A 144179-nucleotide genomic window follows, 5' to 3' on the forward strand; every position below is an offset into this window, starting at 1 on the left:
TTGATTTACAGGCAACAGGAAGTGAACTGTGTCCATGGGCATAGCTTGAGTATAGGATACATCAAAGCCCACCCCCACAGTGGCATACTTCCTTCAACAAAACCAGACCTACTCCAATAAAGCCACACCTCCTAATAAATGGTGTCATTCCTTATAGAAGGGTCACTTTCTTTCAAGCCACCACAGATATAGTTTTGATCTGTTCTTTGTTTCAGCTTATTCTTTATAGCAATTCATTTCTTTAAAAATTATTCATCTTTGCAGTACCCGAGGTATAACTGACAAATGACTTCTGAAGCCACAGACCATAGAATGGGAGACGCACCTCAGAGATGACTTACGGAAGGTACTGCATTATCCACCCCACACACATAAACACACACACATATGCACACATACACACATGCACGCACACACATGCACACTGTGATAAATTACCTGACTGAAACAACTTCAGGGAGGAAGGATTTATTTTGAGTACAGTACAGGAGTTACAGTACAGAACGGCCTGGAGCTATCTTAATAAGACACAAGACACCTGGTTAGTTCTGCTAATGAGTCAGTGCAGAGAGAGCTTAGGCAAGAAGTGGAGTCAACATACAATACTCAAGCCCCAGCCCTAGGTCTGGCAGCCAGTTGCCGTCAAGCCAGGGTTCAGGAACCTGGACAAACAACAACATCAGCTGGAGACCAAATGTTTTAGCACAAGTGTCTAAAGGGGACAGGTCACATTTAAACTCTAACATCTTCACATTTTTACCATACAATGGACTAACAGCAAAAGTAGTAAACCTGTAACACAATAGCAAATTCCAGACACAGTTGCCTATAATTTGTACAAGTGACATTGTTTAATCTTCATAAACCCAGAGCTCTTACACGTTGTTATTCTCAGTTTAAGTGCAGGGAGTAGAGACTTCAAGAATCTCATTGAAATTTCTTTTAACTCATCCAACTCGTAAGTGACAGAAATATTTGCATTCCAGTTTGTCTGTTTTCAAAGATTACATTTTCCCATTTCTCTTTAAAACTTGTATATTTCTTAAATTTCCTTTTAACATTTAAGCTCCTCATTTTAGAGGAATAGATGGGAATGGATAGGTGCCTACTTGCATACATACATGCATAATATATGTAGTATATATATATACATACATCTATATATACACACATACATATATATATATATACATAGACAACACACATATTTTACATATTGGCATTAGTTCATTTGCTTAAATCTTCCTAAGACATGTGAGAGGACTCATGGAATTTTGAAGATTACATTTTGGTTGTTGTTGTTACTGATGCTTAAAAAAACATACATATTGCTTTTCCTGGCTATCTTTAATAGGTTTCCTTCCAAGGTGCTCAGATTTGACAGGAGTATTCTTGACTGTTATAAAAGCAAAAGCCAATGATAATAAAATCAAAAGGCCTAGAGAGATACATTTAATATTTGGGAACTTTCAATTTATAGTAGTAATCTTGATAGAACAAAGAATTTCTGGCAACTCTCTATCGCAGGCAATTTGAACATATGACAAGAGCTATCTTTCTGGCGACATTACAGCACTTTACCTGCCAATCATTCGGAGTGAAATATGGAGGAAAGGCACGTGTTGGCTGCAGTACCTGTGTGGTGCTGGGTAGCCCATTGCTTAGGAGAGGCACGCTTGGGATGCAATCTGCTCAGACATATTTCTTAGACTCTTCTCTGAGGAGAAACTGTGCTGGTTGGGTATACAGGAAGAAAAATGTCCCTTTGCTATTCGCTTTACAATCTCTAAGTGGGAAGCACTTACTGAGGCATAGAAAGTAGCCTTACTTGGAAACTGTCGATAAAGGCAGTTTACCAGGAGAATGCTTTTATGCCCCAAATTGATGATCACTTTGAGGCTTCAAACCTAGAGAATACAGGAGGACAGAAAGTTGAAATCTTTAATTAAATCAGCAAAGATATAAAGACAAAGCATGAGTGACAGGTGACAATTACATCCTGTGATTTAACAATGGATATAATGTTAGCTATAATGAAACCTATCTCTCAGAGGGAAGTTCATATATGCAGTGAAGTCATTGAATATCTCTTCTTTAAATAACCATCCTTCTTAGTTTAAAGCAAAGCAGTGAAACTCAGAAAAAAGGAAGTTCTTTCTTAGAGCAAATCAGTGTTTGTGTGTGTGTGGGGGGGGGGGTGTTTAGGTGCTAACAGAAACCACAAGAGGGTATTGGTTCCCTTGTAGCTGGAGTTACAGGTGTTGGTGAGCTATTCACTTTGACTGCTAGGAGTTGATCTCAGGTCATTTGGAAAACCAGCAAATGATCTTTCAGGTGCATCCTGTCTCCCATAACTACTCATGGTATTGTTAAATAATTAACTTGAAAACTTGGATGTCAGAACACCTGGATGAAGAAAGTGTGGAATATCTACACATTAGAGTACCACGCTGCGGTAAAAAACAATGACTTCTCGAATTTTGCATGCAAATGATTGGAAATAGAAAACACTATCCTGAGTGAGGTAACCCAGACCCAAAAGATAAATATGGGATGTACTCACTCATAATTGGTTTCTAGCCATAAATAAGGGTCAAGGAGTCTACAATTGGTGATCCTAAAGAAGCTAAGTAAGAAGGTGAACCAAAGGAAAAACATACAGTTATCCTCTTGGCTATGGGAAGTAGACAAAATTGCCGGGGAGAAAATTGGGATCTTGGGGGTGGGGTGGGATGGGGGTAAGGGGAGATGGGGAGAGAAAAGGGAGAAGGGGAGGATGGGGGCGAACTAGGGGAAAAAGGAGGATTGGGATAAAGGAAGGTTGGATAGGGGAGCACGAAAGCACAATTCTTAGTTAAGGGAGCCACCTTAGGGTTGGCAAGAGACCTGACCCTAGAGGGGCTCCCAGGTGCCCAAGCCGAGGTCCCCAGTTAGTTCCTTGGGCAGCTGAGGATAGGGAACCTGAAATGACCCTATCCTAGAGCAATACTGACGAATATCTTGCATATCATCATAGAACCTTCATCTGGTGATGGATGGAGATAGAGACAGAGACCCACACTGGAGCACTGGACTGAGCTCCCAAGGTCCCAATGAGGAGCAAAAGGAGGGAGAACATGAGCAAGAAGTCGGGACCACGAGGGGTGCATCCACCCACTGAGACAGTGGAGCTGATCTATTGGGAGCTCACCAAGGCCAGCTGGACTGTGAATGAAAAAGCATGGGATAAAACCGGACTCTCTGAACATGGCAAACAATGAGGACTGATGAGAAGCCAAGGACAATGGCACGGGGTTTTGATCCTACTTAATGTGCTGGCTTTGTGGGAGCCTAGCCAGTTTGGATGTTCACCTTCCTAGATATGGACGGAGGGGGGAGGACCTAGGACTTACCACAGGGCAGGGAACCCTGATTGCTCTTTGGACTGGAGAGGGAGGGGGAGAGGAGTGGGGGGAGGGGGAGAAGGGTGGGAGTAGGGGGAGGGAAATGGGAGGCTGGGAGGAGGTGGAAACTTGTTTTTTTCCCTCCTTTTCTCAATAAAAAATATATATACTTTACAAAACAAGTTCTGAGTGTAGGAAATGAACAGTTTTTCTCAGTACCCCTGCACCCATTCTCAGCTCAAGATTGACTTCAGAGATGTTTTCTTAGATGCTACTTGGAAGAGTTGTTGTCTCGATTAGTTGCCACTTTCTCACATTTTTACTTAGTTCGTTTGATGGTTTGGATAAAATATAACTTTATGAAGAAATACTTTTGAATGACTTTTGTTTTTCACTATTGCATGTTCATTGAACACATACCAACATCCACTAATACACAATTAGATACTAACAATGCTAATTGGAATAATATTTGAATGAATAAAAAAATCAAAGCTAATTGTACAATATAATCTAGAATCCAAATTTATTCATTATTATAAGCAAAGTAAGAATGCCAAAAGAAGACATGAGAGGGTGAGGAGCCACTTTATGAAGCAAAATAAAAGGGAATGTCATGACCACCCATGACAGGAGAATAAAAATGAGAAAGAAAAGACAATAGATGTCATCCTAGAGAACCAAAAGGGATCCTGGTCCAGACTCCCTTAACTGTGAGAGAGAAGAAGAGAAGAGGAAAAGGTGAGAATAGAGAGGAGGGAAGTGCTAAAGGTGTCAGAAGGGCGAGAATGTAATGGTGACAGGCTCAGCTGGCTCAGCTGCATACGAATCCTCACTGTTATTTAGTGACTTTGCCATCACAAAAGATGAGAATTATTAAAATGATTTCTTTCTCATAACCTTCCTAGCACAATGCCTTGAATAAAAGCTCAAATACCGATCATAGATTCTGGGGCATATAAAGTTACAAAGGAGCCCGTACTGACCATGGTAGAGTAATGATAAAGGGTTGGGCTTCTCACAATACATGTCTGGCATCGTTGTTTCTGTTTATATTCTTGCTACTTCTGATTTTCCAGAATGTGGTATGTTTGTCTCAGAAGGGTGGGTTGTACCTCAGTGTGCCTTTATGCATTGTTCTAGAATCGCAAATGTATTGATTAAATTGATCCACTTCAAGATCCAGCTATCTAACATGAGTTTATCCCCAAAGGATGCTTCCTCCTACCACAGAAACACTTGTTCTACCATGTACATTGTTGTTGTATTTGTAATAGCCAGAAACTGTAAACAACTTAGTCATCCCTCAACAGAAGAATAGATAAAGAAAAATGTGGTACATTTACAAAATAGAGTATCACACCAGTTGCTTAAAACGTGAAAGTCACAGGTAAATCTATGGAAATAGAAAAAAATTATTCTGAGTAAAGCATCCTGAAACATAAGTACCATATGTATTCACTTCTATGTGAATATTTGCTGTTAAAGCAGTGATAACCCAACTATAATCCATAGTCATCACAGAGGTTAGATGTATAGTAAGGGACAAGGGGGAAAGAGAGACCTTACAAGGAAAGTAAAATAGAATAGATAGTTATGGATAGATGGGGGAACTGGAATTGTAGGAGAAAGAGGGGGAGGAAGAGAAATACAAGGAAAGACAGCCAAAATTAAGAGCAATTTGAGGGATAGTATGGAAACCTAATACAACAGAGGTTTCCTAGATGAAATACCCACATAATGAGTGAAACAGAGCATCAATTGGTTATACTTTGTCACTAAATGAAGCTCCCAGTACCGAGACTGGGTTATATATAATGGAGTTACTGGCTGAAGGGGTGCCTGGGGAATCCCCCAAACAATGTAGGCCATTGCCAAGACTGTAGATTGCATTCCAAAAACTGACAGCTAGGCCCTGCTGTGAAAGACAAAACCTTTACAACTCATTAAACGTGAAGTGGAGCTGGTGCCTACACAGAGCCTTCACCACATATACTAGTGGCTTTGGTACAGGACGGTTCTCCACATGCTACCAAAGGAGAAATATGAACAACTCAGCCACACATATTTTCATCTATAATGCTCTCTGGCTAGCAAGATATGTAAGCGCAATGGCAGCACAAAGGTGGTGTGAGCAACCAAACAAAAACTGATTTGACTTAAGGCCCACTCCACAAAATGGACCCACATCTAACACTGCTTGTGTGACAAATAACTAGAGACTAGATATCTCAAGTATACAGGGTAAAACAAAACACCACTGACCTATTATAAGAATAGCAACTAAATGACTCCTAAGGATAATCTGCTATACTCACAGATCAGTCCCTTGTTCATCCCTCATCAGAGGAGCTTCCTTCTGCAGCAGCAATTGCGAACAAATACAGAGACCTACAGCCAGACATTATATACAGAGTGAGTGACTTAGAACACTCCATCAAATCCTTCCGAGAAAGAAGAGGCAGAGAGAGTGTACAAGCTAGAGAGGATGGAGGATACCAAGAAAGCAAAGCTCTCTAAGCCGACAGAATCTATGCACATACTAACTCACATAGAGTATGAGCAAGCATGCAGAGGGCCTGCCAGGGACTGCACCAGATGGGGTTCTAGAGCTGAAGGAGAAATGGACACATGCTCTAATCCCCTAACACAGAAGCTATCTCCAATTGATAACCATTTCCAAATTCAAATTCAGTTTACTCGTTAGGGAAAATAATTCTTAGTGGTAGGCTGCAGGCCCAGCAGAATATATGGCCAACAGAAAACAAACTCAGAGTCATCTTAGGAGGCTCCTTGTCTCATAACGTCATGCTGGGCTTTTCTTTAATTTTATCTTATTTTCTTTTAACTTAATTTTATAATTTTCTTTCCCTTTTTACCCTACAGGTTCTTTGCCTATATGTTATGTATTCCAGCTTAGTGTTTTTATGGGATTCCTGAGTGTGCTAACAAATGGATTTCTGCATCTATATCTTTTTTATGCACCGTTTCTTGAGCTCTTTTACTCTTTCAATTCTGTTTGCTCATTTTGTCTTTCTCTGATGTGTTAATTTTTGTTTTATCTTGCATTTTGCTTTATTATTGGCCCTTAAAAGCCTGATGTTTTTTTAATGTGAAACAATACCCCACTTCTGTATGGGTGGAGCTAGATGGAGAGGAGGTGGGGGAACAGGGAGAGAAAAACATAATCAGGATATAGTGTGTGAGAAAAAATTCATTTTCAATAAAAGAAAACAGGAAAAACAGACATTTGGCAATACAAGCAATAATTAACGACATGAAAATCTTAAAAGAGATGGAAATACTTAAAGAAGCAAGTCAGAATAATGGTTTGAGAATGCAAAGATCAAGCAGAGCAAAGGAAGTTCAAAATGGAAACGGACAGTGGATGTATAGTTTAGTCTATGCACTTGCTGATCAACTGTTCGCATATGAATAAGAATGAACTTTTGCCTTTGGTTAAGTGAATGCAAGAATTGCATACACTTTTTAATTTAGCCTGATGACATTAGACTTTATTTTTAATTTTAGGGTGGTACTGAGACCTCTGTGCTCTATTGGCTAAGTTACAGTCGTGGTATCTAGTCATACCTCTGAATATAGATGATCTTCTTCCCTTAGTTTTGACTGACTACCGGAGAACATTGGAGCAGCCAATAACTGAAGTGTTCAGAGCTATGGAAAGCCAGAAGAGCTATCCACATTGCACTCAGGTGACTTACTACCCTGTGATTGCAAACACCATAAAATTGGGTTGAAATTAAATGTACATAATTAGAGTATTTTTGTTATTTTTGTTAGTGTGAATATCTTTCTTAGTAATGGCCTCAATTTGAGTATTTATTTACTATTCATTTAATTTAGACAGGATAAAGATAAAAAGCAAAATTGGATATTTAAGTACTAATTACCTTCTGAATCTACAACAGGACCACCCGTGCATTTTATCACTACGATTCGTCAAGGAAAGCAAACACAAAATATTCAGAGACAACTTTTCCAGTCTAAGCAACAATGCCATTTATGAATTATTGCTAAATTGAATAATCAAAAAGAAATGCAAGAGATAGCTTCAATTCTTTTCTACAACTAAGTCCTCAGAATAAAACTTTTTCATAGAAATATTTAAATTTGCAAAATAATATTTCTGCTGTTGAATCACTTAAAACCAGTTCAACATAACAAAGAATGACTAGAAACTTAGTTTTCTGTTGAAGACTTACTTTGTACTGTCTGCAGTCTATTAATAAACATCTTAGGATAGTTGAAGGCTATACCCATGTATAATGAATGGTCACATTGAATAAATGGAGTCAGGGCTCCTCGTGTTCTGAAAGTGCTGATCAGAATGTGGTTGCTGGTATCTTTTTAGATGTGAATCTACACATCTCAGACACAAACCCCAGTATGTAAACAGGTTTCTATAAAGAAATGGAAGTGCCCAGGAGGAAATGCCATTGCAATCAGTTTCTGCCTGCTCCCTCCCCACCCCTGCCAGAAATTTAAATCATAAGAAAGAAAAATCCTGACAATTGTTCTTGTTGTTGTTCACACTGTGGTTCCTTTATTTTCCTCATGGGAAACAGAAGATAATTTGCCCAAACCATTAAAATACTGAATATTTGATTTTTTCTTCTCTTCTAGTTAAAACAAAAATCATAGTACCTAGTTCACCCATCCCAACTATTGAGCGAAACTTTATATTTTAAATAGTCTTCACAAACTGTTTTAAAAACACCTCTAACTCAAACCCCCAAATTACTGAAATCAATACTACCTAAATCCAAAATGATTAATTTATGTAGAAACATATTCCAAATTCAAAGAAAATCAAAAATTTGCGTGTTAGGTAGCCAATTTTGTCAGATAAAAATAGAAAATACATTGTTGTATTGGTGAAGGTAATATATTAATATATATTATACAAATACATAATTAAAACTTTAATTAGCTGTGTATGTTTGTGCAAGTACACATGAGTATGTGTGTGTGTGTATGTGTCTGTGTGTGTGTACGTACGGAGACCAGAGGGAAATCTTGGGTATCTTTATTCCTCTGGTGACATCAAACTTATTTACTGAGACAGGATTTATTTTTAGTACCCAAGGCCTTTGATTCATCTAGGCTATCTGGTCAGAGAGCTCCAGTGTCTACCTCCCCTTCACTGAGGTTATAATGCCCAGCAAAACATGGATGATGGGAATATAACTTATGCCCTCATGCTCTGACAGCAAGGACTCTGCCTATAGCTCTATTCCCCCATCCCTGAGGAACAGTTTGAAGAGCTACTCAATTTGGTTATACACTTCTTGATCCTTCTTTCTTTATTCCCATGAAATAAGTATAGGACTTCAACACACCATTTGAGACATAATATCACAATATCTATTACTATGCAGCATATTGTTTTCCACTAGGGAAAGGTGGCATTTTAAATAATACAACTAAGATGTTGTAAGCACCAATTTAATGATGAATTGGCCCACACCAGTAATATCTGCTGGATGGTGTAAGTTCCTGATTTGATGATGGGCTGCTATCGTTGCCTCCATCTATGTGATACTTTCTATTTACTCTTTTACTTTTGACCTCTATATACTTAATAAGCTCATTAAAAACTAACAATCCCTAACTTCAAATTCTACTATAGAGCCACAATACTGAAAGCAGCCTGGTGTTGGCATAGAAACAGACAGGAGGACCAATGGAACCAAATAGAATACCTGGATATTAATTCACACACTTTTGGACACCTGATTTTGGACAAAGAAGCAAAAAATATAAAATCGAAAAAAACAAAGCATATTTAACAAATCACGCTGGCATAACTGGATATCAATATAAAGAAGAATGAAAATAAAACCATATCAATGACCATGCACAAAACTCAAGTCCAAAAGGATCAAAGACCTCAACATAAAATCAACCACACTGAACCTTATAGAAGAGAAAGTGGGAAGTACACTTGAACATATTGGCTCAGGAGACCACTTCCTAAATATAACCCTAGCAGTACAGACAATGAGAGAATCAATTAATAAATGAGACCTCCTGAAACTGAAAAGCTTCTGTAAAGCAAAAAACACAGTCAACAGGACAAAATGACAGCCTACAGAATGAGAAAAGATCTCCACTAACCCCACATCAGATAGCGGTCTGATCTCCAAAATATACAAAGAACTCAAGAAATAGGTCATCAAAAGAACAACTAATTCAATAAAAAAAAATGGAGTATAGACCTAAACAGAGAACTCCCAACAGAGGAATCTAAATTGTCTGAAAGATACTTAAGGAAATGCTCCACATCATTAACCATCAGAGAAATGTAAATCAAAAAGCTCTGAGATTCCATCTTACACTTGTAAGAATGACCAAGGTCAGAAACACTTATGACAACTTATTCTGGAGAGGTTGTTGGGTAAAGGGAACACTCCTATATTGCTGGTGGGAGTGCAAGCTGGTATAGCCCCTTTGAATATCAGTATGGCAATTTCTCAGACGATTAGAAAAAAACCTTCCTCAATACCCAGCAATACCACTTTTGGGTGTATAACCAAAGGATGTTCAATTGTACCACAAGGACATGTGCTCAACTATGTTCATAGCAGCATTGTTTGTCATAGTTAGAACCTGGAAACAACCAAAATGCCCTTCTAACAATGAATGGATATGGAAAATGTGGTACATTTACACAATGCAGTACTACACAGCAGTGAAAAATAGAGACTTCTTGAAATTTGCAGGAAAATGAATGGAGCTAGAAAACATCATATTGAGTGAGGCAACCCAGACCCAGAAAGACAATTACCATATGCACTCACTCATAAGTGGTTTTTAAACATAAAGCAAAGAAAAGAGGGCTACAAATCACAATCCCAGAGAACCTAGACAACAATGAGGAGCCTAAGAGAGACATACATAGATCTAATCTACGTGGGAAGTAGAAAAAGACAAGATCTCCTGAGTCAATTGGGAACATGGGGACCTTGGGGGAAGGTTGAAGAGGAGGAAAGCGGCAGGAAGGGGGGCAGAGAAAAATGTAGAGCTCAACAAAATCAATTAAAAAAAACACAGCTTGAAGATCCAATCAGAAAAAAATAAAATAAAATAAAAATAAGATTCAGTCAGAATGATCAAAATTCTCTTTAGTTGTCTGAAGAGCTCTAATAACCCAATATTCTACTGCGAGAGGCTCCCCATCCTTTTTATGTGAGGACCTTGTTTGGTTTGTAAACGTGCTTGCTGAAAAATGAGGCTGTAGCCAGATCTTGTAGTAATCAGAATAGGAAGTAATTAAGATTTCAAAGCAATGAAAATGTGCTAGGATGGTAGAAGAGGGAGTGTACATTGATGGAGCAATCCCCGGGTTTACTTCACATGGCAGCCAATAGACATCCCATCAGAGCTTTAATAGAGTGACTGCTGTAGGTGGAGGCTGCAACCACTCCCAACGTCACTTCAGAATGAGATAAGCCAGGATGGCAACATTAACAATCACTCATTTAGTCAAACTTATCCAACAATGAGGGCTCAACTTATAGGTAGAGGCAAACATTTCTGGCTTATATTTTGGTATTTTTCGAATTTGATTTACATGTTATTATTTTACATTTACATAATTAAAGCTCATTCATTACAGCAAACAGGTTATAAAATCCACTCACTCAAGGACAGTTTTGAGTAGACATGCTCCATTTTTCATGTTTAACTATTGCCACTCAACAGGAGCCTGAATACATACACTTTAAAGTTACTGTGGTTTATAACAAGCTGTTTGCTTTCAGTATTGACATTGTAGTACAATGTGTGGGTGCAAAGTATCACTACCCATATTACAAAGCATAGATACATGGCTAGTTATAGCTAGCTAAAAGGAAAATTGTGGGGCTGAAGACACAATACAGTGAATAAACATGTTGACTGGTCTTCCAGAGACCCAAATTCAGTTTTCATTATTCACATCAGGAAGCTCACAGCTGTCTGTAACTCCAGCTCCAGGGCATTTGACATCGTCTTTGGACTCCATGGGTTCTGTAGTTAACTATTGCCACTCAACAGGAGCCTGAATACATACCTAGTTTGGAGTGGCATTTCATTTGTATTTTAATAACTGAAGCTTGCCTGAAGTTCTGAGAGTAAAACAATCACACTGGCCAGCCTTACAGACCAGACAGCAGTGACACACACCTTTAATCTTAGTAGCCACACTAATTTGCCATACAAATCAGGCAATAGTGGTGCACACCCTTAATCCTGGAACTAGAGAGAAATATAAAATGGGAGGAGACAGCTCTCACTCTCAGTCTCATTCTAAGATTCCTGGAGGCAGGATCACCATTTTCAATCTGAATTTGAGGTAAGAACCAGGGGCTGGCTATTTACGTTTCTGACCTACAGGTTGAACCACAATCTCTCTCTCTCTCTCTCTCTCTCTCTCTCTCTCTCTCTCTCTCTCTGTTTTTATTAGTCATGCTACAGTAATCACATGCATATATAGTATAAAATAAATTTCAAGAACAGAATGTGTGCAAATATATTTTTCACTCTCCCATTCTCAGAGGCATAGAGGAGTACCTCACATCAAAATACCAGGGCTATTGACTCTATGAACTGGAGAAACTCAATAATTTAATAGCTCAATTCCCACTTATATGTTTCAAGCAATCATCAAATATTTTCTGCATTCCATACCCTTCTGACATTTTTTATTGTTCAGTTGTTTTGCTTTGTTTTAGAGCCATATTGTTATATTGAATATTATATTAATACATCCAAAGTTTTATTCCAAAACTTTTGGTATTTCTCTATGGAAAATCTTTAAATACATTTTTTTAGAATTTGTAGAAAAACTTCAGCATGTGCAGAGTGGAAAGGCATCTAGATAAAGACAGATGTATGTATAAACTACCAATTATGCAAGGATAGGTAGATATGCAGGTCAAAATAACAATCACTCAGAGTCCTTGTCTGATACCTGATGAAATGTTTTGATCGTTTCTGCTGTTAATCTATTTCCTAGCAATTTTGCTTTTTTTACTTTTACAAATCTGACTTTAGAATATTATCCTGGAATAAATAAATGGAACCAGAGTTATAGCCACAGGTCTTTATCAGTTTTCAGCAACGAAGTTGTGCATTTGATATATCTGTTCCTGTTCTTTAGATCTGTTTAACTCATTCACTTGTATCACTTGGTATTTTCTCAATGATATTAATGATCAATTCTATATTTCCTCAGAAGTGTGTGTATGTGTGCACTCACGTGTGCACACCTGCGGGTGGAAGCCCAAGGTTGGTACCAGGACTCATCCTTGGAAGGAATCATACACCTTAATCATTAGTTCAGGATCTCTCAGCCACACCTTGAGCTGGCCCATATCTTGTCTCACTAGCCCACTTGTCTGGAGATGCCCTGTCCCTGCCACTGCACATGAAGGCTGGTTTTACAGGCAGCCTCCCAAGCTCAGCTGGTTTTTATGTGGGTTCTGGAAATCATTACTCAACTCCTTATGCATGTGCAAGTGCTTAACCATGGAGTCATCAACCTAGCCCCAAATTGAGACAGCTGCACATTTTCTCTTTTGTTTCTACAATGTGTGCAAAAGGGAGTTTTTTTTATTAATGATTATGTCACTGTTTTTTTCAGCAGAAGAGACTAAGTCTGTTCAAATGTAGAAGTAAACGTGAGATGTTTTTCTCCACATCCTTCACTAAGTCAGCAAGTCCTTCTGCAGTCCTTAGTTAACCCACCTATTGTTTCTTCTGTGTTCATACTGTTATTTTTTGCATGATTACATGGGAAAATTGTATTATCCTTTGTGTTACGGTAACATATGTAATAATTATCTTACTTTATTATTGTTTTAAATTATTTCAATTCAAACAGGCTATCTTTGTATACTACTTCCTTCCTCTCTCTCTCTCTCTCTCTCTCTCTCTCTCTCTCTCTCTCTCTCTCTCTTTCTCTCTCTCTCTCTCTCTCTCTCTCTGTGTGTGTGTGTATGCACATGCATGCACATGCATGCAGCTGTTCATGTGTGTGCATGTGAGGCCACAGTCTGATATTAGGTAACTTCCTCTATCTATTTTCACATGAATATTTGGGATAGGTTCTTTCACTGAATCTGGAGCTCACTGATTCAGCTAGACAGACTGGCCAGGAGCTCCATGGATCCCTCTCTTCAGACTGCTCTGTCCCAGAACTGCATGCAGACCTGCACAGAAGACTGTACATGGCTTTACATGGATTATAGGGATCCAAACTCAGGTTCTCACAACTGAGCTACAAGGACTTTACTGCCTCCCTCAGCCTAGCTTCTGCATTCTTGCTTTGTCTTTGTTTCTTGTTGTCTTGTTTATTTTTGCAAATGCCCTGGAAATAAGAGACAATTCTGAAGCTTTATAGGTGAAAATGTTACAACTAAACTTTCGAGTTCTATTCTTCCATTTACACTTCATTAACGCTCTGAGGAAATGGAAAGCCTTGAGCTCTGTTTAGATTCCCATCACAGTTGACATTTCATTAGCTCAACATCCGTTCACTCCACACTCCTCCTTGATAAACTGATTTCAAACAGTCTTTTAAAATTCCTGGAGAGAGATCATTTGTGTGTGAATGCAAACTACTAAAACATTTAATCCTGAAGAACACCCTCACTGGGTATGGAGAAGGCTCAGATGATGACGATTTCCTCTCTTCATTCAAAGATGGGATTCTGCCAGCTCTGGCCACCATTGTGTTTCTTGCCCATCCTTTGTAAAGGTTAGGTTTCTTTTTGTTTGTTTGTTTTTGTTTTTTTCTGTTTTTTAGGGGGAGGGAAGTTGCTCCTAAATCTTCTTGATCCAGTTTTGTTCTTACTCTCATTATTATATCTTTGGGCATGGATTTGTGTCTGTTATTCTAGCCTGGAAATGACTACTCTTCCTGAGGATTTCTGTCTTTCTTGCACTAATGCCGGAACACTGTCAAATCATGCATTTGGGAGACAGAATAGGGCTACGTGTCTAAGAGCATTTGATGCTCTTCTAGAGTTCCCATTTCTGGTCATAGCACCTATTTTGGGTGGCTCTCCACCTCTTATAACTCCAACTTAAGGTATCCAAAGGCTCTGCTCTCTGCAGGCAGCTACACACACACACACACACACACACACACACACACACACACACGCACACACACACACACACCACATTTAGAAATAATAAAAATAAATCTTAAAATCATGTTTTGAAATGTGAAACCTATTGTAGTGGAAACTTTCTAAAATACAGGAATGTAATCCTAATGAAGTCTCCAAATAATGAGGAAGGCAAAGTCCCAAACAGGCCTTATCTTGATACCAAAGAACCTTCCAGTACCAGAACTGATTTAAAACCAAATGAGTTATTGGCTAAATGGGGGCATGAAAATCTTCAAAGAACTCAGGTTTTGTCCAAACAATAGGTTGTTCTCCTTAAACCGACAGCAAGGCCCCACTGCTGAAGAAAACACTCATACATCTCATTCAAAATAGATAAATTGAGTTGGGACTTACAAAGAAATTTCACCTGTACGTTCTAGTGTCTTTGGTACAGGAAGATACTCTGCAGTCTTCCAAAAGAGAAATGTAAATCCCAATCCAGCCAAAAGAAGGAAGGAAGGAAAGAAAGAAAGAAAGAAAGAAAGAAAGAAAGAAAGAAAATAAAAAACCTTGACTGCAAAAGATGCTAGAACAATGGTGACACTAAGCTTGTGGAGGAACTAACCAATGTCTTATTTGTTTTAAGGCCCACTCCATGAGATGGAGTGTATGGACGTATGGTAGTTTGAATGTATTTGGAATTTAGTCCACAGAAACTCATAGGGAGTGGCATTATTAGGAGGTGTAACCTTGTTTGAGGATGCTAGACTACACAAGCCTTTAATTCAGACCTTGAGGCTGGGGTACACCTCTCATCCGGGCCACACCTCCTGTTGGAAGTGTGTCACTGTGGGGACAGGCTTTGAAGTCTTTTATTCAAGCTTCACCCAGTGTCACTGCCAGTCAGTTGACTTCCTGTTGACTGCAAGATGCAGCACTCTCAGCTCTAGCACCACATCTGCCTGCATGCGGCCATGCTCCCCTGCATGGTCATAATGAACTGTATCCCTGAAACTGTAAGTGAACCACCCTCAGTGAAATGTTTTCTTTATAAGAGTTGCTGTGGTCATGTGTCTCTTCACAGCAATAGCAGACCCTAACTAAGAAAGAAGTTGGAACTAGGGACTGGGGTATTGCAGTGATAGGCCTGACCATGTATTAGTTTGTAGGAATTTGCACATTTGGAAAGCAGTGAAATGTTTTAAGCATTGCTTAATGGGGCATACTAGTAGAAGCATGGAAGACAATGGTGCTGATAATGATTTGAAATGTCAGGAGCTGGCTCAAGAGGTTTCAGAGAAGAATTTTAGTATGTTGCCTAGAAATCTATCTTGTGATATTTTTCTGAAGGAACTGACCACCTTTGCCATTGTATAAATAGTCTTCCTGAGGCTAAAATGAAGAGTTATAAATTAATTTGATTGCCAGAAGAAATCTCAAGACATCCTAGTCTAGACTCTGTCATGTGGATATTAGTGGCAACCCTAATGAAGATATATAATTTAAGAATCTGAGCAAGGAAAAATATTTGAGGAGAAAAAGGGCACCAGAAAATGGAATGGAGCTAAATCCTCTGTTCAAGGAGATAAATGGATTAAGAAATGGATTGAAGAGAGTAGTGACCTCAGTTGATGGTGGCAAACGCCTTTAATCCTAGCACTCCAGAAACAGAGGTTGGCAGATCTCTGTTATTTCAGGGCCAGACTGGTCCACAAAGAAAGTTTAAGAACAGCTAAACTTAGACAGTAAAAGACAGAAAGATGTAATTAAATAGGGGCCATATTCCAGCCCCAGCAAGGCACAGAACTTGGCAGTTTCAACCACATGGTTCTGGCTTTAGAGTTAAGGATAGAAGAAAGCAGTTAAAACCCTGTGCTTCTGGTTACCTGGAGCTGAAGAATCAGCTGTGAGTAATAAGATACTAGAACTACTAAAGCAAAATTTTGCTTTTCTGGAATACTTGATGCTGGTTGACTGGAGCTAAGAAATTAGCGGTGATTAAGAAGAGACTAACATCACTAAGGTAAAATCTTCTGGGAAGTGTTTCCTGAGAGCATGGAGATACTGTGATCCCGAAGAGTCTAAGGTTGTACCTTGCACTGGCGGTTGGACGTAGTGACATGTAAATGTCATCCAGGTGGTAGTGGATTTGAAGGCATGAACGGGTCATGAAGAGCAGCTGAGGCTTGACACTTCACCCAATGTACTGCAGGTCAGTCAATTTACTGTTGCTTGAAGATGTAGCCTTCTCAGCTCCTGCACTATATCTACCCACAAACTGCCATGCTCCCCTGCATGCTCATAATGGACTGTACCTCTGAAACTGTAAGTGAGCCACCCTCAATCAAATATGTTCTTTATAAGAGTTGCTTATGTGGTCATGGTGTCTCTTCACAGCAATAGTAAACTTTAACTAAAACAGAACCCATACCTGGCACTGCTTGAGTGGCCCAGAATGAGAAACTAGATGGTCCAGTGACCTGGGGCCAAACCAAATACTATTGGTCTAAAAAATTAGAAGAAGAAAAGGTATTGGTAAAGTAATTTCTAATGATTTCAATTATATTCATAGGTGAGGGCCTTAGTCAGCTATCATTAGAGAAACTTCCTCCTACAGCAGACAGACAGCCACATTATATGTGTGTGTATATACATACATACATTATATATATATGAGAGAGAGAGACCTTGGAACTCACAGCTCTAAGTAAGATTTCTGCATCAAATCCTCTGACCTCAGGTAACCCTGTGGAAGAGGAGATATAAAGAGTTTAAGAACCAGAGGGAATGAAGGATTACAAAAAATAAGGTCCTCTAAATGAACCTGAGAAAACCTCCTATGAACTCACAGAGACTGCACCAGGTCCTCTGGGTATACACTATGGCTTCCTGTTTAGTGTTTTTATGATTTCTGTGTGTGGAAGCGAGTGGATCACTGGTTCTTGTCCCTTCTCTCTGGCTCTTTTCCTTTTGTTGGTTTGCCTTGTCTAACTTTGATGTGGTTATTTTTTGTTTTATCTTACTATATTCTATTTGTTACATTTTATGGTTCTTCTTAGAAGCCTGTTTTTTCGAGGGGAAAGAAAAGTGGAGTGGATATGGAAGGGAAGGGAAGTGGAAAGGAACTAGGGATAAAGGGAAATGAAACCCCAACCAGGATATAGTGTATGAGAAAATAACCTATTTTCAATAAAAGGTAAAACAAAAGAAGAAGAAAGGAAGGAAGGAAAGAGAGGGAGACAAAAGGAAAAAAAAGAAAGAAAGAACTGTTTGTGTCTTGCCACAAGTTTGAAATGATGCACTGGATTCCAGGAGAGAGAAAAATAGCTATGGTTTTATACAAAAAAAGAAAATTATAACTTAGAATCCTTTCCATCCTGTGGTGCATGTGACAATAGTTCTTTGTTCTTTGTCTCTTCCCTTTGCTTGCTATCTCTTGTCTTCATATATCTTATTTGGGTTTTTATTTTTAAGACATGACTTTGAATTTACCATCTCTCCAAATGTGCCTATTTTCTGTTGATACAATCCAACTGAATTGTCTTTAAGAAAATTGATGTGGGATTCCCCTCTGTATGCTATGAATACCATTGGTTAATAAAAGAACTGCTTTGGGCCTATAGCAGAGCTATAGGGGAATAGAGCTAGGCTGGAAAAACCAAATTAAAGGCAGGGGAAAAGGAGGCAGAGTCACAGAGAAGACATTTAGCCCCTCCGAAGCCGTATGGAACTTTACCTGGTAAGCCACTGCCACGTGGTGATACACAGTTAATGAAAATGGGTTAAATTAATATGTAAGCGCTTACCAATAAGACACTAGAGCTAATAGGCCAAGCATTGATTTAATTTATATAGTTTCTGTGTGATTATTTCGGTTTTGGGTTGGCTGGAACAAACAAGCAGCCTCTTCACAACAGAAAATAGACTTCTACATTTTGATAACTCATGTTTCTCATTTTGGTTGATAATATCACATCATTTTAATAAATTTTATTAGTAGGTCTCTGACTCTATTGCCTGAACTTAGAATTCTTTTTCTTCTGTTGGGTTGTTGTGTCCAACTTCAATATGAAAGTTTTTGATTCACCTTATTCAATTTTATTTTGTCATGTTTAGTTATTATCTCCTAGAAACCTGCTCTTTTCTAATGAGAGACAGAAAGAGAGTAGATTCACAGGGGAAGAGAGGTGTGGATCAAGTAACAGGAGTAGAGAGAGGGGAAACTTTAATCATGATCTATCATTTGAGAAGATAATCTCTTTTCAATAAAATTAGACATGACCTACAAAACAAACAAATAAATAAATTCTGTTAATGTAGTTTTACTTTTCTTCTTCATGGTTTGTTCTAACAAAAATTCATCACCATCTCTTTATCTGTGTTCCTTGTCTCCGGGTATCTGAAACACAATGCTTTATTTCACTGCCCCTCACTATGGGGCTTGGTAGGCACATTAGCCTGAAGCTCTTGTTTTATGAACTTTTATTGTTAACCTGGGATTAAAGTAATATTCATAGGTAAGCAGCATGGGTTAGAGCTAGCTAATGATATGTGGTGACAACAATGCTCAATGTCCTCCCACAGGTAGATATTACTAATAATAACATTCATAAAGTAGTAAACAGAAGAGTGAGTCCCTGATTGCATTTCTATGCTTGCATGCCCCCAGACTTGCTTGTAGCTGCTGCCTTTACCATACTTCCTCACCGATCCCTCCACTCAACTAATTCCTGATTGCTTAAGATTCATGTAGCTGCACAGACAGGCAAATATATAGATTAAAAGACAGAAGATAATTATATTTCTTATGAAAGAAATCATGCTACATTCAAAATTATATAAAATGTGCAGAAGATTGGAAAGTTATTCTTTGTCCAGAGCCTTCTGCCTTATAATTGCGCCAGTCTTGCAACATCCTAGCTGTAGGTGTTCTGATGACCTTTCTTTCTCTACTTATGAATTTTTACCCATCCCATGTCTTTATCAAAACTTTAATTACAATTTTAGAGAGATTGCCTATGGCCCTTTTAAGCATACATGATTTAAGTTGACGGTAAGCTTCATTTTCAAATAAAACCACAGTAATTATAATGGTGCCTTTTATTCTGTGTATTTCTCATTATGTTTTAGCAGTATTAACTTTTAATACCAATGCTCATTTTTAATATCATGAAGAACATTTAAATGAACTTAATTTTATGATTATCATGAGGCATCTAGTGAACACATCCTTCCTCAAATATACTTTGTAATAAATAATCCATAAATTATCCACCATATTTAACATTATATATGTAATTTGTAATGGTTGGTAATGATTGTCAGATTGACATCGTCTGGAGGAACCTTGAAAATGGAGGAACCATGTCTGTGGGAGTTAGTTCAGTGCCTTGACTGAAGACTTGCCTAGTATGGCTGGCACTATTCCTTGGTCACAGGGTTCTAAACTTTGTGAAAAATAAAGAACAAATTGAGCTCTACCATGCCTACATTCACTGTTCCCTTCTGAGGACTGTGAACATAATGTGATTGTTGATTTCCCCACCAAGGTTTCTGGAACTGTGATCTAGAGTCAACCCTTCATCCCTTGAGTCTAAGTATTTTTATCTCATAATAGAAGGGAAACTAAGACATAACTTAACTTTAAAAAGCATTATCTAACTTAGAGTATATATTCCATGGCCTTTTCTGCTTATGAATTCGGGGATAATTTTAAATGTGCTTTAAACTGTTTTGGGATGGTAGAGTTTTACAGAATGAAAAAATATGTGATATACAGAGGTTTTTTTTTGTGAAAATTGAAAGTCTCATTGCCAAAGATTAAAGAGTGAGTATAAACTAAAGCAACAAGTCACATTTATTGTGTATCTACACACCTTACTGAGACAAAATGTATTTAAAACACAGAAGACTATTTTGTCTCAGATTTTGTATTACAAGTATAACAATAAAAATTAGTCCCAAACAGTACATGGGACTGTGAATTTCCTACAGGCTCCTAAACTGTGTGGTGACCAACTTTCTTTGAGTTATTTGGTTTCTTTGAGTTATTTAATGAATAGGAATATTTTATTCTATGTTTAAAGAGAAAATTAAAATTTAAAATGTCTGGTGATATGCAAGTGTTAAAGAGGGTAGGTACGCTGGAAGTACTAAGATTGAAGCTAACAGGTCCATACCATTTCCCTTGAGAGACTGAAGGGGTTAACACTAGGTTGTTCCATCATGAGCCTTTGAGATGATATGGAGGAAAAGTAAAAAGGAAGAGAATATAATCAAAAGTTTTCTTTTAGTAAATCTTGTCCACAATGTATGAAATTTTTCAGATGTGTCAGATAGTCATAGAAAGAATCCTGAGGGAAACTGACTATAAAAACACATATTTGGGGTTTATTGGCACACAGGTTGGTCAACTGAAATAAGTAAAACACAAAAATTAAATGAAATTTAAGCTGAATTTTATATGCTAAACACATTTATCTCTTTGCTGTGATAGCTGGAAATGGTAATACCTTCAGACTGGGAGTGTATAAGAAAGCAGATTGAAACTGGATTCTCTTGCCTATTTCCCTGTGTAGACTACTTAAACCATGGAGCTTGATGGCGAGACCCTATTTCTAAAGACTCCACATGCTTTGGTCATAGGATACAGAGGAATCAAGCTGGTATTGACCTGAAAGCTTCTTCCATGCTGATTAGCTTTCATAGGGCCAGAAGGTATAAACAGGAGACTTGAGGAGAAACGTCACCAACAGCCTTACCAAACTGTGAACACTGTGACTTATGATAATGACCAACCAGGCAAGAGATATGCTCTTTATTGTAATAATGGTGTGAATGCCATGGTGGTAACCAGCCACTTTCTCATTAGAGTTAAGACCTAATATACAGAAATGAACTCATGGCTGCTAACAGTTAATCTGGACAAGACCCCATGACTGCAGTGATAGGCCATAGGGGAGAATACATTATACACATAGTATCAAACTGTCTTCTAAATGTTTATCTTTATACCCATAGATTAGTTAAGCTCTTACATGCCATCAGAGAAACTTCTTTCTAAAGAAGTTCAAGATAAGAAAAACGTTCAAGATAAGAAAAGATTGGAAGTTTAAGAAGGGCCATTAGGCTAGGTTCTTGCCATCTTCTCCAGACTTCCCTGCAATGAATTTTTGCTTAAGTTTCACCATAAAGACTAACCATGCTACATTTTGCTTACATTTGAACTAAACCTTCCCAGAATGTGACATAATCTCTACACACCAGTGTAGCCAAAACAATGTGTTAGCAACCAAGTAGGCAATTTCCAGGAGAATGTGACCCTCTGGACAATTTCTGAGAAGAGCTGACTCTCTCCCAGATCAATCTTCTTGATTATCCCTTCAATATCCCTGTGCTGGCACCAGGTTCTGCTGCCTGGGGGCTAGCCTCCAGCAACACAGGGCTCAAAGGGAAATCCATGGAGTTCATGTACTATGACTTTTTTCTTTTCTTTTTCTTTTTTTGGTCTGAGTTGGGGTAAGGAAAAAGACACTGACACACTCTCTTGATGGTTTCTTTTTTATTCTTCTTTTGTATCCCCCATTCTTTATTTTCCTGGAGATTTTTTTCTCTCATTCTTGAGGTTTTCCTTCAAACTCTATCTTTATTTTTGATTTTTTCCTTATAATTCTATTTTTCCCTTGCAGCTTATATACCCCAGCAAAATCTTTCAAGCAATATAAATATTACAACGTGGTTACATTCTATTTTTTCAAGTGAATGATTACAATGAATACAAGTAAAACAACATGTTCTCCATATCTCTTATATGATTAAACATTTTACATATTACAGGTAAAAACAAATTATCCCCCAAGAACCCATGTAAATTTCATACCCAAGTAACTTATTGTAGACTAACAGAATGTAAGCAAGAAAGATATTCTTCTCAGTCAGTTCTTTAAGTGGCAGGCTGTGTTTTTTAGTTTCAAAGGAAGGATCATTTTATTATTTATCTTGTAGGGTAATCTTATAAGGAATCTTAAAGGAATTATAAACCTAAACTTTTATGCATGAAAAACAATGTCAGCTCTACTTTAAATTTTTACTGTGCATATACACTCATACACACACACACACACACACACACACACACACACATATATATATATATATATATATATATATATATATATATATATATATATAAAATCAGGAGACTGAGGGCAGAAAAGGGGATAAGGAATTAATCATCACCTTGGTCATCAGCCAATACCAGCAGGAAGGGCACATCAGCTAATGATAATGGGGCTGCTTTGTTCTTTTCCCCTGACCTTAAAGTGTTCCTCACACAACTATGTGCCTTTCTAACACTTCAGATGATCTTCTTGGGGTTTTCACCCCAAAGCTATTTAACAAACACATCTTAGTCTTACTTTAATATATTTTCAAAGCTTTGTTTCATCTGTGATGCACTCTGAAACCTTGTGAACATACCTCTCAACATTAAATTAAAATAATTTAAACTAGCTGGGCTACTAGGACTCAATTGTTTTCCTTAATCATTGAGCTAAGTCATAGTCTATACAGCTCCTTATTAGAATCTCAAATGTTCTAGCTCTGTGATACTTTCTTGTTTTCTTTTTTTATCTTCTGCAGCTTCTGCTTTATGATAGGCAAGGGCAACATTTTATCCCCCTTGCTTACATTAATTTTTCCATTAAGCTAACCTCTATCATAATTCCTTACTATATTCCTTAAAAACCTTCTTTCATCGAAATTCTATTCAAACTAACATCATTATTATATAAAATCGTTGTTTCAGATAAGCAGTAGAGATTAGGAGGAAATCATGTTCACATTAATCCACTGGGAAAAATGCCCAGTAGAATGGGATATTTCCATGAGATAAACACATTACATTACACACCATGGTGATCTCTCTACACCCATTCACACCATGCGAGATAACAGAGAAAGATGGCAGTGGCAAACATGTAAAGGCTCACCAGAATCAAAAGACATTCTGGAGTCTGTAGTCTTGGGGCCTTGGCTTTCTGAGATTCGCCTATCAGGGTTTTCCTCTTGGTGGGCTGACTCCTCAAACTTCAAAAGCCATCTGCTGCTCCCCTGACATGGCCACCAGCAACTGTGATCCCTGATCTGAATTTTTATACAAAATGAAGTTATGATGACATTGTGGCCCATAAGCTGTATAAGTGGGTAACTTTCCCCAGGCTGCACTCAGCAGATACTGTGGCCATGTTCTTCTTACCAGTGTTGCTCTCTTTTAAAATGGCAAACGGCACACATCTCAATACTTCTCAACTATGGACTAATACATATCTAACACTGTTTTATGTCCTTTCAGCAGTGATATTGTTATCTTGCCTATATGCAAACAGATACATCCATTTATTATTTATTGTATTGTGTGTCCCCGCAGTTTACAGATGCGTGCATACAGGTTACTACCGAGGGCAGAGAGAGCATTAGTTCTCCTGCCAGGGTTCCAGGTGAATGTAGGCACTCAGACTCTGAATGTTCTCTCTAACCCTTTTACTTACATTTCTAAATACATATCCTTACTAAAGATGACTAACATCTTTGAGACAAAATAAATACTAATAACCATTACATCAGTAAAAGTGCTTATCTTCACTCCATAAATTGTATATTTTTCCTTAGCTTATAATTACATTGCAAAATGTGTGCTCAGAATGCTTGTAATATTATAATTCATAAAGTTTTAGTTAATGTATTTTTGTATTCAGACTTTGGATTAAAACATGTTTTATTAATGCATTTAAATTATTCCAGGAAATTTATATATTTTATTTCAAGCCTACAAAGACCTTCATTTATGTACCTTTTCTTTTACTTAATACGTGTGATGATCCAAACTTGTGGTTAATCTGAGGTTAAAGTGCAAAGCCAGCTGATTATTGCCAGACCAAAATTTAACCCAGGTTTTCAATTGAGGGCTAGAATTTTGCTTAGAATGTGACATCTTCAAGTTTTGGAAATGTTGGCAACTTACAGAAACCCACTGAATGTCCCTATTTCTCTGTTTCTGATTTCCTATCATGTCCCAACTCCCATCTTCCTAAGGGAGCCTTGAAGCTCTGTATCTCCCACCCCCAACTCCACCCCTAGTTCTGGGAGAGTCATGTGACTGGAATCCTGTCAATGAAGCGTGAGTAGAAATCTATACATTTTAGATATGAACTTAAAATACGGACCAGTTTTTAGTCCTTTCTGTCACTGGCTTGTCACTGTAGTAGATGACAAATAAGAATGGTACCTAATGTCCAGTCCAATTGAGAAAGACGGAGGTAAAAACTACCAGACATGGCAGGTTTGAAAGCAATATCTCCCTGCCTTAACTTTCTGTACAACTCACCTTGAACTGATAATAATGTAGCACTTTGGTCTCATTTAAGCTGGTTTATTTTGAGAACTCTAGGTTATCATAATAAACAATCACTTCAGCTAGTTCAGTAACTCATGTAACATATATTTTAAAGAATTTTGAGTAAAAAACCTTCTCCTACCTCTTCCTTTTGCTCACACACACTCTCCTCTCATGCCAGCACATAATGTATACACTGTTACATATGCACACATATTATGCTGTGCATTATACACATTTATGTGATTAAATATTTTCTCGAACCGGTTCCTAGGATTCTTGAGTGTGGAGTTCAGCTTCAGTTGTCTCTGCTCTTGTCTTAGACTTACATCCCAGAAGCAGATGTTAAACAGATTTGCAAACAGAAATTCTGTTGGAGGGAGATTTCCAGAACAAGTCCCCACAGAAATGAGAGAAGCAAGACGGTTGTAGAAGTTGAATCCTGCAGCAGGGAATCCATCACACTGATGGCTATGGAGTCAATGAAAAAGCTCTCCAGAGTCAACCAGTTCACAGACCATGGCCCTCCTCCTATGCTAAAGAAACACAAAAATGCCTCCCAAAGAAGGACAGACACATCAGGGGTGATGTGGCTCCTGTCTTCTCTGGAAGGTTTATGGAAAGTGGGCACATCAAGGCACAAGTGTCACTCCGCATAGCAGCTGAGGAAGGAGTGTGATCCAGGTGGGGCTGATACCATACAGAGCACTGCCCTTGCCATCCAGAGTTAGACAGGAAAATTGCTTCAATGTTTAATGAACTTGTGAGTCTGTAACATCTTTATTGTATTTTTGGTAAGCTCTTAGATTTCCCAGACTCATTTGCCATGGCATAGGAAAAAACAAATACTTGTTTCTTGGATCCACTGGGCCATCATGTGCAATCAAAGCTGTGATCCTAAAACAGCGAAGGGAAACCATCTCTGCTATCTACACACTGTAGAGTTCAGGGTGTTTGTCTCTGTGTACAAGGAGGAGATTTGGGGTTCTATGGCATTATAAGAAAAGTGCAGAAAACACAATTCCTAGGGACTTGGACACAAGAGTGAGAAATTTCTTGTCTATGTTAGCCATGTGGCTCAGTACCTTATTCAGCAGTGCAGTCACATCTTGCTTCTTCTGTGGTCAGCTCACATCTGTGCACCAAGCTTTTCTCTTCCCAGAATTCTCCTGTTTTCATTGAACCTCCTCTACTTCCTGTCTGGTTGTCCTGCCTATACTTCTTGCCTGGCTACTGGCCAATCAGCGTTTATTTAAAATATAATTGACAGAATACAACCATTCTCCCACACCAGATGTCCATCTGGGTTAGGCAGTGTCTTGTCTTTCCTCCTTTTATTTCCTGTCATATGCGTGGTGTGAGCCTGTTTTGAAATACATCAGTGTCTGTAAAAAGAGTTTGTGTATATGTACATATATGCATGCACTTGCTTTGAAGGACAGAGGGTAGCTTCAGATATTGTCCCTTGGGAGCTTTTCACCTTGATTTTTGAGGAAGAATATTGTCAGATATGCTATGATGACTGACTAAAAAGCCCCCGAGATCCTCCTTTCCCAGTCTGCTGAGCATGGGGTTTACAAGAGCTGGCCACCACACCTGATACTTTTTTGGTGGGCTCTAGGGATGAACTCAGGTCCTCTTGACAGCTTGGCAAGCAATTTTAATGACTGCCCCATCTCCTCAGCCTTAGATATTCTCCTGGTACAAGTCAGTAGGATGGTGTAAAGAACCTCTCTTCATAATTTAGAGCATAATGGAAGGTCGGAGAAGACTTGAACAAATTGATTTTCATAATGCATAGGTAGAAACAAGAGAAATCTGAAGATATCCTATGACATCGTGTTTTCAAATTATTTCTGAAATCCATTCATTTAAAGTGTGTTAAAGTGATTGAGTTATAGTTGGGAGAGCACCCTTCATACAGTATGGCTCTCAGAGTCCAAAAGAATCCTGTGTGCTCAATAATTTACTGAGTAATTAGATTACTACCTCTTGTCCTGGCTATAACATCTATCACCTCAATTTCCCAAAAGGAAGGGCTTTTTTAAAACTAAAAACCAGAAAAATGAAAACTGCAATGTCTAGCATAAAGCAGAATAGAATTACATTGAATGATTGTAACTGTCGTCAATTAATTTCTTGAAGAAAGGTAGACTGCTTCAATTTTCCAGTATCTGAGTCAGCAAAAATTAAAACTCACTATAAAATCATATCTTTAGACTTGCTGGCCTCCTGACTTCCTTGATAATACAATTTTTAAGATTAAAATCAAGCCCTATTTAAACTTTAAGTATTCATAATATTAGGAAAGGTGTCTAGAAGTTGATTTCTTAATAAGCATTAAATTTTAAATGTGTGTGTGATTACACATGCCACAGCTTATTCTGGAGCCAGTTCTTTCCTCATGCATGTGGGTCCTGGGGATTGCACTCAGGCTGTTACCTGTGGCAGCAAACACTGAGCCATCTCACTGATCGCTTGATTTTTGCTTTCATGAGACATGGTCTCGTTTATCTCAGGCTGTTTTTGAGTTCACTGTGCACCAGAAGATGACTTGAACTCCTGATTCTCCTCCCTCTGCCTCCTAGGAGCTGGAATTACAGACCTACACTGCCACACTCAACTTGGAAGAACTTTTAAATAATAAGGAGAAATGAAGATTGTGCATCAAAATTTTACATTTCATAAAAAAAAGAGTTCACTTTGCTGCCTTTTGTACAGCAAGTCCTGCCAATCAAGCTAATAAACTGTAGAGCTGAAAAGGTAGCTTAAAGTTCAGGCACACGTGAACATTTGTTGCACACTTAAAAATCACTTGGAGCTCCACAGAAGGATAAGTTCCCTAAAGGAGAAAAGCCAGAAACAGGGTTCTGGAGAGATCTCAATCATTCATGGAAGTGCACAGGACTCTGTCTTCTCATTAAGATTGTATGTTTGAATTGACAAGTCTTAGTGAACTCTAGCAGCCGTAGAAACACAGGAAGTGGGGGGTATGACTAGGAGGCAAAAACCTGTAAATCTGAAGACTGGTATTTTGATCCTCAGCACCCAGATGCCCTGAAGGTACAAAGATCCAACTATAATCCCAGTGCTTAGACCCTGGGTCGGGGGAGGCAAGTTAGGTAACTAGACTTTTTGAATCAGTAAGTACCAGGTTCAGTGAGAGATTCTGCTTGGCTAATGAAGTAGAGAGTGATTGAGAAAGACATTGGACATCAATCTCTGCCCTCTACACATGTACACATATATGTACATCCATAAACATCAGAACTGAATACACACTATATACATAGCCAAATGGAAACATAAGCTTAGATGCATGAATAGTAGTTTCTTCCTTAGAGTTGCATAAGTGTGGGAACAGCAATTATCAGCCCTGAAGCTCCAGGTGAGGGTCCTCTGCTTCACAGACAGCTACCTTTGCAGTGCATTCTCAGGAATGGAGGCCAGAGCTCTGATTTCTTCTTTTCTGATGATGATGATATTAATTCCATCATAATATCCTTACTCTGACCTCATATAACCTAGTTATTGTATAAGCCAGCACCTCCCAATGCTATCACATGGCAGATCAAGACTCAACATAGGATTTGTGGAAAAGGTAGTCCAATGATAGGCAACATCACTTCCTATTGCTTGACCAACTCCAATTCTTATTTTTAATCACTTTTTTTTTTAGTTTAAGGAGAACCACACAAGAATCACAATATCACTATCACTATTTTTTATTTCTAAAGCTCAAGCTAGTTTTAATTTCCCCATGGCTTTGGAGTCATCGCTATTGTTCTGCTTGTGACCAAGTCTCACACAATATTCGCTATTTATTTTTCTAAACTAGAAACATTAAAAATTGCTAGCTTTTCCTTATTAATAGCTAACCGATATTAAACATTAAGTAAAAATATCAACAAATAAGCAAAAATAAATGTGCCAGTGAAGGAAACCTCAGGACTTGTGTGAAACCATTTGAGCATTTGCTACCACAAAGTTGAAATTAATTCTCAATGAAAGTTAATGCTGCAATTTTGTAATATAATATATATTTTAATTTATAAGATGATGACCATCTAGGGCATATTGGTTAGCAATGCATTCCTAGCACAAAGTATCTATAAGAGGAAAATGATTATATGGTTCAATGTTTTTGCCATTCTACCAGACACTGGGGAAAAATTACTGACTTTGGAAATCTTGTGGTCTCCAGCTGTTCTATTATGCTGGCCTCCAACCAAGGTGAACTATCTCAAAATCAGAGATACAGGTAGGAGGCTGTGCAGCTCATGGTGACCAGAACATACAGAAACAGGCCAAAACGAAGGTCCAAAGGACAGTCCACTCTGAAAAATCATGTCCCTAGTTACCCAATTCCCCCCAAAAGACCCTGTTTCCTCAGGTTCCCAATACCTGTCAATAATGTTACAATTTCATGAAGCTTTTTATGAATTAAGAGTCCTCAGGATCCAAACAGTTCCCTCAAACCCAACTTCTAAACATTGCTTGCAGCTGGGACCAAGCCCTGAATAGACGAATCTTTTAATAGATATGTCCAAACATAAGAAACAATATAAATTCAGAGATTATGTTGTTTGAAATATCTAGAAAATGTCATAGCAGTTTATGCAATGAATTTCCATGAAGGGAACTCAGTAGAGCAAACCATGAGAATGAATAACAATTATAAGTACATGTAAGATAACAATGAGAAATGAATAGTTACAGCCTCTAGTATCAAAATGAAGTAAGAAATCCACCTGTCAAGATAGACTATATTTCCAGATTATCAGAAAATTCTAGGAATGAAAAGTGGTGATAGATGCCAAGTGCATTTAACGTGAACTATCAAGGGTCTGGAGAGATGGCTCACAAGTTAAGGACACAATCAGAGGATCAGAGTTCAGGTCCCAAAACCCGCATTTAGCAGTTCACAAATATCTATACTTCCATACCAAGTGATCCCCTGCCCCTTCTGTCCTCCAAGATTACCCTCACACACATGTAAATACACACACATACACGCACTCACATACACAAATAAAATTCCACTAAGATTTTTACTTGAGAAGGTCAAGATAGTCAGTTTTGTGATACATGTGTTTTAACACAAAATACAAATTATATATTATTGTAATAGTATCTGAAAATCTTAAAGAATAAAATGTGTAGATTTTACAAAGTTATAAACTCAAATAAACAAATGAGATCACCAGTATATGTAGTAAGGAGGACATGTGTTTGTTTCCCAGCTGACCAGACTCCAGAAAAAAATCACATAGAAACTCTATTAATTAAATTACTGCTTGGCCTATTAGCTCTAGCTTTTTATTGCCTAGCTCTTGAATATTAATTTAACCCATTGCTATTAATCTATGTGCTGCCACATGGCAGTGGCTTACTGACAAAGTTTTGGCATGTCTATCTCTGGTGTTAGCTCCATGGCTTCTCCCTAACTCCTCCTTCTTTCTCCCAGCATTCAGTTTAGTTTTTCTCCACCTAGCTCCACTGTATCCTATCTTGGGCTCAAGACAATTTCTTTACTAACCAATGGCATTCACAACATACAGAGGGAAATCCCACATCACCTCTCTTTTTCTGTTTAAATGAAAAGGAATGTTTTAACTTTAACAGAGTGAAATTACATATAACAAATCATGTATCAAGTAAGAATTATAGTTACAATATTTACATATACTTTATCTTTTATTATGACTAAGAAAAACTGTAACTATCCATTCTTCAACTCCATTAAGGACTCCAGAAGGATATAATATTACCTAAGTAAACAGGAAGTACATTGTAAGCAACATCCAAAACTCTAGCATTGACAGAGACGTCTCACTACCTGGACAGTCAACCAAAGATTCTTCAATATCATTGGAGCATCCATCTTCAGCCTACAGGCTCATAATACCCAGCATACTTTTCCATGAAGCAGGAAATTTCAAATACAGTTCCACCTATATAGGCAGTTTGTCCATCATTTTCTTCTGTATCTTGGAGAGTGTCTGGAAAACTCTATCATGTAGCAAGGACCCCAAAGTACCATCTCACCTTTAGGCAAGTTCAGCAGTCATTTCTCTGTGGGTTCTGCATATCCAGTTCACACAGCATAACATCAAGCAGTCCCTGGAGTTTTTTTTTTTTTTTGCCCAAATGGCTAGCCAACTCCATAAGGAGCCTCTTTGATGCCCATCTTCCTCTTGAAGTAGATTGGGGCTGCCATAAGCAGATGTGTCTCACTGACATTAATCCTCAGTACAATTAGCTCTTCATCCTACTACACAGATGCAAAGTCTCTTAATATTTATCATACTCATTTTTGATACAGAGTCAGACATTATTTTAAATTAGATGTAAAAGGAAAGCTTTAAAATCAGATGAATAGTAAAAATTCATAGGGTCCCAAGGCCTCTACTCTATGAAAAGCAGTATTGTAGAAAGGACTCTGAGCAGTCAGTGCCTATCAGTATGTTTCCCTAGATCACCTGCCTACTCAGTGTACTCATGAGCTGAGTGCTGGAGAATGAGGCAATGCACAACATCAATGTGTTATTCAGGAATTAAAAGATAGTCTAGCTGATTTCCTTGCTAATTCAATTTTCTTGCTTCTTAGACACTAATTAAATTTGAGTCTATCTAATGAGAATATCTTAATCCTATTTCACTTATAAGTGCAATACATTTAAGTATTTTTATAAGGAGAAGATGTATGGTTATGTCACCAACATAACTCCAATTTGTGAAAATAGGAATGCAAGTGAAATTTATCTTAATGAATAACTGATTAGAACCCCAAGTTTAAGAATGTACCAACCATTTACAATTGTTCCATTAAGAACACAGCTTTGTGGTTTGGAGTAGAGGGCTTAACCTCCTTGATCTTCATTTTCATTGGCAAAAATTCCATCAGTGCTAAGAGCTGTCTGGTTCTCTGTCCTTTCAAAATAAATATTTAGAAATGTCTTATATATCTTCTACAGTTTATATAGCATGGTACTCATTCTTTCTAAACAGAGATAGCTCTTCCAGGTGGCCCTTATTCTTTTTTTGTGAAATAAAAATTTTATTTCAGGTTTTAATTTATTTAAAATATTTTATTCACCCCTAGGAATTTAATATTGTTTGGGGTACTTTCTGTAAATTAGAATAATCATTCCACTTTATGATCATTATAATGTAAAACCAGAAAAATATTTTTCACATAAATGACACAGTCTACTTGCCTGACCCTCCCACACATATATACACACAATTTAAAATAAAATTACAATAGAATAGATAAAACTGGATTTGGGTGGAATGGAGGATCATATTGTCATTACAACAAATTTAAAATTTGAATAATTTTTTTCTGGGTATTTCCTGCCAATTTTCATTCAGGTAATGCATAGTCAGGAATGGAATAGAAATAGCAGTAGGAATTCACGATGAAAAACATGTGCATTAATATCCAAAACTAGAATTTATAATTGCTCAGTATGGGAGAAAAAACAATAAAAATTTTGTCAGTAATCTCTACAATCTAACACCTAATGCAAATGATTGTAAATATACAATAAGAATTTAAAACTATATAACTTTATAAATAAGTTTGAAAAATTCGAAGTCATTCAACAGTCAAACACTAATCGCCATATTACAATCCAGGCCACAGCTTAAGTATTTTTTATGCTCTTGGTATAATTTTCAACCATCTGGGCATCAGAGAAGTAAAGTGAATGTAATATAAACACCAAAATTGAGAAGTTTGTATGCTTTATATTGAGAAATCAAGAGGACCAAGGAAACAAGAGAGAGAGATTAGGAGGAGAGGTGAGCATAGGGTCAGGGGATGATAAGTATGCTATTGGGGGAACAAGCAGACTCTGGGAAGGCCTGGAAATTAAAGACAGCAGAGCAATGGTCAAGAATTGCCAGAAGTGTAATGTGGCTTTCTAAAAGAAACAGAACTAGGTATAAAGCATAGGTTGTTTGTGGTGGTCGCAAGATTTCAGCAATTCCCCAGCACCAGCACCAAGTGTGTGCCTCCCACATGATAGATTATCTATGAGATTTGTTAACTTACCTAAATGTAATGAGTGGTCAGAAAGTGATTTAAAGCAATACTCTTCTTATTCTATTCCTTTTTAACTTTATTACTCATGGCAGACATTTTATTTCCTTATGAAAATTTAAAAGGTAAGTTACCACCAACATTTCCTAGCAGTGTGATAATAAAATAAACCCTTATTATTCAACCATATCTCTTTTCTAGAAGACACCAGTGAAGAACTTACTGTCCCAGTAACTCTGTTGGGGGCCACTTATGCACATTTGACAGATTGAGTCTCTGAGTTTTCAGTTCACTGATGCTGGGTCACTAGAGAATTTTCTCAGGCCTTAAGCAGGTGATGCGACGTTTTTGTCCTCTGAATCTTTATTCTACAACATCTTAATTTAGGAAATCATCTTTGAATTTTTGAGATCTTAGGGTTTCATTCATCATTGAGAAAAAATTTTGATATTAGTGATCTAGAAGATTTTCCTAAGCTCTAAAGAGGATTTTAAAATATTCAAAAGTTAAAAAGAAATTGAGATAATATACTGTACTTTTATAATGAAAAGGAATCCAGAAAATAAGGCTTCATTACAAAAAAAAAAAACTACTGAAGAGAAGTTGTGGGCTGGTGAAATGATATAGCAGATAAAGGTGTTTGCCACCAAGATTGATGACCTCAGTTCATCGTAAAAGGAGAAAATGTGTTTATACAAGTTATTCTTTGATCTCCACACATGCTCACTAGCATATACTTCACCCCTTGCCAAACACACAACCATACAAAATAAATAAGATTTATTTTCAATTTTTTAAAGAAATCTTGTGGTATATAGTGTTGAGTATTTTTCCTCGGGGGTTAAAAACACACTCTTCTTTTCTGTGTACCAACTTGGCTTGACCATTATCTAAAGTCAAGGGTACTCACAGACAATTTACGAAAGTATCCAATGGGCCCGTGAAGGAATAATGTTGCAAAAATTCTCCTAAGTTAATGTATTTGTAGGGATGGCAGAGATCTTAAACTGAAAAATGATAGTTGATATTAGTAACAATTAGTGTGAATAAAGTTTTTAAAAAGCAGTTGATTAAATATTAATCCCCTTCGAAGGGACTGGGGAAATGAGACATTAGTTTAGAAAATATAACATTTTAAAAGACAGGAATTCAGTTCCCATCTCCCATACTTGGTAGTTCATAAGCATCTTTTAACTCCAGCTCCAGTGGATCAAATGCTCTCTTATGACTCCACGTGTGCTGCAGTCTTGTACAGACACATACACAGACACACACAGACACACACACACACACACACACAGAGAGAGAGAGAGAGAGAGAGAGAGAGAGAGAGAGAGAGAGAGAGAGAGAGAGAAAGAGAGAGAGAGAGAGAGAGGGAGAGAGAATAACTAAGTAAATAAAATTAAAAGAACAATAGAATAGATAGTTATGGGTAGATGTGGACCTAGAATAGAAGGATCAAGTTTGGAGAAAGAGAAAAGGAGGACAAGGTATGGATAATAGGGAAAAACAACTTATATTAAGGACCATTTGAGGGGTAGTATAGAAACCTAATACAGTAGACACTCCCTAAGATACATACTTATATGTTGGTGATCTAAATGAAATCACCAAATAGTGGGGGAACCAGAGATCTAACTGGTCATCTCCTGTCACCAAATGAAGCTTTCAATACCAGGAATGGGTTATATATAATTGAGTTGTTGCCCAAAAGGTCCCGGGAAAACCATAAACTGCACAAGCTATTGCCAAGACTTGTAGGTTGTTTTTCACAAATGGGAAGCAAGTTTCCATTGTCGAAGACAATTCCAACACAGCTCATTGAACGTGTAGAAGTAGAACTGGTACCTCTATAAAGCCTTTACCACTACAGATACTGGTACAGAGAATTTCTCTATGCATGTGTGCATGATTGTGTATGTATGTGTAAATTTGTGTATGTGTGCATACATACACAACACAGATATAGGACAGTAGGCAAACTATGGTGTCAGTCTATCTATCTTTTGTTTGATACAGAGTCTCTGGTTAATTTGGAACGTCACCATGGATTAAAAGATTGACCTGTAACCTTTTAATAATCCTCCTTTCCCCTGTTACATCTCCCAGTACTGAAATTATAAGGTTGCACAGTCATGTCCAACTTAACTCAAATCTTAGCCTTTGCAAGGCAAGTACTTTAAGGCCCAAACCCCTAAAAGAGAACTTTTAAAGCAGGTCCATCAAATTGGTATTATCCGCCATTTATTAGTTAAAAGATATTTTCTATATTATTCCTTAATTACAATGACTAGGGTTAAAACCATGCAACCGACCAGTCTGTCAATTATGTCTTGAAATTTCTAACAAACGTCATTACACATCATTATTAAAACAAAATTCATTCTCCAGATAGGCCTCAAGTTCACTGCATGGCCCTTAGTAAGCACACCAACAACCTAGGTTTTCATAAGTCACACATATTGATTATGATATGTTCCTGTTTTATTTTCTGTGCATTGCTAATGGGCATACTTGCCTTACCCACATTCAGGAAACTACCATGCTTCCTGTACCTGAAACTGGCCCTTTTTCAAACTGTATGGTTCATCCTCAAAATATTCACTGTTTGATTTCACAATGATACCCTATTCTTTGTTCATGACTTATATGTAGTCTCTATAACCCAATTTAACTTACCTGTCTTTTAAAAAATGTGTGTATTTGCTTTATCCTCAAGAATCAAACACCTGCATTCCACATGACATTCCCATTCCCAATGAGTTCTTCATGTCCAAAGCCATTTTTCTACATTTACACCTTAGTTTTTTGCATTCTAACATCAAACACACTGTAAGCCTGGTGTCAAGACAAAAAAAAAAAGCAATACTCCTTGAACCATCTATAACCATCAGGTTTAATCTATAGTCTTTACAGCCAGTGCATTTCCTAGTAATTCATGTTTTCTAATTATAATCTTTTAATCTTTTATCTGGCATGTTTTCCCCTAATCAATCACTGGCCATAATAGAGTAAAGACTTTCAAAGTACCACATGGTAAGATTTTTCAAAGTACTTTATATTAAGTTCTGTGAACTAGAAAGTATGTCTATTAACAACTTTAGGTTAAGGAAATTTTCTTCTATAATTTTGTTGAAATTTTTTCTGTGCCTTTGACCTGAGTTTCTTCTTTCTCCTACATTCCCATTTTTCTTAACTTTGTTCTTTTCATAGTGTCCCTGAATCCTTGATGTTTTGTGCCCAATAGTTATTTAGATTTAATATTTCTTTTCACTGAGGTATTTATTCATTTCTTCTATCATGTCTTCAATGACTAAGATTCTTCTCTATCTTTTATAGTGTGTTGGTAGAACCTACTGTTGAGGTTTTTGTTTGACTTACTTGATTTTTAACTTCCAGTTTTCCCCCAGACCGGTTTCTCCTTAGTGATTCTATATTTACTTTCACGTAAATATATTGTTTTGTATTTTCTATATCATATAAATTGTACTGTTTTCTTTAGTTCATTTCATGTTATGTGTGTTTGGCAGTTTCATACATTTATAAAATGAACTTTAATGACCCTCATGACACTTCTTTCTCTCCCCTCTCTTACTCTTTGGCAAAAATCCCTCTTCCTAGAAAGTCTCTCTTACTTTGATGGTTTTTGTCTGTGAGACCCACTGTTTAATGACTTTCTTGCCTCAAAACATTAGTGGGAAGTAATATACTTGAACAAGGGTACCTTAACTGTGGCTACAGCACTGAAGAAAATCACATCTCTCCTGCAAAATCTTAAGTGCTAATAGTCTCTGGGAGAATGACCATGGGCTCCTCTATAATTCAGTATCCTATGTGATGAAGATCTGATTTTTTGTCTCTAAAGTGGAGGAGATTCCAAGGGTGCCTCTTCACCCCACCATTGCTTAGCATCAAAAGTGGTGTCTAACCAGGATGATAAAGCAAGAAAATTACATTAATGTAGATATCAGAACGGAAAAGCAGAGTTGTCTTCATTTGTAGAGAAGGTGACTAGAATGTAGACCATCATAAGTATCTAAAGCCATCCAGTCACCTCGTAACCTAACAGGACATGAAGCTTATTAACAACCATCAAGTGAAGCATCTCAAACCAGTCAGTCATAATAAAAACAATGTGTAGGGTCACCACGAAAATGAAATACTGAGGTTACATTTAACAAAATGAGTACAAGTTCTCTATATAAATAAAAAGTACAAACCTTGGCTGGGGGAAATTGAATGGCATCTAAGATCTAAATTAGTGGAGCAACAGACTAGCCCCAGGTTTGAAAACACTAAACTACCAATGGCTGGCTCAGTCATTTGTCTTTAGTCACTAATCCCAGTCAGGATGTTTGCAGGATTTTGTGTTTATTTGCTTGTTGTTTTTTTCTGTTTGTTTGTTTGTTTGGGTTTTTTTTTTTTTTTTGATAGGAAATGACACAGTTGTATTTTTAAAAGATGTTAGGAGGGTCAGGTAGATGACCCAGCGGGCAAAGTTTTAGCAGCACAAGCACGAGAACCTGAGTTTGATCCCCAGCATATACACAAAAGCTAGGCACTACGGCACATGTCTGTAACCTCAGATCTAAGGGTGTGGAGAGGAGAGGAGCCTGGGACTTTGCTGGGTAGTCTGTCTAGGCAAGAGGAGGGAGACCAGAAAGAGACTCTGTGTTCAAAAATAAGGTGGAGAATGATGAAGGAAGACACAGTTTCTGTCTCTAGCCTTCAAACAAACTTGTCCAAGTGTTTCACTCCCGCTGTACAAACACATTGACACACAGAAACACACACACACACACATACACACACACATCATTAAATCAAATTTCTTTAAAAAAAATCCCTACAAGGAAACAAGATTATAGAGGATTTAAAAGAGCCCAAACAATTTTCCCAAGTGAAACATATGCAGGAATTGGACGTGCCCTAACTTTATAGTATCTAACAGACTACAGCAATGAAAGTAGCTGATCCTGTAGACATTCGGATCAGACCAGACACAGAAAAGAAACCTCGCTCATCTGCACATCTGATTTTCTTTTAAACAAGGATATCAAGAAACTCAATAGGAAAAGGAAAATCTTTCAAGCACGGGTTCAGAATAGCAGGCCATCAGCTGTCAGTCGTGAGAGGAAGCACTGCCGTGGCTGCTTCTGCTCAGACAGGAAAGAAATGTCTAAAAATGCATCATACCATGAAATCAAAATCTGTGCTTATAAAATGTCAGAAGAGGAGGATTTTTTTGTTATTTGACTGGGAGAAAGTTTCTTAGCTTGAGTTAATAAAAAGAAAACTGGTAAGTTGAACTTCACTGAAATAAAATCTGACTTTCGACAGAAGAAGAAAATGAAAAGGTACAATTGAAAAGAGGAAATGTCCCCATCTGACAAAGGGTTGGAATCCAAAACGTGTAATATCTGTGGCCGATTAAGACAAAAAGACAACCCACTGACTGGGAGAAGATCTTCACCAACCCTGCAACAGACAAAGGTCTGATCTCCAAAATACATAAAGAACTCAGGAAACTAGACTTTAAAATGCGAATTAACCCAATTAAAAAATGGGGCGCTGAACTGAACAGAGAATTCTCAACAGAAGAAATTCAAATGGCCAAAAGACACTTAAGGTCATGCTCATCCTCCTTGGTGATCAAGGAAATGCAAATTAAAACAACTTTAAGATACCATCTTACACCTGTCAGAATGGCTAAAATCAAAACCACCAATGATAGCCTTTGCTGGAGAGGTTGTGGAGTAAGGGGCACACTCATCCATTGCTGGTGGGAATGCAAACTTGTGCAACCACTTTGGAAATCAGTGTGGCGATTTCTCAGGAAATTCGGGATCAATCTACCCCAAGATCCAGTAATACAACTCTTGGGAATATACCCAAGAGATGCCCTATCATATGACAAAAGCATTTGTACAACTATGTTCATAGCAGCATTATTTGTAATAGCCAGAACCTGGAAACAACCTAGAATGGATGAAGAAAGTGTGGAATATATTCATATTAGAGTACTACTCAGCGGTAAAAAACAATGACTTCACGAATTTTGCATGCAAATGAATGGAAATAGAAAACACTATCCTGAGTGAGGTATCCCGGTCCCAAACAGATGAACATGGGATATACTCACTCATAATTGGTTTCTAGCCATAAATAAAGGACATTGAGCATATAATTTGTGATCCTAGAGAAGCTAAATAAGAAGGTGAACCCAAAGAAAAACATATAGTCATCTGCCTGGATATGGGAAGTAGACAAGATTACAGGGCAAAACCTGGGAAGTTGGGGATGAGGTGGCATGGGGCTAAGGGGAAATGGGGTGAGGAACGTGAGAAGGGGAGAATGGGGGGAGCTTGGGGGAAGGGGATGGTTGGGATAAAGGAAGGGTGGACACGGGAGCAGAGAAATATATATCCTAATTAAGGGAGCCATCTTAGGGTTGGCAAGAGACTGGACTCTAGAGGGGCTCGCAGGTGTCCAGGGAGATGTCCCCAGCTAGTACCTTGAGCAACTGAGGAGAGGGAACCTGAAATGACCCTATCCTATAACCATGCTGATGAATATCTTGTATATCACCTTAGAACCTTCATCTGGCGATGGATCGAGATAGAGACAGAGACCCAAATTGGAGCACCGGACTGAGCTCTTAAGATCCAAATGAGGAGCAGAAGGAGGGAGAACATGAGCAAGGAAGTCAGAACCACGAGGGGTGCACCCACCCACTGTGACAGTGGAACTGTTCTATTGGGAGCTCGCCAAGGCCAGCGGGACTGGGACTGAATAAGCATGGGATGAAACCGGACTTTCTGAACGTGGCAGATTATGAAGGCTGATGAGAAGCCAAGGACAATGGCACTAGGTTTCGATCCTAACACATGAACTGGCTTTGTGGGAGCCTAGCCTGTTTGTATGCTCACCTTCCTGGTCCAGGATAGAAGTGGGAGGACCTTGGACTTCACGCAGGGCAGGGAATCTGGACTGGTCTTCATTCTCGAGAAGGAGGGGGAATGGAGTGGGGGGAAGGGGGGAGGGGGAGGGAGGCGATGTGTGCGAGGAGGGGGAGGGAAATGGGAAATTTTTTTTGCAACAAATAAATAAATAAATAAATAAATAAATAAATAAATAAATAGAAGACAGAAGTTTGTCTTCACCATGAAGAGATGGGACAGGCCATGGCACACAATGATTCATGGATTCACAAAGAGTCTGATGAACAACTCCCAGGAAAATATTACTGAAAGAAACAAGACACAGAAGTATAGGTATCTATTCCATGGTTCTATGAGGACAGTCCTCAACACACAGAACTATGTAAAAAGCACAAAGCAGCTATGTGTCTCCTTCTCAGGAAGGGGTAGGTATGCTTCATTAAGTTTAGAATACAGCAAGAACATGAAGTACTTGAGGAAACTGTAGAAATGGTCCCCTCTGTCTTTTGACAGGGGTTGAGGCACATGGCATGGTGCTGATGAAAAGGCAGAGCCTGTACACGCATGGACATACATCCCCCAAGTGAGAAGGTGCTTAAATTGTTTTTTTCCACAAAGAGCCTTCAGGATCGAATGAGGTCAGCATGCAACTAGGATTTGAGGAACAAATGGGAAAGAAAGATGTGTAAACATCAAATTTGGACAAAGCCCCCAGGTAGAGCAAGGTAACTGCCCTCCAAAGTAATACAAGCTCCACAAAAATACATCCTGACCTTCTATGTCTGTGGAAAGATCGCCAGAAGTCCACTTTTTACCATCAACAAGTAGCTTCTTGATCTTTCTTCTACATACATTTGCACTATTAACTGAGACAGACTTCAATTTTATCTGCCTCCTGTCTCTCTGATAGCTGACTTGATGGCTATAGTATTGAATTATTTCAAGTGATAAGTCCATACTTAGTATGGCGCATATTTAATAAAACTCCCTTATTTATTACCTTTATACATTAATGAAGTTAATTTTAAACAAAGTATGCCAATGTTTTATTGTCAAAATATATGCATCATGGTTGTAGAAATGGCTCAGCGGTTAAGAGCAAATTGTGCTCTCAACTTTGGGTAGCAGCATCCACACCTGACAGCTCAGACCCACCTGTAACTACAGCTGCAGGGGGTCAGACACACTTTTCTGCCCTCCAAGGATGTGTGGACTCCTGAAAACACATCTCCAAAACACACTTGCACATATACACATATTTTAAAATAAAATAAACCTTTAAAAAACCCTATAAATCAATAAAGAAACATGCAAAGCTGGGCATGGTGGGACATGTCAGTCATACCCTCGTTTGGGAATTGGAGACAGGAGAATTAGAAATTCAAATCCAACCTGGTTGAAGGCAGTTAAAAGTAGATCGAAAGAAGAAACCTGAAAATGTTTTAAGTAAGAATGATCTCTCCCCATGTTCCTGTAGGGATTAGATATTTGGAAGTAATAGATTTGCATTAAATAAATGAATTTGCTTCCAGTGTCTTTGTTAATCAGATGTGTTAGGAACAATACTCCTTTGCTTTTCAAAAGGGCTGTCTATGTATTTCTGAACATTTCCAAGTCTCTGTGACAATTACAGTCATAACTCTTGGGGTCTCCATCAGCTATCCGATCTGATAGAGACCTGATGTATATCTCTCTCCAGGTTGTTGTTCTACACGACGTGTTTGGGTTTCTGCAATGGTATTCAGTTTGCTTCTACAGCAAGTAAGAACGTGAAGGGGCAGAGGGATAGCACTTCACCACTCTTGGCTCCTCTCTGCTAACAATAGATAGCAACCTTTGACCACATGCTAAAATTTGTCACTTTAAACAAAACATGTTTTGAACTACAAAGCTCCTGACAGTGCTCTGAGGCCAGCTGACTGTGGGCATCGCCTACCATGGCTTTATGGTAATAAGTGCACAGGGAACAGAAAGGTATGATCTCTTTGAAAACATGAGACATTCTTCAGGCTCCTCCAGGTCTTCTGATTTAATGTAATCAATCCGGATTTTGACTGCTGTGCCGAAGGATTCACTTCTTGCTGCATTTTATTTTGTTAAAGAAATATTTTAAGAAGTTGAACATTTGCATTTGAAAAGAAGCTGTGGATGTTGCAACCCTACAGGATCCTCTCTGTAATGATCTCCAGAATTATAGAAAGGCTAGCAAGGGAGAGATTTGGGACAAAAAGAAACTCCCACTGGCTGGCTGGCTCCCAAGGCTTTTTCTACTTTGATATTATCAGTTGGTTTCTAATTCAGAGAAGTATATCTACTGTAACAATTTGCCTGGGGAACGTCTGTGTATTTGAAGAAGTAAATCGTCCACATGGTGGATAAGAAAATCCTTCCTCCAGCAAGCTAGGCAGGAAGAGCAACGCAGGATAATTAAAATGTAGAAATAAATTAAAGATGTGTGAGGGTTCAGTATAGGTTAAAAATAGCCCTCAAGCCAGAGGCAAAATATAAAGTAAGTGACTGGCATTCCACAAGGAAAAGAAAGAGTCCGGCGATGTGGGACACAGTTATACTAAATGGATCAAATCATTTCCAAGCGGATTATAGAATTAAATCTTGAAATAGCAATGTGAAAGGTCCCATTGTGGGGAAAGCTGTTCTAAACAGTACTTTTAATCCAAAAACAATAAGGAAGAGCATTTGAACCATTAAACACCTGCCAAGACCCCGAGGAGGTGACTCTCTTTGCCACCATGTGGATTTCAGTTCAGTTCCCCAGTTAGCCATGGAAGGCCCATGTGTGTTGATAATCTTTATGCTACTCTGGCAAGAAAGGAAGTAAAGGAAAGCAAATCTCTAGTGGATTGCAAGCCCACAAACTTGGTTAATACAGCCACAAACAAGCAAAGGAGAAGGACTGACATTCGAGATTGTTCTCTGATTCCACATTACAGATAAACCACTAACTGATGCAACCACACAGACACTTAACGATATGCAAAAGGAGAGCTCTTAAAGTCAAGCTCCAAATAAGCAAATGGAAATGCAAATAAACAAAAAAGGCAGCACAACATCAGAAGGCCGTAGTAAGGGCCAAGTTCAAGGCTAGCATTCATTTAAGGAGCTGTGCAGACACGGGCACCTCTTTACACTGTTGCTGGGGATACGATACAACCCTATAGGAGAAATAGCACTGATATTTTCTAAAATAACATTGATATATATTGATCGAGAATTACACATATGGGAATTTACTTGCAAGATATAATATGCTAATAATTTATTTGCATATTTATTCAAAAATTATAATAACAAAATATTGAGAGAAAACTTAAGAATATAACAATAAGACACCAATTACTATATATGTACATGTATATACCTATATTTACCATACACAGATTTATCATTTGATAACTTCATACATAAGTATAATATAGTTATGCAGTTTTAGATTTAATCCCTATCAGTTTATTCCTTCTTTTTAAAAATTCATACATAATTATAAATAGGCATATTTTTTTAAATTTACAACTTAAATTACTTTAAATTGTTACAATTAAAATTATACCATCATTTCATGATTTATAAAAATGTTACTATAATTCAAATTATGTTTATTTAAATTGTGGTTCATACTGCAACTTAAAACTAGAGAATTATATTATCATTTTATGAACAATAAAGGCAGCATTATAATTTAAATGACATGCATTTAAGTTAAAGAAAGAATTATGTTCTTTCAATATTGATATGCTGAATTATCAACATATACCAGTGAAACATTTCAAGACGTAACCAAGATAAAATGAAAGCTGTCGAATAGTGATTGTTTTCTTGTGTGTACCTAAGGAATTTTGTCTGTATTTTCTTTCCTAAATGAGAAAAAGAAAAGAAAAGAATCTTGCTGCAGGGAGAAACCAAGGAGAGCATGTGTAAGGTTAACTGGAGACTAACCAGTGACAACAGAGTTAGTTACTAACAAGCTGGCTTTGGTTTCTCTTGGTGTGGAATTCTTGGAATGGGGAACGTGATTTCTTCGGCCCAGTATAATGCACTCGGGGCCTGACAACTTCCTGTAGATGTTGTTACCAGGGTGCTTCTTTGGGGCTGAATAACTGCAGACCAGCGGGACAGAAACTTCCAGAGTCTACTTGGGGGAGGGGGGTTGCGGGTGAAACTGAGTAACAGCAACAATGATGAAACATCTAATGCACTGCTGTGAGGATGCAACATTCAAGACGCAGCAAGTGATGCACAAAACACTTCTCTGGCACAGGTCCCTTTGGGGTTGAGAAGTTAAGGGACCCAATTTGCTCTCCCTGTCTCTGGCTACCTAATGTTCCTCCCACAGATGGCATTTCTGATAATGCTAAGAACATATTTCTTTGTTAGTAACATATAGTTAAAAGAGTGATCATGAGTTTCTTCCTTTTTTAGCTCTGCCATGGGTTATATGTTTTTCTAGGCCAAGAAGTTAGTCTTGTCCAGCATGCCAGGGCTCCAGGCCTGGGGCTTCACTTATGACAGCAGTGATGGACTAGATTCGAAGACAGATTTTTACTGGATGACAACCAGAAAGCTTCAAAATAACCTAGAGCTTTGAAAAACCAAATTTTGAGTTTGTACAAATCCCTTGTATTGATTGATTTGCTCATAGCAATCTCTGGTCAATAACAGCCTGAATAATTTAAGTAGTGATCAAAATCTATATGGGCAGGGTACATATAGGGTAACCTAGCAGGGAAATTGTTTCTTGTCTATATCCAAGCATAAAATGAGCAGAGAGGTTCTCAGAAGACACATATATATTTTCAAAATGCACAACTATAAATTTTAATAGTCACTGTTGGAAACCCTAATCATTCCATGCTTCTCACACAGCAGAAGGAAAAAATCAACTCTGATCATTCTTAATTCTCATAAACAAAGAAAAATATGTAGTTTTTGAAAGTGTGTGCTATGAAACTACAATAAACTATTATTTGACCAATGAAAATGTATTGAAATTCAGTATTCCCTGAAGTCAAGCACATTGTGACAACACAAAGACCTAGGATATTAGAGAGACCATTTTTTTCTTTTAACTCAGGACCTGAACTCTTCCTAAACACCTTCAAAAATGCATGTGGGCCAGGGAGCTGGGTCATCAGATGAGTGCTGTCAAGCTTGATGACCTGAATTCAATTTTCCAGATTCTGCACGTTGTCTTACAACCTCTACACGTGTGCTGTGACATAGTAATACCCACACACATATGCCCACACAACAAATAAACAAATGTAGTTTAAAATTTTACTTGCATTACTGACCTTAAAAATTAATATCTTCTATCCTGTCATTTCCACGAAAATAATAGTCACCTTAAATTGTATTATTTTCATGGTATTTTTCTAGAAAACAGAGAATTTTACAAAGAGATGTAAAGAAATTTTAGTGTGTGCCAATATTCTTCCATAAATAGTGGATTTAGAGCTCAGTCCCCAAATCTCTAATTTCTACACTCAAATTTTCCTTACTAAGATGTCAATAATTAATTTTAACTCTTGATCATTTCAACACTGCTTGGAAGTACCCATTCTGGCATTTTGTAGGTTGTCTTTGTGTCTCTTCTATAGGAATTACTTCATCTATTTGGTGACTTCAAGCCATCAGGATCCTACATTTGCAGTTTGGTTCAATAAAATGTGAGTTTTCTTTCCACATAATTACTAACTGTGTCTAACAGTTTTCTATGATGTGTTGAGTTGAGTTGGTGCTGCAAAATTAAGAGCAAACGTATTTTGTTATCTTTACGTTTTTAATAATCTTGCTTAAGTGAAAATTGTAGCTGTATAACCACTATTATTAGTCAACCTTTCAACTTTTCAAGGCCCATCTCCCATGTCGTGTCCTTGATGGGGCTTTGTTTTGTCTCTCCTGATTAGATGCCATCACAGCTCACTGGCACACCAGTGATGACGCTAATATGTTTTACATGGATGATAATGGGTTTTCTTTAATGCTAAAAAGATGGATCTACTAAAGTGGAAATCTTTATCTTAAAACTTCAGCCTGGACCCATTGCACTGATTCCTACTTTCTGTCTCAGAGCTCTATATCCTAAAATAAATTTATTTTTAAACCCAAATATACAATATAGTGAGGGGCTGAGCATATGTAAGTGAAACCAGCATAGACATATCTCTCCAGAAATTTTGATCTCATCACATACTGAATCCCTCTATCTGTAGGCAGAGGCTGCTCACTCATTCCCCAGTTGTCCAGACCCGAAACAATCACACAGAAGCTAGATTAATTAAACACTGCCTAGCCTATTAGCTCAGTCTTCTTATTAGCTAACTATTACATCTTGAATTAACCCATTTCTTTTATTTTGTATTTTACCATGAGTGGTTTACTGGCAAGGTTCTGGTGAACAGCTTTCTCTTTCGGGGGCTACATGGTGTTTTCTTGAGTCTGCCAACTCTTTCAATATATATTTTTCCAGCCTGGCTATGTTCTGTTAAGCCATTGGCTGAAAGCAGCTTCTTTATTAACCAAAGGAATAAAACATATTCAAAGCATACAGAGGGTAATCCAACATTACCTCCCCATTCTGCCTATTTAAAAAGGAAGATTTTAATTTTAACATAGTAAAATTACATACAACAAAATAGGTATCAAGCAAGAATTATAGTTACAATAAATTTACATTTGGAAACTTAAGGAAAATATTCTATCATGTATTCTATCTTTGTGAGTCTAAAGTTTTATATTGAATATATCTTTTAAAATTATAACTATCTATCTTCAACTCCATCAAAGATTCCAGAAAGATATATTACCTAAGTTAATAGGAAGTACACTGTAAGAAACTTCCAAAACTATAAAATTGACAGAGACATCTCGCTGCCTAGACAATCACCCAAAGTTCTTCTATAATATTGGGGCAACTTACAGAATGTCTGGCCGACTCTTACGAAGCAGGAGCCCTGAAATACTGTCTCAGCTTTAGGCAAGTTCAGCAGTCATTTTTAAGTGATTCTGGCAGGTCCAGTTTATATAGCACACCATCTAGCAGTCCAAGCAAGAGCAGTTTCTTGACCAAATGGCTAACAAACTCCATAAGAAGACTCTTTGATGTCCATCATCCTCTTGAAGTAGACTGGTGCTGCCAGGAACAGATGTGTCCCATTGTCATGAAAAGTCCTAAGTTATTAAAGCATTTTAAATGCCATATTCTGTTAGTCTTTGAAAGGTTTGAAGAATACCTATCTATCTGAAATATATCTCTGTACCTCTAGAAAACCTAACTAACATAACTATAAGAAGCTTTACTATTACAGATGACTGACTATTAACTTGTATTTCTTAATTATACATTACATTTTTAATGAGATTCATAAACACAATACCTTAATCAAGAGCAGGAATATACATACAATAAATTGACCTTAAATTTATATCAATAAACCAACATCCATACAAATGCAAATTATTCATCACTATAGCATATCTCCCTTTAAATGTAAACAAACATATATAAGCAATCATTTAGGATATTTGGGTGTTGTTCTCTAAACCACTTCCTGCTGACTGGGGCACTGTTAATCAGGTCTTTCATGGGGGTGTCCTGTGTGCTAGGTTCATCTCAACTGGCAGTCCTAAAGCTGTCATGTATGTTGGACCATCTGGGTCACTGCTTCAGGGAGTCTTGTTTGATCAAATCATAATAGTCTGGAAGGATTCCACAGGTTCTCATCTTCTGTGGAAACAAAAGCAGAACCTCTTTTCCAAAGCAGCATATCTTCAGATCCAAATTTTGAAGTCAAGATACCTTTAAAGTATATATCTTGGTTTAGCTTAGCAGCAAGTACAATGAAATGTCTCTCTGTACTTAGTTTGTTCACAGTCAAGAAGTTCAAAGAAAACACAATAGTATACATAATCCAGAATCTCTGTGTATTTTTTTTATTTTTATGTGACATATTTTTCTTTACTCTTTTAATCTATGACTGTCCATACTCTGTCTCTTTAAAGACTTTGTTTTATTCTTGAAAACTATTTCTTTTTATAATTGTTTATACTTTTTCTTCTCTCTCCCAAGCCTACATATATTTTTAGCACATTCAAAGGGTTATTTTTGTCTGAATCTGTCTTTATTATGTGCTTATCTGCAATTATTTTCTGACCAGGAATGCATTTTTTCTTTTAAATACTAAGTGGCCATGGCTAGGACCAACTCTGTGACTTGCCTGTTGCCTCCATCCAGTCCGACATGGAGGGGGCATGTTCACTGCCTCTGAGAGCCACACTTACCACCCAGAATCCAGGAGCACAGTGGGTCTATGTCACAATTAAGCAATTTGTAACATACTGCTCATAGACCTCATTTAAGTGTTTTGCCTCCAAAAAGAGCCAGAGCTGTTTGTGAAATTAACATGAACCAGGAAACCTCCATTCCTTTAAGAAGCCACATGCTTTTTATTTTTATTGATTGATTGATTGATTGATTGCTGCTAATGTTTAATCAGGAAGACTTCTCTGAAACTCACTGCCAGCAAACAGAGCCTATCTGAAAATATGCAGCTACCAAGAAGCTGTACTTAACTGTTTTCTTTTTTTCTTTTCTTTTTTTTTTTGTGAGTGTATGTCTAGAATTCCTTTTCAAGCTCTCTCGGGTTTTTATGTGGTTTTAGTTGTCCACATAGGTGCTATTTTGTAAGTGGAGGCTGCTCGTTTGTCTCCGGCCACCCAGACCTTAAATAATCACACAGAAACTATATTAATTAAACACTACTTGGACTATTAGCTCAACCTTCTTATTAGTTAACTCTTACATCTTGAATTAACCCATTCTATTATTTTGTATTTTGACACGAGGCTCGTGGTTTACCGATAAGGTTCTGGCAAGCGTCTTTCTTCTTCTGCAGCTACATAGCATCTCCTTGACTCTGCCTACTCTCTCTCTCTCTATCTTTCAGCCTGGGTATATGGTGTTAAGCCATTGTTCAAAAGCAGCTTCTTTATTAACCTATGGCAATAAAACATATTCACAGCATACAGAGGGGAATCCCACATCATCTACCCATTGCACACCAGGTTTTGTTGTTCTTGTTCCAGTATCTGATGACACATACTTTCTAAATCAATGAAGCAGATGGGGCTGTGACCTGCAAATAAATGGCAGGTTCTACTTTCCTTTATGTGACTGTGATAAAATACCCTAACAGAAAGTGACTTTGGGGAGAAAGGCTTTGTTCCAACTCATAATTCCAAGTTACATTTTATTACAGTATGGAAGTCAAGGCAGGGGAACTTAGATAGACACACATGTCCATAGCCAAAAGCAGAGGGAAATGCTCCATCTGTGCTTATACATGCTCAGCCCCTCTCTATACTTATAGCTCAGTGCCTGGGTATCTAGGGATTTTTTCCCACAGTCGGCTGGATCCTCACACGTCAATTAAAATTAGTTATCAAGACAACCTCTCACAGACTTACCCAAGGTCAACCTGATCTAGACAATCCCTGATTGAGACTGTCTCCCTTGTGACTATCCACAGTGTTAACAGAACCATCACATGGTATCTTTCTCTATCTGGCTTATTTCACTTACTGTCTTAAGGTGAAATTTTGAAAGTTCACCATTCACTCTATAACAGAACTTCATAGAAATTTGTGGTAAGATAATAATACTCCTGTAGATGTATATGCCACATTTTGTCGACACATTTACTAATGATGGGTACTCAGGATATTTGTACTTGGTAGCTACTAAGACAGTGATATTATATACACTCTTTGGATACACACTGGTGTAGAAATACCTATTCAAGAAAAAGTTGGCTTTAATTCCTCTGAAGATAAATCTAATAGGAATTGCTGGACCATACAGAATCCTGTTTCACATCTATGGAATCACCACTATTTTCCACTATGGCTGTAGTGGAAAATACACCACTATTTTCCAATATGGCTATAGTGATAAAGGCCATATTGGAGAATATTTAGGGCTTTTTCTCTGGATTTGGTTAGTATTTTTCTTGTACTAGTAATTCTCAGTATTTTTTTTCAATGTTTTTCTCAGTCACTTGCCTTGTAGAGATATCTATTTGCATCCCCTGTTTTGGAACTGGACTGCTCATGCTTTAAGAACGCTTTTTTTAGTATTTTTTTTTAACTTAGGGAAAGCTTCCTTGAGCTTCAATTTCATATTTATTCAAAACGACAACAATAATAATGAGAAATTTTTATTTATTGAGAGGGTATAATGTACTTACTACTTTTTTGGAGGATGCTGTTTTAGCAGTGAATTAAACAGATGAACAAGTGAACTACAGAGTAACTCTGTTGCCCTAGTCCTGTATTCTCCTTAGGGAGCTAGACATTCACCAGATGTGTGTGACGGTGACGTGCTATATGGAGATTGGGCAGAGACAGAGAAGGGGAAACAAGAGAAAGAAAGAAAGTGTAGAAGTTCATGGAACGTGTTCAGTGATTGTCTCATTGTGAAGCTGATGTTGGAGGAAGAATTTCCAGACAACTATCTGCAGATGTCTAGAGAAAGAAGAAACTGAAACAGTAGAAAAACATTGCAAAACCCACAAGGGGGAATCATATGCAGAACTTATTATAAAGAGCCAAGGTAGCAAGGTGGCCAGAGCAGAGTCAGGCGGAGAGAAAGTTGCTGAAAAATGGGGCCATGTACAATGCCACATGCAAAAATTAGGATTTAGCTCTTTTCCTTAGTGAGACTAAACACTGTTAGAATGCTTTCAGCAGGAATTCCAGGGGAAACTAAATGAACAGCCTTGGTTTGGGGGTTCACACCTTTGCAGAGAGAAAAAGACAGAAGCAAAAAACCATTTAGCATGTTGCTGCTGTCATTCAGAGTTGCCATTATGGTGTGTTAATTCCTTTCAGTTGCTGTGCTAAAATACTCCAACTAAACAGCAGCTTAAGGAAGAAAGGATGGATGTTGACTTACACTTCCTGATGGAGACAGCCTTTTATGGCAGGGAAGACATGGCAACAGACAGGGAAGGCATAAAGGCAAGAACAGGAGGCTGGCTGGTCACGTGGCATCAGGGTTCAGAAAGCAGAGAGCAAGGAAGAAGTGGCATGGGTGACAAAGACTCAAGGTCTGTCCTCAGTGACTCATTTCCTGCAAAGAAGCCCCACCGAATGAAGGTTCCAAAACCTTCATCACCTACCACCAGCTGAATCTCACAGGGGACATTTCACATTTAAACCACAGGAGTGGAGAAAGAACAACCTAACAGTTTATTAGTCTAACAGCTTATTAGTCTATCAACATAAAACCATATTTACATGTGTGTATGTGCTTGCAAGTATTTATACATGCAATGTCACAGCATGTGCAGGAGGTCAGAGGGCAATTTGTGGGAGTTGTGTTCTCTCCTTCTACCAAGTGGTGGTGTCTGGGTTTAAATGACATCATTAGTCTTCACAGCAAGCGTTCTCACTCACTGAACCCTCTCACCAGTTCAAATCTACCAGTCTTAATCACTTAAGTTTTTACTCTGAATGAATAAAATTCTTGTAACTTTTTTATTAGTTATATCCATATTTAGTGATCACTCAAAATGTGCAGTGTACCATGAAGTTGGTTGGTTTTCAGTTTTTGTTCATGTTCATGTGTTTATTTGCAGGATGGAGGCATAGAATAGGTTAATTTTCTTCAATTGCAGAGATGACATGTGTTCCTACCTGTCAGTTACTCCATTCCCTGTAAAATAAAGTGTGTTTTTCCTTACTGTTGCAAACACCTCCAATAAATAAACTTATAAAGTGCTAGGGTTTATTATGTTTCACAGTTCTGAACTTCAGTCTGTGGTCAAGAGATTCATTGCTTTTGAGCCTTTAGTGAGACAGTTGATAAATGCAGAGACTACGTAGCAGGGCAGGACCAGTCACCTCATGACCAGGACACATACAACAGAAATGGGAACATATAACTGGTACAAATATCCCTCTGAGGATGTATCTCAATGCCCTAAAGGCTCCCGTGGACCCTCCTTTATAAGGTTCACCATCTCACAGGGCCTTCAACATTAGGGATTTTTTTTGAGACATTTCTATGTTTTGTGAGTTATGATGACTTGACCTGAAAATATCCACAGGTTCTATCTCTATAACTTACATTAATGAGGGAATAGGATGCAAAGCTCAAAGAGGGGGAAGACCAGGGTACAGATATGTCCAACCAACTTCAGCATGATGAGGTGAAAGAATCTGAGCATAGTTTGGGTCAGAAAGATCATGACAGACATAAGTAGACAGGGAAGAAAATGTGGATGAAATACAGAAATAAATAAACACAAAAATAGAAACAGAAAAGAGTCACAATCCTGAAAGTCAATATAGTCTACTGCTACAAAATTGAACAGTGCAGCAGAATCAGATCATTTAGCATGGAGTTAATGGTCTGTTAAAATACAGTAAGTTGTTAATAACGAGTACTTTGAAATAAAATGACTAAATTCAATTTTAAAGTTCAACTTTCTATGTTGCTTTAGAGGAAAGTACTACACACAACACATAGTCTAGATACTTCATGCAAGATTAATTAAAAACTGTTAATCTTTATACTCTACATGAAATGGGAAATATATTTTTGTCTGGACTTCAGGAGAAGGAGGAGTTTGTTTGTTAAGAGCAATCATGTGGGTGGTTCTTTAGTTTCAATGACAGACTAAGTCATACAACCTCTCTAATTTACTTCACAAGTCCCTTCTCATGATGTATCTAATTTTGGTCATATTTAACTTTTCAGAGACACAAAGGAGTTAGCAGAGGACTCTCCCAAAATGTTGGCTTAAAGAACATAGTTTGGCCTATCACTCATGGGCACAAAAACTAGTTCAGGATGAATCATCCCTTCTTCCTTCTCTCTCATTAAGGAAAATATTAAAGATTATATGTGATTCTAAAATGCTAATTTGTAACCACACTGACAGATCATTCCACTGAACAATGATGCCATCTGTATTCTGCATGTAATTAAAGTTCTCATTAGAATAAAGCTTTACTTTCAACATGTTTTCACCTTCACTAACAGGTTTGGGTTATTTCCATAATGATAGTTCCAACTCTTTTATCTTTGCAAACAGGGACCGGGCTATCTCAGAACCAAACAATGTAAAAGAGAAGAAAAACCTACATCTGTTTTCTTTCAATCTCTACTTTAAAGTTCTCATATCTAAGCCCCATAAAGATATGTTTATATTTGTGTGTGTGTGTGTGTGTGTGTGTGTGTGTGTGTGTGTGTGTGTCAGTGTGAGCACAGTGAAAGCAGAGCTCAGAAGATGGCAATGATCCATTGAGCTGAAAGCACAGGGTGGTACTCTGACATAAATGCTGGAAACTGAGTTTATAACTGCAGAAAGAGCAACAGCCTTGCTTACTTGCTTACTCAGTGAGCCGTGTCTAAAACTCCTATAGATAAAATTAAGGTTTGTTTATATTTCATTCAGTTAAATTAGTAGCTATTCACCTCTCAGTCAATGATAGTGTTTCAATGATGCTTGTGTCTCTGAAGTAAACTGGAGTCCCACAAGCATTCGTTTTGTGTTCTCTCTACAATAGTAAGCAACTTTCAGTAAATCTTTCTTTGTCTTTATTTCTCTCGTTTGTCTATCTCCTGCAATTCCAATTTCATTTTCCTCTTTATATTCTCCCATCCTCCAAAATAGTATTAAAGATCATGGCTTCTTTCCACCATGATTTTCTCTCTTCTTATTTTTCTATGTTCCCCATCTTTAGAATTCATTAAAAATCTTTTCTTCAGATGATTTCTGTTGTCCTTCAAATTTTATTCCCTTCAGAGTTTTTCCTTATGAAGAAGGCAGTGAGTGGGGTGGCGGCTAGCTTACTCCCTTGACACACAAATCCAACCAATTCTGGCTGAAAACTCTGAGCCCTAATGTTCTTCTCTGGACAGCTTACAGGGGACACAGCACATAGCCATGACCTTGAAGCAGAGGCTTGATACCAAATGCATGTCGGTGGTGATATGGGTCTTGTTCTCTCATTCTGCAATATGAAGTACCTATCTGGATTACCATGAGCTGTCCCACTTTTCTTACTTATTAGGTGCTCTGGCAGGCACTTTGCTAGATAAAGCAGTAGGCTCATGGGCAGTTTGGTCAACACTGAGGTTTTCCTTCTCCACTGCCCAGTAGAGGCTGGATGAGGATCATGGGAAAAGCAAATTTCTTCTCAAACAAGAAGCAACTTGATTTACTGTAGTAATAAGGGTGCGCGGCGAGGCTGCGTCCCCAAAACCCCAGCTGCCTGCCCGGCTAGCTTTACCCGAAATAATTACACAGACACTGTATTCATTTAAACACTGCTCTGGCCCATTTCTATCTAGCCTCTTCTAGGCTAATTCTCACATCCCGATCTACCCATCTCTAACAATCTGTGTGCACCGGTCTTACCGGGAAGATTCTAGCCTAAGTCCATCCTGGGTTGGAGCTTCATAGCGTGCGTCTTCCCTGGAGCAGGTAGCATGGCGTCTCTCTCTGAGGTGTCTGCTCCGGAGAGGAGAGCTGTCGAGTCTGACCTTACTTCCTCTTCCTCCTGGCATTCTGTTCTGTTTACTCCACCTACCTACGTCCTAACCAATAAGATGGGCCAAAGCAGTTCCTTTATTAGCCAATGAACTTCCTCCATCAATTTACTGTGCACAAAAGGGAAATCTGTTACAAGGAATATGACATCACCATCTCCAGAGCCCAGGGATCAGCATCTTGCTCATGTATCTTCAGGGTACTGCATTCTAAACTATGTCCTTATTTCTTATCTCAAGGTAATATAAACAGTCATAATTCTTAGAGTTCATATTTATGGTGTCACTATCACCTTATTGACAAGGCTGGGAGTGATCATAGAATAAATCCAAGATTGCTGGAAGAGCAGAACAGAGCATCTTTGGTGTAAACTTTAAAATGGCAAAAATAATATTAATGAGTATGAGGAAAATATGTTGAAATATTTGACACTCAGAGATGTTGTACAGTCCCTCAGAGGATAGTATATGGTTGACCACAAGGAAAGGTTGTATTTGAAACTCTTTGTGAGTTAGATGGTAATAGTTCACTTAATCCCAGATGGCTCTGCTATCAAGTAATCAGAGAGACTTACTAAACATGAATACCAAGGGATGAATTTTTCTTTTTCCTAAAGACTTCATATACAACACTCCCGGGTACCCGTGCTTTCTGGGAGATGAAGTTCCAGATGAGACTGGAAACTTTCATTTTGGGAATGAAACCTGATTAAACACCTGGGTCAGTCTTCAAAGTTTGTGTTTCTTTTGTACTTAATGTAGTTAATGTTTTACTTTACTACACACCTAACCTTCTGAGATTCTGTGCTTCCGAGGTATTAAACTTCTTTTATTGAGAAAAGGCACACCGTGCAGTCCTTTTATGAAAGATATATTGAATTCCTTGGGAAAGCACAGAAGAGACATTGTCTGTGAGCTGCATATTGCAAGAAAAATGAGAGCAGCACCCTTGAAAAAATCAATAAGAAGAATTGGAGATTCCTTGCATTGATGGGAGAGATGAAAGGTTGTGTCCTTACATTTCTTTCCTAGGATAAAGGTGGAGGAAGACATGAGATTGCTTAGCTAGCCATTCTCACTTAGTCTACTTCTCAACTTGGAATGCTGAAAGAAAACTTGCTCACCTTTTATAAAAAGATTTTTAAAATATGCTATAGCATGTCATCAAATATTAGCCTGGTACTCCAGTTTGCTTTCAGGCAAATTAAATGAATAGAACCATGGTTCTGGTTTTTACTTTGAAGACACTTCATTAAAGTTAAGTCAAGAATAGCAAAATTAAGAGGTATATGTTAGCTCCACCTTAATTAAATAGCTGTATGTTTTATTTTTTTTTAAATTGAGACATGGTCTCAAAAAACCCAGGCTGGCCTGAATGCTGGAGTTACAGGATGAGCCACCAAGTCCAGTATATGTGGTATAAATGATCGACCCCAGGGCATTACCAGGTTCTATATCCAGTGCCAAAAATATGTAATAAATTAAATCAAAATTTTAAAGCTGTTTTCCTAGTACCTGTAAGTGTACAGAAGTGTAACACACAGGGAAGTATTTAGGGAAATGTTCTCAGACTTGAACCATCCAATTTAGATTATTATGTCCTAGATTAGCATTTTAAAATAGAATTTTTCTTTATGATTGCATTACTGGCACCTGTCTTTGTGTTAAAGATCCAAGAAAATAGTCCTATTTTTGAAGAAATATATTTATAACCTGTTAGGTGACAATCTCTCTTCTAGGAACAAAGTCATGAAAATATTTTTGAAGATTTTGTATCAACACAAACCATTTATAAACAACAAACTCAAATCAGACAGAAGAAGAAGAATTGTAGAGGGATTTCTAGAGAATATGAGGAAGGATGAAAGAATTCAGTCAAGGTCATGACCTAGATGCACCGTTCTCATCTTGTGTTGACCTTTAGTCTCTACAGTGTGACCTCAGTGTTTTATGGTGGAAATAGACAAAATCATAGAGTGATAGCTGAATCAGAAAACTGACTAAGATGGGGATAATAGCTTGGCTAGACTTACTCACTTCACACAAGTCCACAGAAAATTATAACTAAGTTCTAAGTTTTATTGACTATTTTTTTAATGATAACCTTCAAAACATCCTTCTTTTGGATATGAAATCTACTTTTACAGTACTTATTTAGTTGAAATGTAAAATACATTTTCATGCTAGAATACAGGAGTAGTTCAGTATTCTGAGTTCTGGTCAAAGGACATTTCTAGTTATGTGTATGCTGGCTGACATAGGTGATGATATCTGATACAGTTTGAACACAAAATTCCCTGCAGGCTCATGTGATTGAACACAGTTCTCAGGTGGTGTCACTCTCTTGAGAGGTTGAAGAAGTTTAAGCACGTGGAGTCTTGCTGGGTGAAGCAGGTCACCGGAAAGCAGGCCTTGAGAATTATAGCCTCTTCCCACTTCCTGTCACACATCTCTGCTTCCTGTGCCTGTGACTTCTGGGAAGGTACAGAATGCCAGCCACACTTTCCTGCCACTGTGGAATCCTACCATGCCTTTCCACAACAGTGGAGAGATACCATACGTTCTTATCACTATGGACTCTAGCCAAAAAGCCATGACATCGAACAGTTTCTTCCTATCTTAACTTTCTCCTTCTCAGATAATCTGTCAAAACAAGTTGTTAGTATGTTGCCATTACATCAACTATAATCCTGGCTCTTTCCTCAGTAGCTTACATAAATTATGTCTAGTATTGAAATATTCTTTTGTGCATAAATAGGCTAGAAGTACCCTTTTAGATGCTGTCCTAAAACTTTTATGCCTTTCTTGTTTTCCCTTTTTTTCACTAAAAAAAAAAGAATATATGTCCTTGAAACTTCAAACAGCAGGAAGATGTATAAAATAGAAAATGTAAGGGGGCTGAGATTGGAGTGGGAGTCGGGGTCAGAGAGATTGGTGCTAAGCAAAGACCTTGGTGAGGCTTTGCCAATGCAGCTCATTTTTATATATTTTGTACGAGTTGCTTTGAAGTAGGAAAAAATTAAAAATAAAACACAGCAGACTTTTAAAAAGAGATGTCCTTTGATAAAAGCAAGAGAAAGCCCATGGAAGAGTGACAGGACAGTTGAGCTTGTTGATGAGTTAGGCAAAACAGCCAGTGCCCTGGAGAATCACTGCCCACTCTGAGTTCCTAGGAATACAGAAAAGAGAGCCTTCTGCATGACACTGACTTGAATGGTTATATATAGGGCATTGGAAGAGAATGTGGCTCAGGGTGGTTTAGAACCAGGTTACTTCTTAACAAAGCTTCTTGGCTTTTTTGTTCAGTGAATCACCACCTACCAGAAGAGACCCTGGCCTCCCTCAGTTACTCTGTAGAATCCTGTAGGATAGTATACAAGAACTTGGAAGTGCCTTGAGAAGTTCCTCAATGCACGATATCTGAGCAAATGGAAACCGTATCCTTTAGGGAAGAGGACCACACAGGATTGTATCATCAGTGTGCACAACAGCGTCCCTAAACTCATATCTCAGTGTTACATTGTCACTCTAAACCATCCAGGTGGAGGGAGGCTGCCTAACACCAATTCCTCTCCGTGACTATGTCTTTGAAATTCCCTGTCACTAAACATGACTTCCATTATTACAAATAAGTGATGAACTATGGTTTAAAAAGTATAATGGATGTCACAGGATACAAGCAAATGTGTTCAGGGATAACCTTGATGCAAGTGGGCTTTTAATTTCTTTTCTCTTACTTTTTCACAATGTGATACTTCCATACTACATAGCTATGTATTCTGGTCCCTTTCTCCTGACCCTCCCCCATGTCCCTCTTTCCCTTACAAACCCTCCCTCACTATCAGTCCCTTTCTTTTATTTAATAATTTGATCTTATTTAGCGTTCTACAGTGTTCAGACAGGGCAAAATGTGTGTTCATTTTTGGACTAACCAATAGGGCTTGGTAGGTTGTTTAGTGTACACACTCCTAGACAGTATGCCTCCCCCTCTTCCTGAGCCAGCAGTGTATAGGAGTAGCCTGTGAGTCTCTTCTCCTCTTCAGTTAACTGTCAGGGGTCCTGACTTCTGTTGATGCCATGTGTACAGATGAAGTGAGTTTTTAGCTCTTGTGTCCACGTCTTCTTAGAAGATGGTATACTGTAGCTCCTTCCCCCAACCCACTGAATCTTAAATTCTTTCCTCCATCACTTTTGGAAAATTCTCTTAGCTTTAGAGGGGTGGAGTAAACGTCCTGTATAAGACTAAGCCCTCAAATATCATTTGTGTGTGTCTTGTGCAGCCATGGCTTATTGCATTCATCCCCACTCCTGCAAGGGCAGGCTTCTCTGATTACATCTAAGGGTGGTGTTTGTCTGCGGACAAAGCATAGATATCTAAAAGGTGGTTTGATCTAATGTTAACACGGTTAATTACTCCCCTTAGGTTCCCCTTCTCCATGTCATGGTTTGGGGCCAGGTTAACATTACTTCCAAATACCTGCGGGCATAAAGAAGCTTCCTATTGTACCCTAGCATCCGTTCTAGGAATAGGGCTTCCTTGTTAAACTGAAATAGTGCTCACAGTTTCACCCAACTTTTGATTTTTCACAATAATATTTCCTTAAATGCCCATCGTATCTCTCCTGAAGGACCTTTACTTCCAGAAAGTACTACCATGATTTATTTCTGGGAAAATTAAGTATCTATTCGTTCTATGATATTTTATTAAATATCCATTATCTAAATTGAAAAAGATATGGGAAATTCATGCTTTCTACTTCTATGAGTTTATAATTAGGTAAGAAAAAATACTTCAGGTGAATGGCAGACCTGGACTGACCCAGCTTGGGAACTGATTTAGACTCCTGTCAACGAATTCTCTTTGCCCTGGCAAGTCAACTGAGCCCTTCCCTGTGTGTCTAGCTCTTATGTCCTTCCTCAGTATGAATAAGTGCTCATGGGGGTGACTTAAGGTGATTACCGAATAACGATACTTTGTTCAAGAGCATCTTGTCTGAACTGCATCTTAAGAGTCACCCAGAACATGTATTGCTCTAGCATCCCCTGGAATGAGATTCCAGATGTCTCCTCAACAATTGGCTTAATGAAGTTCAGAGCCGCCATCCTCTCTCCCACACAGAGAACTATTTTTAAGTCGTTATGTTAATGTGTTGTTCTGTTCCCTTTGACTGAATTTACTCCTCCTTAACATTCATTTTGGCAGTGATATTCTTAAGTACAAAAAAATCAGAAGCATCATGATAGGGAGAAAACATTTCTTAACATCCATTTAAGAAGTCCAGCATATATTAGATGAGGTAAATAATTAACATCATTAATTGTTTTCATCTTTTTTATATGAATTTGCACAAAGTACTTGCAATTTGAAGTAAAATTTTCATCAGTATCTAGGTCACCATTAATAATTACTTTAGCCTATGTATAGTATTATAATCACCTTATTTCTCTTGGAGTTCTTCCCACCCAGCCTTGTATAGCCAGCAAAATTGTTCTTTTACCTCTTACGGGTCATCGCATCATTTCAAGCCCTCAAGTGAGACTGCCTTCTATTTACTCGGCAATACCAGTTATTCAGATCGTGTTGATATCTGAAAAGTGACAAAATAAAAGACAAATCATCTGAAAGCCTTTACACCCAGGTGTAGGCTTCGTAGTCTCTGAATCAAACACAGTCTCTGAATCACATCACTTGCATAAATGATCTTTTCTCTCAACTCACAGCAGCAACTTGAGTGCATCCAGCAGGTGTAATATCTGGAGTCCAGAAAAAAGTCTACAGTAACAAACTATGAAAGGCAAGCATGAGAACTCACAAAAGCTTAACAGTCAAGGGACCACTGAACTGGCAGCTGTTGTTGGAGATCTAGGCCTGAGTGGCCCTCAGGAATTAGAATATGACTCACCAATCACCAGTAGTCATGAAGAATGCAAACCCAGCAAACTGACATTCCAGTCACTCCTGTGTCATTTGTGTGTGTGTATAGTGTAGGTATGTCTGTGGTGGTCAGAAGTCACCCTTGACTATTGTTCTCTATGATCTAGCTATCTCTTCCCGCTGATGAGACAAAGTCTCTTACTCACCCGGAGCTCAGTTTGCCTATTTTTAGCTAGTAGACTATAGGTAACCTCCTGTATCTGCTTCTAGACCCATGAGATTGCTGTCCTTGGCTTTTTTGTTGTTATTTTGTATTTCATGATATTTAACCCAGATCTTCATGTTTGCACAATAAATACATTTCTGACCTGGCCACCATCTCAACCTTTTGTTGGCTCCTTATCTTAGGATTGCTTTGAGGGGACACCATGATGGCAGCTCCTACAATGGGAAACATTTAATTGGGGTGATTCACTTACAGTTCAGAGGTTTGTCCCATTATTATCATGGCGGGAAATCTTGGTATGCAGGCCGACACGAGACATGGATGGAAGAAGGAACTGAGAATGTTTACATATTTTTGTTTGTTTGTTTTTCAAGACAGGGTTTCATTGTAGCTTTGGAGCCTGTCCTGGAACTAGCTCTTGTAAAACAGGTTTGCCTCAAACTCATAGAGATCCACCTGCCTCTGCCTCTCAAGTGCTGGGAGTAAAGACAAGCACCACCACCACCTGACTAGAATTCTTACGTCTTGATTCACAGGCAACAGGAAGTGACCTGAGACTCTGGGTAACAATGTTCTGAGCATAGAGGAACTCAAAGCCCATACCCATAGAGATACACTTCCTCCAAGAAGGCCACACCTACTATAACAAAGCCACACCTACTGATAGTGCCACTCCCTATGAGTTTATGGGAACCAAGTACCTTCAAACTGCCACACTATTTTACTAGGTGAAACATACAGAACAGTTCTTCTTATCAGTGCCCCTGTTCCACTCTAAATAAAAAAATACATGGCAATTTAGAATAATCAAATTTTGGTAGAGATTCAGAGCATTTAGGAGAAAGATATAACATTATACTGTGGATAGTAAATAAATAAATAGAACTTGCCACTCAAATAACCAACTACTCAGCCCACAAGCTCCCATTACTCTAGGTTCCTCAGTTTCCCCAAACTCTGAAGGTTTTCTTCTTAGGCAGAGACACGACTCACCTGCTTATCTTCTCATAGCTCTCCAAACAGGTCTCATTGTGCACCGTGAATTGAGTAGCTTTTACATAAAAAGTATTCCTACTGGGGCCACAGAAATGGTAATTGGTTTGTCCCTCTACAAGATCATCCATTCAAGATACATTTTCACACAGAATTCATATTTTCAAATGTTTAATAATATATGTTCCATTCTCAGAAATTATATACTAAGCCACAAATATGGTGAAATATAAGTAAAAGGCTAACACAGATATTGACAGCGACAAAGGCACCATCTGTTCAGTGTATTAGTCATTGATAGTCATTGATTCCTGGACCTGACCGTGGACTTCCTGAAGAAGAATAACTCCATTCGTTACTCTTAGAAATATTTTCTTACATCGGCAAAGCACTATGCCCCTCAGAAAACCTTATTACTGTATCAATATTCACTAGAAAATGCATTTTTCTTGCACGAGTTTAATTGGTAGATTTATAATCTTTGCAAGATAAACTAGACACTAACAAATCTCTAGGAAATTGCATTTTGGTAACTTTTAGGGAAATTGCTGGGGTTTTGCTCTTGTTTGAGACTCTATTTCAGATTGTTTCAAACACTCTGAAATCCTAGGAATAAAACCAGACAATTTAGATTCACACAACTCAGTAGGGATTATTTTAAAAGCTCTAGCTGGACCCATGTTCCTAGCACTGTTTTTCACCCTTTGTTATAAACAGCAAGGTGCTGTCAGCAGTTGCTGAACCAAGAACTAATCTATCACAGAGAGTTGTGTTTCCAAACATTAATTAATTAGTGCAATGCATTATTTTAAATGTTCAGAGTGTTTCAGTGTGGTTCTGGAATAACAAGTCTTTTCAATCCTACTGAAAGGAAATCTATTGGTAGTTGAGAAGCCAACTCTACTGCCTTTGCTTTGCTTAAGAGAATAGAAACCAGTCAGCCACATTAAAGCTACTTATGTAAGTCATACTTGGGTCTGCAATTCTTTTTATTGAAAATTATATTATGATGATAAAAATCCATTAATAGATAACCCCAAGCATATACAAAGGTAGCCATATTTCAATTATTATGTCATTCACTTGACTTATTCAAGGTAAGTTACAGTTTCCTTTTTATGGATCCCCAGTTTCAGATTTTGGAACTTTAAAGGACTTGTTGACAGCAATTATTCCAAACTGAATAATCTGAGAGAAAAACTGCAATGCCTCTTGATATAAAGAAAGCCAGTAAGCCTAGAAAAAGAACCATATTGTGTTGCAATGATTGAGACATGGGTCATAAAACGTGTAATAGTATGCTTTATTGTTCAGGGCAAAAGACAGGGATAATCATGTCAGAAAATAATTTTTGAGGATGCAGAGTCTGAAAATCTGCAAGTTAGAGAAAAAAAGAACATATTAAATGAAATGTTTTTTCAAAATTCATTTATATTATTTTCCTAGTTAAAATGTACGAATTAAATTGCTTTATGTCATATAAATAAATAAAAATTAATTCACAAGCTTGAGAATGCTGTATTGTGGTATTATAATATTAACTCAGGGGACTGGTAAAATAAGAAATTCCAAGTTAGACTGTCGGATGCTACTTTGCCTCCTCCCTTTTCATTTCACCACTCACTTAGTGATGCCCTTAGCTAAAATATTCTACAAACTACATTTACCTGTTCAGTACTTCAGTGATACTATTTTTCAACTATGTCTGGGATGCAGGTAAAGTGTCTTCTCCAATGATGTAATATTTTGGCTAGTATCAAGTCACCATATCTGTTACTGTAGTCATCAACCCCCATATGGGAGTCATCAACTCCCCATAATGGTGGAGAACCTAAATTCAATGAAAACAAATTACTAGAAGGATGCACATGAGTAAAATAAAATAGCAAGAAAAGTGAAAAGTCCAAACAAAATTGGAGAGTATACCCATCCTAACAGATATGCAAAGCTCAAAGAAAAAACAGCAAGTGAGACAACCTTCCACAAATGTTCTTCCACAAACTCAGGACTTCTCAATATTAAAAAGCATAGACAAGGATACCACTGAAGTGCTAGAAAAGATGTCAGAATTCTTCTTTAATATATTATCAAAGACCATGGAAAAGAACATTCAAATAAAAAGATGAATAAAATCAAGAAATTAACTCAGGAACTAAGTTAATAAAAACACAAATTAGAAGGGAATTTCAAAAAGGAAACTGAGGCCAAATAAAAGGAAAAAGGAAAAAAAAACAAACAAGAATTCTGGGAATGGAAAAATTATTACATCAAACAAAAAGCATAGTGAAAAGCATCAACATAGAAGGCCTCGAAGAGAGAAGTTCAGGACTAGGGTCAAGGCTGAGACAATATATTCAGATATGTATAAAACAATATTAGCAAATATAATAAAAGCTTCCAAGGACTTTCAGATATACTCAACAGACCAAACCAAAATGCTTGTGTTGGAGAAGAAATAGCTAAAATAAAATCCAATGGCATAGACAATTGATTTAAAAACTGAATTCAAAGAAATAGAAGTTCAAGCAAAAGAGCATTAAGAAATTCATATTGATATGATCAGAGAAGAACTTTACCATATTGTAGTCATGATGTTAAAAAACAAAACAAAGGCACGATAATGAAAGTTCTAAAGGCAAAACACCAAAACACAATTTTTTAAAAAAAGTCATAAAAGTAATTGTCAGCCACAATTGCTATATCCAGCAATTTTATCTTTTATAATTGATGGAAAAATTAATGGTTCAAAACAAATTACAAGCTACAAAAAATGGATAAGAACCAATTCAGACTGCAAATAAAAGCTTTAAAACATACCATACAAAAAGAAAAACAAAAACAAAAGTCTCATTTCTAACAGAAAAAGAAAAAAAATTTATGAGAGTAGTACTAAGGAAAGTTAGGAAGAAATCCATCACATAAAATCCAATACACAATGGAGTACTACACAGAAAAAAAAAACCTCAACATCTTGAGTTTTGCAGGCAAATGGATGGAGCTAGAAAACATCATTTTGAGTGAGGTAACCCAGATCTAGAAAGACAATGATCACATGTACTCACTCATAAGTGGTTTTGAAACATAAAGCTAAGAAAACCAGCCCACAAATCACAATCCCAGAGAACCTAGACAACAATGAGTACCCTAAGAGAGACATACATGGATCTAATCTACATGAGAAGTAGAAAAAGACAAGATCTCCTGAGTAAACTGGGAGCATGGGGACCATGGGAGAGGGCTGAAGGAGAAGGGAGTGGCAGGGAGAGGAGCAGAGAAAAACGTAGAGCTCAATAAAAGTCAATTAAAAAGAAAAAACTCAATAAAATGACCTCAATTTATCAAGTAAAAGATGAAATTAAACAACAAATACCAACTGTGTTTTGTTTCCAAGAAACACACATCAGAAAGAAATACCACACAGATAAAGGGCAGAAAGTGATCTCCAAGCAAATAGAACTGCTCTCATAGGAGATAAAGTAGATTTCAAATCAAAAATATCTAGACGATATAAAGACCATTAGGATATATTTAAAAGCAACTTATAAAAGCACAATGATGATGAATATTTGTGCTTCAAAAGTTGGAATTTTCAACTTCATCAGATATTAAAAGTCAGACTTTTAATACAGTATCAGAATAGTTTGAAATTCCAACCTCATTTAGGTAGATCATCTATACTAAAAGTCAGTAGAGATAAACTGTATTAAAAATACATACCACCTAGCTTTCTCTAAAATTCATCCCATTATAGGCCACAAAGCAAGCCTTAACACATAAAAAAGTAACCAAAATAAGTACTTTCATTTGATCAAGCCAAAGAAGAATAAAACTACAAATAAACAGCAAAGGAAGCTACAGAAATATTTGGAGACTGAATAATATACTTTTGAATAAACAAAAGTAACTGAAGAAATCATGGAGAATATTTTTTAATGTTGAGAATTAAAAGAAAATCATGACACAGCTTCCCAGAACCTGTGGGACATGGCTAAGACAGTATCCATACAAATGTTTATAACTGTGTTAATTAAAGTATCAGTGAGAGATCTCTTAAATATATAAGCAATGCGGTAACTCACGACTCTATAAAAAACAAGAACAAGTAAAATCCAAAGATGATAGGCAGCACAAAATAATAAAAATTAGGGTAGAAAATGATGGAAAGAAGGCTTAAGGAATGCACAAAGTCAATCAGAGAATTTTTTTCTTTGAAAAGATAAATGAAACTGAAAGAATCTAGTCAAACTAACCAAAAGAAAAGAAGAGAACAAAATTATGAAATTGGAGATGAAAAGGCAGATGCTATAACCAACTCCAATGAAATTCAAACTTATATTACAAAAGTTTAAAACTCTTTAAGAAATGGGTAAATTCCTAAACAAATATCACCTATCAAAAATAGATGAAATTATATGTAATCAAGTTAAACAAATCTACAATAATTAGACTAAGACAGTAATTGGAAGTTTCAAAAGAAAGAAAAGCCAAGGACTGGACAGACTCACTGATAAATTCAACCAAATGCTTTTTTTAAAAAAGTTAATACCAACACATCTCATACTGTTCTGCAAAATGTATAGGGAAAGGCACCATCAATCTCATTCCATGGAGATTCAAAATAATATTGCGTTTATTTTAAAATGGATAAGGACACCACAATGAAAGAAAATCTATAGAGTCATTTCCCTGATGAATTTAGGTAAATTTCAAGGAAACACCTGCAAGCTAAGTTGAAGGTAGATTAAAAAGACAAACATTACAACTATATTGGTTCTATCCCAGGGATTCAAGGTTTAACATATACAAATCAATAAGTGCTATACAACATGTAAACCAACTAAAGAGAAAAATCAGATGATTGTTTCAATAGACATAGAAAGGTCATTTGACAAAGTTCAACTTCCCATCATGAAAAAGTACTGAAGGAACTAGGAATAAAAGGAACATTACAATCTTAAGAAAGGCCACAAGGAGCCTGGCAATGGTGGCACATACCTTTAATTACAAAGCAGGCAGAGTCGGGCAGTGGTGGTGCACGCCGTTAATCCCAGCACTCGGGAGGTAGAGGCAGGCAGATGTCTATTAGTTTGAGTCCAGCCTGGTCTACAGAGCTAGTTCCAGGACAGACTCTAAAGCTACAGAGAAACCCTGTCTCGAAAAACAAAACAAAACAAAGCAAAACAAAAAATAAAGCAGGCAGATATTTGTGAAGACTGGTCTACAGAGCAGAAAGAAAGGCCCCAAGGGACAAGCCTATCATATTATAGTAAAGAGGACATTTCTCTCATGTTTTGAAGTGAGTTAAGAGTGACTATTATCTTCAATCAGTATAGTGATCAAAGTGTTAACTATGGCTACATATGGGAAAAAAAACAAAAAGCATGCAAATAGAAAATGAAGAAAGAAAATTGTTGGGAGATGACATGATTCCATACGTCAAAGACACTCCCCCCACAAGCAAATTTCAACTGCTACAAACATCATAATATGAAACACAAAATGTTTAAAACAATAGAGAGGAACACTTTAAGATATAGGCAAGAACTTTCTATAAAGTACTCTCTTAGCACAGGAAATAACCCCAAAAATTGACAAATGAGATTATATGTAATTAAGAAGCTTCTGCATAGCCAATAACATTATCACAGGGAAGATACAATCTAAGAGTGGGAAAAACACTTACATACTACAAATAATATAGGAGATTAATATATAGAATATATAAAGAGCTAAAACTTTTAACATCAAAACCCAAAATTTTCCGGTCATTAAAAGGGCTAGAGAATTGAACAGACAATTCTCAAAAGAAGACGTACAAATGACCAACAAGTAATTTAAAAGTGTTCAATAACATTAACCATTAGGGAAATTCAATTTAAAACAGCTATTCTCTTTGAATGTAAACCTTGCTCAACCTAGACATAGTAGGGAGGGCTTTGGACTTTCCACAGTGCAGTGTACATGGCACTTCCTTAGGGTTGGAGGGGTGGGGGAGGGTCTGTGGAGGGAGAGGGAAGGGACTGGGAGGAGGGGAGGGAGTGGGAATTTGGATTGGTATTTTTTTTAAGTAATAAAAATGGATAGTTGCAGGAACAGTTCTGGCTCTTTCAAGAGGCCTAGCACTGAAATAAACTGTGTGGGTAGCGTGTTGCAAGTTACTTTGTGGCAGCATGGGCCAACTGCTTCTCAGAGTTGAGGTGATGAGTAAGGTTCCCATCCAGCAATCTCAGGGCTGGGAGAAAAGGCACCTCCACTGTACTGAAAGGCTGAGAGAGGTGGAGTCAGCATCCAGAGCTGCTGTGAGCAAGCTGCTTACCATTTTAAAAGTGCTCCAGGAACATGCATTATAAGCTCATTGTCCTTTATTTAAGGCTAAAAACCAAATATGAGTGAGTACATCCCGTGTTCCTCTTTTTGGGTCTGGCTTACCTCACTCAGGATAGTGTTTTCTATTTCCATCCATTTGTATGCAAAATTCAAGAAGTCCTTGTTTTTTACTGCTGAGTAATACTCTAATATGTATATATTCCATACTTTCTTCATCCATTCTTCCGTTGAAGGGCATCTAGGTTGTTTCCAGGTTCTGGCTATTACAAACAATGCTGCCATGAACATAGTTGAACATATACTTTTGTTGTATGATAGGGCCTCTCTTGGGTATATTTTCAAGAGTGGTATTGCTGGATCCAGGGGTAGGTTGATTCCGAATTTCCTGAGAAACCGAAACACTGCTTTCCAGAGTGGTTGCACAAGTTTATAATGCATGTTCCTAGAGAAGCTAAGTAAGAAGGTGAACCCAAAGACAAACACATAGTCATCCTCATGAATATTAACCTTCATCAGGTGATGAAAGGAGACAGAGACAGAGGAGCACGGGACAGAAATCTCAAGGTCCATATCAGGAGCAGAAGGAGACGGAGCACGAGTAAGGACCTCAGAACCGCGAGGGGTGCACCCACACACTGAGACAATGGGGATGTTCTATCGGGAACTCACCAAGGCCAGCTGGCCTGGGTCTGAAAAAGCATGGGATAAATCCGGACTAGCTGAACATAGAGGACAATGAGGAATACTGAGAACTCAGGAACAATCGCAGTGGGTTTTGGATCCTACTGCACGTACTGGCTTTGGGGGAGCCTAGGCAGTTTGGATGCTCACCTTTGGAGACCTGGATAGAGGTGGGCGGTCCTTGGGCTTCCCACAGGTCAGGGAACCCTGATTGCTCTTCGAGCAGATGAGGGAGGGTGACTTGATCGGGGGAGGGGGAGGGAAATGGGAGGTGGATGAGGGGGGGAGACAGAAATCCTTAATAAATAAATAAATTAATTAAAAAAATAAAAGTGCTCCAGGACAAAAATGATTACACATAGACAATAAAGACAGATTCTGACATAAATAAACCTCTTAATGGGTCACAGTGTTGGATAAATGTATGTAGGCTTTGGAGAGAGAAGAAAAAAAGAGTATAGACAGTTATAAAAAGAAGTAAATGGTTTTAAAAAATAAAACAAAGTCTTTAAAGAGACAGTAGAAGCAATATAAAAGAGTACAGACAGTCATAGATTAAAGGAGTAAAAAAAAATAAACTATGTAAAGATGGAAAATACACAGAAAGTCTGGGTTGTGCATATTATAGTGTTTTCTTTGATTTTTTTTTAGCTACAGAGGCACATTTCATTGTACAGGCTGCTAAGCTTAACCTATGTGTGTGTGTGTGTGTGTGTGTGTGTGTGTTTGTGTGTATATATATATATTCCTTTAGTATGTATGTGTGTGTGTATATATACACACACACATACATACTAAAGGAATCTTGACCTTTAAATTCAAAATTACGTCTTAGGATGTATTGTTTGGAAAAGAGGTTCTGCTTTTGTTTCCACAGAGAACAGAAAGCTGTGGATTCCTTACCAGCTAATATGGTTTGAACAAACAAGATCCCCTGAAGCAATAACCAAGATGGTCCAACATCCATGCCAGCTTCAGGAATGCTGGCTGAGATGGACCTATCACACAGGATATCCCATGAAAGACCTGATTAACAATGCCCCAATCAGCAGGAAGTGGTCTAGAGAACAATATCCAAATGCCATAAATGATTACTTATAAATGTTTGTTTACATTTAAAGGGGATCTACTTATAAATGTTTGTTTACATTTAAAGGGGATCGGCTATAGAGATGAATGCTTTGCATTGGTATGGATGTTGGTTTATCGATACTAATTTAAGGTCAATTTTGATATATGTATATTTCTGCTCTTGATTAAGGTATTGTGCTTGTGCAGTGTAATGTATAATTAAGAAATACAGGTCAACAGATACACATATATACTATATATAATATCTGTTATATTATATATGTAATAGTCAAGCTTGTAGTCATGTTAGTTGGGTTTTCTAGATGTACAGAGACATATTTCAGATTAATAGTTATACTTCAAACTTTTTAAAGACTTACAAAATATGACATTTAAAAGTTTTAAGAATTTAGGACTTTTCATGACAATGAGACACATTTGCTCCTGGCAGCACCGATCTACTTAAAGAAGATGACGGGTATAAAGAGGCTTCATATGAAATTTATTAGCCAGTTGGGCAAGAAACTGCTCTTGCCTGGATGGCTAGATGGTGTGCCATATAAGCTGGACATGGATGACCCACAGAAAATGATTGTTAAGCTTGCCTAAAGGTGAGACAGTCCTTCAGGGTTCCTGCTTCATGAAAGTCTGCCAGACATCATGCATGATACAGAAGAAAGAGTCTGACATACTACCAATGGAGGTAAAACAGTCTTTCATATTTCCTACTTCATGGAAAAGTCTGTCCTTTAGGCTTATGGATACCCCAATATTACAGAACTTTGATTGACTGTCCAGGCAGCAGCATTTCTGTCAATTCTAGATTTTGGAAGTTGCTTACAAAGCACTTCCTGTTAACTTAGATAATATTATATCTTTCTGAGGTCTTCGTTGGAGCTGAAGAATAGATAGCGTAAATATAGTTTTCCACCGTTATGATAAAAGAAAAAGTAGATATAAACACTGTAACTGTAATTCTTCTTGATACCTGTTTTATATATGTAATTTTATTATATTAAAAACCTTCCTTTTTATTTAGAAAGAAGAGGAGATGATGTGGGATTCCCTCTGTATGCAATAAATATGCTTTATTACCATTGGTTATTAAAGAAGCTAGTTTTACCAGTAGCTAGTACAGTAAAGCCAGGAGAGAAATCTGGATATAGAGAGAAAGTAGGCAAAGTTGGAGAGATGCCATGTAGCTGCAGAAGGAAAAAATGCCAGCCACCAGTCAGAACTTTACTGGCAGAACTTTCATGGCAACACACAGATTAATAGAAATGGGTTAATTTAAGATGTAAGAGATAGCTAGAAATATACCTAAGCTATTGACAGAATAGTGCTGTAATTAATATAGTTTCTGTGTTATTATTCAGGTCTGAGTGGCCGGAAAATGAACAAGCAATATCTGCCTATAAGAATTTGCAAGTCTATTTTTTATATGTTCTATATGCTTGTCATGTTTGTTTTAATAATTTTATGATTATACTTGATGACTATAGGGGCACATTATCCCTATAAATTGGCAAATATTAATTTTTGGACATGTAAAAATTATCTCGGTTTTAGTTCATACATAAACCTTTAAAATAGCCCTTTTTCCTTTATTCTTGAGATTTCATACATATATGCAAGAAAATAAGATCATATATACTCCAGTTAATCTCTTTAATTCCTCCTATATCCTCCCAACAAGTCCCTCTCCCAACTACATGACTTAAAAAGTTAAGATACGAAACACATGTAGTATTGCCCGTACACCACACATGGGTGTGGCCAGTCACTGGAACATGAGGATACTATCACTGCACATGTTCTCACCAAAAACCTATTCCACCCCCAGTCTCCATCAGCTGCCACCAGCTCCTCAGTAAGGGTGAGGCCTGGAAACTACAGAGCCCATCCATGCTGGAATTTCTAACCTTTAACTATCTGGTTATAGGACACAATAACAACATGATTCACTTTGCAAGTGAGCTCAACATGCATGGTGCTCTCCCAGAGGACTACAGGCATAGTACTAACATAGGTTGTAGACTCCTGAAGTGTCAGCTTGGGCCAAGAGATTTGTTTCCCAGATGGCAGATTGATGGTGAGCAAGTTAGAGATGTCTGTTGGCATAATGCCTCAGCTCTTTACATACAACCATATGAGGTCCTCACGATCTGCCAGCTAGGGAACCACTGCAGAGCCCACACTAGGAAAACAAGGCAGAAGCAAAGAAGAAGACACAATGGCTTCCATGGCCCAGCTGAAAAGACCACGCAGCATCCCATTCATAATTAGAAAATATACCTGTTATAAGGGATTATATAAAGATATGAATACCAGGAGACAGGGGGTCATTTAGAGCTCAAAATACTGATGAAACTGTCCCATGCGATTTTCTGACTTCTCGGATACTTCTTAGTTAATTCTGAGTGATGATTACACAAATGCACACACGTGGAAAATTGATTAAGCTGTGTATATACTTAGAATTTTTATATTTTAACCTCTGTGTATAATTAAAGCTGGTAGATAATTTAAGGAGAAAAAATGGGACTCTTTAAAAGTTACTATATGCACATCTTACTTAAAATTCCATAAGGGAAGCCAGAGATTGTGGTGCACCCCTTAATCCAGGCATTCTGAATGCAGAGTCAGGCAGATCTCTGAGTTTCATGCCAGCCTGTTCTATGAAGCTATTTCCAGGACAGTCAGCATTGCACAGAGAAACCTTGTCTCAAAAAAAAAAAACAAAACAAAACAAAACAAAACAAAAAAGCAAAAAAAACCCCAGCCAAACAAATAAGAAACCCAAATGAGTTTATAATTACATAGAAATAAAATCTAAAATCTTGCCCAAGCTGTATTTTACGTTATTTCTAGATTATTTCTCTACATCTGGATCTTACATGTAATCTTATATGTGTTTTCTCCTCATGATTCATGACGTCATAGGGACAGAGAAACAACTTGGGATTGGCTCATTCCACTGTACCCAGTCTCCCCTTTGTTGCTTTTCACGGTTCAGAATTCTTTTTAGACAAATGTAATGGTCCCTTTTCCCCGTTTCACTAAGTATTTCATAATATTAGCAAAAAACACAATAGGATTAACAACTTCCTCTACAAATCCACCTTTTTGTTTCTGATGCTCTCCACCAGGCTGGTCCAGGGCCAATCTGTCTGTCCCAAGGGAGGAAGGGGAGACTGCTGTGAGGACAACAACAGGCCAAGCCACACAGGGTTGCCCAAGGGGACAACTGGAAGAGAGCCTTCAGTCATCAGGTCTGTGATATCATTTGGCTGTTGTATCCCAGAAACAACTCACTGCAAGAGACTGGCACATCTTTTAGCCGAGGAATTTTAAAGTAGAGCCAACAAAAGGACAAGTTAAGCAACAAAGGAGCAGCCACATAGCCTTGTTTGAAAGGGACTGGAAATCATTTGCAGGATGCTTGCTGGGTTGGCAGCATAGGGAATGCTCTCCGAGTTACCTTGGGCGTTAATCCTGGGGACCTGTATCTTCTGTCTTATGTAAATGTGCACACAAACATCAGCTAATATACACAGTAGGTGTCTACTAACCTATCTCACCACTGTGTGCCCCTCCACACCTGCACGGAGGGGGGATTGTTTGACAAATATACAAAATGATTAGATTTTAAAATATTAGTAATAATAAATAATAATGATAATAGCAAAATTTGTTTCTTTGAAACTGCAAGCTGAGGCAAGATGTGTCCCTCAGACCCACCTGCCATTGCAGTGTTTATGAGACCAACTACAGCTTCAACACTACTCCAGGCAAGGGGAGCCTCATTTTGAAGGGGCTTGTCAACCTGAGTGTCCATTACTATGGGAATGGTTAAAGAAAAAATGATTTTCATTCACAGTGAGTTTTTTCAACCATAGTAGAAAATGGATATAATTTGATATTCCTATATTAAATAAGTTGAACCAGATTATTCATATTTGTCTTTTAAACAAATATTATGCTTTCTGTTATTTGTGCTTTGAAATTTTAAAGACATACAATTATATAATAGATAAAATATAACATGTATACATATAATATATACATAATACATTGTGTACATATGTATCAAATGTACATGCATTAAATATGCATATATATATATATATACACACACATACATACAGGTAACATAAAGATGGAAGTCAAACTGCCTTGGGAAACAAAGAAGACTAACAAGAGGGAGGGGGAGGAGGAAGGCATTCAACCGACAATATCACTATTCTGTTCTCTGGTTTTGCCAGGGGTTTATGCTCGTGCAAATTGTCTTCTCTGCTCTCTTTTACATAACCTTAACTTCATGCAATCCATGAGATAGAAATAGTTTCTTAGAAGCATTCAGACAACCACTCACAGAAAAATCATACTTTTGGGCAGATTTTAGACAACAAACATTCCAATAGATGTATTTTGGGAAAAGAATGATGCATCAAATTATCTCAGAAGTGGCTTATGTAATAAATCCAAAAGATGGAGACCGAGAAAGATTCTGTGAGTCATGCCTGGACCACAGCTTCATACAGACCAAGGTCCCTGTGGACCTTACCTTGGCTGAATGAGGCACTGCACAGGAAAGGAAGCCTTTCCTCCCAGGGCTCATGTTGCCATCTCCAGGACATTAACAGCCATTAGGAATCTAAGCATTTATCCATACTAAATGAATTACTTGACAGGTCATTTACAAATTAAAATATAGAGATTACCCGTGTGTTATGGCAAATCTAATTTTCTCTTTAATTGTCCTGATGATAAGAAGAAAGTTCACATTGATTTCTAGGTCAAGGCGTTAAGCAAATGTGGTTTATAAATTCAGTGGTCTCCAATGAAAGCTCTCTGTTTACTAAACAAACAATTGTGGTTTGGAGTTTACTGTTGTGGCAGTTGATAATTGTCACTTGACAGGATATAGAATTATTTAGGAGACCAATCTCTGGGCATGGCTATGCAGGAGCTTCTAGACTACATTAACTGAGCTGAGATGATGCACTCGAAAAGCTGACAGCGCTGTCTCATGGGATCCTGGACTGAATTAAAAGGGGAAAAGAAGAGGGAGCTTCCACACCCACCTCTCTCTGTTTCCTGGCTGGGGATACAACTTGACCAGCTCCTGATGCTGCTGCCACAGTATCTGGCCACCATAACAGACTCTATCCCCTCCAGTGACACATTGTATCCCCTCCAGCAGCACACTGCATCCAGTGTAATATCCACTTACCTCTAGCGGTAAGGTAAAATAAAAGCCCACATTCCTTAAGTGGGTTTTGTCAAGTATTTTGTCACGGAAGACAAGCACCTAATACAAGTAGGTTTAAAACCCTCTTGATTGATACTTTTCTCCCCACTAATTATTAGGTACAGTGTTTACCTAGCAATTAGTGAGTATAAAGTGCCTCCCATATACATTTGTTTCTTTGTGGTTTAGAAAACATCTCTGATGACTATATCATTACTGGGGGTCTTTTTGTTTGTTTGTTTGTTGTCTTTTCATTTACTTGTTTACTTGTTTTGGGTAGTACAAAGAATTGAACCTAGGGCCTCAAACAAGCTTTAACTGTATGTCCCTATTATTTATTTATGTGAACTCATACTAATTTACTAATTCTACCTTTGAGTTCATTCTGAAACTCAGGCAGAAGCTGAACTCTCAGTCTCCTGAGTAGCTGGGAGTACAGGCTTGCACTTAGGCGTGGCGGCGGATTACATTTTGACAAATGTAAGCTGGGAGACACAGTAAGACATACTTTGCTATCATCTGGTAAAAAGAGCATTCTACCCTTGATTTTATAATGGAAAATGAAAGATGCTATAAGGCTGGTCCTGAATTTTCTAGACATGGCTCTTAGCCACCCAGGGCAGGACTGTGTGCAATCATTAATAAAACAGTTGAAGGGGGGGATATACACAGGGTCACACACTTTACGCACTCATGTGTCTTATCCAGTTCATTACAATTTGACTCCAATTTTACATGTGAAGAATGCTGTTAGCTTAATGCCTTCTATGATACTCTGAGTAGGAAATACTCAGAATAAGCTGGAGCATATTCAAGATCCGTTTCATTGTGCTACGAATTTTGCAACTATAAAAGCTTCTCTGTTGAAAACAACAAAGATTAAAGAGACCATTGTCAGCCCTAATAGCTCCACCTGACAACCCTCCTGCCTGTAATCGCTGGAATGAGGACAACATGTTTTCCCTTCAAGAGAGGCCATCTGACACCATGGACCCCAACCTGCACCTTGTTTATCTTAAGACGGTTGTGGGCTATCCCTGAGCAAGCAGGAGCGTTGTAATTAAGAGAACTCTGCCTTTACTCTTGGGGTTGGATGCTAGAGAGACTGTTTTACAGGATTCCTCCCCAGATCAGAGCATGGAACAATCACAGTTGTTATGGTATACTCCTAAAATAAGAACGTATCCTGAGTATAAAGCCTTTGAGACTTTTATTAAATTAATCATGGTATTTAAAGTTAGATGAGGAAGTACTCTGCCAATTTGCATAATGTAGGAGGAAAATTTGATAAAACCATAAGCCCACTGAGAACAACCACAACAGTCAGGTCAAATACAAAATGAATTTGTTTGATACATTGCGGAAGTTCTGAAGAAAGAAGTGTTTGAAGGACTATGGTCTTATAGAAAATGGAGATTCAGGAACACAATTTGTTCTCATGTGAACTGTTCAGGATACAGCTCAGATGTGGCAGGCACAGAGAACCAACCGCTGGATGGTAGAATGCCAGGCTCTAGTCCCTGCAAAGCAGCAGAGCCCATACCTCACAGCAGGGAAGTGAAGCAAAGCTTGGGGTTTGTTGCTGACAAGCCATCTGTGATGGGACAACCCAACAACTAGCGACAGATCCGGGACATAAACCTGTTCTAGGAGCTCATGTCCCTTGATGCATTTGAGAATCCTCAGTGTGAGATCCTAGAGCCTTAAGCCTAGCATCTGGCAGAACAGCAGAGCCCCTAGCAGCCTGGAACTGCTAAAGAGATGAGAAGGAGGTGGTTCTAAAGAGCAGAGGGCTCATGTCCCATGTGATATCTGTGATCCCCGTCATTTCCTACAAATGGGGCAAAGTAGAAAGTAGACAGAGCCGTGTCTACAGCACGCATCAGCTCTGAGTTCATTAAATGCCTGATTGAATTAAGGCCATCTCCAGGAATCTCACCAGCTTTCTGTATTGAGCGTGCATTATATCTCTGCATTTGTAGATTCCTCGTCTTTATCTTTCCTGTCTCCATCAGCACGGCCATCATCAGCTGGTTAGTCGATTGAACTGGCGGTGGTTATCTTCTGCTTCAGAATGGATTCTCCTGATCCTAGTAACTGAATTTTCCCCCTAAAATATCAAACAAACCTCCCATTTCATTAACTACGGGCCCATCTACTGTCAACTTTCCTGTAGCTATTATAGTTTCCCACTAACTACTCTCCCTGTCCAACCATTCTGAGGTCCTGGAGTCATTTATACACAGGGGCCTTTTGTACACTGCAGCCATAATCACACCACTCCTGTGTTTGAAAACTTCAATCACTTCTGGGAGCTTTGCGGACAAAATCTGGTCACTGTCAATTGCTCTGGCAGCATGGTGTGCCATTCTCTCTCCATCTCTTTATTCCCAACAAATCCAGCAACTCGTGGCTCCTTAAATAAACCATGCTCCCTCCTGCCGGAGTTCTTTTGAACAGACCATTCTTTCTTCCCACAATGCCCTTCCCAGATATTTTGTCTGTAGAGATAAGTAACACCTACTCATTTTTTTTCCAGGTTTGGTTCAAATAACACTGCCTTGGGGAAACTTTTCTGGACCCCTCTGGCTGATTCTTCTAACAGGTTTGGCACATCTGGGTTTTCCTAATGTGGACCATGCATTCCTTCCTTGATTCTAAATGTTCCACTCACTCCAGGGTCAACCACATGATGAGCTCCATGAAGCTACAGACTGTATCTTCTTTGTTCCCTTTTTATTACCTATTCATGATAGTCACTGAAGATAGGTGTTCTTAGGGATCACATGCAAGAGGATTGAATGTATTAAGGTCTGAATGGATAGGGGAACACAAATTTACAGGTTCTTTGTATACTCTCAGCTAGCAAGGATAGCAAAATATGTTTGTGTCTTCTAAGTTTATGTAGAAAATCAACATTCTTCCCAAAGCTAAGTCCACTTGTTATTAAATTATTTTTAGCCACCACAGTGGTGCACTGGGAACTTAATAGAGATCCTGCACCACCATATCCTGATAGACTACCTGGTAACTCACATCCCTTGATTTCTATAACTACACACACACACACACACACACACACACACACACACACACACACACACAATCCAGAGGGGGGATACAGTTATTCTTATTCCAAGAACGAAATTTGCTGCGAGTTTCTCTGTTAGTCTACTTTGTGTCTCGCTAATAGAAAACGTGAAACCGAGTAATACTAAGCACATTTCTTTCTTAGAGTTGTAAATGATGGGGGGTCCAAGGCTGAGGGGTCAGTCCCTGGTAAGGGTTTTCTCATGTTGTGCTATCTCATGGTAGGCAGCAGAAGGACCGAAGACAACCTGAAGTGAGAGGGAGGGAGAAAGGTAAACATGCAATTAATTACCTCACTCCAGAGGAAACAACCTCAATCCATTCTCAGCACTCAAGGACCCCTTCAAGCTTCCATCCCTCACCACAGTGCAACCGGGCATTACGTTTCTCACACAAAAACCATAAGGAACAACCAAAGTGTGAGTTTAAAAGAGATTCCATTTGGGGCTGGAGAGAAGCTTAGTGGTTAAGATTGCTTGCAGCACCAGCAGAAGCCCTAAGTTCAGTGTCTAGAAGCCACACTGAACAGTTCAAAATTGCCTGGAATTTCAGCTCCAGGAGATCCAATGACCATTTTTGACATCTGTGAGAATGTACACTGAGACCACATAAACACACATAGCTGCAGCAGGCGGTGGTGGCACACGCCTTTAATCCCAGAACTTGGAAGGCAGAGGCAGGCAATCTCTGTGAGTTTGAGGCCAGCCTGGTCTACAGAGCGAGAGCCAGGACAGGCTCCAAAGCTACACAGAGAAACCTTGTCTAAAAAGCAAGCAAACAAACAAACAAAAAAATGACACACACACACACACACACACATAGCTGCACATAAATAGATGATAGATAAGATAGTTGATGATGATGGTGATGAAGATGATGATGATGAAGAAAGATAGATACATAGATAGATCATAGATAGATAGATAGATGACATAGATATATAGACATCAGAAAATCTACAAAAATACAAAATAATTTGCATTTATATTTTTTAAATTGATTTTGGAATCCTACACTGTTTTATTATATTAAATGAACTCACTAGTTTCGAAGACAAATCTTATTCAAATTATTTTCTCTCTACTACAAGATTTTTTTCTCTCACTTTTCTACTTCTTTCTTCAAAAGTCAAATGATGAAAATGTTAGGAAATAATAGATTAAGTACAGAATTCTTGAAATCTTCAGTTTTCTAAGTCATCAGTCTCTTGTTTCATTAGTATTCCTGCCAATTGATCCTGAAGTGGCATTTTGATTCCAGTGAATCCTGTTTAATATATCAAAGAAGGATCAAACATGTGAGTAAAGGAAGGCCAGGGAAAATTCACTGCATCATTCTGCATTTTCATAGTCTGGGTATTCCTCCCCCAGATTATTTGGTGCAGGCATCTGAGCACATAAATACCATATTCTGCATTGATAAACTCAATTTCCTCTATGGGAAAACTGTCAACTCGAGAGCATCTTGATATAGTTCATTAAATTATGCGGCTGAACGGGACAGAGAGAATTTCAATAAAACTGCCATGGCTATCTGCTAGCGGCTTATATTTTTATATCTTAATCGCTACAAATATAATGAGATGATTTTTTTCAGAGGAAAAAGCTGAATATGTCATCATTTAAGAATAAAATACAGTTATGGAAAAATAGAAGTTTTTTGTTGAAGTGCTTAGACAGAGGTAAAGGTATTTATATAGACCAAGGCATTTTGAGTGATTCACTGATATTTGATATTTTGTTTGTTTGCTCTAAGTATGTTGCAGGGACGTTGACTCTTGTGAAGGTGGAACACTATCTTTTGTGCTTTCTGATACTCAAATACAAGAGAATTGATATTCAAATGTATCCACAGTGGAAGAAGAAACAGACTTTTTCTTGATTCTCAAAATCATCCCTCCATTCCTAACAAATTAATTTGAATTTTTTAAAGCATAAAGTCCAACACCCATCATTCCCTTTCTTGTAGTACTTGTAGAATTAGTGTTTAGTGATGAATGATGGTTCTCCTCCAAATTGTAATGTTTATCTTCCTCATTATCCAAAGGATCCTCTGGCAAGAATTCTTCATTTGCAATAACCATAACATCTCACACCCACTTATACTGGTGCACTTGTAAGTGGATTTGGTTTCCCATCCAGCACTGTAATTGCAGTCCTGTCCACTTTGGAGTACATTTACATGCTGTCCATGAAAACATTTATTATTTGCTAATGTGTACTATGAAATGTGTTATACAACACAAGGCCCTAGTATTTGAAAACCATGTTTGTCAATATGGAAAGTGGTTTAGCCTCATTAACTTGTTTGTTCTTCCATAAGGCTGGGAATAAAGCACAGAGACATGACATGTTGTTCAGCAGTTCTGCTTCTGAGCTACATACTATCACACTCATCATATGGTCTCTATTTTTTTTTTAAATGAGTGTGTGTGCTCTGTGTGTGAAGGTGTGGGTGTGCACATGCGTGTACCACCAAGAGTGCCTAAAAAGGCCAGATGAGGGCATTAGATCTTCTGGAGCTGGAGATCCTGGCAGGCTATTGACGTCTGCCCCACCTGGGCTTTGGGAACTGAACTCTCTCTCATTCTTTGCAAGGGCTGTAGGTGTTCTTGACACTGAACCACCTCTCCATCCACTGTGGCCTGTTTCTCTAAGCCTATCCCAGAGCAGATACAAAATTTCAATATTTCTCTTCCACAGTATGCTCTGGCAAGCACTTCTCATTTGTAATAACCTTAACACCTCATACCTCCACTTATATTGGTATACCCCTCTTTCCAGGAACCCACTGCCGCTCTGACATCTATTACAAAGGTGAGTGTGTCTGTCTGTCTGTCTGCCTGTCAATCTGTCTGTATCTGCTTAGCTAGTAACTGACACTTTAAAGCATTCCACCTTTTATTCTTTATCCCATTTTTATTAATATAAAAATACTTGCTAATATTAATATTGGTAATAAGAGTTCATCATCACTCTCTTTTAATGAATGGCTAGACAAATTGTCTTCCTTAAGCAACAATGAATATCTGAAGTCTTTAATTGTCTCTCTGTGATTTCTTGACCTTTATATCATCAACTACCTGGTAAAACGTTTCCCACAATTTAAAATGTGCAACACAGTATCCCATTGGAACTCCTGGGATACAAAGCAGATCAAAGGTGTGTTATGATCTCTATAAAATCTATGGCAGCAACTGTTAGCAGTTTATAAAAGAAACGCTGGTTCTTCAAAAGGGAGGGCAGGCTTTTATTTTTTCTAATATGAACGGTTGATAAAGAAAAACAAATCAATAGTTTTCTGTTGACACATAGAAAAATGAGCAGAGATAAGAACACAAAGCAAGAATAGGGAAACCAAAGGATGAGAAATAGGAGCGATGTGAGCCAGCTTTATCCTGGGAAGCTAGCGTGGATATACACCTCTCTCCACCCACTCTCTTGTCAAAGCCTTACAAAAATATCAGTGGTAATGAGAAAATGAATACCAAGCATATGACAACCCTCTTGGGCTAGAAATATGCTCAAGGCATAGGCAGATCCAACTCAAGCCTTTCGAAAGCCTACAGAGGTAGCCATGATCACAGCCAACTGGAGGCAGAGAGAAGACTTCCAAAACCCACATATCGTGTGCTCTAAATTAACTTTTTTTTTTTCTGTAGTTCATCGCCCCTTCCTAACAGTGAGTTTCTTTCTGGGCATGGTATAGTAAAAGGTTATGGTTTAGATAAAATTGACTTGATGTCTGATGTCATTATTATATTAAAAACTATCCTAAATCTGATGTTCCCATTATCTTTTGGGGTGGAGGGATGCGTATGTGATAGCCCACAGAAGGAGATGAGGGGACCACTTTCAAAAGTTGGTTCTCTCCTTCCATCGTGTGGGTCCTGGGAATCATACTTTGGAGGTGAGGACTAGGGATAAGCTCTTTTATCATGAGTCATCCTCATGGTTCAGAACATCACATTTTCTATTTACAAAGTTTTCTCAGAAATACTTTCAAAGATTCCTCCTCCGATTAAATGATAGGAGCTTGATACTATTTATTGAAACATATTTATTTAAAGCTTATATTTCACATAATTGATTACAGTGGAAACTGATCAGCCACAGTGGTTCAGGCATGATCAGAACACCAAACTGTTCATGGAGGGCTCAGATATTGCAGGCTTGATCCCTAGACAATGGCACTGTTGGAAGGTAGAACTTTTTTTTGGAGGTGGGGGATCTTAGGTCTTTGAGGGCATGACATTGAAGAGGATATTAGGAAACCAGACACTCCTCTTCCTCTTCCTCTACTTCATGGCTATTATAAAGTCAGTAACTTCCTTGGTCCTGTATTCCTAACACAACAGGCTGCTTCATCACAGTCCTCAAAGCGGCGAAGTCAAAGGATTGTGGGAAGAAACCCCTAATAATGTAATCCAAATATTCTTCCTTTGATTATCTAGGGTATTTTGTTATCATAATTTAATGATAAATAGAGCTTATGTATTCAGATATGTGTAAACATAGAAAAGACATAATGAAAACATGACCAACCCTTACAGGGTTCTGTCGTGAATGAAGTTGCTTTGGTGGGTTATTGAGTGTGGGGTGAGTGCCATCTGTGTCCACTGCAGTAAGGAGATTATGAACACTGTCATTAGCCTTCAGTGCCCTAATGGTGTGTCACCCTGGTAACTTCACCAGCTCCATTTGATGGCCACATCCAAAAGTATGAGGATAACACAATTTGAACTTAATTTTTTTTAATAAGGAAGACTCAAAATTACGTGTTTAGACAATTGGGTGAATAGATCTGGGAGGACTTAGAGAAATAAGGTGAATATAATCAAAAAATATTGCATGAAAATTTCCAAAAACTAATAAAAGTAAATTTATTTTTAAAGTATCAGTTCATTAATAATAACTTCCTGAATTTTTTTAACTCCAGAATCATTTAAATTTTCTTGGCTTCTAATTCTTCTCAAGTACTGCTGAACCTAACAACATAAACATTTGGTTAGGATTTTCATAGTCCACATATACCCACCCACCCAGAAGAAATTTATAACCTAATAATGAACTTTTTGTTGAAATGTGACATCATGATTCATTGGCTATACTGTCCTACACTCCACAAGAGTTTCTGTTTTCTTGTATTTTGGGTGAATGTTTTTGGTCACTTCATTTTCATCCCATTTATCCTTTAGCACAGAAAACCCAGTTCCACAACAAAAACACTTCAATCATACACACTACCTAGACAGTGGGAAATGACCTGCCTGCATAGTGGAAATGCCTTTACCTTTAATAACTTGAAAACAGTGATCAAATGCATTTTTCTGCACACGTGACAGCATCACTATCAAACCACAAAACTCAAAAGATCCAGTGAAATCAGTAAGAACTGTTCTACTGTGTAGCCTCCCTCCCAGTGATGGTTTCCTAAGGAAGTGTCAGAGAGCCAATGAGTAAGAATGGACCAACCTCAGAACGACACACGGGGTGTACTTTCCAGACGTACTTTTTCCAGAGAACTTGTTTAAATGATTCCATGTTCTCTTCTTATATAAGGAAATACATTTTTGCAACTTTGTGCTTGAAGTGTTAAGGAATGACACTTTCAGAAACAAGTTTTGTTTCATTTTCTTCATCAGACTGATGTTGTTGTGAGAAAGATGACATTTTAGGAATTGTTGAAAAGGAACGGTGTGCTTCACTGCAAACTATAAGTCAAGGAATTTATAGGATTTCAGGAGACATTCTGAGCACCTGACATTTACTTTCTATACGACCTGTGTATTTTCTTTACTGCGTTTTAAGCCCAGAGAATTATTCTTTAAGTCCTTATAGTATGAATCTATAGTTTACAAGTTGCAGACTTCGAAAGGGTAATTAGCACAACGAATGACTCAACCATTCCCTAATTCTCCAATCACATATCTAATTGATGATTATTGGGATAATTTATAGATTTTTAGCTTTTTACTTTTGTTACATCCTATTTTTTCAAAGTAATTCCATGTTTGAGAGTTAATCTGTTCTAATTGTAAATTATTCTATTTTGGTTCAGATGCGGTATTAAAGTCAGGTGTAAAGATTGACAAAATACGAATGTCATCCAAGACACACAATATTAATAATCAAATGCTGCTTGTCCTTGATGATAAGAGCTACAGCATTCCCTTTGTCAATCAAAGCCTAGCCCATCTCTGTCTCCATCTTCTACACAGTAGAAGAGGTATAGCCTTAGTAGTAATGGAAGTATCCGCACCCCTGACTACAAAGCCCAGAACAAATGCCCATCATAAATCGTACCCTTAATCTGCTGCTACAGATTCAAAGCTTATGGGACATTTCCAACATCCTTTCCTCAGGGTGCATTCTCCATCCTTGTTTTCTGGAGTGATGAAGACAATGAAGCTAAGTTAGTAGAATGCTTGCCTGGTATTCAGGCAACCCTGACTTTAACTCCTAGCACCGCATAAATCAGGCTTGTTGCTACCTACTCATAATCTCAGCACTCATGTGTGAAGGTAGAAAGATCAGAAACCCAAAGTCATCCTCAGCTACATGGGGAGTTAGAGACCAGAATGGACAAATAAACATCAACAACAACAAAAAACCAAAAACAACAAAACTCTCACAAAAGTTTGATTGGAAAAACTATTTATTCTTGAAGGAACGGTTTTCCTTTTACAAAGACTCCTGGTATATTATCCAAAGAGATAGTTGTTTGTGCTCTATCTGTATATTATGCAAGTAGGGTCTCAGCAAACTTATTTGAAGTGAAGTTATAATGGGTCTTTTAGACCTGAATTTAATAAACAGTTTAAGTCCTGTGGGACAAATCGGAACCATTTTCTTCTGTTGTAAAGAGCATTTTCTTGAAAGGCAGTCATATTTGTCATTTATGCCTTTTATTGTTTATGAATTTCATACACATGTGTGTGTTTTGATTAATTCTGCCCTCCATCCCCCCTTTTAATTCCTCTCCCACCTCTTCACTCTCTTTCCTCCAAACATCATGTGCTTTTTAAAAATCCACTGAATCCAGTTTAAGATTTATTTACTTTTAGTTTTAAGTACATGAATGTTTTGTCTGCATCTATGTGCATGCCTTGTGTGTGCACTATGTGCCTGCCTGGTACCCAAGGAATGTCAGAGTAAGGCATTGGATCCCATGGAGCTGGTATAGTAGATGGTTGTGAGCCACTATGTGCTTGCTGGGAATAAATTCCAGGCTCTCTGCAAAAGCAGCCAATCTTTGTGATTACTAAGATGTGTTTCCAGTGTATACACCACACACACACACACACAGAGAGAGAGAGAGAGAGAGAGAGAGAGAGAGCACTTAATGTAACCATCATTGCACCTGAGGTATATGGCTAAAAAATAGCAGATCTTTACTATTCTATATTTAGAGAAAAAGAGTTTCTAACCTGCTTTTAGATGGGGAACGTGAAGACTAAACAATTTCCTGAAATTGGGGAATGAACCTATTCTGGTTTATAGTATTTGTAAAATATTTAACGTTTGCATGCAAATCATCATTAGAACATAATGAAATACTATGGCTCCATCTTTTCACCCAGAGAACTAGCATCATAATTTTAGTTCTTACCCATAGAGTCACTGAGAAGATTAAGTGTAGCGATGTGCTCAAAGTGTTGGCATAAAATAAAAATTAATACATTTTTTGGTTGCTAGTAATCTCTAACAAGACAGTGATAATTTATATTTAAATACTCTGAGTTGAATGGTATTCCACAAAGAAAAAGACTGTCAAAATCCTCACTGCTAAAATCCAGACGCAGTGGCAATAGGGTCTTCCCATATAGAAGTACTCTAGTTAAGATAAGGTTGTCTTGCATTTAGGGGCCCCTGATCTCAGGTGATTGGTGTCATTATAGAATGGGGAAATTTGAGCACAGGAACATGCCTGTATAAGAATATCTCATAAGAAAAGAATTGATGCTTGACTAAGCCAAGATATTAGGAGAATTCAAAAGGCACCCCGAGGCAGGTGATTTTCCTGAAGGAACGCAGCTCCCCAAAGGCCTCATTGTAGACTTTGAATCTTCACTATTATAGGAATTTGTTTCAGCTGCCTACTCGTAGCCTTGTTCTTTGTGGTATTTTGTGGTCTCCAAACTCTTTGCAAACTATGACCCCAGACATAATGACACAGAAACAACTACTGAGACAAAAGTTCACTGTCTAACAAAGAAGAAAAAGACACCCTCACTGATGGTCAGCTTGCACACTTTAAATTTTTATTTTTCAATACTGGAGTGAAAAATTAGAAGTTATAGAGATGCTAATCAGTGAGATAAGTGTGAAAATTACTTGACAATGTTTATTACTATTAGTCATGACTCTAAAAGTGAGTTTTTATTAAGCACTGGACAGCATATTTAAAAGCTCTTACCATTACTACACAGAGAAATTGAGACCATCAAAAAAAGGTGAAAAATTCACTGATGTATGACAGAATCCAATTTGGAATCAAGAGCACAAATGCTCACCTAGTGAATTGTTCTTTCAATAAAAGAGCTGCTCATAACAGCCTGTAACTTCAGCTCCAAGGGATCTGATGCCCTCTTTTGACGTTTGTGGGTACTAAACTCATGTACCATAAACTCAAATAGGCATACACTTACACATAAAGAAATATAAGAATAAAGTTTCAAAATCTGAAGTGTGAAAAATGTTTAAATTCCTACACTCTATCTGTGCTGTATACGAGAAATTATAAAACGCTATACTAGAAGCCTGCAGTGAGATGTTTAAATGATTACAGAATATATACAACACCACATCAATAGACATTGCTTGATTTATAAATTCAGGTAAATAGAATAAAAATTGGCTGAAGAGTTGCCTTAATTAGTAAAGATGCTTGCCACCAAGCATAATTGTGTGAGCTTAATTCCGTAGGACTTCCATGGTGAAAGGTAAGGATTCATTCCCATAAGTTTTCGTGACCTCAACATGTTCTTCATGGACCACATATAAGGAAACACACACACAAACACACACACATACACACAAATATAAGTAAATAACAAATAAATGCAAATAAAAATTCTAAAGGTAAACATTGCACTAAGGAGATATAGTCTATGATCAGAAAATTTGAGAAATCAGAGACGCATTTTCAGAAATAGATCATTAAAACGGTGTTACACTCACCTCACCCTATTCATGATTTGTGCAAGATGATGAGCCCCAGAACACAGTGTCCAAATCTCAGTTTCATCTGAAAATATCTAATGTCTGAATTAGCTCTAGAATGAAAAAAATATCACTAGTGATAGTGAAACTTAGGCCAAAGTTTTAGTAGGAAAATCTTCTTTTACTGGATTGCAATATGTCACAATCAGTTATTGTCTTGTATGTGGAAATATACCAAATCATTTGCATTGAGAAAGTTTCTAATGTAGTTTAGTTATCAGTATAAGAAGCAACAAACCAAAGTCCCGTGAATATGAAAATTTTCATGGAAATTTGTGAGAGGGGAGAACAATTCTACCACACCGAATGACAGTGTTAACATGGCGTTTTGATACATTAGTGACTTGCTTATATTTTTCTCATGTATCTTCATGTAAAGGAAATACAAATTTTGAGAATTTAGTAAGTTGCCTATTCCTGATAAAACATATATGTATTTTTTTTCTGGGTCCAGAAAGACAGTCATGAAGTAAGCCTGTTTGATGCCATCTTCTTTACTTCTGTCAGCAGAAAGACACATTGAACGTGTGGCCAAGCAAAGTTGTAGGACCTGGGGCTGTAGCTGTAGCCCAGTGGTAGAGTTCTTGCCTAGCATGTGTGAGGTCCTAGATTCAATGGCCAACACTAGAAAAATTAAAACCAAAACATTAAAAATCAGATATGGTTCATCAAGTAAAAGCAGTTGCCATGCAAGTATGGGGACCATAGAGTTTAGATCCCAGCAGCCATATGGCTTGCTATAGGTGTTGTCCTACACATACCCAGAACCTCAGCCCTTAGCTGGGTAGAGTTAGGGGATCAACGGTGCTTACTGGATACTAGCCCAACAACAATAACAAATCAATCAAACAAACAAACAAACACAAAGACACAAACTCTTGGGTTCAGAGAGAGACCCTGACTCAAAAGAATGAAGAGGAGGATATCTGGTGCCCTCCTCTGGCCTTTACAATCTAATACACATGTACATACATATACATACAACACAAATGTATGCCACACTAAGATTCTCTCTCTCTCTCTCTCTCTCTCTCTCTCTCTCTCTCTCTCTCTCTCTCTCTCTCTCTCTCTCTTTCTCTCTCTCTCAAATTCAGACTGACAAGGGCAAACTATAGTGCAACTTAACCAAGGTAAAAAATTCTAAAGAAACAGACTTCTGCATACAATTAATCAGTAAGCTGTTTAAAGGACAATGGCTCCTCCCCTGGCCTGTCATAGCTCCAATGTAATTTAACTCGGTGACTAATACAGAGCAGTTTCTGCAACTCATAAGTGATGTTCCATCTACATGCAAAATAACATTACTAACTAGTTCTTTCAGATCGTTATAATTCTCATCCCTTTAGATCCGAGTTCACTGTACTCATACAACTCCTCTTTACTAAGCTGCTAAATATTAAACTGAGAACATTACTAAGACCAATTCTATCCTGTGGCACTTCAGAGAATATTGATTGAAAAGACACATTAAGTAAAAGGTAACAAAATTATCTTGTTACTCTTAAGTGTATCTTTAATTTGAATAATCTCTTTAGAACCCTTTTTTAAAAAACAGTATTAGAGTCTTGGTACAATTTGCCCAATTATCTTTTTAAACAAAATCTTATGCAACCTAAGATGGCCTCAAACTCCCAAGTAGCAGAGAATGATATTGGACTTCTAATCCTCCTGTCTCCACCTTCTGTGTGTTGTGACTACAGATGTCAGATACTCAGGTTGACAAAATAAATGAGAGACAGTAGCCACCTCAAAAAGTAAGGAGGTGCTCTTGGTGGATGTGTAAAATATTATTTTTCTTTGTATATCCTTGTGAATCTAGAATTTTTCTAAGTTTTGCATTATCTTTCATGACATAAATTATTTTCCAGTAATTTAAACTCTTATATAGAATAACTTGATACTTGCCCTATAAGTGCTTTCCAAATTACCTAAGTTAGAAAGCTCCAGAGCTCAGATAGGAAATTCAAATGAGAGAGCAATCAAAGCAAGGCCACACTTTGGCTCAATTACTTGATGGTGCTGTGGTAGAGCCGAGAAATAAAATGTGTGCCTATTCACGTCTAGGATTTTGTATCAGTTACAGACTTGTGCCTCTACTGGGTACCGAGGAGATGTTAAATGTGTTCATATCTGAACCTAACACTTCCCAGCTGAGACTCTCTGCCCCTAGTTTTACTTCATGATTATTGCATTTGTATGAGTAGTGAATATCTGAGATCAGAGATGGAATACTATGCCACAATCCATTTTCTTCTTATAGATATGGGGATGAGAGGTCCCCTGGTAAGCCTTGATGGTGTCCCCATGAAGCATGTGTCAGAAACTTGTGCCCTGATGTAGTAAGGGGTATGGGCTGCTTTTTGTCCCACCCAGCTCCCAGCCGCCTGGCTAGCTTATACCAGAAATAATTACACAGAAACTGTATTCATTTAAACACTGCCTCGCCCATTAGCTCTAGGCTCTTATTGGCTAACTTTCACATCTTGATTCAACCCATTTCTAATAATCTGTATGTCACCACGAAGCAGTGGCTTACCAGAAAAGATTCAGCATGTCTGACCTGGCGGCTATCTCCATGGCAGCTCTCTCTGCCTGTCTTCTTCCCAGCATCCTGTTCTGACTACTCCGCCCACCTAATTTTCTGTTCTATCAAAAGGCCAAGGCAGCCTCTTTATTTAACAAATGAAAGTAACACAAACAGAAGATTCTCCTACACCACCCTGAAACATTGACAATCTGGGAATATAGCACTGGTGATATCTTACTGGGTCCCCCCAAAATGGCAAAGATGAAGAAATGAGTTCCCCTGCATGTTCTGGTTGTAAGGAGAACCAGTCTCCCATATCATTTTTCCCCTTCATCTTCTGTATAGTATGATATGACAAGATGGCCCTTACTCAACACCAGTCCTGCTATCATGGGCTTCCCCGCATCCATAATCATGAGCTATTAAATGTCTGCTTATCATAAATTATCCTGAAGAAGGACGCATAAAGGAAATCCCACACTAGCTCAGAATTGAGAATAATAGAGGGTTATTTATTTAGGGGTAGACTCACAGATCACAATCCTCTGCTGATACAGAGAACAGCAACTGAACCCCACAGCCAGAAAAGAGACCAGACCCGCCTTTACATCGGCATAAATAGTATAAGAGGCCACGCTCAAGTGGGTGGATAATTTAAAAGCCTCTGGTGGTAGGAATTCCTACAGCATTATCCAGTCGAAGTTATTCTATGAAATCAGCAAAAAGATATTCAAAAAGCTTCATGTTAGGAATGTGTGTGTGTGTGTGTGTGTGTGTGTGTGTGTGTGTGTGTGTGTGTAACCTTAAAAGTATCACATTGCCTTTAATACACCTGATCCTAGGATATCAATTGCAAACTGCAAAATTTTCTCCCTGGAAACTTCCAAGGTGTGATAGCTAAAGGGAGTGAGAGAAAGAGAGTCACCTGAAAGAGAGCTTCAACTCCAAGAACATGTCAGCGTGATAGATGTTATGACAGATATGAGCAGCAGGAGGCTGATGGAAGAAAGAGCGACCCCCTGTGAGCCTGTGGGATGAGGACTTGGGCAGTTTTCTAGAAGAGCTGTTCTCCAGCTCAGGTTTCCTTTATCCATAGCTAATGCAATTCCACCTCTGACTTTAACATTCTGTTGAGGATTTTATTCTTACCTCTTCTCCCATGTTTTGCTTTATTTTCTGCCCAATAATCCTCTTTTCAACAACATGGCCAGCTTGTTGGCTTAGCTATCAGATTAAGCCAGTAGTAAATCCTGAAAACCCTGGCCATCTCTGTCATATCCCGAGGAGGTTGGAGATGCTAGCCCATGAAACAGAGCTGGAGCAGGGGCATTGGAGAGGAACAGCAACAAAAAAGGGCTTAAGGAGCCACAGGCAGAGAAAGAATTTCAGAACTGGCAGGGGAGGGTTTGCTGAGCATCCCGGGGGACACACTCTTAGTGGACGTGAACAGATGGTGGAAAGAAAAATTATATATAGACACACACATATATTTAAAAGCTGTAGAGCACGGCCCATGGAGATCGAGTAGGCTGACAATTAGCATAGCATATTATCTATTATTTTTAGTTTGCAGATCCCTATTTATTTCTCTCAAGGAGTGCTCTTAGCATGCCACAGATTTGGAAATGAGGGACGCGGGGAAGGGTGGGTGAGATTAGAAGAGATCAGAGTGACTCAGTGGAAAACGAGCGCAGATGCTGTGGCGGGCTCAGTGCCATCCCATCTTCCTAGGCAAGCGCACAGACTGGCTAATCAAATTGTCGGGACTTTGCTGGGGCTCCAGAGCTCAGCCCCAAGGACTCTGCAGTGAGGCGCATCCGCAGCTTTTTAGCTCCCTTCCACCTTGCACATGGCAGCATGCACGCTGAAAGTCCTGAGGTTCCTGGACTCTGTCCCTGCTTTCTGAGCTTGAATGTGAAAACACTTTTCTCAGGAATCTTGCTTCCTATGTGAAGGAAATGATCGACCATTATTAAAAACCGTGCTGTGTAAAACTGAAAACAAATACAAGGAATCTGCTTAAATCATGACCACTAATATCTTCCTCTTGTACTTTGTCCAACTCTATATATTGGGCAGTATGTAGAAAGAGGAAATGGAGAGCAGTTTATTGGGACAATGATGTACTAGTTCATAACTAGCTAAGAGGAAGATATGAAAATAAACCCACTGTAGAAAAAGCTTGGGCTTTCAGGATCTTGTTGAATTTTTATCATATGACTATGGTCGTTCTTACTCTCCAGATGAATTTTACCAAATCAAAAGCATAGAAAGAACAATCCATTTTAATTTATGCAAACATGGAAAATTTAAGGACCTTACTATCAATGCAGAATTTATGTTTAATTTAAAAATCCATGAGAAAAGATCTGGAAGTACAGATTGTTTTTATTTTTATTTCCTTTGTTAGTCTTTTTCCCTGGTAGCTTAATCTCCCTCATGCTTTCTTTGCCAAAAATTGAGCTCCCCCCCTCCAAAATCCCACACAGGCCAAAATCAGTAATACTCATATGAATTAGTCAAAGCATTCAGGTTAAATTTCCTTTTGCCTTTAAATCCAAACCAGCTATTTCAGAAAAATCAATTAATTGTAAACATATAGAATTGTTGATTTGTTGTCAGGGAAGGTGAACTGAAGTCAGGATATAAAAGTTGGATATGATCAGAGTAAATGAGAAAACAAATCTATATGAGGTCTGGGGAGATAGCAAAGTTGGTAAAGAGTAAGACTTATAAGCATGAGGTCATGAGTTCAATCCCTGGAACCCATGAGTTTTTGTATTGCTTTGTTTTTAAGCCAGGTTTATAGCACTTGCAAGTTGTACCTTACTAATGGATATCATTGTGTCAACTGTTCCAACTAAAGCTTAGTGATGTCTCTAACACGGATTGTATTGTCATAGAACTTCAACATACAGCCAGAGGCTGAGGAATCAAAGTGATATCATGAAGTAATGAAATATTTAGTCATCTTTGCCAGAAAACAAAAATAAAAGCAAAGACATCGGAGATCCCTTATGATTCAACAACCCTGAGAGTTCAATCACTCACTGAAATGTGCCTGCCATTAAGAGGGCCATGACTTGTGAGTTAGTCAAATGAAACTCATTACTAAAAAGATATAATACAACAAACAAATTCAAAATTGCTTATTTGCCATTCCTGAAATAAAAACCAAAATTACATCAAGAACTGTAGACCCAAAAGAACATTACAGCAATTATACAACAGTATTAGATAATTTTGGCAGTTCCAATTCAACAGCTTTCTAAGAACAATGTGAAATGAAGTAGTGTCCTTGTTCTTGGCTGTTAAAGAAAAATACTTTAAATCAATTTATCTGTAAGTTATTATTAAGAAATAGACCTTGTTTAGACAACTAAGCATATTTAATTGTTATTGTCTCCATTCCTTTCTCAGTTTTTCCCAAGGAAAAGATTGTCTAGTCCCCTGTTTTCAAAGATTTCCAGCTGAATTTTCCCAAACTTTTTGATTAAATGTGGTGTTCAAAAGCAAGAGAAGCCATTGGTTGGGCTGTGATAAATCATACTGTAGTCTTAGTCTATACTCTACATAACAATGTTTTTCAGGCCATGTGTTGACCTAAGGGACCCCATTTTACAAAGACCTTTTAATTCCATTTTGATGGGAGAGGGCTATTGTATCTCTGGGTGAAGCAGCCAACATCACTGCCAGTCCAGCACCCCAATACAACTTATTTGTTTTGAAGACTGATACACAACTTATTCCTGATAAAAGAAATGGCACTGTTCTAAAGTTGTACAGAATAAAAGTGAAGCTATAAAAAGACATGGGAGGGAAAGGAATGGGCCACTGTCTCTATAATAAAGCAAGCCACGACCTGTAGTCTCCTCAAGTATAGGACTCAAATGATGATTTTAAAACTAAACTGCTCATCTTGAGAGTTCCTTTTCCACCATGGGATGATTTGATCAGATCAATTTCTGACAGAAATCTGCAACTAATTGTGACGACTAATCATTCTGTACAACTTGACTCAGTGGAGGAGCTACACAAAGTTGGGCTTGTCTATGACTGTGTTTCTAGAGATTTAACAGAGCAGGGAAGACCATGCTACAAGTGGGTGGCATTAAGCCCTTGGCTAGGGCCCTGGCTGGATAAAAGGGGTAGGAGGAGAAAGATAGCTGAGCATGGCTCTTCCTTTGTCTTGGTTTCCTAATTGTGGATAGCTCACATTCCTGCTGCCCTGCCTCCCCCCACAGTGGAAGCCACCTGCAAACTCTAAGTCCAAGAAAACCCTTTCTTGCTTGAGCTGTTTGTGTAACAGTCATGAAAAGTAATACACTAGGACTACTTTAAAATGGAGTCTCCACTCTGCTGTTCTTCTCATACATCGCTACAAAGAAAGATGATTGTTATCACATAGTCCATGGCAATTCCTCAGGATTTTCTTTAAAAAATATGGTAGCCTGTAACCTTTATTACCTTTCCTGTTGCTGGGATAAAATTCCCAGATAGAAGGGACTTTAGTGAGAAACAGTTATCTTTTTTTCTGTTGAAGTCTATCGTGGCGTGTTGGGATAGGGGCCTTGGAGAACCAGAAGCTTGAGGCAGCTTGCCACCTTAAGTCCACAATTAAGAAGCAGAGAGAGATGGATGTTTCTGATTGGCTCATGTTCTCCTTTATAAACAGCCCAGAACCTCTAGCTCAGGGAATGGAACCACCTGCAGTGAGCAGGTCTCCCTAGTCAATTAATCAAATAAAGAGAATCCTCCACAGGTATGCCCAGAGGCTGGGCTCCTGGGTAATTATAGATCTCATCAACTTGACAGTTGAGATTAGCATTCACAGCTGTTATTTCTTCTAAATCTTCAAGACCAGTTAATTGGCTCTATGATGTGAATGAGTATTTTCTAGAATAAAATCTTTAAAAAGAGGGAGGATATTTATAAGCCCCTCTCTACATCTAGTAAGGAGTCAACTCAGAAGCTCTTGAATGACAGTTACAGGCCCTCAGGAAAATGGACTTTATTTGAAATAAAAGTTCTATTCTACAGACATCTGGGTCTTCATTCTGAGGGGAATCATTAAGCCTACTTATTATTTATGTGAAAGATCTATTCCAAGAAAAAAGAGAAAAAGAACTTTCTCAAAGTTTAAAGTAAGTATTTGAGTTTTAACAACCACAAGAAGGCTAATAAATGCAACTGTTTAACCAGAAAGATAGTTTGAGCTTACTCATTAGACAAATAACCTATTGTTGCAACTTAGAGTTATTAATATTTGATAAAAAATGAATGGGATACCTGCTGCTACCAGTGGAAAGACATGCTACTCAGGGGATGAGTGTTCTAAGTGGCAACAGGAATCCCAGACCATGAAGGCTCTTGAGTTCCAGTTTTTATTATAGCATACCCATTTTAACATAACAATTTTACTTAGTCTTTGAGAATTTTATATACATATGCAATATATTTTGATAATTACTCACCCCCACACTTCCCATCTAACTTCTCCTGGATCTCTCCCACTTTTATCTTCCAACTTCATGCCGTTCCATTTAATCCAATTTGTTCTATCCATATAAGAATGGGTATGGGATCATCTACTGGAGGATGGTCAACCTACCAAGGCCCACAGCCCTAAAGGAAACTGACTCTTGCTGTTACGTCAATAACTATCAAGAGCTCTTTGGCTAGGAGTGGGGGTTTATGTACTCCTTCCCTATCCATGTTGTCATGTCAACTGGCTCAATCTTGTGCCATAGCTGTTTATTGCTACATAGGCAGCCGAAGCAATTGTTAAATGGTGCTAGCATGTCTAGCAGACAGTTTTATGATCCAGTTTTCCATATATATATATATATATATCTTCAAATCTTTCAGCTCCCTCTTCCATGATATTTCTTGGGCTATAGGGGAGTGGTGACAATATGAATGTACCATTTGCAACCGACTCTGAATGCCACAGACACTTATTCTCTGCACTTTGGTCAGTTCTGAGACTCTGTAATCATTATCCGACAGAAAAAGATGCTTTTCTGATGCCATACGCATTGATTTAGAAGGATGCGAACTCTGTTGAAGTCTAGAGATGCATTGCTAAGAAGGACAAGGTCAGAATTTTGAGCTTCGCTGAGTTGTGAATCTAGCCCAGCAGACAGATTTTGTTTAAACAGTGAATATTTTTCCTTGTGTGAATGGCAGATTATATAATGAACATCGACCTTTACACCAAGAATGGTGAGAAATACCAGGAAATGTTTTCAAAATGTGTATGAGATCTAGGAATGCTGGGACACAGTGAAAACCAGAGATCCATGAAGTAATGCAAGAAGGAACAGCTTTCAGTACATGTTTCCTGTGAGCAGTGTCTGCCACATCCTCAAGAGGCAGGTGAGCGGCTTGCACAATCAGTAGTTACTGTGCTGGGTTTCTGGGGATGGAGAATGAATCTTGGCTCCTAAGAAGAAAAGTTTGTCTTTCCTCCCTTTTTGCTTTATTCAAAATTTCATATGTGTATATAATGCCATACCCACTCTTCACTCCCCCAGTCGAGTGATCTCCAGGAACCTCTAGTACATTTCCACCCCAATTTCATGTCATTTTTTTAAAATTTGTTTATTGATTGTCTTTCAACCTAGTACATGGAATTAGTGTTTCCCATATGCACATGGGGCATGAAGTAATCTACTGGGTCATAAGGAACCCATGACCCTAGTCTCTCTACCCTGTTAGCCATGAACTACCAATAGGTCTTCAGTAATGGATGGGGACTTTGGAGCCCTTCTCTGTTCCAGGCTGGAATTTTTAACTAACTTGATTTGTGTAGATAGCCCCAGCTTTGGTAAATTCATGGCTAACTGTGTCAGATGTATACCACAACTATATCATTTCAGGGAACAGCCTTTCATACTCCCATCCCCATCTCTGACTCTTAGATTATTTTATGCTCTGGTGTCTGGGTATTTATAAAACTGATCATGATCCCAATAATTTCCGTGGAAGTAACACATTTGTTTTAGTAGTTTAATTTTTTTATTAATTAATTATCCCAGCCCAATCAGAGTTTCTCTTCCCAGTCCCACCCCACAACTCCCTCATCCTTTCCATCAAAAAAGTGCAGGTCTCCTATGTATATCAACCAGCCAGGGCATATGAAGTTGCAGCAAGACTAGACACCTCCTCTTCTATTAAGGCTGTAAAAGTCAAACCAGCAGGAGGAAAGGGTCCCAATATCAGGCAAAGTGGACAGCCCCCACGGTGTTTGCTAGGAGTCCCCAAAGAAAGACAAGGCCACACAACTGAAACATATGTGCAAAAGGCCCAGATCAGCCTTATGCAAGTTCTCCGGTTGGCAGTTCAATCTCTTTGAGACCCTATAAACCCAGGTCAGTTGATTCTGTGTATTTTCCTGTCATATCCTTGGCCCTTCTGGCTCTCATAATCCTTATGCCTCCTTACACAGGATTTCCTGAAGTCTTCCTAATGTTCGACAGTCGGACTCTGCATATGTTTCCATCAGTTACTGGATGAAGCATCTCTGATGACAATTGAGCTAGACAATAATCTATGTGTATAGCAGAGTATTATTAGGAATCAATTCATTGACTTTTTTTTTCTTTTTGCCACTTAAGTTTGGTTCTATCCTAGATATCTGGGTTGTCCATCCCCTAGGTGCTGGCCCTTCAGGCATTTTCAGGGGTCAGATCCTTCTCATGGTATGAGTCTTAAACTCACTCCCATAATCTCTGTGCCCCTTTTGTTCCAATATATCTCACAGGCAGGGCAAATTGTAGGCCAGAGGTTATGTGACTGGGTTGAGGTCACAGTTCCTCCACTGCAAGTCTTGCCTGGTTACAGGAGATGGCCATTGTGGGCTCTGTGTCTCCCCATCGCTGGGAGTCTTAAGGTCACCCTCATAGATTCCTGGTAGTCTCCTTGCACTAGGCTTCTAGCTCATCTCCAAAATGCTCCTGATTCCAGTTGTCTTTTCCAATATTCTCTCCCTCCATTCTCCCCTGACCTGATTGCTCCTGTGTTCATACCAACCCCCTATCTACCTTGCACTAAATTCAAGTCCAAATGGATTAAAAATCTCAGCATAAAAGCAGGTACACTGAATCAGGTAGAAGAGAAAGTAAAGAATAGTCTTGAATGAATTGGCACAACGATCAACAATTAGTAAATGGGACCTCATGAAACTGAAAACCTTCTGTAAGGCAAAGGAAACCATCAGAAAGACAAAACAACAACCCATAGAATGGGAAAATGTCTTCACTATCCCCACATCTGATAGAGGGCTAACTTTCAAAATATATAAAGAACTAAAGAAAATACACATCATAAAAAAAAGAAAAAAAAACAAACCCAAGTAAACTAAAACAGAGAACTCTCAATAGAGGACTCTCAAATGGCTGAGAAACACCTAAATAAATGTTCAACACCCTTGACCATCATGGAAATGCAAATCAAAATGACTCTGAGATTCCACCTTACACCTGTCAGAATGGTTAAAATCAAAAACACAAGTGACAGCTCATGCTGGAGAGGATGTGAAGCAAGGAGAACACTCCTCAATTGCTGGTGGGAGTGCAAATTGGTACAGTCACTTTGAAAATCATTATGGTAGTTTCTTGAAAAATTGGGAACCTCAAGACCCAGCTATACCACTCCTGGGCATATACCCAAAGTACTCTCTACCATACCATGAGGACAAATAGCTTTGCTTGCATATGTTCATTGTAATGAGTTGTTGGTCTGGTTCAAGGCCTCTGGTTTCTGTTGCAGTATCAATACTGGATCTTCACTAGGACTCCTTCCTGATATTCTGTGGTTTCCCTGTGTCATAGAGATCCCGCAAATTTAGTTCTGCAGGGCTGCTGTCTTCAAGTGCTTCAGCAGTTCTTAGATGGGGTAGATGGGGTGGGCCAACTCAAAGCCTTGGATCTGGGCCTGAGTGGCAGCTGAGTCAGTCCGTTCCCCTGTTGTCCTATACTCACACCACCAGGGTCAGCTCCACTGCTTTGCTCAGATGAGGGGAGGGCCATCTCATCCACTCTTACACCATTGTGGCCAGATCTCCCACACTGCACGGGTGAGGGGTGAGGCTAGTTCTCCTGTAGTCACACCCTCAGGAAGGCTCATAAGTGTCCACGCCACCAGGACCAGCTTTAGTGTGCTGATCATGCGAGAATCAGGTCTGCTCTCCCAAGTGCTGCAGTCAGTGAGGGGCAGGGCCAGCCAGTTCAATTTCCATTAGCAAATTGAGAAACAGTCTTTTTGTTGACTCCTGTTCTAAACGACGGGTAACTCAGAACTGTACTAAGCTAAAAAGAATATGCAGCTTAATATCAAGTTACAATGTTCATTTTAATTGTGGGAGGGTGAAGTTATAACTTTAGCACTAATAGCCACCTTAGATATAGATTCAAATCTCAAGGGGAAGATTATAGTACCCTAGACCTCAACTATACTATAGTACCCTAGGACTTTTCACATAATTCTTCCACTCAATAAATCAAAAGAAAAGTCACTCGAGAAGATAAAATGGTAAGGGAATAAATAAATGCAATTCAACAAAAACAATTTTTCAAGGCTTGTTTAACTTTAGCATCTGGTATAAATATTAAGCCAAAAGAAGCAGTGTGTAACATGTAAAATTCTGGAAAGACTTTAAAATTATGGTCATTTACACATAATGTTAAGAAATATAATTTACTGCTAATACATACAATAACAGTTTGCCATGACCAATTGTACTTAAGTTGATATCATCACAGAGCAATCCACTCTTAGCTATTACCAAAATAAATTTGTTAAAAGTATGCACTAAGAGATATGTCTGCAAATGTCATAACAGCACTGAATGTCATAAACAAAACCTACACATTTTTAAACATATATAACTGTATAAACAAATTGTTTATAACATGAATGACATAGATTTATACAATTACATAAACTAATTTTACAAGTGTCAGGTTATGCACAAAAGGGAGCACAAAATAGTATATACTATGAGACATTGGTTAGTGGGTTTTCATTTTTTATAAACCTTTGTATTGAATATTTATTGCATTTTCCATGTGTGCTAGAGTGATGTACCAGTTTAAAATTCTGCTGATGTCTCTGTCTTTCTCCAAGTATGCCATAAGTTAGCATCTAACAAGAGAAACTCCCTTCATCTGAAGTTCAAGAAGTTAAATCATAAAGTTAGAGACGTTGAGGAGAAACAGAAGTCAAGGGAAGATGTGATTTAAAGAGTCATCTTAAGTCTCGCGTTTCTGAGTCTTTATGGCCACTGCACTGGAAGTTAGAGAACAAGGAAATCAAGGGCCAGACACAAGAGTCACTGTAAACTTCTGGAACTGTTACTATAAATTAGATTTGATAGGCTAGAGAGATGACTTGTAAAGTGCAAAGTCCTTGCTATGCACACACAAGAACCCGAGCTTGTATCCCAAGAGTGCATGAGAAATCTAGGCATGGCAGTGAATATCTGTAATCCCAACACTGGAGACAGGCAGTCTTGCCAAATCTGTGAAACCCAGGCTCAATGTAAGACCCTGTCTCACAAAACAATGTGGAGAGTGAGAGAAAGACATACAACATCAATTTCTTGCATCCACAGGATTGCACCCACACTTGCATGGGAAGCCCAACACTTGCAAAAATGTTCATACACTATACATCCAAATTAGATTCAAAGTTATACCATAAGAATTTTACACAAGAAAACTTAAACTTAAGACTTTGGCTTTCTAGAGATTGTTGTCTCCTCTATGTACTCAAATTGATTAAGAGAAGACTTGACTCATCCCAGTGAGAATGAGACTCCCTATATGAGAGTGCTCCTGTGTCCTGTGGAAAGCTGGGACATCTTTAAAATTAAAATGTACCACAAGCTACCAGCAATCATTTCTTCAAAACTCTTAGATGTGGTGGTTGGTTTGAATGAGAATGGTCCTCGTAGGCTCACATGTTTCAGTTTCTGATACCCAGGTGGTGGAACTGCTTGGGGAGGATTAGGAGGTGTGGCCTTGTTGAAGAAGGAATGAGGTTTCAAAAGATTCAAGACATTTCAAGCTATTTGTTTCTCCTTCCAGCTTATGGTTTGAAATGTAAGCTTTCTGCTCTTCTTGCTTCTATGTCTTTGCCACACATCACTGACTCCAACATTCTGAAACTCTAAGGCCAATTAAACTCTTTCTTTTTTAAGTTGCCTTAGCCATGGTGTTTTATCACAGTAATAGAAAAATAATACTGTTGTAAAAATGATAGTTTTGTTTGTGTGTGTATGTGTGCAATCATGTTCCTGTGTGTGCATCTGTGTGTATAGCTGCATATATGCGTGTGTGTGTATGTGTGTGTGTTTGTAGAGGCCTGAGGTATACCTCGGGTGTTTTCCTCAGGAGGTAACCATCTTGTTTATTAATATAGCATCTCCCACTCTTTTCTGAAATTCACCAATTTAGCTATGCTACCTTGTCATCTATCTACTGCAGTTTAAGGCTAGAAGGAGACTCCATGGAAAAATTTTGAGTGCTATGTACAAGACTCTGGGTTTGATCCCCAGCACTGTAAAGCAATTGGTTAATAAAAATAATAAATAAATAGTCCAACTCATATCATCATAAAAGTTTTAGGAAACCAAATGCAATGTAGTACCTGAATGACTTATTCTTAATTTTCTTTAGAAAGTAGTCTGTAATTTATTTTCAAGATTTATGGAATTCCTAAGAGAGTCACCATGGAGTAGATAAGGTGAAATTTTTCAAAGATTCTTTTTTTTTATGTCATCCTGACAGTTTTTATGTAACCATCTTTAGCTCTTGATCCCATGTCATCTGACCTTTGCCTCTTTTAAGAACATAAGCTTCAGAAAGTCCTGAATCACTTTTAGGTCAGAAATTAAGATTTCACTGTAGAATGAATTTGCATGTTTCCTTGAACCTTTGGGAGAATTTAGGTGAAGTCTTTCAACAGAGCAGCAACTCCTAACTCCCCATGAGTCCCGGGGATTAGCTTCTGATGTTGAGAGACTTTCCCCAACAAGGTTTGGATTTACATGAGGAATTCTAAATCACTACAACAGCAAAAAATTGTGCAATGGTCATGAAAATATTTAAATATTTAAAAATTTAAGGAAACACAACCATTTCATTGACATTTTCCTGGGTTGAACTATTGAGTCAGGATGCTGTAAATCTGGAGGTTAATGCAGGGAGGTTAAGGTTCTGTCATGGGTTTCAGTTGTTTGTGCTTTCGCATAGCCACCAATCTTTCTACAGATAAATAGAATATTAGTCATAAGGGACTGAAGCCTGGATATTTATTCAAATATATTCCCTTCTGACCTATAAAAATTGTAATTTTCCATAATGTATGAAAACTAAGGTCATCACTTCTCCTGGGAAGCAGACCTCTGACAGAAAGGATCATGACTTCAGAGTCGAAGGCACTTGAGCATTGATCACAACTGTCAACCAGCTGAGTCATCTAAAACAAAAACTTGAAGCTAAACATCTGTCATCTGGGAAGAGAAGATGACAAAAAGTTTTACGGTGGCTAATTCAGCATGAACAGCATCAAGTCCAGTGAGAGAATGCACGTGTGTTTCACCTTCATTAAGGCTTTAGTAAACTTTGCAAGATGACCTCCAGGGGACACAATCTCCATTAGAGGCGTGGCATAAAGATAGCGTACCACAAAAGGGATCATTTTTGACATTCTGTCATAATCCCTCTCTATGTGAATGAATCATGTTAGATATGCTATAGTAACTCATTATTGTTAATGGACAAAATATAGGTTGTTTTGGGTAAGCTTAATGACATTTTGATAGGTGTATGTGAAATAAATATTCTATTGTCTTGGTTTTATTTCATTTTTATTTATGTGTTACATGTGTTTTGTGTGTTCTTGTGTGTATACCACATGTGTATGGATGCTCACAGAGGTCAGAAGAGAACATCAGACCCTTGAGCTAGAGTTTCAGGCAGTTACAAGTCACCTGATGTGGGGTCTGGTAACCAAGCTTCAGTCTTCTGCAATAACAAATGCTCTTAACTGCTGAGATATCTCCCCAGCCCTCGGAGTCTCATAGTTTTAAAACCTTTGATTCGCCCACTAGTCTGTCAATACTTAGTTGTACTAACTCTAATATCAGTGTACATGTTAATGAAATACTTTTTTATACTTCTTGTTAGAACAAAATTTGGGTTTTACCTTAAAGGTTTAGCACATGTATTTATTCAAGTAAGCATTTTCCTAAAGAAAGAAAGTATGTATGGCTATAGTTCAAGTTGTGTGATTTCAACAATGCAATATTTGAAGACAATGTAGTTAAGTATGACATGACTTTAAAAATACAAATAATGTATCCGTATTTAAAATAAAAGTAATGTAATGATAAGGGAGGCATATGGCATACAATAGAAATGAGAAGCATCAAAATGATCAGTCCTTGGATCAGTGATGTGGAGAGTGGAGCTGAGAAAATCATACACATAGAGAGAAGATTCACAAGGCATCATAGGGAAGAGGTTAAGGGGATACTAGGAAATAGAAGGGTAACTGCAGGGCCAGAGAGACAGCTCAGTTGGTAATGGTGCTTCCTGCCAAGCATGTTGACCTACGTTCCACCTCTGGACTTCACATTGTGGAAGGAGAGAACAAACTCCATCAAATTGTTTAATGGCCATTAATGCAGTCACATGAGCACACATCTGCATTCACACACACACACACACACACACACACACACACAGAGAGAGAGATTCACATGTGTGTGCATGAACACACACACACACACACACAGAGATTCACATGTGTGTGCATGAACACACACACACACACACACAAAGACTGTAAATAAAGACTTTTGGAAGAAGGGTGTAGGTCAGATCTAAAATTAAACATATATAGATCAACATTACCCATAAATATGACTACTAACTAATTGTAAGAGAAAAATAGCTTATGAGAACGAAGGGTGTCAATCAGAAGTGGAATGTGTTCCTTTCAATCATGAAGCCCTGGGATTTAACAGCCAGCATAAGAAAAAGTGAATAATAGCATAACAAATAGATATAATCTTAGGAAACTAATAGAACTGTTAAATCAAAGGAAAGGGTCATATCAGATGCAAACATTAGAATAAAATTTAAAGACACTTTAACATAATTATTAAAAAGCAATAGGTACTTGTGACTTACTCCAAATAAACTGATCAGACGAGGATGGACATAACCTGCTATATAAACAAACAAAAACCTCTTGTAGTGTAGAAGTTATGCATATCTAAAGAGATGATAATATTGAAATTAGTAACATTAATATCTGCGGAAATTATAAATATTCAAGGAGTTCCAATTAACATCAAGTTTTATCTTGATAAAACAGAAAAATAGTTAAAATGTGAAAGAACAAATATAAAAGAAAATATTATATACAGTAAAACATTTTGTTTTGAGTGCAATTAAATGGGTAGAACAAGAAAAATATTCAATAAACCTGGATAAGTCTTTGAACCTATTAAGTATTTTTAAATATTAAAATTTAAATATTAAATATTTATTAAATAGCATTGGAGCTCCAGTGACTTCTGCAACTAAGACAGAAGAGGCTCACAGATCCATAAAGTAGCCTAGTCATATACTTCAGATGTCTAAACATAAAGAAAACCACCTCAAGACTCTGAGACTTCTCTGGTAAGGAATCAAGGCCAAATGGGCATACCTGGTTACATGTGTCATTAATGATTTTATATTTATTTTTGTGAGTCCACCCAAAATGCAAGAAATAGTACTGTATTGGACCTTGTTTTAGCCCAAGAGTCACCATGGCCTGCTAGTCTTTACTGATGAGGAAGCAGTCTCAAAGGAACAGAAACAAGTCATCTCATCTGGCTCATCCCAAATGGATAACTCACAACAACAATAATCCAAATGAAAAGACTCTTTAAGGCAGTTGAATTGAGGATAATTTATTAGACAGCCATAGAAATTGCAACATTGGATGAATATCTCAGGGGATATTCCTGGACTTGATAGCTATTTTCACTTTTAAAAAATCCAAAGACATGGAAAAATAATAAATGGATAAATCACACTTATGCAAGAATAGCAGTAGTCAATTCTGGGTGGTTTCAGAGATCTCAAAGTAGCTATTGTTAACAGAAAGTATAAAGGGTCCTTAGATTGTTCAACATGAACTCAAACAATGCCAAATTAATTTGACAATTGTATAATAAACACAAAATGATTTTTGAACTGTTTTTGTGTGTGTATAGATGTCAGAGAACTCCTGGGAGTCATATCTCTCCTTCCATTGTTGGTTCTATGGGTTGAACTCTGGCCAGCAGGCTTAGCTGCAAGTCCCTTGCTCACTGAGCTATCCACCAGCCCATGAAATGAATTCCTACTAAGATGGAAAAACAATAAATGATGACTAATCAAGAAGTCAGCTGAATCTCAGAATCACTGTCTCAAGTAAGAGAATTCAAATAAAAACAGGGCCTCATCAGAGGGGTCTCGTTCAGACAAGATTGAGTGCATTCAAGGTTGTATAGCCTCAGACATGATCCGGGTAAATTACCCCTAGAGCAGTGGTTCTCCACCTGTGGTCACAACCCACTTGGTCATCGGATGACCTTTTCACAGGGATCACAAGTCACATAGCAAATATCCTGCATACCAGATATTTATACTATGAGTCATAATAGTAGCAAAGTTAGAGTTGTGAAGCAACACTGAAAATGATCTTATCGTTGAGAATTACCACAACATGAGAAATTGTACTAGAACATTTACAGCATTAGGAAGGTTGAGAGGCACTGCCCTAGAGTCTAAAGGGAGGAACAAATCTCCATTGTGTTAATCAGGATTGCTCTTAGCTCTCAAGGTGAAGGAAATGTAGGAAGAAAAATGAGAGATTTCTAGAAAAATAACAATGCTCTCTATCTTGATTTGAACTTGGAGAGATGCAAACAATTGCTTGTCGAGCCGTGGAATCATCTACTCACACTATTTGTCTTTTATGTGTATAATTATACTCCATTTCTCTTCCAATGAACTCTGTTGTAGTCACTAAATTTTGTTCTAGAAAACCTAATTGCAATGAATTGCCCTGTGTTCTATATTTCTTTTCTTTCTTTCTTTTAATCATGAAAACCTAAAGTTTCTAAATCAGAGTCAAAATTTAAAGTCATTTTTTAATCATTTCATTATGAGGTGATGATGTTTTATTTGGTAGAATCCAACTGCCCATCTGAGAATACTGTAATTACTTACTATTAGCTGATCAAAGTATTTGAGGGTGAATTTTCTGGATCAAATCAGTCATTCTATACTTCAGCAATTTAGATTATTTTGTTGCTTCCACAGCTCAAATTAGCACAGTTATACTTATGTATATTTGGGGAATTGAAAGTATCTAGTATAGAAATTTACATCTCAAAAATGTTTTCTCTTCCACTTTATTCTTATTTTCAACTTAGAGATGGTTTTTTAAAAGTAAAGTTTAGCTATTACAAACAATGCTGCCATGAACATAGTTGAGCATATACTTTTGTTGTATGATAGGGCCTCTCTTGGGTATATTCCCAAGAGTGGTATTGCTGGATCCAGGGGTAGGTTGATCCCGAATTTCCTGAGAAACCGAAACACTGCTTTCCAGAGTGGTTGCACAAGTTTGCATTCCCACCAGCAATGGGTGAGTGTCCCCCTTTCTCCACAACCTCTCCAGCAAAGGCTATCATTGGTGTTTTTTATTTTAGCCATTCTGACAGGTGTAAGATGGTATCTTAAAGTTGTCTTGATTTGCATTTCCCTGATCGCTAGGGAAGTTGAGCATGACCTTAAGTGTCTTTTGGCCATTTGAAGTTCTTCTGTTGAGAATTCACTGTTCAGCTCAGTGCCCCATTTTATAATTGGATTGATTAGCCTTTTACGGTCTAGTTTCTTGATTTCTTTACATATTTTGGAGATCAGACCTTTGTCAGTTGCGGGGTTGGTGAAAATCTTCTCCCAGTAAGTGGGTTGCCTTTTTGTCTTAGTGACAGTGTCCTTTGCTTTACAGAAGCTTCTCAGCCTCATGAGGTCCCATTTATTCAATGATGCCCTTAGTGTCTGTGCTGCTGGGGTTATACACAGGAAGTGGTCTCCTGTGCCCATGTGTTGTAGAGTACTTCCCACTTCCTCTTCTATCAGGTTCAGTGTGTTCGGACTGATATTGAGGTCTTTAATCCATTTGGACTTGAGTTTTGTGCATGGTGATAGATATGGATCTATTTAGCCAGAACCTGGAAACAACCTAGATGCCCTTCAACGGAAGAATGGATGAAGAAAGTATGGAATATATACATATTAGAGTATTACTCAGCAGTAAAAAACAAGGACTTCATGAATTTTGCATACAAATGGATGGAAATAGAAAACACTATCCTGAGTGAGGTAAGCCAGACCCAAAAAGAGGAACATGGGATGTACTCACTCATATTTGGTTTCTAGCCATAAATAAAGGACATTGGGCTTATAATGCATGTTCCTAGAGAAGCTAAGTAAGAAGGTGAACCCAAAGACAAACACATAGGCATCCTCATGAATATTAACCTTCATCAGGCGATGAAAGGAGACAGAGACAGAGGAGCATGGGACAGAAATCTCAAGGTCCAAATCAGGAGCAGAAGGAGACGGAGCACGAGCAAGGAACTCAGGACCGCGAGGGGTGCACCCACACACTGAGACAATGGGGATGTTCTATCGGGAACTCACCAAGGCCAGCTGGCCTGGGTCTGAAAAAGCATGGGATAAATCCGGACTGGCTGAACATAGAGGACAATGAGGAATACTGAGAACTCAAGAACAATCGCAGAGGGTTTTTGATCCTACTGCACGTACTGGCTTTGGGGGAACCTAGGCAGTTTGGATGCTCACCTTAGGAGACCTGGATAGAGGTGGGCGGTCCTTGGGCTTCCCACAGGTCAGGGAACCCTGATTGCTCTTCGAGCAGATGAGGGAGGGTGACTTGATCGGGGGAGGGGGAGGGAAATGGGAGGCGGTTGCGGGGAGGAGGCAGAAATCCTTAATAAATAAATAAATAAATAAATAAATAAATAAATAAAAAATAAAAGTAAAGTTTACAAGTAGAGACTTCTGGTTAATACCTAGGGATGTGTGTGTGTGTGTGTGTGTGTGTGTGTGTGTGTGTGTGTGTGTGTGTGTGTGTGTGTGTCTGAAAGGGTGGTTGCTTTGTTTTGGGTCATAACCAAAACAGGCAAATAATGCTATTACCCTCCAGATTCCAATTTAAAGGCTGGAGTGGCTATTTTATACTTATGCACCCAAGGAAGAGGGTGTCTCTGTTTCATCAATCTTAAAATTAGTTTAATATGATACTTTCATAGTATTCAGTAGAAATAATATGTATGATACTTGAGGCAGAACAAGGACATTGCTGTGCACTCCTCCTAATTTAAACATCCCTCCCCCTACACTAGCTGCAGGACGTTAAAATTCTGAAGTACACAAAGCATATAATGCCCAGGAAGTAAGGAAACTCAGAAGAATGAGGGAGCTCGGAAAATCTCAAGACTCACAGGGCTCTCTTTGAGTTGTGTAAGCAGTAACAATTGCTAAGAAGAGGAGACATGGTCTGTTTGAGGGGCCTGAAATTCATATTGAGAGCTTGAGGGATGCAGATTTGATGATTCACGGGCTGATGGCTGTGCTTTTCAGCGACACAGCTGCTTTTGAGTCATCAGTACCCACACTCAGCTCGCTGGTTCTCAGAGCCACACGTGAGAAGAATTATTTCTCTGGTCTGTTGTAAGTGTACTCTCTGTGGAGGGTGAGTGGTTGTTCATGCCTCTTCAAGAAAAGTCACACAATAGATGTTTAGTTATGTAGTATAAAGTTAAAATTTTTAAACATCATTACTAGTGTGTCCTATGTTACCAGCCCCCGTGGTAGTCTCCATCTGTGGCCTCACTCAAGTTCTTCTTGTTGATTCACAGACCCTAGGCCAAAACAAATGCCTTTCTAAAATAGGTAGATAACTCTAAACAATTAAGCATTTAAAACCCAGCCACTTAGGTGTTCAATGATTACGTTATTGAAAGTCATTCATAGGGATTAAATATATTTCATATTTACTCTGGAGAAGATAAGCCACTGACTTATTAGATATAATCATCAGTTCATTATCTTCAGCATCTCAAACTTCACAATCAGGCTGGCTACCTCTACTGTAGCCTATTCATTCTCAATTTTCAATCATCTTTATTGTTCACCACAACTTCCACTGTTGATGCTTTGAGCTAACTTAAACAGGTCATTCACTCATTCTCCTAAATGTATAATGCCACTGGAACTACCTGTAATCTTAAAGTATGTCATATTGCCTTGTGAATTTACCATGATGTCTCAAGGCACTTTGTCATGCCTAGCAGTGAAAAGAAACAAGTTTCTCATTACCAAGCACAGCTTAGAACAAGCCTGATTTAATATAAGAAAACATGGAGCAGAAATTATTAGACTGAGAATATAAAATAGAAGATAAGACATTGGATTACTGATTTCTGCAATAGAACCTTTGACTTTCACTAAGACAGAGCAACTGGAACACGGAAACAAAGCTTCCATACTGAGCACAGTATTCTCAACAATGTCACTTCAGGAGAGAACTCACTGTATACTTTAGAAATTATGGCTTGTGGCTTGTCCCAAATGAAGATGTTGTGAGTTCAACATCCTCTATTCATAATTCTAAAACATAGAAAGCTTTCTTTCAGTGGGGAATTTGTATTCTTGTGAAGATAGAATAGAAGATGCCCATTTACCCTCATGCCTCGAATAATCAATCAGAAATGATAAATAGTGGTGGTTTTTAAGATGTCCATCATCAGGCAATGAAAGCTAATGATCCTGGGAGACACGGTTCTAAAAAGTTGAGCTCAGTGACTGTCTCTGCCTATTACCACAATATTAGGAAGGTGAAGAAAGGCTTTCCTTCCATCAAGGAACTAGTATCAGTGGTTTGTAAAACTAGGTATATGATAAGTGGAGTGCTCCAAGGTTCTTCCTGATTCCCTTTGTAAATGGAGACTGCTTGTTGGTTCCTGGCCACCCAGACCCAAATAATCCCACAGAAACTGTATTAATTCCAACACAGTCAGGCTTCTTATTAAGTAACTCTTACATCTAAAAATAACCCATTTCTATTAATCTATATATCACCACAAGTCTGTGGCCTACTGGTAAGGTTCAAGCATCTGTCTCCTTCAGCAGCTACATGGCATTTCTTTGACTCTGCATACTCTCTCTCTCTCTCTCTCTCTCTCTCTCTCTCTCTATATATATATATATATATATATATATATATATATATATATATATATATGTTCAGGTTTCCTGCATCACTTTATTTTGCCCTGCCACAGGCAGAAGCAGCTTCTTTATTGATGGTAATAAAACATATTCATAGCACACAGAGGGGGAATCCCACATCACACTTTGATAATTTAATAGACATATATGGTGACAAACATACGGGGTTGCAAATCCGTAATCCTAGAACTGAGAAAGTAGAAGCAAGAGGTTTAGGAGGTGTCATTGTCAGTTACAAGATCAGGTCAAGGCCAGTCAAAGCTTCATAAGACCACGACTCAAAAAGAAAGCAAAATGTCAAATCAAACTACAACAAAGAAAACAGCAAAAAGTGAAAAAATAAATAAATAAATAAAAAGCAAACAAAACCATAGCAACAACAACAACAAAAAGCATTTCTTCTTCTCCCCTCTCCTCAGGTCTCCTTATCTTGCCTTTGCAGCACAAGCTGCCTTAAACTTGTTATATAGTCAAGATCTTGAATATCTATACTTCTAACTCTATCTCCAAGTTCTGGGATTATAGGTATAGTCCACCATGCCTTGTTTATCTGTTGCTTGGCATTGAATTGAGACTTTCATCAACGTTGAGGGCATCACTCTCCAAGTAAGCTACTTCTCTAGCACCTAAACCTAGTTTTAGGAAAGTACTTATGTGTGCATACGCACATACATACACACACAAATGCCCACCATACACCAAACACATACACAAATATATACACAGCCATATGAACCATACACACCAGACACAAATACATATCATATACTACACACATACCACTTACACCATAGCACACATGCACACATACACACACCAAACGCCTATGCAAATACCCACCATACACACCACACAAACATAGACCATACACACTGTACACGCCACACACAGACACAAATATACATCACTCATAGATTACAAACACAAATACGCACCATACACACCACACAGACATACACCACACACATACATAAATACAAACAATCATATATTCCATACATACTGTACATATATCATAAACACCACACAATACACATATACACAACATACACTATATACACACACACCATATACACGAAAACACACATGCACACACACCCCAAACACATATGGATTTATAAAGCGAAAAACTAAATAACTCATAACAGTCTCAGCTGACATTTCCAAAACTAACATGCTTAGTTTATAATGATACAGTGGTATATAATATTAACATTAAGAAAAAATAATTTTCTCAAGCCAAAGCTAGTTTTTTTTTTTTACATTTTGGCTGAAAGTGATACAGTGATACTGTTCAAATCTGCAAAGACCCCAGAGTTCTCCACGACTGTAGGTCCATATTACTCCAGTCCACTGTTGGCAACTACCACTATCTTTCCCTATCTACAGTTCTTGACATATGCAATACAGACATCAATAGAAAAGGTCATGCAACACCAACACCCTGCCTGGATCAACTCAAGGCAGGATGAAAACTGCATATACAAGTTTTTATTAGAACACACAAATCAATAAAATTGCTTTGAAACACCTATGTTCACATTTTAGGGACCTTTGAAGAAGTTGATTGTTGGTTGTTAAGGTTTTTGTTGTTGTGGTGGTGGTGGTGGTTGTTTATTGGAGACAAAGTCTAGAGATATAGTCCTACTTGTTCTGTCCTTGAAATTTCTCTGTAGACCAGGCCTCCTTTGAACATATGTTGAACATCTTGTTGCTGCACCCAAATACAAGGGTTACAGGTATGAGCCATCATGTCTGGCCCCCCAAGTACAGTCTTTAAAAGCTGATGGCTTGTCTTCACGTCTGAATGAGGGCCCTTGGTTTGAAAGAGCATATGGGAACAATGGGAGTCCTGAAGGGTGTGGGTCACATTGAACTTTTCTATGACAAACGCCTGAGAGGGACAATATAAAGGAGAAGGGATGTATTTGACCTCTTTTTTTTAGGGGTTTAATGATTCTGAGTTATGGTAAGGCAGAATATCATGAGGAAGAGTCTGAAGAGTCTGGAGGAGGGGCTGGAGAAATGGCTTGGTGGTTAAGAGTGCTTACTTCGCTGCTAATGAACCAAATAAAAATCCCTGTACCATGCTGAGAAGTTGACAATGGCCTGTAACTCTGTGTTTTTCTGGGTCTGGCTCACCTCAGTCAATATGAAGTTTTCTAGATCCATCCATTTGCCCAAAACTTTCAAAATGTCATCATTTTTTTCTGCTGTGTAGTACTCCATTGTGTAAATATGCCACATTTTTCTTTCCAGTCTTTGGTCGAGTATTTTGGTTGTTTCCAGGTCCTTGTTATGACTAACAATATCGCTATGAACATAGTTGAGCACATGTCCTTGTGGTATGATTGGGCATCCTTTGGGTAATATACCCAAAAGTGGTTTTGCTGGGTATTGAGGTAGGTTGTTTCCTAATTTTCTGAGAAATCGCCATACTGATATCCAAAAGACTATACAAACTTGCACTCCCACCAGTAATGCAGGAGTGTTCCCTTAACTCCACATCCTTTTTAGCATAAGTTGTCATTAGTATTTTTGATCTTGGCTATTCTTACAGGTATAAGATGGAATCTTGGAGTTGCTTTGATTTGCATTTCTTTGATGGCTAAGGATGTTAAGCATTTCCTTAAGCGTCTTTCAGCCAATTTAGATTCCTCTGTTGAGAGTTCTCTGTTTAGGTATGTACCCCTCCTTTTTTATTGGATTATTTGTTCTTTTGATGGCCAATTTCTTGAGTTCTTTGTATGTTTTGGAGATCAGCCCTCTTTCTAATGTGGAGTTGGTGAAGATCTTTTCCCACTCTGTAGGCTGCTGTTTTGTCTTGTTGACAGTTTCCTTTGCCTTACAGAAGCTTGTCAGTTTCAGGAGGTCCAATTTATTAATTGTTGCTCTCAGTGTTTGTGCTACTGGGATTATATTTAGGAAGTGGTCTCCTGTGCCATTGCATCCAAGTGTACTTCCCACTTTTTCTTCTATGAAGTTCAGTGTGGTTGGTTTTATGCTGAGATCTTTGCTCCACTTGTACTTGATTTTTGTGCATGGCAATAGATGGATCTATTTTTATTCTTCTACATGTTGATATCCACTTGCTAGCACCATTTTTTGAACATGCTTTCTTTTTTCTACTTTATATCTTTTGCTTCTTTGTCAAAAATCAGGTGTTCGTAGGTATATGGATTGATATCTGGGTCTTTGATTCAGTTCCGTTAGTCCTCCTGTCTGTTTTTATACCAATACCAGGATATTTTCAGTACTGTAGCTCTATAGTAGAATTTGAAGTCAGGGATTGTGATGCCTCCAGCTGCTCCTTTATTATACAGGATTGTTTTGGCTATCATGGCTTGAGAAAATCACCCTTCATAATAGCTCTAACAAACAAGTGAAAGACTTGTATGTCAAGAACTTTAAATCTTTGAAGAAAAAAATTGAAGAACATGCCAGAAAATGGAAAGATCTCCCATGCTCTTGAGTAGGTAGAATTAACATAGTAAAAAAAAATGGCAATCTCACTCAAAGCAATCTACAGATTCAATGCAATGCCTATCAAAATCCCAGCAAAATTCCTCACAGACCTCTAAAGAACAGTACTCAACTTCATATGGAAATGCAGAAGACATTCTGACAGCAGAGGAAGGAAAACACGTCAGGCTGACAGACTGGGAGCTGAACAATAGATGCAGTGTGCGCAGCATAGTCCTTCTCGGAGCGTATACTTCTAAACTAGCTCAGAGGGTACAGCATTAGCAAAGAAACAACAATAGCAAAAAGGTAATATGCAGTTGTGTTCAACTGGTGCTGCTGTCAGATTCAGGCAGGTAGCTGTGTGAGTCAGGAATCCATTAAATTACTTTCTCTTTTTAAACAAAGGCTTGTCACAAAAGTATTTCCACTAGATAACAAACAATAGCTAAAAATACTTTAAATGCAGTGCAAGCATGTTTTCTTCTTACGTATGCCATTTGTTCTGAGAAAGAAAGATAATTATGAAGGATCCAATGTCTCCTAAGGGCCAGGAACTACATTCGATGGTAAACATACTCTGTCACTTGGTTCATGCTTTTAGGGAAGCATTTTATTATTTCCAGCTCACAGATAAGGAAAACAGGCCTCTTGTATTCAGGTTGCACTAGTCTGCTTAGGAGCTCTATGTACCCAGGATGATGGTGCCTTTTATGAGTTCTACATACAGGGAATGGCCGGGACCAAGTCTTTGCCTCTTTGGTTCACAGGTGTGAACAAATACATTAGACAAGTTAACAGTCTAAATCTGCATGCTATTTTCACTGTAGTTTCAATGGCTTTTCATGTATAAAATGCATTAGCAGGTTGGTGGGTGGGCTAAATGATTAAAGGAGAACCTTGCTGACAAGCCTGATGACCTGAGTTCAATCCCTAGGACCCACATGCTGGAGAAGAAAACTGATCCTGCAGGTTGTCCTGTGACCAGATTCAACAGACCTCTCCCTCCCTAAGGGTATATGGGCAGTAAAGACACCTAAGAGACATTCTCAGACCAGCAGAGCTGCCTAGAAGTTCCTCATCACACAAGTCATGAGGCCTAGCAGAAGCAGGGAGCTGCCTGCACATAGTTTCCAATCCTTTGAGCTGCTATAGGTTATGTCCTGTGTTCTGGGTTTCCAGAAACATTAACTGTTACCCATGCTGGGGTGAGCTTGGCTGATACAACAGTCTTTGATTCATTTCTGTTCCTAGAAGTAAGCCCTTACCATCATCCTGTAAGTAACTCTAATAAGGCTCAAAATCCACCAAGAAAGACCTTGGTAGTTTCCATACTTTGGTCAGTTAGGTTGCATATCTAACATATTGTTAATGTTTCCTCGGGATTAGTGTCATGCCACAGTCTCTAGGGAAAAAAAAAATTCAGCATAAAGCAAGAAGTCCACCCTCGCTGAGGAATTGTTGCCAGGGAAGTCACCTTTCCCTGATACATGGTACCTAGTATGTCCACCACACTCAACAGTCCTGAGAGAAGGGGAGTTGGTTAGCTTTAACGGTGTGACACCAAGTATGTTAGCACACTTGGGCATGGCCCACACCCAAGAGCAGTGGGGGAGCACAAACTGGACTTGGTGGGCTGGAGGAACACAATATTGGGTGGTAAAGAAGTAGGAGTAGATGTGGGAGAAGTTTGGAGAAAAAGATAAATATGGTTAAAATACATTGCATAAAATTCTCAAAGAAATATTATTTAAAAATATTATTTTAAAAAATTAAACTGTAGAATGAAAGGAGATAAACCCCAAGTAAACATCTGTCATCCAAGCTCACAGCTGTAACTATCTACATACACACATAAATTCACACTAACAAAAGCTAAAAAGATGGAAAGTGGTATGAAATGAGGCACTGGCTGATGTACTGTATGTAATAGTACTATACAGTACTCCATGCTAAACAACTAATTCAGAAAAGGCCTCCATTAACATGGTGCATTTATTGGCACTTTAAAAATCTGCAAACAGCCACAAAATAGAGAGAAGCCACATCTCCTGAGCACTCCCCACAGAGGGGAAACAATTATATAAATGAAAAATGCTAATTCCGAGCAAGAATGCCAGCCAGTCAGCTATCCCGAGACTACAGTGTGGGCTGGAGGGATCATTAGTGAGCTGGGAAGGATATCCTATCAAAGGCACACAGTTTCCTTCTTGGAAAAGCAATATTAGCCCAAGCAAAACATGCCAAACAAAAGCACTTTGTGTTTTCTAACTGTGCTCCCTTGGAGAACTCAGCCCAGCACAAGAAGGAGCATACACAGGGTGTTCCATTCCCAAGAACACAGTGACTCCCCACCAGCACAAGACAACAGATGATCGAGAATGTGTTTGAATGTGGATAACTGTGATACTTTGTATGGTTCCATGTACTCCTTTCATTAAACTTCCCAACCAACATGTGTCACTTTAAGATGACAATTTCATCAAGTTTCTGAGTCTATCTATTTCATGAAACATTGCTTTTCTTGCTTTTTACACAAGCAGAAAGAGCTATTGGATGGTGACATTGGAACACTGGTTTATTTTTATATTAAATGGACTGCTCACAAAAACAGAAAAATCAGAATACTGCAGATATTAACATTTCCTGAAATAATTCTACAAATAAAGAGCCAAATCTTTAATTTAATAAATTATGATAGGACTGCATCTTCAAACCTAAAACATTATTTATAAAACACAAGACAGAAATAACATCACCTCCCCCAAAAGCCTACATCTAGGGGAAATGTTACTCCTTGTTGTGCTGATGAAGTTTGACAGTAAATCAGGCTCCAGTCACCATGAATGCAAACACCTGAGTCTTTAATTATTCAAATAAGTTGGTATTCCATATGTATGTAAACAGACATGGTGGTTAACCCTATTACCCTTGGAAACCACCAGAATGTGAAAATAAAATAATCCCCAAACCATAGATACCAAATGAACTATTCATTTTCATTTTGTCATACTTTTCTGTCCTTTCCATTTCTAAAATGGCAATGTTGTTCGGGGAAGTGAAAGGGCAGTAAAGGCAAATGTATTTGGTAACCTAAATGGGATTCGCATAAAGTCTGCATGCTAGGTTTAAGGATAGATATAAGCGTGTGCTATACAGTTTATTAATAAAGTATTTTTATCATTTACTTTGGACTGTGAACTTAACACACTTCAAGTCACCTGAGAAGGCTCATTTTACAGATTTGACCGTGTTTGAAAGACAAACCTCCCTCCATCTCACACCTGCTGTTGAGCTCTTCCTGTTTATTCTTCCTCTCATCATTTGGGCCACCATCTTCTGCTTTCCTTTGTCTTCTGTAATATTTTAACTCTTACCCCCCCTTTCTCTGTGGTGTGTGTGTGTGTGTGTGTGTGTGTATGTGTGTGTGTATATGTGTGTGTATGTGTGTATGTGTGTGTGTATGTGTGTATGTGTGTGTATGTGTGTGTATATGTGTATGTGTGTGTATGTGCGTATGTGTGTGTGTATGTGTGTGTATGTGTGTGTATGTGTGTGTATGTGTGTATGTGTGTGTGTATGTGTGTGTATGTGTGTGTATGTGTGTATGTGTGTGTATGTGTGTGTATGTGCGTATGTGTGTGTATGTGTGTATATGTGTGTATGTGTGTGTATGTGTGTATGTGTGTGTGTATGTGTGTATGTGTGTGTATGTGTGTGCATGATGTGTGTATGTGTGTGTATGTGTGTATGTGTGTGTGTGTATGTGTGTATATGTGTGTGTATGTGTGTGTGTATGTGTGTGTGTATATGTGTGTGTATGTGTGTATGTGTGTATGTGTGTGTATGTGTGTATGTGTGTGTGTATGTGTGTGTATGTGTGTGTATGTGCGTATGTGTGTGTATGTGTGTATATGTGTGTGTATGTGCGTATGTGTGTGTATGTGTGTGTATGTGTGTATATATGTGTGTATGTGTGTGTATGTGTGTGTATGTGTGTATGTGTGTGTATGTGTGTGTGTATGTGTGTGTGTATATGTGTGTGTATGTGTGTATGTGTGTGTATGTGTGTGTATGTGTGTGTATGTGCGTATGTGTGTGTGTATGTGTGTGTATGTGTGTATGTGTGTGTGTGTATGGGTGTGTATGTGTGTGTATGTGTGTGTGTGTGCCGTGTTGCTTGCACATGAATGTTCATGTGCTCACATGAAGGCCAGAGGACGGTGTCGCATGTGCTCCTTCATCACACTCCACCTTAGATCCTTGGAACATGGTCTCCTACAAAACCAGAAGCTCATTGTTTCTTCAGCTAAACCAATTGGAAAATGAACCCAAATTATCCTAAACCCTCATATCTCTGTCTCCTACAGCACTGGAGTTTAAAGCTCATGTGTAGAAACACCTTGCCTTTGTAAGTGAGCGCTGAGGAGCCTAAAACACACTTGTCCAGCAAGTCCTTTTACCTAAGGTTGCCTCTTCCCAGCCCTTGGAACTGCTTTTATTACCTCCAGTGGATGACGATTCTGAAGTCGTCTACCCACCCAGTTACAGAACTCTGAGATTTTAGCACAAGAATCAAACTGCTTAGCGTACATTTCCAGAAACTATCACATCAGTCTCTGTATCTATGTCAATTCTCCCTTTGATTTGTCTCTACACTGTCTCATCGGTTGTTTTCACTATTCCTGTTTCTACCACCTGCCCATTAACTCCTGAGTCATCCTTGACTCATCTGTCGTGTTTCTCCTTCTCTGCTGGCATGTGCTTTTTTGGATGGAACTTTGACAGGTACCTGTATCATCTTCGTGCTAAATGTCACGTTGCAATCCCACACTGTTACAAGAGCCTCACGTAGGTGAGCACAAGGGTGACGAGGCACTTCAGTTTTGCCTTCCAAGCAATCCTCCACAATCAAACCAGAGCCATCTTGAATAATAGTCTATGCAAGTGTATTTGAAAGCTTTCATTATCTCTTATAAACATCCAGAGAGACTTGAGGCAAGAACTCAGTGTTCTCCGAAAGCTGTAGCGAGCAGGTTAGAGGTTTCAGCAGCAATAACAAAAGTATCTGTGGGGTCTGGGGAATCTCTGTCTGCCACTCTCAGTATCCATTTCACCTTTCCACCTTCTAGCCACACCAAGAATAACCAATCCTAGGCATTCCTTGAAGCCTTTGAATATTCATGCAACAAGGAGTGGCCATGCATCATCCACCATTTCCTGGCATTAGTTAATTAATAGATATTTTGTAGAAGAAGTCATGGGGGTCAGAATAAAGAACAATAAATACAAAATGTTAAAAAGTAAAAAGATCTGTAGACCAGGATAGCATCAAACTCACAAAGATCCTTAAGTTCCTATCAGTATTATTTGTAATAGCCAGAAACTGGAAACAATCTAGATTCCCCTCAACCAAAGAATGGATAAGGAAAATGTGGTACATTTATACAGTGGAGTACTACTCAGTGGATGATAATAATAATATTAATAATAATAATATCTTGAAATTTGCAGGCAAATGGGAAGAACTAGAAAAAACCATACTGAATGAGGTAACCCAGACCCAGAAGACAAACATAGCATGCACTCACTCATAAGCAAACATTAGACATAAAGCAAAGGATAACCAACCTATAGTCCACAATCCCAAGAAGCTAGACAACAAAGACGACCCTAAGAAAGACATACATGGATCCAATTAGAAAGGAAAAAAGAGACAAGATCGGAGTAAATTGGGAGTGTGCAAGGCACAGGGGGAGGGTAAAAGGAGAGGGTAGAAAAGGAAGGAGAGTGGGGAAAATGTATAGCTCAACAAAAACAATAATCAAAAAAGAAAAGAAATCTACTCAGAAATCTATCCCCAGTGAAAATGTGCTTCAAAAGTAAAGGGAAATTTTTAAGTCTATTGAAAATGAATGTTGGTAAAATAAGGAAAAAATAAAAAATGACCTCTTGTGGAATAAAAAGAAGTAAACAATAAAAATTAGGGAGAAATTAAAGAGATAGGTTCAAGGAAGACAGAGAAAAGGCTTAGGGTATACAGGTGGTGCTTATTCATTTCCCGTCACACTAATTGAAATTAGGAAAGCTTAAATTTCAAGCTAAGTCTTTCCCTGATATTCATGCCCAGCTTTCCCTCTTAAGTTCTGGTTACATGGGGAGAAATAACCAAGGGGAATAAATCAATTGTTCAAGGCCAGATTACAAGACAGAACTGGAACTGATCCTGAAACCTAAGTCTTCATATTGTGGGTTCTAGTATTCAACACTTACCTGCTTTGCCACATTCCTTTATTTCTGGGAACCCCTTGCAAATTTGAGTCTTAGTCACTTCTTAGGCCCCTCTGGCTATATGTTTCTACAAGAAAATAAATACAATTTATCCTAAAGCCATGCCCCCAAAGCAATAAGAATTAAATGCCCTCAAACCCCAAAGCAATAAAAATTAAATACTTCTTATGTAGTCTTTGCCTTCTGAATCCATCCTCTCTTTGTATCCTTTCTGGGGGTCAGCTTTGTGTCTTGTAAATGAGTCATTAAGGACCAGAGATGTTTGTCTTTAGATTGTCAACCTACTCGATCATCTCTCTAAGGATATATGTGAGTGATCAGGAAAGGATTCTGTGCATTTCTTCAGAAGGAGCCCTGACCTGGATTCAGATAGTAAACTAAGGTCAGGAGACAAACATTTACATATATGCTAACAGAATGAGATAGAAGCCTGCTGAATGGAATGAGTTACTTCTCATAGCCCATGACTATGTATATACTCATGTTCTGACTCTACTTTCTTTCTTAAAGAAATGAGACTCCATCATAATATCTGAGAGCAGGAAGGCAAGAAGCATAAGAAATCGAATCTTCTGTGAACCTTTCATCTTTCATTCACCCAAAGACCTGTCTGGCACACATAGTAAAAGGTCTGTACTCCTTTCACTTAAGGTGAAAAGAAAAATAATTACCCAGAGATGCTGTCTCTATTGCCTTCTTTCTAACATTAAAACTTCATATCTGGATGGAGGATTCCCACATATATAGGATGTCAAACTCAGCCTTTTTGTTTGCTTTCTGTTCTACCCACCTATTACATGTAAATGCAGTTAATTACATTTTACTAAACACTTAAGCTTTATAAAGATCAATATGGTTTCATCGTTATGCTAAGAAATGATTGAATGCTGGCTTATGGTCGAACACAGAGAAACTTTACTGTATCACAAACTTCCAAGCCATTTGCTGTTGGTTCAGACTTTTTCCTCTCTACCATGACCTTGAAGCTACTCCATAAACACTCTATTTTATATCTATACTTCCATAGCTCTATTCTAGTACTTTTTTGTACTTTTATGGTATTACTCATTCATAATGTCTGAATACTTAAACTCCACATTTAATAAGGAAGCTTCCCACCATATCTCTATATTTTAGTTACATTTAATTTCTTTTTTTTTTGTTTTTTGTTTTTTTAAGACCATAATAACCTTATTTATTACCTTTTTAAATGTTCACAGTGCTAAACTAGAAAGAGTCATGCTGTTTAAGATGAACAGTTCTTTGAGGAGAGTTACATTTAATTTCCATTTTCACTTTTGTAGTTACACTTGTGATCCCATTTATGGGACCTATCATGGAAGACTTGGAAGATGGTGTAGTTGTTTATGTGTCTGTCACACAAGAAAAAAAAAGATTTCTGTTCTGTTCAGGTCCAGAGCACCTATTACAGTAATTTATGTGCTCTAGGCTATATTATACACACACACACACACACACACACACACACACACAGAGAGAGAGAGAGAGAGAGAGAGAGAGAGAGAGAGAGAGAGAGAGAGAGAGGGAGGGAGAGAGAGAGAGAGAGAGAGAGAGGGAGGGAGGGAGGGAGGGAGGGAGGGAGGGAGGGAGAGAGAACTGCTTGTCTGTGTACTTTCACATATAAACTAACGCTATCTTCTTCTTGGAGAAGGTATCCTTTGTTGATAGGTATCCAAAACCCATCTAGGTATATCAAGGATTCCTGTAAGGGCAGGTGGCTGGCTACCTTAAGAAGATCCATATTCTGTACCCAGGACTTGATCCAGAATACCTCCTATCTTACTAGTTATAGCCCATGGAATTTCATCTAGTATTTAACTTTTAAGGACTTTGCACTATTTGCCTAGTATTTAGACTGTTTGTTTTGAGATCTACTACTCTTACCTCCTGATAGTTACACTGATAAGACATAAAATATACAATCCCTGGATCTTCCTGCGTATACAAATCAAGCAAATGAAAGCATGTCTATTAATAGATTGACTGCCTGAGCTGTGAACCACAGAGGAGTTGCTACTCAGACCACCAGATGACCTCGGGAGGGGCAGAGTTTTGTCTAGGAGGCTCTACCACCAGCCTTCTGTTCCTGCTCTTGAGGTATTTGGTCCTTGTTTAAGGGTCATTGTATTCTTTCAGAGTTTTAAATACTTAAACACTATTACTTACTGAAACCAAAAATTGAAAATTTACTATAGTCCCAAGAAGTCATAAAGGTAGTCTTGTCCCCATGCATTTATGTATAAAACAGATGCAAGTTCTATCACAATTTTAGAGGATGGGACCAAAGCTCAGTCACTCTGTTGATTCTGAAGAGGAAGCAAGAGAGATCAGAGAGAGTAAACATTTCAACTTTTCCTCTAATACCACACAGACCCCCTCTTACTTTTCATTCTTGCCCCTTCCTTCAGTGTTCTCCGTCTCCTCAGCAGCTCTCTCTGCCTTGCTCTTCGTGCTTGATGTAGGATTCCCCTCTGTATGCTGTGAATACCATTGAGACTGAATGCTGGAAGGAAGAAGGCAGAGAGGGGGAGAAGCCATGGAGCTGCCACCAGAGACAAAGACGCTGAAACTTTGCTGGTAGGCCGTGACCTTGTGGTGATGCACTGATTAATGGAGATGAGTTAAATTAAGATGTAAGAGTTAGCCAGAAATACGCTGAAGCTGTTGGCCAAACAGTATTGCAAATAACATAGTTTCTGTGTGATTATTTCAAGTTTTGAGCTGCTGAGTGTCCAGAACGACCAAGCAGCCTCCTTACAACACCTGCTAAAGCCCAGCAGCCCATGTGTGAGCTGTTCACTTACCTATCCCTGAAACTCACAGAACGTCAGCTCATCCTCTGAGATGCTCATACAAACTCTCGTGTTTCCTTTTCTTTAGCAGCATACTGCCTTTGAGTTTTCCTCCTCCTTGAGAAATCTCAGAAACAGCTTGATCCTCAGGTCTCTGTGAGTGTTCTCCATATTCCATTTCTAATTACATAATGAATATCTGGCAGAAGTCTGGTGTACTGGGTTTCCTCTTGAGCACAAGCCCATTCTTACTGACAGGTGTTACTAACTCAAAATTAGAACTGCCACATGAATTTGAAGATGAGAAAAGCTGTTTTTCTTCCTGGTGATAGATGATAGAAGATATTTAGAATAATTAACAAAGGTCATCCAGTGTGTAGAAGGATTCCTTAAAGGGACTGATAAAATGAATGGAATGAATGGAAGTATTATAGAAGCATTTTATTAATCAAAGTTATGGTTGGTTTTAATTAGCAACTTCACTGGGTTAAGAAACATTTAGACCATTGATAAGGAACAACTTAGGTATATCTATGATGTGTTTCCAGAGATACTTAACCAAGGGGGAAAGACCCATCCTGACTGTGGGATTTACCATCCCATGGGCTGGGGGCCTAGAATGAGTAAACAGTGTGGAAGGAAGCTCACATAGTACCAGAATTCATCTCTATCTGCTTCCTGATCCTTGCAGAAGAAAGCAATATGACTCTCTTCTGCCACCATGACTTAACCACCATGATGGGATGGACCCTCAAACCGTGAACTGAAATCAATCCTTCCTTCTTCACATTGCTTCTATCAGGTATTTTTTCCATAAGAGTAAAAAAAAAATAAGTGACTAATACAGCAAGATATTAAAGTTCCACATTTTTACCCACAGGAAATAAACATCATCACATATTTAAAACCTCACTGTGGAAGAATTCTACTTCTTCTATTTCTTATGTAGATAAAGAAGATAATCTTCCCTAGCCCTCTAAGTCTAATAAGCACAGACATCCTGTTTCCTGGGGGATCAGCAGCCCAGGGCCATGGTGAGGTTGATAAAGGTTAACACATCCTGATAGCTTGTTGGAATGGCCACTTGCTGCTACCAGCAGTTCAGGGATGCTCCCTCCCCAGCCAGCCCTTTCCTAATTATGTCATAAAAATATCAGGTTTTGAGCTCAGCTTCTCACCTTCAAGAGGATTTCTAGAAATAGCAGAATTATATGCATGATAGATGTAAGTGCTATCCTTCTATTGTTATATACATGGATTTGAAGGCAGCAAAGACCTTGAATTTCCTGGTTTTTAGCTGCAGCCTATTGTCATGGAAGAATCAATGTGTAGTGTCCTTTCACATAAGCAGGAAGGGCTACACTTCACTCTATGTGTGATTTGCAGAAAGGCAGCCCCCATAGAAGAAAGGAGAATGATGCCTGAGCACTTAAGCAGAGTTATTTTTTTCAAGTCAGATATAAAGTAACAACTCTGCAGTAACAAGGCAGAGAAGCTCTTTATCATTCCTCTTAAAATGAGGCATAAGTCAATCAGTAAGAAGCCAGAGTGAACTCTGCTCTGCAGACCACAGGACCAAGATGTTCAACTAGCTCATGCCTGAGTCTTCCTCCAAGTAATGCTATTTGCTCCACTGACAACATCCACTGATTGCCAAAACAGCAGTATAAAGACCATGGTTCTTCTGAGATTGCTTACATCTTCGCTATAACCCAATTGGTGACTAGCTTCTGACTCTTCCTAGCCTTATTCTCTCACTTCCTTCCAGGTGTGATGGCCATGAGCCCTCTGTAGGAAACTTTCCATACACGATCTCTGAGTTTATTTCCAGAGAGTCTTACTTTAGAAAACAACCTTTTATAAAAGTTAACAATTTCAGGTCCAAACTATGGCTCAGAGGGTGAAGTTTTTGATGCAGAAACATGAGGATCTGGACTCACATCTCTACCCAACATTCATGTAAAGTAATTGGTTCATACCCACACATGCTTAAAATTAGGGGTATAGACAGCAAAGAGAATTCCTTGTTCCCCATCAGTCTAGCTGAATTGGTAAAAGCTAAGTTCAGTAAGAAACCCTGCCTCAAAAAATAAGGTAGAGAAGAAATAGAGAAAGATGCCAAAAAAAAAACATCTGACTTTCATTCATGCAAGTATGTACACAAACATACAATTATACCTGCACACATACACATCAAAAAAGTGAACACAATTTAATAATAGCTTCATATATGTATGTTAGAAAAGCCATATAGCAACTAATTCTTTGAAAACAGAAATGGATATATATATAATATGGATAATAAGAGTATGTATACATATTAAGAATATAAATTTTGCATCTTGAACTTAATATTCTGAATCTTATTTATATTGGACACTCTTGAAAACATGGCAATAGTTTTACAATGTGCAATTTCATATTAATATGCATAATTTGAAAAGGTTGAAAAGAAAGCATATCAAAAGATTTAGACAATGAGAAGAAAATGCACCAGAAACAAAAAGTTCTTTGAAAGGAAGGGCAAGTGTAGTAATATGGGCGGCGGGGCTGCGTCCCCAACACCCCAGCGGCCTGCTCGGCTAGCTTTTGCCCCAAAATAATTACACACAAACTGTATTCATTTAAACACTGCTTTGGCCCTTTAGCTCTGGCCCTTACTGGCTAATTCTGATATACCGATCAACCCATCTCTAATAATCTGTGAGCACCGGTCTTACCGGGAAGATTCTAGGTCAGAGCTTCATCGCGTGTGTCTGCCTGGGTGCAGGGCATGGCGTCTCTCTGATGCCTCTGCTCCAGAGAGGAGAGCTGTCGAGTCTGAGCTCACTTCCTCTTCCTCCCGGCATTCTGTTCTGTTTACTCCTCCCACCTATCTCCTAATCAATGAGAGCCAAGCAGTTTCTTTTAATTTAACCAATGACCTTCCTCCATCAGGCAAGGGATCATTTAACTTCTAATTGATGAAGTTACTAGAGTCATAAGTTCAAACCAGGGGACAAGCAACAAATAACTCATCACAGGCCCTGGACCTTGTAGCCTTATCATATTTCTAAACTTCCAACCACCTGTCAGCATCCAGGGCCATCCTTGGCAAAACATGGCCCATCATATCAATTTCAGCCTTCACTGTTCTCTATCAGTCTTTCTTATGAATGATAGTAGACAGGCAATGGCTTAGCCCTGTCAGCACCTAGGGTCCTACCTCCTCCTAGGCTCCACTATGCAGCTTCCTTCACTGTGGTCACCAGTGTGCCGCATTGAATCTGGAGCATCCTCTAGCTCCATTAACTGAACACAGGTAGGTCCTTGCAATCACCTTTTTACTCCATAACAATCGCACAGTAAGATCTTACTATATCATCCTGAATTGTAATATTATGTATATCTAACACTGCTTTATAATGAATCTTAACAGCATTTTTAATACTTAATATTTTATTGTTTTTATATATGTATATGTTTTGTTATACAGTAGACATATAGCATATTGGGAATGTGTATGTCTGTTAAGATATATGCTCATATACAATGTGAATTATTTACATAAAGTAAGACTTTAAAAACATGACAGACTTGGTTATCTTTATTCCTTGGAATTCTGTTTGCATTGAAACTCTAAAGAAATAAAATATGGACAAAAAATTGTAAGATTGTTGTTGCTTATAAAGAGAGGAAAGAGCCATCATTTCTAGGGCTCTAGAAACATTTATTTTGTTGTTGCTTATGGGTTTAGTGAAACTACTGGACTGATAATTCATGAACCTTACATAGGTATTTTTTTTTGATATGTGTAAAATTTGAACTAAGATGAATCTAAATGAAGCTGGGGAGAGGCTTAATTTGGTAAAGAGTTTTCTACCCAAACGTGAGGACCTGAGTTCAGATCCCCAACACCCAGGGGAGAGACAGAGAGGAGAGAAGAGAAAAATGTAGAGCTCAATAAAATTCAATAAAGAAAAAGCCAGGTGTGGCAACATGCATCTACAATCTCAGTTCTAGACAGGCAGGGATAAAAAGATCATTGGTGTCAACTAGCCAGCAGTTTATATAAATCAGTGAACTCCAGCTTCAGTGAGAGATCCCGGCTGTAAGACATCAAGAAGGAGAGTGATTGGGGCTGTCGTTTGACACTGATCTCTAGCTGCCACCGCTGTAGCTGAATGCACGTGCATACAAACACACAGAAGTGCATATATCCACATGAACATGCACATACAGTAGACACAGAAACACACAATACATATGTGAAGAATATGAAATTTGAAGTATTTTTATAAAACTATCTTGTCATCTAAAATATTTGAATATAAAGCTTTTAAAACTTGTACATTACATTTATATCAAGGTGAATTCTGCAGCTAATGACCATGTGTATGGAGACACATAAAAGCTTCTGGGTTTTACGTATGTGTCTATTAGCTTGACTGAGTATGTAGGTGCATGCATTCAAAAATGTCTATGTGTACATTGGTGTGTTTACATGGGCATTTCCATGTGTACTTGCATGAAATAGTGCTGTTTGCCATGGGATCTCTTTTATTTTTATATATTCATTTATTTTTTGCCTTAGGAGGGCATCATCATCACAGAGGGAATGACAGTAAAGCTGAAATTTGAAAATATAACATCAAAGTTGAAAGGAAACATTAAGAAAATCCCGCAAACCAAGTGAATGCATTGACATCAATCTTGAATTTTAAGACACGTGCTTAGCATTACTCAATTTCCTGCTTTGCCTTTTCCCAGCACGCAGCTCATACTGCATTACACTCATGAACGCATAGCCTGTCATGACACAGAGAGCTATGTAACGTTCTCAGACTATTGTCTTGTAATTCCTCTTTCCAGCTCCTTGGGACTGTTATTCCAAAACCCATACAAGAAATACCTGTTCTACTGTATATAATCATCAGTAGTCCATCAATAGCTTCAGCATAAAGATGGGGGGACGTCAAGCAGATTATTAGTTCACTCAGGGACTAAGAATAAGATATTGATATTTCCAATTCAAGGAAATTTGACTTCTTTGCCTCTTGAATGGGGTACCAACCAAATTCACTTAAGATTGTCACACATACCTTCCATTGTTGGCTTTGAAATACTTGCCAAGGAAGCAAAAGGGCTCTGAATATTAGGTATTGAAAATTACAAAGACACATACTCATAAAGCAAACACATCGCACAAATATTACACACAAAACCCACACCAACACCACACTTGAATTTCCCACATGAATGCTTACACAATTGATACGTCAAACACACACACACACACACACACACACACACACACACACACACACACACACACACAGGTATCCACGTACATAGCTCACATACCAAGAAATTATGGTCCTTGAAAATATTCTATGATTCTTTCTAATGCTGGCTCATTTGTACATGTCTTTCTCTTTGCCACTGGCATTTTAACCTCCTGACAGAAAACTTGTTTAAACAAGGATTGTTTGAATGGTATTGCATGCATTGTAATTGTTCTGTCTCTCAATTTTGTAATGTTGGCTTTGAGTGCTAGCTCGCAAAGCAACTAACTATGTGAGCATCAGGCACATTGTTTAACTTACAGATAAATACTAAACCCTAATCTGTAACATGGTCAAAATGTCCTGGCGTTAAATATTAGTAACCCAGAAAAGAGTCAGAAAAATTTAAAAGAATAAAGTTTTTATGAGTGAAGCGACCAATGGGTAGTGCTGAGCAAGTTTCCTACACCCAGTTATATCTAAGGATGTATTATCTGATAAAAACCTTTATATGGTATTTAGTATTACTGTAAATGAATGAGTTACAAATCCATTTATTTCCAGCTTTGAACTAAACTTTGTACATGCTAATATACTGCAATAAACTCGAAAAAAAATCACTAAACTTTATGACCAAATAAGTCTTTCTTCCCTAGAAGAGATATAAACAACATCTGTCCTTCCTCCTAAGGTCCGGACTAAGACAAGGATTTCACCCAAGTTTACCTTAAGAATCAGTGAGTTTATTAGGCTTGTCTACAGAGCAATTGGCAATGTATTATGAACAGGAGCATGGATGACCTAAGAACAGCCACACAGCAAGGTCTGTACCCAGAATGGATAACAACTCCCCCATGGCCACAGAGATGAGGCCCCATCTTTAGTTCTTCCCAGCCTATATGTTCTAACCAATACCTGAGGCCATGTTAATTATGGCTGAATTGAACACAACCATTTGGGAGGATTGGCTGGATACTTGAGTGAGGATCTTAGGCCCCTCCTCATCCCTTTTCTAGGAGGGACTTCAACAGTCAACAAACTAAAATGTGATCAGCTTTTGTAAGCAGGAACAGCTGAACTCTGAAGATGGTGGCAGTTTGACTTGCAGGAGAGCAAGGATTGCTTGCTTTACTTTTTTTTCCCAAAAGGAAATGCCTAGAATTTGTTATCAATAAATACAGTAAAACAGCTTCTAACTTCCTCATCTTGCTCTGAGTTGGAGAGACTAGGGAAATCTATTTTTGTTATACAGTGTTGGGTGAGTTTAAAAAATATATATCAACAAAGTAAAAATGATAGATGTAAATGTAATAGTACCACCGAGAGCCATTATTTTAAGTTTCAAATGTGTGAGGAACACTGATTATATAATACATATTAGTATTCTGTAGTATAGTACAGCCTAAATAAAAAATCACTTATTTTTAATTATAATATGACATTTGAGAACCATATAGAGATCCTTCAAAACTTTTGGACATATATTTCTGGTCATGAAGAGTAATGGGATATTACATTATTTACTGCGATACTGTTTTTTTTAAGATTTATGTTCTTAAACATTTGTGTATGTGTGAATGCCTGCATGTGTATAAGTACCACACTTCATTTCTGGTGCCCAGTGAGGCCTGAAGAATGTTTAAGATACCCTGGAATTGGAGTTATAGACAGTTGTGAGCCATCTGATGGGGGCACTGAGAACCAAACCCACGTCCTCTGTAAGTGCTCTTAACCCCTGAGCCGTCTCTCAAGCCCTCTCAAGCTGTCACATTCATCATGATCACAAGCTATTGTTTTTATTCAGCGCAGGAGACCTGGTTAGTGTAACACACTTAGGTGGAAAGAATAACATCTCACAGGCCCAGAGGGGCCATGAGCAACCAAATGAACAAGAACTCTGGTAAGCCATCCAGTGCTGGTAATAGAAAGCTGAATTTCCGTTTCCACACAGCAGTGAAGTCCAGACAAATCCCTAAAGGCTGGAAATGAAGGGAGGTTGATAGTGGTAGTTTTATAGTCTGCATCTAAAAATACTAAACCAAATGTGTTCCTTCCGTGGAAATTACCGGACTCCTATTCATTTTATAAAAGCCCAGATCCCAGCACAGATATAAATGAATGTCTTGTCACAATCCAGGATATGGCTAACAGACAGACTTGACTGAAGACCTTAGGGACTAAAAGAATATATATATTTACATGCATGTGTGAAGTGCTCTAGCAACCAATATTCTTTCTGACCCCAGAGCTGTACCTAAAGGAAGACTTAAGCATGGCAGCACCAATAGGGAATTCTGAGTCCCCTAGTATTCCACCAGGATTCCTTAGGAGAATGTTTGTAATCTCACTTCACAGAAGTATAGTATGAAGGGAAGCGATCATCCCTTAAATGTATCCATCCCTTGAACGGTTGGAGGGTAAAGGAAATTTCTGCCTTAGCCTCTGGAAGTTTCTAGGAGCAAACTGAGAAAGAGGGAATAAATAGGAAAAATAGCATACAAATTTATGCAAACTCATCGCAAAGAAAAATCTCCAGATGCAGGTTATCAGCTAACCCAACATAATTCTGAAACCTTATCACTCCTCCCCTATGGAGAAGGGGAACGATCAGGGAAGTCAGAGAGGATGGGTGCTGAGGTGGGCCTTAGCCTCTTCACTTGACAAAGGGCCAGTATTTCAAGCATTTTTTTCTAACCCCTAATAAAAGCAATGGTTAGTGAGTGTCCCACAGCATGGTCACTGAGGAAGGGCCCCACTATCAGGAATCACGTCTAGACTGGCTCTCCCTGACGTAGAAAGTGACAAATTAGCTCTTTGCTCCAAGGCCTTATTGGCTTCTATTAGCTTGATTTGCTCATTCAGCAAATGTTAATTCTAAAAAGGTTTTGATTAGATATGCAGCCACAAATGGAAGAGACGTTTTCTGCTATGGAATGTTTGCTGTTAACAGGGCTGGGAAGAGAGCCGATAGTAAAATGCTTGTCCTGCAGTCATGAGTCAGAAGTTTGATCTTTAGAATTCTGTTTTTAAAAAGCTGGTGCCTTAGTTGCTTTTCTGTCATTGTGATAAAATACACTGGCAAAAGCAATTTAGGTAGCAAGAGTTTAATTTGGCTCACAATTGGACGTTATAGTCTCTCATTCCCAAAAAGCCCCGGGGACAGGTGTCTGAAGCCATGGGTCATATGGCATGGCGTATGTAATCCGATGGGTGTGTGTTATCATCTCACATTCTTCTATTAATAAAGACCATAACCCAACTCAGGGAATGGTACCTCCCTCAATGGATGGCTTTCCATATCTCAATTGGCCTGATCAAGAGAAACTGGATGGCAAGGCCTATTTGGTGAGGTCCTGGGAATGACAGCTGAGGTTGTCCATGCCCATGTATATACCCATGAACATACACATGTGTGCACAAAAATCTTATTGTCTAGAGAAGATTTAGTATACAAGTTCACAATCAAACAAAATATGAGATAAAAAGAATGCTACCATTGTGCAATTTAGTTATAACTGCAGAAAGATAAGGCCTGGCCATCTCACTTAGTCAGGCCTTTCAGAATTGCTGTAGATATAAGGCCAGTGACATGAAACAAGGCTGCAGGCTTAGATAGCTGCATGGTGCCCCATGGACTTTGTCATGTTTGCTAAACCTGTAAAAATTGTCCTGACATTTGCAAACACTTAAAGCCAACAATATGAAGTGCGTTAACTCACTAATTATCTTATTGTTGTCAAAAATCAGTATGAAAACCCAAACCATTATTCCGTTGTCACAGAAGCACTTCTCATCAAAATTAAAATCATCTATAACTCTAGGCTCTAGGTATTTTCTTCTCTCTTTTTTTTAAACTAAAATTAAGTCAAACATAATATATCAAAAGTCACCCCTGAGCCCAAGAAGCAGCATTAACATAATGTTGTTGCCCTCTGTGGGGTTCTCTTCTGATTTCTTCTAGTAGCTAGTGGTAACATTAGTTATTATCTGCCTGTCGGTCCTCCTGTTTATTCATTCTTCTCTTCCATGATCCTTTTCTTCAATAAGACACGGTATATTTTTCTTATTTTCTGTCTTTGACAAACATAATTATATACATTCTCTACTGACGTATTTCATCTTACAGAAATCCATTCAATATTAATTTTGTGGGGTTTGTTCATTTGCTGTGCTAAAACTCTTCGTTGTTGTTGTTTTGGACTGATGTATTCTAATTTACATATATTCTGCATTCTATTTTACATTCTGTTGTGTTCTATGAATTTTCCCTGTAACAAATAGTAATTGCTACACGTTTTGTTATTAAGAATGTTACTTTAAACATTCTCCTGACAAAGATGAAACAGGCTTTTTTTTTTTAAAAAAAAAAATGCCCTAAGTAGCAAGAATCATAGATCAGGACCAATTCCCATTAAGTGCTAGGTAAGGAATCTCCAGTTTGTCTAAGGGGCTACATCAATCCATAACCCACAGGCGGATTCCACGGTTCTCTGTCCTCCTATTCATCAACCCCAACATTCTTAAATTTTCAGCTCCCGCTAGAATACTAAGTATAAACTTCTATCTAATTTTGGTTTAATGTCTTGGACTTTATATTGGAAGGATTCACATTCATATAATCAGTCACTCATATGTCTTCTATGAAATGCCTGGTTATGCATTTTGATCTTTCATGGTTAGGCTTACTGTCTCTTCCTTACTGAAGACTGGGGATTTTATAGATTCTTCATATAACTTCAAAATTGAACATAATGTTTAGGTTATGTGAACCTAAACTTACCAATGCCTTTGTTGACATATTTGTAAGTGTGTGTACCTTTATTTGTGGGTACGTATTGCTTCACTGTAAATGTACATGTGTGTGCATTCACGTGGATACCAGAGGACAACCTTGGGTATAATGCTCAAAAAAACACCACCCACCTCTTTGAGACAAGGTCTCTCATATGTCCCGTGATCATCAATTAGTTTAAGCTGGTTGTCCATGGGCCACAAGCATCTTCCTGCATCCACTTTCCCAGCACTGTTATTATAAGTACATGCCATTACCCCTTTCATTTTTGCATAGTTTCTGAGAATTTAACTAAAGTCCTCATACTTACAAGGATAAATGCTTTAGTAAAAGCAATTTACTGAGCCATCCCCAACCATGCCTCCTGTCCAGTATTAAGTACATCTTGCTTATTGGGTTTAGGAAATCCATACCTAATCCAAGGTTAATTTCTTTCTAATTTCCTCAATTTTTGCCTTTCACATCTTTGTGTGTTGTATGAGGTAAATATCTTAGATATATTTTTCAGATTGATAGACTTTATTATGAAGCACCCTGCTCACCATCTATAACATTCCTGCAGGTCACTAAATCTGATCATTTCTATAATTTGGTCTGACGCATGCTATTTTGAATGTCACATACTTCATATTTTAGACTAAATTAAGGAAGTTCCCCTTACACATGCTTACATATCAATTCCAAAAATATCATTTCAAATTAAAAATAGTTTGTTCCATTCTATTTCAGATTAAGAATTGTGAGTCATGGTTTCCCAAAGAATTAACATTGTTAACACTGTTATGACATCTAATAAGGATGTTTTAGATTGGATTTAATTTAATATTAATGATAAAGTTTTATAGGTGTGTTTTAAAAAGTTTTGCATAACTCTGCAATATTCATAAATACTTGTCACCATTAAATATCAATTTAACAATATTCACATTCAATAGTGGTGTTTAGATTTATGCTTTGGTACATTAATATTTATTGTTACTGATACTATGAGTCATAAATTTTCTTTTTATCACATGGGCAGAAACAAGATTGATTTTCTCATACTGGTCTTACCATCAGGGAACTTACTATTTTAATAATTTTAGTAATTGGTGAGTCCTATAGATGTCACAAACATCTTGTACTTGCTGTACCTAGCAAGCTTGAAAGCTATCTGAAGATCTCTTTCCCCAGGATTTTCAATCACATTAGTCAATGTGTTTCAGAACAGCATTTAAAATCTACTTAGTGACTAGTAATTTACACTACTCTTTTCTGGCCTACATACAGACTTTAATAGTTGAAAATGAGCTTCACACCCTGATTTTCAAAATGTTCAATTGCTAAGTTGAGTATCTTGGGAGATGTTCCCTGGATTTGACTTTAATTCATCTGTATAAAGTTTCCTAATACATAAATACTGTCTTTACTTCCAAGCAGCAACTTTCTTGTGTCATCAAACTAGCAATGGTCTTCTGCCATCTTCCCCATCCTGTTCTCTCATCTGCTTTGTGTAGTCATATCTGTAATGATTTGGTCTTAGTCAGTAGTTCTGAAGCCTTCTAGGGTTCTTACATTATAAATCCACAGGCTCAAATCCAATCCCCACTGGTTTTGAGGTTTCCTGGTTGATGTGTTATGACACTTTTCTGTCTTGGGTTCTCTAGTCATTAATGTTTGTATTTTTTATAACACTGGTTTGGTTTGAATTTTGTCTATGGATAATAATATAGTTAGTGTTTAATGTGCCTGTAACCTAGTCAGACACATTTTTAATATAGCAGGTTGCCGCTAATGATTCCTTTAAAAAAGAAGCATCAGTCCAATAATCATCCCTTTAAATGTTCCCCTCATCTGTTCTTCAACTCCACTTTTGCAGTTCCTCATGTGATGAACATTCGATGAAAATCAATGAATACTTTATTAAAAAGTAAGGTGTTATTCTGGAGGAAAACTGAGTTATACTTTGTTCTTTCTAATATGGAAAGGCTGGGTAGATAGGCCAATGATAACTTCTTATGGAATATATGCATTATACAAGACTTAATATATGCTTTGTCTAGACTGTTTAATCCCTTATAATATTTTTTATTTTAAATTAATAAAAATCAGTACAAACGACCATTATTTTGTTGACATTTAGTTAAACATTTCATTACTACTCTGTTTTTATGCCTCTGAGTCTCTGACTCTATATCTCCCTCTGTCTCTCTCTCTCAGTCTATGTCTCTGTGAATCAATAATGCTAACAAAAGCCCCACCCCTGTTCATCTATTCATAATGACATTTTGAAGCAATAAGCATTTTTAAAGCTCAGTTTCTACAGCGCAATTATTTACTTAGGAATCAATTCATTTCCAGCCACCTCCTTAAATGACTATTATTTCTAACTTCATCTAAAGCGTAATCCGTTTGAACTGTATAGAGAGGAAGCAGCCTACATGCTATAAAATAACAAATGCATAAACCAAAAATAAAACCACTTCCTAAATTCAAAGTTAATGGAAATTTCAGTGACACATATTTGCACAAATTAACAAATAATAACACATGTCTGTCCATTTTAGTTCAGATAAGTAGTACATGCTAAAAATAGATATGTTTTCAATTAGAGATTTTGTGATTATAGGAAGCATGGATAGAGAGCAAATTACACCTATGAAAATGCACCTCTGAGTATTCCAAATTTAGAAAATACCGGTTTATACTTTCTGAACACTGCCTACTATGTTGAATCATTTCTTTCCAGAATATAATGACTATACTCCATCATGTCCTAGCCAGTGATGGAATCTCTCTTACCGTGATAGATGGTGTTCATTTGCTGCCATTATCTTCACAGCGAGAAAGAGAGAGAGAGAGAGAGAGAGAGAGAGAGAGAGAGAGAGAGAGAGATTAGTTAAAATTATTTTAAAAGTGTGAGAAGCCTTTTTTGGGGAATGGATACTGCAAACGAACCATTGTCTAATTGACATTTTCTCAGAAATTTTAACAAGTGTTATGGTCATTCAGGAGGGGCAGCAATGAACATGAGATTGCCTACGATCATCTGCCAGGAGCTCTTCTCTCTGCAGCTCTCCCACAGGACTAAAGACCTAGTTCGAAGTATCCTTTTTTATAATGGAAATGCTATGCATTTTGATCCTGTAGATCATGTTCCAGTTTCTGCCAGTTCCTTCCAGTTCTGTCTCTATTTATTTTTCAAGCTTTGATACCATCATTTGTAAGCAGGAAGTTCTACCTAAGAGGACTGACTGCTTTACCAACACAACTAGCTATTTCAATTGATTCAGTTCAACAAACATTTACTGGGGGTTTTGTAAAGTATCAGCTGGGTAGGAGCTGGAGATAAAGAGATGAATAAACCATAGCCCTTGGCCTCAAGGAACACACTGTTGTAAAGTTCAGTCCCCATGTGCTGCCCTGGGAATTTCCTCTGAACAGATGCTTCCTCCATTTTCATTTGCCACCTTCTTCCTTGTGTCCCTTTGATCTGATTGGAAATTGCCACACCCTAATCAGGTGACTGCATTTCTCTAGTTCTCTAAACTAAGATACCGGGGAGTATTCCAGACCCATAGGTAACAAGCCACAATGTCTCCTTATCTGCTCTTTGGAAAACAGTCATGTCTCAAGTGATGCCAAGAACGACCATGAGAAATGTGTGGTTGGACCATTTTATTGTTACACACATAGCTTTCACTCTTATTAAAAATTTTCTTTGGTGATTACATTTCCTGACAATCAATGCATCTACTACCATTTCCCAAATTCCTTCAGCTGCCTTCCCATAAGCCCTTACTATCTTGCCACTCCCTCTCACATCATATAACTATAACCGATTTTGCATTGTTTTTAACCATCCAGAGCCAGCAGCAAATTGAACCCTGTAGTAGAGCCCAGCCTGCTCTTTCAGCGTGGAAACCTTTTGTTCTGGCGGTGCTCAGTCTTATGCCAAGAGGAATGTGCTTCTACATTCACTCTCCACCCAAATCATTAAAACTTTCTTCCACCCTCACAGAATCCCTTCTTGAATTTCTCTTAGCTCCAAGGTCTTCACCGAAGCAAATCCTCTAACAGCTTTTTCCACTTTTCTGCTGTTCTCTAATGTCATGTAGGTGGTGGAAGAGGACATGCTTGATGGGTGCGCAATAACATCACCATTCTCCCAACGACAGACTCATTAGTCACATTCAATTATGTTCCCAGGCCAATCATTCACTGGGGACTCCTTCTGGTAATGTGAGCAATGTTAGATTCTGGATCCATAGGAGTCATGCGTGCTAAAGAAAAAAAACAAACATGAGATTAAGCAGAGGAAATGATACTGTGCACAATGAGATACCACTCTGTAGTGTTTGGAAATCTGGCCTGCAATACCTGCGGGATCGGCAAGGCAGAGGCTAGTCATCTTACTTCACTAGTAAGCATCTCCTCCCAATAGGATTAGCAGAACAGTTGAATCACAAGAAGAAAGATAGACGTAAGGTAAATTAACCAAAGGAAGGTGTTTTTATAAACATTAAATATGACTTAACTCCTCGAAACAGAACACCATTTATTCACATTCAAAATTACATCTTTGACTAGATACAGTGGCAAAGAAATAGAGGCAGTTGCAACCATAAACAAACAAAGTTGAGACGTCATTGCAAAAGCACAGCTTTGAAGACACATGTTCACTGCCAGACGCGTGGAAAACGACTGTTTACTGCTGCATTGCTATCTGTGTGTGAAGCTGTAGCAACATTTGTCTTTAAACTCCTTTGTTTTGTTTTAGCTTCAGTTTCTGTGTGAGGGAAAACTAAGGCCGGAAGCTTGACAGTGAAGAGTAGAACTTGCTGAGCAAATTAAAATAAATTCTGAAAGAAAATTGGAGGTGAACATCTGGCTTCCCAGGAGTATTTGCAAACTTAGGATAACCGAAAGTAACTCTAGAGGGTTCTTCCCCTATGGGTTCATCTGAATTTTGAAGGACTGTCTGAGAAGAAAGGTGCCCAGCTGGCCTGGAACATGCGTTCTCAGGATCTGAGCATAAGTGGCTGAGATTTGTTACAGACCCAGTATTTGAGACCGCCACTCCTTTGTTACCCACCCAGCACGGTGCTACAGTGTTCTAGGTTCCTTTCTGTTGCTGGGATAAGCGCTCTTATCAAAAGGAGCTTAGGGCAGGAAAGAGTTTCTTTCATTGTCCAAGTCACAGTCTATCACTGAGGGAAGTCCTGTCAGGAACTCAGGCAGGAACTTAAAGTGGAGCCATGCTTGCTGGCTCTTCTTCTGCCCCAGGCTTAACTAGCTTTCTTACGCAGCCTGGGACCACCATCTCAGGGGGTAGTGCCACCCAGTTGTCTGCCCCTGCCTCCATCAATTAACAATCAGTCAGAACAATCCCCACCGGCCGAGTTATCTGGGCAGTGTCTCAGTTGAGATCACTCCACAGGTGACCCCATGATGTATCAGACTGACGGTTAAAATGAAGTAGGACATATAGATTCATAATACGATATTAATAGCTTCACTTTTCCCACTTTTCCAAGTCATGTGAATGCCAAATCTCTTTAATGGAATCTACTGGGACGATTTCTGGCAAGAAAACATAGGAGCAGACTCCAGCAAGTGTTTCCTTTGGCAATGAGTAGAAGAAAGAGAAGGCAACAACAACCTTCAATGAAAATATTCTATCCATTTTGTAACAATTATTTAGAGATAAAACACATCCCAAATAATATCAAATAGTTTCAATAACATTTTCATTTCACCTATTGAAACAACATAGTTGTTTTCATTAAAATTACTTTATTTCTTCTGTGGATTTTTAAAAATTTTGTGTAAAGTCACCAACAAAAGATGACTAAGATTTAAGGGGAAGACGGTTATATGGTACTAACTGCCCAGAGTCCTACGTGTTCTGCACAAAGAAGGAGAAATTGCCAAAGGACAGAGATTTCACAGGCAGTTTAGGTACCAGGGATGGGCCAGTTACTACACCCCTAACTCAGCACAGCTCATGAGTCAGATGACCCCTACTCAAATTACCATCAATCTTAGGATTAGGAAGTACAAGAAACTCTCCCTTCTGCCTCTGAATTATCCTAGATCAATAGTATATTAAGATATTCCTTGCAATTCTACACTTAAATAGAAGACCACACTCCACAAGTAACTTCATTCTGTCACTTTGGTTCCTGTCTGCATCCCCACTAACAAATGTCAGAATGAAATACGCCATGCGTGAGCTTTGTTCTCTGCTGCCTTCTGGTGAGAGATGGGGGTCTTTCTCAGACCACACATGTAGATTAATAATGACAAAACATCAAACTCCACTCATCCCTCTTGGGTGTGAAGGAATGCAAAGTAAACTGCACCTCTCTGGGCAGAACACAGTGAGGGTTGTTCTCTATGTCTAGACAAGGGCACTCATTGTACATGTCTCAAGCAGTGTATCCCAGTCTACCTGGATGCTCTGACAAAACAGGCACACACACTCACAAACACACAGGGGGGGGTGCAGAGGGAGACGAAGAGGGAGAGAGAGAGGGAAATGGAGAGAGAGAGAGAGAAGACAGAGAGAGAGAGAGAGAGAGAAAGAGAGAGAGAGAGAGGAGACAGAGACAGAGAGGAGACAGAGACAGAGAGAGAGACAGAGAGGGGGGGGGGCAGGCACAGGTTCCTTGTCAATAAGGCTCCCTGACAATAAAAGAAAACTGTTAACTTGCTTAGTACTTGTCCAGAAATTTCTTTCTGCTCATTCTGCCACTCACTCTCACGCTATGTGAAAAGCAGCCAGCTCCTGAATCTTTTGGTTAGGGCTGGGGCAGAAGAAGAAGACAAACGACCCTATAAAAGAAATAGATAAAACCACACAAGGAAAATATTAATTGTGCTAGAAAATAAATTCAGTTTTTGTTTGCAGAAAAGATGAATGAGAGTTTTTGATTTCCATATTTCTATATAAGAACGTAAGGAATTCACAGACTATATCCCCCATCTATGAGCATGCTTGCATACATGTTGGGCTGATGAACATGGTGGATACATGCCTTGCTTCTCGTTACAGTGCATACAATGTCATGGTTAAGTTTCACTGTTTCTGTCCAGCAAAGACTGAAAAGCCTTCAAAATCACACCACAATACAAAATTCCCCAATGCCCATAAGAATTCTTTATTTTCTTCTTCTTATTATTATTAATTTATTCTCCTCTCATATATTATATCCCAATCACAGCTTATGGACCTCTTCCAGGAAAAGCGGATATGAGTTCACAGTTCTTCATTTTATTGTGCAGTTCACCTATTCAGGACAGCAATGCTTTGACGGCAAAGTATCCCCTAAAGATTCACATGTTTGACACTTGGTTCCAGCTTGTGCTGAGTTTGGGGGAAGTTGGAGAACTTTGGGGACATGCAGCCCAGGTGGGAAAAGTGGGTTGTTAGACACAAGAATTGAAGGTTATATTCCCCTCTGGTTTCTGTCCCAGCTTTCTGCCTCCTGAACCACCAAGAGATGAACAAACAGCACTTCAGGTCCCCACTGCCAGGCCAGTCTACTCAAGTCAATATCTTTCTGCATCATGGTGGACTACAACCTCAAACTGAGATTCAAAACAAGCCCCTCAGGCCCTCAGTTCCTCTGTCAAGATTTTTGTCACACACTAAGAAAAAATCCATCACAGTTACTTAATTTTATTAATTTTTTTATTCTTTGTGACATTTGAGCTAAATAATCAGGCCATGAACACTAGGCAAGGACTGAGTTCCATCTGAAGCCCTCCTTTTTATTTGTTGACTAGACTGATTGAAAACTGTTCACCTACTATAATCCCTAATGTTTTGTATATTTATATTTATTACACTATTACTGTCGACTTCTAGGAGAGTCCCCCCCACCACAAACCCATACTCATTAGCAGTCATGATGGTTTTTTCCTTGTCCAGCCCCTACCACTCACTAGCCTTCTGTCTGAGTCTGGATTTGCATATTCATATATTATCCCCTAGTCCTTTCCTTATACAGTTTCTGTTTGTTTTCTCAACTGCTTCCATGCTTCCCTTGAGGATTCAATTCAGAGACATGTCATTATTAGTGCAGGAAACACACCACAAACCTCTCTGAGAAGAAAAAAATACTCACTGTTCAGCACAGGGAGCAGTGTGTTATAAAGGACAAGGGTTTTGTGGACAAGTTTATTTGTTTCAGCAAATCTCCAGGTGTGACTTGAAATGACCAGCATCAGGGGCACCTACTCCTCCTCCTCCTCATGATGTACCACCTCAGCAACACCTGGGTGTTTATTAAAAGTATATATAGCTGTGATGTTCCTCTCAGTTCTGGAGTCAGACTTTAGAGGAGGAAGCAAGAGAGTAGAGTGGTATATTATTTGTGTTTTAATAAATAAAGCTTGCTTGAAGATCAGAGGACAAAGTAGCCATACTAGTCAGCCATACAGGTCAGAGAATGGTGGCACACACCTTTAATCCCAGGACTCCGGAGACAGAGGCAGATAAATCTCTCTTAGTTCAAAGCCACCCTGGATTACACAAGATTGAATCTGTCTAAAAGAGAAACAGAGCTCACACAAAGATGATCACAGCTCTTGGAATTCCATGCCTTTTTAATCTCAGCACTAGGGAGGTAGAGACAGGAGCCATCTGGCTGGCCAGAGAGAGGACTATAAGGGGGGAGAGACAGGAACTCAGTGGAGTGTGGAATGTGGGGTATGGATTCTTCAGGATTTGTGGAGACAGGATCTAGCCCATTTTCAGTTTGAGGCAGAAATTAAGAGTTAGTGGCTGGCTGCTTTGCTTTTCTGATCTTCAGGTTGAACCCCAATAGCTATCTCTGCATTTTTAACTATCTGTACTACAACGGAGTCTTCAGTATGTCTACCAAACTCCAGGTTCTGTTCTTACACATTCTAACACATGCTTCAGTCAGCGTCTCACCCGACATTGAGGTCTGGGAGTATAATATGAAGATCTCATATTTGATCTAAGATGGTGCCAAAATATTGAGTCCAACACTCTGCCAATAATGTAGCAAATTATGCAAAAGCATTTATAGAAATTTTATGCTAAGACTGGTAGTCATTTATTTCTCCTCTTATGAAATTATCCATAAAAAGGGGTGGAGAGTTGGCTCGGTAGTTAAGAGAACTTGTAATTTCTGCAGAAAGACAGGGTTCAATTACCAGCATCCCCACATGGTGGCTCACAACAGTTTGTAATTCCAGACCCAGGTCATCCAGTACCCTCTCCTTATCCCAGACGGTAGCAGGTACACAGGTGGTGCACATGCATACCTGCAATCAAAATATGCATATACAAAAATAATAAAATCATTTTCACAGAATTTTCTTTGTAATTTGTCATTTTTGTTAGTTGTCTTTAAATTTGTAAAAAAATGGGTTTTCATTGTGTCAGTTTTCATAAGTATTTTATTACATTTTTCATCCTCATCCCCAACTTCTTTTGCTCAGCCTTGCCTCCTTGCTAGGCACCTTCCTCTACCTATAGGAAACAGCCAGTCTCCTTTTATGTATAATGTATTCTATGAAGATGCCATGACACACACTTTCAAATGTCTTTACCCATCCCCTAACTCCCTTTTTATCATCAAATGCTCTGTCTACAAACATTAAAATTAAAAGCAAGGCCCAATATAAGTTAGAAAACATGCTAAACACAAATGCTAGATGGCACTAGTTGTATTACATGATACCATGACACATACATTTTTCTTACTTGATGTCACTCACACACAAGACTGTAATAGCATTTATATGCTCATTTATGTATTCATATTATCAATATGTTGTTGCTACTATGCCTAAATTCTGTTAAAAAGCAATAATCCCTTAATATATAAACTGTCAAACTAATGGGAAGGAGAATGAATATAGAAGTATTAAAAGGAGCCAACCCTGTGACCAGAGGAAGCACACTGGCTGGCTAAGATGAAATGGTTTGCTGGGAATAGGGAGGGTTCTTGTGGCAGAAGGCAGCGAGAGTGGGAGGAAGTTCTCAGAAGCGTAGAGTGAGTGCGTAATTGTGTATAAATACTGTAAAGAAACTTGATAAAAACTGGTCATGAGGGCTGGAGAGATGGATGAGCAGTCAAAAGCATATTCTTGCAGAGGACCAGAATTCTGTTGCCTGCACATATGCTGCCAAGCTCACAGCCACCAGTAACTCTAGCTCTGAGGGCATCTAAAAGTCTCTCCTGTCCTTGTGTGAATTGCTTTCGTTTGCACAAACCCACACCCATATGCACAATTAAAACGAAACATACGCTCTAAAACTAGCTTCCAAAACAGTAATAAATGTGAATTCCGATAAAAATAGGACTCATTTGAAATTCTTTTATATTATGTTTCTCTCTTTTATAATTTTAAATTTTGTTTCATTTAACATACCAACCACAGTTTCCCCTCCCTCCTCTTCTCCTGCTATCCCCCCACCTCCCCCCACCCCACCCCATCCACTCCTCAGAAAGGGTAATGCTTCCCGTGGGAAGTCAACAAAGCTGGCACATCAAGTTTAAGAAGAACCAAGCCCCTCTCCCCCTGCATCAAGGCTGAGCAAGGCATCACACCATAGGGAATGGGCTGCAAAATGTCAGCTCATGCACCAGGGATAGATAGATCCTAGTCCCACTTTCAGAGGACCCACGAAGAGACTAAAGCCACACAACTTTTAAACACAGGCTGAGGGCCTAGTTTGGTCCCATGAAGGCTCCCCAGCTGTGTGAATCTAGAGTCTATGGCTTCCAGGAGCTCAGATCAGCTGTCTCTGTGGGTTTCTCTCTCATGATCTTGACCCCATCCCATGCTCATATAATCCCTCCTTCCTCTCTCCAACTGAACTTCCAGAGCTTGGACTGGTGCTTGGCTGTGGATCTCTGCATCTGCTTCCATCAGTTACTGGATGAAGGTTCTATGATGACAATTAGGGTAGTTATTGTTATAATTATAATTATGCTGGCCTGCCTGTCACCTGAGTACCCTGTCCCTTTAAGAGACAAGCTCTGCCCACTTCCAATTTTCTTCTTCTCACCAAGGCAAGCTGGTTTCCACTCTCTCTTTCTTTCTCTCTCTCTCTGTTCATTCTTCTGTAGAGATAGCCTCTGCCTCCCTTCTCCCCCCTTCTCTTCTCTTCTCTTCTCTTCTCTTCTCTTCTCTTCTCTTCTCTTCTCTTCTCTTCTCTTCTCTTCTCCTCTCCTCTCCTCTCCTCTCCTCTCCTCTTCTCCCTCTTTCTCTCTCTCTCTCTCTCTCTCTCTCTCTCTCTCTCTCTCTCTCTCTCTCTCTCTCTTCCCTTTTCCCTCTCCCACCCCATACCCCCTACCCTCCCATATCCTCCCTATACCCACTATTAAAAAAAACTCTCCATACCCAAGCTCTCTCTGCATGGTGTATCTATCTGTCTCCCACCCACTGCTGCCTCCCACCTACCACCGTTTCTCACCCGCCATGGGACCTG

The sequence above is a fragment of the Microtus pennsylvanicus genome, chromosome 4, assembly GCF_037038515.1.
Source record: "Microtus pennsylvanicus isolate mMicPen1 chromosome 4, mMicPen1.hap1, whole genome shotgun sequence".
In the NCBI taxonomy this organism is placed as follows: Eukaryota; Metazoa; Chordata; class Mammalia; order Rodentia; family Cricetidae; genus Microtus; species Microtus pennsylvanicus.